At 37.2% G+C, this 144,179-nt stretch overlaps 3 protein-coding genes across 6 annotated transcripts; 1 reads left to right on the top strand and 2 right to left on the bottom strand.

Moving 5' to 3' along the window:
• Window positions 1-3,200: 3,200 nt before the first annotated feature.
• RECQL (RecQ like helicase) lies at window positions 3,201-30,646 on the bottom strand. Of its 4 annotated transcripts, none has more exons than XM_072653543.1 (18): window positions 30,512-30,646; window positions 29,289-29,361; window positions 24,179-24,280; window positions 23,736-23,823; window positions 23,299-23,335; window positions 20,461-20,658; window positions 19,204-19,383; window positions 17,169-17,275; window positions 15,686-15,884; window positions 14,381-14,547; window positions 9,264-9,345; window positions 7,890-8,038; window positions 7,682-7,799; window positions 7,019-7,157; window positions 5,304-5,395; window positions 4,580-4,799; window positions 4,162-4,291; window positions 3,201-3,585 (listed from the first exon to the last, which is right to left on the bottom strand). In XM_072653543.1, exons 5-18 carry the CDS (start codon window positions 23,312-23,314, stop codon window positions 3,415-3,417), a joined length of 1,968 nt encoding a protein of 655 aa, XP_072509644.1. In that variant the 5' UTR covers window positions 23,315-23,335; window positions 23,736-23,823; window positions 24,179-24,280; window positions 29,289-29,361; window positions 30,512-30,646; the 3' UTR covers window positions 3,201-3,414. The 4 variants fall into 4 exon arrangements, with proteins under 4 accessions (XP_072509644.1, XP_072509645.1, XP_072509646.1 ...); XM_072653544.1 differs by having other exon boundaries at window positions 30,304-30,523; XM_072653545.1 differs by lacking the exon at window positions 30,512-30,646 and adding an exon at window positions 30,189-30,285.
• Window positions 30,647-30,687: 41 nt separating this feature from the next.
• GOLT1B (golgi transport 1B) lies at window positions 30,688-45,294 on the top strand. Its single transcript, XM_072653549.1, has 5 exons — window positions 30,688-30,887; window positions 36,084-36,175; window positions 38,507-38,685; window positions 40,283-40,364; window positions 44,648-45,294. Exons 1-5 carry the CDS (start codon window positions 30,863-30,865, stop codon window positions 44,684-44,686), a joined length of 417 nt encoding a protein of 138 aa, XP_072509650.1. The 5' UTR covers window positions 30,688-30,862; the 3' UTR covers window positions 44,687-45,294.
• A 29,680-nt stretch (window positions 45,295-74,974) lies between these two features.
• Window positions 74,975-141,155, bottom strand: GYS2 (glycogen synthase 2). The gene is made up of 16 exons (XM_072653542.1): window positions 140,818-141,155; window positions 137,223-137,404; window positions 135,559-135,750; window positions 130,491-130,673; window positions 119,320-119,464; window positions 109,001-109,118; window positions 107,856-107,976; window positions 104,621-104,727; window positions 100,066-100,125; window positions 99,050-99,128; window positions 95,038-95,151; window positions 92,913-93,039; window positions 87,667-87,762; window positions 85,797-85,960; window positions 81,689-81,769; window positions 74,975-75,463 (listed from the first exon to the last, which is right to left on the bottom strand). The coding sequence occupies exons 1-16, from the start codon at window positions 140,936-140,938 to the stop codon at window positions 75,248-75,250; spliced, it is 2,106 nt and encodes a 701-aa protein (XP_072509643.1). The 5' UTR covers window positions 140,939-141,155; the 3' UTR covers window positions 74,975-75,247.
• Between the last annotated feature and the right edge of the window lie 3,024 nt (window positions 141,156-144,179).

The raw sequence follows: 144,179 nt of genomic DNA, 5'->3' as shown, positions 1-144,179 counted from the left end.
AAAATATTGCAAGCAGCTAGAAAGAAACAATTCAAGTATTGTGGAAATACAATCAGGATAACACAAGATCTAGCAGCTTCTACATTAAGGTATCGAAGGGCATGGAATAGGATATTCCAGAAGCCAAAGGAACTAGGACTAAAACCAAGAATCACCTACCCAGCAAAACTGAGTATAGTACTTCAGGGGAAAAATTGGTCTTTCAGTGAATTAGAGGACTTTCAAGCATTCTTGATGAAAAGACCAGAACTGAAAAGAAAATTTGACTTTCAGACACAAGAATGAAGAGAAGCATGAAAAGGTGAACAGCAAAGAGAAGTCATAAGGGACTTACTAAAGTTGAACTGTTTACATTCCTACATGGAAAGACAATATTTGTAACTCTTGAAACTATTCAGTATCTGGGTACTGGGTGGAATTATACACACACATGCACACGTACACGCACACCCACATAGAGACAGAGTGCACAGAGTGAATTGAAGAGGATGCGATCATATCTTTAAAAAAATGAAATCAAGCAGTGAAAGAGAAATATATTGGGAGGAGACAGGGAGAAATGGAATGGGGCAAATTATCTCTCATAAAAGAGGCAAGCAAAAGACTTATTAGTGGAGGGAAAAAGAGGGGAGGTGAGAGAAAAACATGAAGTTTACTCTCATCACATTCCACTAAAGGAAGGAATAAAATGCACACTCATTTTGGTATGAAAACCTATCTCACAGTACAAGAAAGTGGGGGATAAAGGGATAAGCAAAGTGGGGGGGATGATGGAAAAGAAGGCATGGGGAGGAGGGAGCAATTTGAGGTTGACACTCATGGGGAGGGACAGAATCAAAAGAGAGAATAGAAGTAATGGGGGACAGGATAGGATGGAGGGAAATATAGTTAATCTTATACAACATGACTATTATGGAAGTCATTTGCAAAACTACACAGATTTGGCCTATATTGAATTGCTTGCCTTCCAAAGGGAAGGGGTGGGGAGGGAGGGAGGAAGAGAAGTTGGAACTCAAAGTGTTAGGAACAACTGTCGAGTACTGTTCTTGCCACTAGGAAATAAGAAATACAGGTAAAGGGGTATAGAAAGTTATTTGGCCCTACAGGACAAAAGAGAAGATGGAGACAAGGGCAGAGAGGGATGATAGAAGAGAGAGCAGATTGGTGATGGGGCAATTAGAATGCTTGGTGTTTTGGGGTGGGGGGAGGGGACAAAGGGGAGAAAATTTGGAACCCAAAATTTTGTGAAAATGAATGTTAAAAGCTAAATAAATAAATAAAGGGGGAAAAAATAATAAATGTACAAACTATGCCTTCTGGTCATTGATAAAAATGTTGAACAACATGGGTTCAAGAACATTGCTGGGGCACTCACTTCATTTGATTCCTTCTTGCAAGCTGATGTAGAACCATTAACGACAATTCTGAATCCAGCCATTCAATCAGTTTTCTGTCCACCTCATTTGCACTACTGTCTAGCCTACATCTCTCCACCTTTTCCTTAAGAATAACATGACTTTCTCACAGACTTTGCTAAAATTCTATATAAAGAGTTTATGCATTTACAGTAATTCCATCCAAACAGAAAATGGGGTATCTGTCATAATCGATTCTTCAAGAAGCCATATTGGCCCTCAGTGATAATTTGCTTCCTTTCCTAGGTGCCCACTAACCTCTTTAATATTATTGTTTATCCATTTTAGTCCTGACTTTTTGTGACCCCATTTCAGGTTTTCTTGGCAAGTGATTTGCTATTTCCTTCTTAGTTCACAGATGAGGAAACTGAGGCTAATAGGGTTAAGTGACTTGCCCAGGGTCACACAGCTAGAAGGTGTCAGAGGCTTTGAACTCATGAAGATGAGTCTTCTTGATTCCAAGCCCAGTGCTCCATTCACTGCACCACTTAGCTTCACCTCTTTAATAATAAACTTTTGAATTTGGGGGGTTTTTTTTGGGGGGGGGGGGGTTGAGGGGATTTTTTTTGCCAGTATTGAAGACTAGTTCATTGGGCTCCAGTTTGCAAATTCTTCTCTTTCCTTCTATGAAAATCAGGACGTCTGTCCGGATTGTTTCAGAACATTGTGCCAGCAATGCAAATTCACTCAGTTATCACATATGCCAGTTCTTTCAATAATTTATCATTCTTCTCATTTTACTTTTGAATTTCTTAACAAATTCATATTTAGAACTTGTAGCCACACCTTTTAGAGAAATAATGGATATTACTTACATCTAATTAAATGATCTGTTTGTTTCACCTCCATTAAACTAAAAACCCTTATGTTATTAGTTCCTTTATGCATGGATACTTTGAACATCACAACTGCTCAAATATTTATCAGCAAATTAGTTCATTGGACGATATATTTAAAAAACCGTGACATACTTATACCTTGGACATCATGATTGATGTATTTATCAGCCATTTAGTTTACTGGATAATGTGTTTTAAAAAAAACTGTTCTGATGTAAAGGAGTTGCTTTTTAAAAAATTCAGTTTAAAAGCCAAGACTATCTAAAAGGTTTTGACAAGGGGGCTTGTCAAATATGTATATGAAAAAAAAAATCTTCCAAACTCAATTTAGCAAAAGATGCTATTTTAAGTAGTGCCATTTTAAAGTTTTTAAACAAATAACTTTTATTTTAGCTGCTCTAGGTCATAAGGAGCTATTTTATTTTTTCACCTATAATGGAATAGCAAAAAACATCTGGTGCCTCTTGAGGCATATTTATGGTCTTTGAATTTGTGAATAAGGGGAAAAATTCATATGGTCCAAACCAGATTAAAATGTAATTGTGAAATGTTTAACAAAAATAATAAAAATATAATAAAGCATAATGTTAGCATGTGTTTTTCTAAGTCATTATGTATGTTCAGATATCTTTATATACAGTTTGGTGGCCCCCATTTCTGTTTGAGTTTTACCACTGATCTAGTCCAATCTCCCCTCACTTTATAGATGAGGGAACTGAGAGACTAGTGGCAGTTTAAATGACTCACCCAAGCTTATATAGGTAGTCACCATATAAGGTGGCATTTGTGTCCAGGTTCTCTTACTCCAAGGCCATTGCTTTTTCTGCCACTACACTGTTTTTAATCCACCTTTAGTGTGTTATTAAAAATATAGGCTGTATAGTAATATGGCAATTGAGCAAATCTTACATATTCAGGGCATTCAACAATGTTCAAAAAAATTTACTTTTTTTTTTGGTACTTCATTTTATTGGATGGTTTTCTGTTTTCCAAATCAAGTGGTTCATAATCTTAAATCAGAAATATTTCAAAAAGTATAAAACCTGTTCATCCAAAAACTGCTTAAGGTTCTGAAAATGTAGTTCCATGTACATAAAATGAAACACTTCAAAAATTAATCTTTTGTTGAGGTGAGTGCAACTTTGCTTCTTTTGGAAAATTTAGTCAATGACTGTGTTGTCTAGCTTCCTTTTCTTTGCCTTTGTATTCTCTGAATGAGGTTGTTTAAGCCCACCTCCACACTTCTTTACATCTATATTCTGGCAGTTACCCGAATATTTTTCTTCCATCTTTCTCTCTGCTTCAGAATTAGAAACCTGAGGTGATTCAACCTGTAAATCCAGAAAATAATGCAGGTAAAAATTCAACTGTTTTACATTATAAAAATTGTAGTTAGATAACATATAATAATGAATCCTTTTGCATCATTAGTATATTGAAATGTCTCCAGTCTCAAAGCAGGCCAGCATAAGAGTATTTAAAGAGACTTTGTTATTAAAGCATCACAGTTACATGGGTGCTGCTCAGCTATCCTCATCTTACTACCAGTATGTTTTGGGATTATGTTTTCCTGAGACAGCAAAGAACTCTAAAACATACAAGAACCAGTGACTGGTACCTGGGAATTACGTTACTCAGCAGCTCTACAGAAAGCTAAAATGGGTTGTAACTTAAACAAAAACCATGAACTATCATCTCTTCCAAATGAAAGTTTGCCTTCTAGGCCTCAAATAATACTTTGTTAATAAGGTAAGGTGAAATCTTTATTTAGCACTGGGCTAAGTTCTGAGGGAGACATAACATAAGAAATGCTCTCTGCCCTTCTAGAGCTTATAATAATTAGTCCTATGTTTAAGAGGAATCTATATTCTTAATAAACAATAAGAATTTTAACAGTTTTACAGTACCTTCAAAGAACCCTTCATGTCTTTCTTTACTTTCATAGTAATTACATATTCCTCATTATTCAGAAGATGAGCTTTAGGGCCTATTTTCAAGTATGAAATAGTAGCATATGCTGTAAAACTGAAGTCTTCTCTGTAAAAGAAAAAAGTCCAGTCATAAAGGCATTTGAATAAGTCACAAACATAATAAAAGTAAATATATGAAAGCATTATATTATATGATGACAAACACTTCTTAAAGGTAACTTTTAAGGTAATGACTTTTAAAATCTCCAAAGAAATTTTTTTCAGGAATAAGAATCAAGTTCTTATGAATATTTTAAATTTGTTCAAGTAACTTTTCATAGCATCTTTCATAGCATCAAAAGCAACTAAGAAGCTTTAAAAAAAAACTGCAAAAAATAGTAAGTTTGTTTTATACTTAAGATACTGTTGTAGGAGGAAGTGAGCAATAATTTTCTCCAATTCATCACGTGGAAGTTTAGGGGAAACAACATCAGATACTCTCAATTTTGCTACACCCTTTCCCATCCAGGCATCAATAAGTTTCAGTGGTGTTAGCTTTTCATTTAGTTTTTCAGCTTGCTTCAGTATCTTGATTAAATCTCTGCAGTACTCAGTTACATTCTTCTTTTCAAATACTACAAAGAAAGAGATATCCATACAGAGTGAATAAAGATTAGAACAACTATACAAAAATGTGAAGTATTGGCTTACAAATACATAGGTAATTGACCAGAATGGGCTCACTACGGTTTTTATCTATTTTTGTCTCTCCTATTCATTGGCTACAGATGGTTAGTAAATGATAAACACCACACCTAACTGTTAGTCCCTTTTTTACGTAACTTTCCCTAAAAGTTATCTGAAAGATGCTTACATTCACTATCTCCAATGGCAAATGCAATTTTGGAAGGACATTAACCATAGGCTTAGTTTCCTAAAATCATTATCAATGATACCTTCTTCAACTTTATTTAAAACCTTATTTTTGCCTACAATAGAATTTTTCAGAGCAAAACTCCCCCTTTGATTGTTAGATCACACTCTAAGGTCCTCATGTTCTAGATATGTTTGCTATATGCAGTCCCAAACTCAAATCATGTTACTTAGTTTAAAAGTAAAAAATTCCACAATGAACTCACAAATGTCTTTACGGCAGTTATCACACATTTTGTTGCAAGCTGCTGAATTCCATACTTCATCAAAATGTTGAGCTATCAGCATACGGCGACATCTGAAAACAGTAGAAATATAATTGATAAGCATTAGCCAATAGCTTAACAAAGATCTCCTAAGCAAAAGTATTTCAAAGTGTAAGAGGATAAATTTTAAAATGTCTTATCTTTTGTTTTAAATTGTTATCACAATAAAATAATAAAAGAAATATTCCAAAAGCATTAAGTGTCTACTATATGCTAGGCACTATGCTAAGCACTGAGGATACAAAAACAAAAACAAGTCTGATCTCAAAGAGCTTACATTCTCCCTGGGGAAGTATAATATAGGACTTTACTAGGAAACTAAGGACCTGGGAGATGAAGTAACGACCAGAATTTTTTTTTTCTTTTTGCTAACTCTAATGTCATCGGTTGAGTTTTAATACCTCAGGTATGATTTACTGGAATAGGGTGATTATGAAGGGGGCAGCTAGGTGGTAGAGTACATAGTCAAGAAGACCTGAGTTCAAATCCAGCCTCAGACACTAGCTGTGTGACCCAGGACAAGTCACTTACCCCCATGAGCCTCAATTTCCTCATCTGGAAAATAAGCTGGAGAAAGAAACTGCAAACCACTCCAGTATCTTTGCCAAGAAAACCCCAACTGAAGTCACAAAGAGTTGGACACGACTAAACAACAATGATTTATTGGAACCACTTAAGTTCTAAAAAGAAAAAAAAAATTCCCTCTCCCTATCTTTCTCTCAGTATTATTATTATATGCAACAGGAAAACGCGTAGGAATAACAAAAATTCAAACCTATATATAATTATTTGATACATAATTATTCAGTTCAGGAGTCTGTTGTAGCAGTTTATAAAGACATCTACAATTCTAATGGAAAAAACTTGTTTTATTTAAATAAAACTCAGAAAAGTAACCAAATATTTTCAGATATTTTTCAGATCTTTTCTATTTGAAAAGGCTTCAATTTGGCCATCGTTCAAATCCTACAGAAGTCTTAACTCTGAATTATGATGAAACTTGAAGTAGATTTTGGGGCAGCAAACACAATTGAGTACTAGGTAGGCAAGACACTGTACAGAAATGCACTACTTCTAGTTCTTATAGACAATTCCAGAATGATTCATAGGACAGCATTGATCTCAATTGTCTGATTAGTATAAAGAAAAAGTGATGAGTTATAAGACAGGTAGTAAGGGTTCGAACCATTTTTGCTTTAGGGTTCACACAAGGGAAATGGGAAAACAAATACATAAGTAAGGCCAACTGGAATACAGATAAGACGTGCCTACACCTATCAAGTATCACACATGCTAGGAGGCAAAATAAGAACTACTTTAAAAGCTCCATTAATTTATTCCTTTACATATATACTCATATATATTTGTATAGTGATTCCACTTTACAATCTATTTTGCAATCCATCTACAATGGACAATTTCATGTATCTGTATACAATTCTCTTTTCAAAGTTATATTAAAAACTTTTTAAATCACAGAATTGTTCAATGGTTTGTGAGCTCCAAAAGGAAGGAATCGTTTCATTTTTGTCTTTGTTTCTTTAGACAACCCCAAAAAGCCTGACACTTATTAAATGGTAATTGTGTAAATGACTAGTTTTAACTAAGAAGTTATAAAATATATATATATTCATAAATGTAAAAATAAAACTTACTTGTATATATTATGGCAGTATGACACCATTTCATAAAGTTTCTGTTGACCTACATTTTCCATTACCACCATTGAACTTATTCTGAATATGTCTCCAAAACCAGAGTATAAAATACAGTCAGCTTTCAGGTCATCTCGACCTATGATATATTAGACAGAAATGTTACTCTTAATACTGAATTAAACACAAATGGTTTTAGCCCAAACATGAAAAAAACTTTAATGAAAGAAAACTGGCAACTTTTTATGGAATGGAGAACTGAACAACTAAAAAGTCTCCCATATGTGTGATAGGTGATCTACGTAGTTATCATCAAATAAATAAAACTATTCAATACGTGACGCTGTTAAATCTAAAATCTAAACTAATCCAGTAATGTGACGAACAGGAAAAGATAGCAAAACAAATTTTCTTAGCAAATTAAGGATGCAGGAGTATATAAATACAAAAATATGACAATAACCAAATACATATGTTGAAATTTTCCGTATTTGCAAATAACCCTGGATACAAAACTACCCAAGAAAACATATTTTAAATTCTCTCTTGAATTAAGAATTAAAGATGAATAATAAAAATATTTTGGTATAGACTACATCAATATTAAGTACAATGCTCTGCATATAAAGTATTTAATTCTTAGATATATATATTCTATGATACCTGCACGTCCACTCTCTTGGTAATAATTCTCCATGGACTTGCTCATTGAATGATGAATAACAAATCTCACATCTGGTTTATCAATTCCCATTCCAAACGCAACTGTTGCCACTACTACCTGAAATATTCCCAACAATTTAATTATTAGGTAAAATTGTGATTATTTTCAAAATCCCTGTATGTTTCCATTGATAAATATATACTTAACCTGAATTTTATTTGCTGACCATTTTTTATGAACTTCAGTCTTGTCATTTGGTTCCATATTTGCATGGTAAGCACCTGCTTGAATGCCCAGCTTCTGTAAACTAACTGTGACTTGCTCAGAATCCTTTTGGGAAAAACAATATATGATTCCTGTATAAAAATGCAAAATTTTTTATTACAAATGCCAGCTTGCCTCAAAAAAGCAACTCTGTTAAAATTAAACTTAAACCATTAAAAGGAAATTTTCAAAAGATCCTGATAAAACTACATATTAGCTAAAGGAAAATTATGGAGATGCCCAAAGCTATAGTGTTTAAATGCCTGAAAATAGGCTCTCAATTTCACTTATCCACTCATCCAAAATAGGAGAATTGAGTCTGCTTTATTTATCTTTTTCCCATTCCTGAGCTCCTAATAACTAAAATTATATCAGCCATATGCTGAATATAAAGGAAGAAACTAGTGTAATGGATAACTGATATAATGGACCACATACAAATGAAGTAGTTGGAATAAAAGGGAATAGACTTTTAAATCCTGATATAAAAAAAGTACTTTATTAATATGGAATTACCAAAATTGTGGACAAGTTTACCAAGCATAAAATACATTGGAATGCTCCCTAATCTTCCCCCAATTGGAAGCCAACATTCCCACACACATCCTTACCATCACTGGCCCCATCCAGGTTTAAGTCTTCCTCTCTCATCTCTCTCTACCACCACCTCAATCCAGCCTCTGTGTTACATTATCATACAACTATTATAGTAACCTACTACTAACTGATGTTGCTCCTGCTGGTCTCTGTTTTCTTTGTTGCATACTTTAGATTTATCTTTGCCCTTCGAATGATAAGTTCTAGATTCCATTTAACTTCCAGGGCAAGTGCCACTTCCTTCTCAAAACTGTTGTAGTATTCTTCAATATAATTCATTTGGTTGTCCAAAAAATTACTCTGTATTGCTTTTTATCTTTTTATAGTTAGAGTCTATTTCTGAAATTTGAATAAGTCCTCTGAGAACACAGACTACATTAAAGGTTTTTAATCATCTGTTCTAAGCACAGGAAATATGCATATAATACATGTTCAATAAACGTTAATTAATTATAATTCACATAAGGAAACCAGATGAACTAAATGAAACTAATTTTACTACAAACAAAAGATGCATCCAAGCAATTCTACATACTTTTTCTAAAATCTATGACTGAGTTGAATAAAACTAAACTATTACATTCTAAATTTGCAAAAAATAAATTATGTCCTAAATTATAACCTATTAAGTTTCCAATTAGAAAACAACCAACTTCAGTTTCCACTTTTTACAGGGAAGGCATTGCTAAGTCTTCAAAATTGTTATTTTTCCTATATTACCAGACTGTCCTTTGTATCTCCCGTTAATGAGTTTCACAATGTCCTCGATGAAATCCTCAGTGTTTGAGGGCTTCTGACGAACCTAGAAAATACATTAACTTTAAAGCAATCACTAAATCATCATCCTGACACAACTTTTTTTTTTTTTTACTAAACTTTCATAAACACAGTACATATAATCCTCTCCTTTATTCACCTCATATGGCTCTCTCCTGCCACCCCCTGGAGTTTGTTTTTAGTCATGATTTTTTAAATTTACTACAAAAGAGAGGGCCAGTTATGAAGTTTAGGATGTCACGTTCATTAGATCATGAAATTCTGTAATAAATCACTGCTTAGGATAATAAAATACATTTAATCCTATTAAGACTAATCTGAAAATAATGGAAAATAGAGTAGTAACCCTAAAGGGCATTTTAAGATGTCTAAATTTTATGCTTAAATATAGTGCATAATTAAGAGCCAAACAAGGAACTATTAACAAATCTATATTCATATTTCAGCCAAGAATAAGCATTCCATTATAACACCTAAGGTCTCATTGTAAAGTGAATACTAACCTCCCCAAAAGAGAAAATATGTCTAAATTGTATACACTTGAATTTATCCTATTTCTACATTTCCTATTAGAGGCTGGTTTTAGTTGACAGTCCTTGGGAAAACACAAGGTCTGATGAACTCTAATAAAAGATTGTAGGGGATGATGGAAGGGAGGGCATGGGGAGGACGGAGCAATTTGAGGTCGCCACTCATGGGGAGGGACAGGATCAAAAGAGAGAATAGAAGTAATGGGGGACAGGATAGGATGGAGGGAAATATAGTTAGTCTTATACAACACGACTATTATGGAAGTCATTTGCAAAACTACACAGATTTGGCCTATACTGAATTGCTTACCTTCCAAAGGGAAGGGGTGGGGAGGGAGGGAGGAAGAGAAGTTGGAACTCAAAAGTTTTAGGAACAACTGTCGAGTACTGTTCTTGCCACTAGGAAATAAGAAATACAGGTAAAGGGGTATAGAAAGTTATTTGGCCCTACAGGACAAAAGAGAAGATGGAGACAAGGGCAGAGAGGGATAATAGAAGAGACAGCAGATTGGTGATAGGGGCAATTAGAATGCTTGGTGTTTTGGGGTGGGGGGAGGGGACAAAAGGGGAGAAAATTTGGAACCCAAAATTTTGTGAAAATGAATGTTAAAAGTTAAATAAATAAATTAATTAAATTTAATAAAAAAAAGATTGTAATACACAAGAGATATACACACTTATAGGTTACAGCTTCAAATAATGGAATAATGGGGTCCCTAAAAAGAAAGAGAGTTGATGTCACAAGGGCTGGTATAGCATGGAGTCTTAGAAATTTTAACCAAAGGAGCTTTAAACTGAAAAGGGAAGGGCAGAGAGAAAACTGCTTTTCTTTATCCACCAAGCTATAGCTACCACAGAGACAAGCTTCATTGTAGAATAGTAGTAGGGTTGCCCCAAAATACACAGGAGAAAAAAAAAATCTAAGAAAAAAGCCATCAAAAAAGCCCATAACTTCAACTGTCTCTACACAAATAAACAAAATATAGGTAGTACATTTCCTGAAGGAATTCACACCTTTCATTATCCTTCATTCTCTCTTCCTTTGCTTTAAGTTCTACCAAATAGTTAACATCTTAATCATTTCTTCTCTCCCTCTCTCTTTTCTTTCTTTTTTTTTTAAAATTAATTTATTTAACTTTTAACATTCATTTTAACAAAACTTTGGGTTCCAAATTTTCTCCCCTTTTGTCCCCTCCCCCCCCAAACACCAAGCATTCTAATTGCCCCTATGACCAATCTGCTCTCTCTTCTATCATCCCTCTCTGCCCTTGTCTCCATTTTCTCTTTTGTCCTGAAGGGCCAGATAACTTTCTATACCCCTTTACCTGTATTTCTTATTTCCTAGTGGCAAGAACATTACTCGACAGTTGTTCCTAACACTTTGAGTTCCAACTTCTTTACCTCCCTCCCTCCCCACCCCTTCCCTTTGGAGGGCAAGCAATTCAATATAGGCCAAATCTGTGTAGTTTTGCAAATGACTTCCATAATAGTTGTGTTGTATAAGACTAACTATATTTCCCTCCATCCTATCCTGTCCCCCATTACTTCTACTCTCCTTTGATCCTCTCCCTCCCCATGAGTATCGACCTCAAATTGCTCCGTCCTCCCCATGTCCTCCCTTCCATCATCCCCCCCACCCTGCTTATCCCCTTATCCCCCACTTTCCTGTATTGTAAGATAGGGTTTCATACCAAAATGAGTGTGCATTTTATTCCTTCCTTTAGTGGAATGTGATGAGAGTAAGCTTCATGTTTTTCTCTCACCTCCTCTCTTTATCCCTCCACTAATAAGTCTTTTGCTTGCCTCTTTTATGAGAGATAATTTGCCCCATTCCATTTCTCCCTTTCTCCTCCCAATATATTTCTCTTTCACTGCTTGATTTCATTTTTTTAAGATATGAGCCCATCCTCTTCAATTCACTCTGTGCACTCTGTCTCTATGTGTGTGTGTGTGTGTGTGTGCGCATGTGTGTATGTGTGTAATCCCACCCAGTATCCAGATACTGAAAAGTTTCAAGAGTTACAAATATTGTCTTTCCGTGTAGGAATGTAAACAGTTCAACTTTAGTAAGTCCCTTATGACTTCTCTTTGCTGTTCACCTTTTCATGGTTCTCTTCATTCTTGTGTTTGAAAGTCAAATTTTCTTTTCAGCTCTGGTCTTTTCATCAAGAATGCTTGAAAGTCCTCTATTTCATTGAAAGACCAATTTTTCCCCTTAAGTAGTATACTCAGTTTTGCTGGGTAGGTGATTCTTGGTTTTAGTCCTAGTTCCTTTGACTTCTGGAATATCCTATTCCATGCCCTTTGATCCCTTAATGTAGAAGCTGCTAGATCTTGTGTTATCCTGATTGTATTTCCACAATACTTGAATTGTTTCTTTCTAGCTGCTTGCAATATTTTCTCCTTGACCTGGGAACTCTGGAATTTGGCCACAATGTTCCTAGGAGTTTCTCTTTTTGGATCTCTTTCAGGCGGTGATCTGTGGATTCCTTTAATACTTATTTTGCCCTCTGGTTCTAGAATCTCAGGGCAGTTTTCCTTCATAATTTCATGAAAGATGATGTCTAGGCTCTTTTTTTGATCATGGCTTTCAGGTAGGCCCATAATTTTTAAATTGTCTCTCCTGGATCTATTTTCCAGGTCAGTTGTTTTTCCAATGAGGTATTTCACATTATCTTCCATTTTTTCATTCTTTTGGTTTTGTTTTGTGATTTCTTGGTTTCTCATAAAGTCATTAGCCTCCATCTGTTCCATTCTAATTTTGAAAGAACTATTTTCTTCAGTGAGCTTTTGAATCTCCTTTTCCATTTGGCTAATTCTGCTTTTGAAAGCATTCTTCTCCTCACTGGCTTTTTGAACCTCTTTTGCCAATTGAGTTAGCCTATTTTTCGAAGGGTTTTCTTCAGCATTTTTTTGGGTCTCCTTTAGCAGGGTGCTGACCTGCTGTTCATGCTTTGACTGCATGTCTCTCATTTTTATTCCCAGCTTTTCCTCCACTTCTCTAACTTGATTTTCAAAATCCTTTCTGAGCTCTTCCATGGCCTGAGCCCATTGAGTGGGCTGGGATATAGAAGCCTTGACTTCTGTGTCTTTGCCTGATGGTAAGCATTGTTCTTCCTCATCAGAAAGGAAGGGAGGAAATGCCTGTTCACCAAGAAAGTAACCTTCTATAGTCTTATTTCTTTTCCCTTTTCTGGGCATTTTCCCAGCCAGTGACTTGACTTCAGAATATTCTCTTCACACCCACTTCGCCTCTGGATCCTCCCAGCCAACGCTTGGGGTCTGAGATTCAAAAGCTGCTTCCCAGCCTGGGGGCTTTTGGCGGGGGCAGGGCTGCTATTCAGCGTGAGATTAAGTTCAGATGCTCAGGTCAGGGCAGGGCTGCCTCACGGGCTCAGTTCCCTCAGGGGGTTTATGCAGAGACCTTCAACAATGGATCAGGGCTCCTGCCTGCTTGGGGAGCCCTGGTCTACTCCCGCCTCCACTGTTGCCTCCCGAGGGGGCCTGAGTTATGGGGGCACCCCACTCCCCTCTCGACCCGCCAAAGAGACCCTCTCACCGACCCCCATCACCTGTGGGTGGAGGGACCCGCGCGGCGGCTGGAGATCCCGTCCCTGAAACCTGCTCGGATCTGCAACTCTCGGTGCTGTGGCCACGGCAGGGCTGTGCTTGGCGCCCAGTCCGCGGCACCCAGTCCACGGCACAAAGGACCTTTTGCGAGAGGTTTGCAGGTCCCTCTGGAACAGAAATCTCCTTCGCTCCAATGTTCTGTGGCCTCTGGTGCTGCAGAATTTGCAGTGAGTTGCTGTTTACAGATGTTCTATGGGTTGTGGGTTCGGAGCTATGTGTATGTGCGTCTTTCTACTCCACCATCTTGGCTCCGCCCTCCCTCTCTCTTTTCTAAAAAACTGTCCTCATCCACTAATTCCTTCCCAGCTGCTAGAAAAGTGTCCAGGTCTCTTCCAGTACTTAAAACAAACAAAACACTTCATTTGATGTTCCATTTCCTCAATCTCTTCTCCCTTTCAGAGTCAAATTCTCAGAAAGAGCTGCCTAGACTCACTACCTCCATTACTTCTTGTATGCATCTTACTTTTCAATCCCGTCATCTAACCCCCCCTACTCAACTGAGGCTGCTCTCTTCCAAGACAATGCCTTTAGCTTGATTTAAGGACGAATTTCCTAACAATTCAAGCTATCCAACAGCATAACAAGAGGCCTGAGAAAGAAGAAGGTACAGTGATGTTCACCAGAGTTCAAGAAGAGGCTACATACTACTTACTGGGTATGTTGTAGAAGGGTTAATTTATCCAGTTATTGGTAAGGACTAGAGAGCCTCTCAGGTTCCACATGAGACTATTTGAAAAGTTGTGTTAAATATTTGCTCATTCTCTAGTTACAGCAATTTTACACACGCACACACACACACACACACACACACACACACGTACTTGTAAAAAAAAGGCAAAGGTAAGTCTTCTCTACTAAAATTTCATGTAGTATAGTCAATTCACATAAAAGCTTACATGCCTCATAATAAAGATTTGGTCGATTAAAAGATGCAGTAAATGTAAAGCACTTCTCAACACATAAAATTTTCTGAGCATCCTTCAAAACGTGGCTGGTAGCAGTTGCTGTCAAACCAATTAGTGATGTATTAGGGAACTGTCGCTTTAAAATACCAAGTGCCTTATAATCTGGAAAAAAAAATGGGAAAAAAACTGTTAAAGGCATCCTTCCCCACCTGCAAAAATTAAAGTAGGTCACACACTGTAACAATGTATGAATTAATACAATTAATTGTTGATTTCAATTACTACATGAAGTATTATTACGAATAACATTTCTCTAGTGCTTTTGAGCCTAAAAAAGCACCTTCCTCACAACAGTCGTGTGAAGTAGGTAATGCAAATATTATTGTCCTTTAATGGCTAAACACAGACTTCCTCTACCCACTTGGCCACCTCAGCTGCCTCTAAGTAGTAGTATTTGCCTCCAGAATTGAATTTAACAAATTCTTCAGGAAGAGCTTCTTTGTCAGAGGGTAAACATCAAGAACTAAGGAACAACTTACTTCTGGCCAGGTTTAGTGAGGCATCTGACAAAATATTCTACTCTCTCAAAATATCTTCTGTTGAAAAAAAAAAGGAAAGATGTGTCCTAGATTCAGAAGTCTAGTCAACAAGCATTTTTACACCACTTACTGTCTGCCAGAAACTGTACTATGTGCTGGGGATAAAAGAGCCAAAGACAGTCCCTACCTTGAGGAGTTCACAATCTAATGGGTGAAAGAACACGTGCACAATTATGGGCAAACAAGATAAATGGAGATAATTTCAGAAAAACAGCACTAGCTTTAAGTGGGACTGGGAAAGACTTCTTGAAAGAGGCCACGAAAGCCAGGAGAATGAGCTAAGGAGGAATAACACTCCCGGCATGAAGGACAGTCAGTAAAAATGCACAGAGTATCTTGTAAATGAAACAGCAAGGAGGCCAGTGTCATTTGATTGAAGAGTACATGAAGGCCAGTGAGGTCTATGAATATAGAAAAGGTAGGAAGAGATCAGGTTATGATGAGCTTTAAAAGCCAAACAGGATTTTACATTGGAGTCTGGAGGCAATAGGGAACCACAAGAATTTACTCACTGAGGTATGATATTGTCAGCTTTGTACTTTAGGAAGATCACTTTGACAACTGAATGGAAGATGGACTAGAATGGGGAAAAACAAGGCAGAGGGACCAGCCACAAGTCTATTGCAGGCATCTATTTTTCTGGTATATATTTAGACCATAAACTATATGATTAGTATTAAATACAGGTAGACAAGACATACCAGGTCTGAAATCATGTCCCCATTGACTACAGCAATGAACTTCATCCACAGCAACTCTAGTAAATCGTCCTGCTTCATAGGCTTTCTCCAGCCTTGACATAAACATTTTGCTTTTAGCAATTTTCTCTGGGGTGACATAAATGAGCTTTAGCTTAGAGTTCTTATTTACCATTTCAGCATGAACCCATTTTACGTGTTCCTGTTATAAATAAACAGAAATTTTAAAAACCTACTGTTTTGCTAAAATGATTAGTAAAGGCATTAGTTATTATAATCTACTGCTACTACTACATATTACAATTTACTATTGTAAAAACATTCCTTATTATACAGTTCAGGTTCTTCCAGCATATCCTCAGCAGACAAAATCGCATTCATTCAAAATACTTTTAATAAATAGTCTTAAAATGTATACAATATTCAGAGTTTTATGCTAGATGCTGAGAAATACAAAGAATGAATTAAAGCAGGTTCCATGGTCTGGCACTCATAATCTAATTCAATATGACATAAACATGTATTATAAAATAATATGTGATAACTGAAAAACAAATAATGCACAAAGGGTACGGGGAGATGGCTTAAGAAATTAATTCTATTGAAAGGGCAGGTCAGAAATCTCATAATGCCACTTCCATCATCCTTCCTCTTCATGTTACTTACCCAGCAGCATATCAGCAGCCAGACTCTAATTCTGTCGAGGAAAACATCTAGCATAGGAGATCTTAATCTGGGGCCTGTGACCTTTCCCCTCACCCAATATTTTGATTAATTTATTTCAACATAATTGGTTTCCTTTGGAATCCTATGCATTTTATTTTACGTATTTAAAATATTATTCTGAAAAGGCATCTGGCTTCACCTGACACAAAAAAAGTTAAAGAACTCCTGCTTTAGAAGGGCTGACAAAGGAATGAACTGAGCAAGGTCTAGAATAGGTGTTATTAACCTTGGGTCCTCAGCCTTCCAAGGGATTAGTAGATTTCAAGGGATCTGTGAACTTAGATGGGGAAAAAATACCTTTTAATTTTCACTAATCTCTAACTGAAATTTTGTATTTTCTTCATTGATTTAAGAAACATTACTGAGAGAAGGCATGTTTAGGCTTCTTCAAAATGACAATGGAGTCAATGATACAAAAAAGGCCAAGAATCCCTGGACTGATTGGTATTTTTAATCTACCTAGGTTTTAGATCACCTAAAGCATTATTCTTACCAAACCTCTTGTAAAAGTGGGAGATGAGCATGGGAGAATGGGAAAAAAATGGAAAATGTTTTATGATGCATATGTGTTTAGTCTCTACACAGAATAAACTCCTTAAGAGCAAGCTATCTTGCCTATAAATTATTTTTCATTTGTTTATTGCATAATTACATATCCCTTATTATTACTATAGGATTCTAATTATAACAAGTTACCAATGTATAGCTTTAGAGGAACAAGAGACTATGAACCTACCTCTAATACCTATCCAAAACATACCTTAGTGCTGGAAGCATTTAGCAAAGTAGCTGAAACTCCCAGTTGTTCTAAAACCATTAACTGATCTTCCATAAGAGAAATCAAAGGGCAGATCACAAGTGTGAAACCTGAAAGATAACATTTCTGCTTTAAACTTTACAATATCCTCGGTCTGCTATTAGGTAAATATGGGCCAACAGGCAAAAATCTGAAAACTATGCAGAAGTCTTAATATTTGTTCATTTTTCTTGTCTTATCAGTATTCCAATATAGTCTGATATTCTAAACACTTTTTTGAATGATCAATTTACAGCATTTTGGTTTTTTTAAAACTTAAATACACAATAAGAAAAAGAAACATATTGCAAACTTAAATATTGAAACTTAAAGACAAAATATAAGAAAAAAAAGCACTGCCATGTGCACAGCAGAACATGAGAAGATTCAAAATATATAAAAATAAATTTCCATTTCAAGAAAGCCTATATAATAAATACTACACATTGCATTCAGAGCTGTCCATCTTTACGTCCTTGTAAGTTTTTTTTTGTTGTCTGCTATGCACTTCTTTCTTTGTAAGCCCCCAAGAAGGCTACAATTAAGCACAGATATATATAGATATATACAAACATACATATGTACACATATACACACAAAGATATAGATATAGATCGAAATATGAGTAATATTTCAAGAGTATTAGTCATGCCAATAACATCTTTGGATCAAACTTTTAAGGTGATGTATATGGATACTGTAGAAGGGTATCTGCAAGGAGCCTGCCTACAGCTTACACAAAAAAGAAAACAGCAACCTATAAATTTATAAATGTTCATTTCATGGTAGCATTTAATACATCATATCAGTCTACATTCATTGCTGGGTTTGAGTCCAAGTGAAGACATTAAATTAATAGCTTTTTCTGAAAACTATAGCCTTTCCTTTTTTTATGTTCCTTCCCATAGCTAAGATTGACACAGTCTTAAAAACTCTGAACAGTATTAATAAGAAGAACAATGCTTACTTCAACACTTCAAGATTCCAGGATTTAATCAGTGCACACACTTCCTTCACTGAAATAGAATGTAATCTTAATATTGCCTTCATGAGTTGTTCTAACCAAAAAAAAAAATATCTGGTTGTCAGTCCCATGATGATGTTAATATTGATTTCAGTCAGGTCCAACTCTTTATAACCCCATTTGAGATTTTCTCAGCAAAGATACTAGAACGATTTGCCATTTCCTTCTCTAGCTCATTTTACAGATGAGGAACTAGGCAAACGGGGTGAAGTGACTTGCCCAGAGTCACACAGCTAGTAAGTGACTAAGGCCAGACTTGAAGTCAACATGAGTCTTCCTGACTTTAGGCCCAGTACTCTATGCACTGTGCCACTTAGCTTCTTAGCTGGTTCTCTGACAACATGTATCATTAGGTCATGCATATCATTAGGCTTTTCTAGGTTGACAGAATTTACAAGAGCTTGCATTCCATTGGCACATCCTTTCAGAAACCAGGGTTACCTCCATATTAAGGTAGCAGAATAGGACTTTAACAGAAGATGAATAATAATTACTTAAGTTACCCTACACTTACTTAGTGCTATACAGTTTTCAAAGTGATCTCTTATCTCAACTGATTCTCACAAAAATTTTTTAAGATAAACATGACAGATAATATTGTTCCAAATTTATAGAGATAAAGCAGAAAAGTTTTGTGTTCAATTGTTCAATGTCATACAATTGGTTAGTGGCAGAGCTGTGACTCAAATGCAAGTTTTCAAAGTGTTGGTCCAATACTCCTACTATACCCTGAGGCCCTTCTAATAGTTATGTTTCAAGGTCTACATGAAAACACTTTCCTAAGGGGAAAAGAATCACCTAAAATTGATTTAAAAAAACAACTAAACTAATAGGTAAATTTCTGCAGAGATGTACTCAACAAAAAATTTTGCAAAATTATTGCTCTATTTAGAAATTATTTTAAAGCTATATACAAACTAATATGAAAGAAAATCACATTTCCTCCCAATTTTAGTTAATTTTTCTTTCACATACCATCAGAACATACTGCCGGTAACTGGTAACACAAGCTCTTTCCACCTCCTGTAGGCATCACAAGAAATATTTCCTTTCCAGCCATTGTCACATTAATAGTTTCAAGCTGTAGAGGCCTAAACTTTTGCAGTTTAAAGACATTCTGCAGAGCATCTTTAACTTTCCCAGACCACGGAAAATCTAGGATGAGAAAGACACAAAATAAATTCTATACACTGGAACACTTAAAACCAACAAAATAATCAGAGGGGTGTTTTTCTAAAACATATGCAATATACATTAACAAAATACAGATGAACTAAGTGCAATAATTTTTTAACTTTTCAGGAACCACTCTTTTATCAAAAATATTGATTTATTTTTATGACTAACCTGACTATTTTAGGAAACAGTCAAACAAGGTCAATAAAATAAATATGGGAAAAAAAGATTTTTTTCATTCAGATAAAGCTAAAAATATTGGCAATTCCCAATTAACATACTAAGTATGGTAACCATGATTAAACATTTTTTGTTTTACTTTGGAATGTTCTGATAGTTATATTTCAATACAGGTTGTATGATGCACTGAGAAATAACAAAACCTAGCACATTTTGCTCACAGTACACAATTAATAAATATTTATCAATTTTTTTTTTACTTCAAATAAAAGGAAGCCAATTAACCAAGACTCTTAAATGGTGACACTTTTTTCTATACAGCTCATTTTCAAAAGAAACAAAGCACAAGAAAAGAAGTTATTTCAGACTTAGTAAAATAATGATAATGAATAATTTAGGATAAGCCCTAAAATCTTTACCTGATTTCAATACTTTTTGTATATTTAATATTCTGAAAGTTATCAATGAGGTTCCTAGTGACATCACTAAAATACTGCAAGATCCTGATTTATCAAAGATTCAATTACAAGAATATAGTAAATATATATTAAAAAGGCTTTCAACAAGATTCAAGCAGGAAGCTTAGTTAACACTAAGCAAATTTTGCAAGTATGGAAGTTAATCCAAATTTTACTATATCTTTCCAAAAAAATAACAAAATCTAAACCATGAAAACTAAATTCACAAGAATCTGCAAAGTTGTATCCCACACCCATATCTAACTCTCCCTTTCCCCTACTCCCTGAAAGGGCTGACCAGCATAACCTTTCTAAGACTGATGAAAAGTATCATACTAAATAGAGTAATTCAAATGTCAGTTTATTATCTCCTTCCCCTCGCCCCCCAAAAAAACCTCAGCAAGATAAAAAGTAAAACCTTGTTTATTCCAGCCCTCAGGTGAAGAATCCAATTCTGAGCTTGTCCCGGCACCTGAATCTTCTAGAGAGTCTTTAATTTTCTTCTTTAGGGCAGTTTTTTTCTTAATAAGTTCTTGCTGTCTTTCCAGAAGTTCTTGTATCTGAATTTCTATTGCTTGCAGCTCACTGGTGACAGAATCTAATTCCTCACTTAGCTCTACAGGAAATAAAAGAGGTTCACAAGGACCATAAAGAATTTATCAAACCTCAGAGTGTACTAGTGACTTTATTACATGATGCCCAGCAACCAAGTTATGGGGAGACACAAAATAAAAGAATTACCCAAATGAGGCTAGAGGAGGGTAATCAAGAGTTCCTACACCACCTATATTCTAATGACCAGACCTTAAAACATGGAATTTGAAATTTCCCATACCTAACTACTATAATAATGTCAATCACATCAATGTATTTATATATTTATTAACCTAGTGATAAATAGGGTTCACGACTATAACCTTGTTATATGTGCCTAGAGGCACAACAAGAAAAACTATGTATTACCTGGGGTTTCTTATCTTTTCAATTCATTAACTCTAATAAAAAAAAAATGCCATCCTGTATAGTTTTAGTCAATATCAACACTGAAATTACCAAGATATAGCACAGGAAGGGGTTTTCTCCCATAATAGTTCATTCAATTGACAACTGGAAACTGTTCATAGGTATCCCTAATGTTTTCCAATGTATCCAAATAAAGGTATACAAAACAATCAGTGTCATAGTTTTACAACCCTTCAATCTCAATTTCACTATTATTAACTGCTACCACATGACTTTGATATAACATAATAATAACTACACTACAAAATAAACAAGACACCACCTTGGATGACCTTTTATAGTGTCAGCTTTCTGACTACTATCTGCCTACATTTCTCCTCCCTCTCAGTCAAACTGAGAAAAAGCTGTCAATACTTATTTTTCCACTTCATCTCCTCTCACTCCTCAAACCCTTGCAATCGGGTTTCTATTCTACGCACTCAATTAAACTGTTCTCTCTAGAGTTACTAAGGGTCTCTTAATTGCCCAATATAACCAGCCTCTTCTCAGACCTCATTTTTCTTGACTTTTCTGCAGTATCTGACAGTGTCAACCACCTCTTCCTCCTGGATACTCTCTTGGGTTTTCATGATACTGATTTCTCCTGATTCTATTCCTTCCTGTTTAATTACTCCTTAGTCTTCCTTGCTGGATCAAAATCCATGTCTCAGTCCCTACATGTAGTACCACCTTGGCCACCTTCTCTTTCTCTTCTTTCTTTAATGATCCTAGAGCTCTCCTGAGCTCAACTAGCATGTTTATGAAGAGGACTCTCAGATTTAAATATTCAGTCCTAATTTCTCTGCTGAGCTCAAATCCCACATTCCAAGTGTCTATTAAACATTAATGTATCATAAGTATCTTAAATTCAACAAGTCTAAAACCAAACTTCTCATCTGTATTTTTATAATTTACCCTTTCTAAAATCCTCCCATTTCTGGTAAGTGTACCACCATCATTCCAGCCATCCATGACAACCCTTGGAGTCATCCTTAAATATTCACTCTCTTTTAACTCAAACATACAATCAGCTGCAAAGCCCTATTCATAATATTTCTACATATATCACATTCTTTCCTTTTCTTCCATTCATTTGGTCACCACCCCAATTCAAATCCACCTTATCATCAGGCCTGGACTATTGGAATACCCTTCTAATTAGTCCTCCTACTTCAAGTATCTTCCCCCTCCAAAGAGCTTACAAATTGATAATCCTAAAGCATAGGTGTGAACATATCATTATTCTTCTCAAAAAGTTTCAGTGGCTCCTAATTGCCTCTAGGATAAAATACAAACTCTTCCATTTGGCATTCAAAGTCCTTCACAATCTGGCTCCAGTGAACCTTTCCAGAGTTATTGTACATTCAGAGACTCTGTTCTATAAATGCCAAACAAGCTTGCCTACTTGTTCCCCATATATACAATTCCATATGCATTCCCATTTCTGTATCTTCGCACAGACTGTCCTTCACGACAGCAGTGTACTCTCTCCTTACCTCTATCTCACAGAATTCCTAGCTTCCTTCAAGGCTCAGCCCAAATGACGTGTCCTACATGAGCCCTAGCCTAATCTCTTAGCTGCCAGTGGTGCTCTTCCTCACTCCTGGGAGATTACTTAATACCCACTTTGTATTTATTTAACTGTATTCATGCTCCCCTTCCCCACAACAGAATAGAAGTTCCTTGAAGGAAGAAATTGTTCCAGTTTTGTCTCTGTATTCCCCAGTGCCTAACATGATATAGTAAACATCTGTTGAATAAATACACAAAGTCAACAAGTTGGGCTGTTCAAAAGAAATCATACAGTTCTGAGGCAGTCATTCATTAACTTATCCTATCAACCAAACTTACTTTTCAGGAATAGCTTACATACTTAGAGAATCTGAATCAAAAAGTAATGATAATAGTAACTGAGAAAAAGAAATGAAGGACAAGGCCTAGGCTCTTAAAACTTAAGCACTTCTTTTTATCACTAACTCCAGCCTAGTCTTCAGGATGGCAGAATGAGCCTTAAGGTAGAACCTGGATGTATCATTTCAAAATATTGTATGTCCCTGAGAGTTCGTGCTTATATAGATTTTTCACATATCATGGGTACTCAAGTCTGTGGTCAAGTCCATATTTACTATGATCTCCAGAAAGCCTTGATAATGGCTATTGCTTATGATTTGAAAATGTTTCTGCATGTTTAAATTTGAAGTAAGCAGAATTAGAAATAAATCAGAACTAAAAAAATGTAATTATTTCAACCTACCTGAAACTGATTCCATTTTCAAAACGTTTTACAATCCCTGAAGAAAAAGAAAGACTGATTAATAAATTTTGAAGTCTTATTTTCTATGCATTAATAGTACTTTCATTGATAAACATTAGAAAATGAATATGTGAATTGTTCCTAACTTATAAAAAGCCCTAACTAAGAAACATTATTCCAGCTGAGGATCCATCTCCCAGGTAGTGAGGATGTAAGAAAATTCTCTTCCCTCCTCTAAAATACTGCTCAAGCACTATCCCTTCCCAGTCATTTCATCTATTTTGAGATGACTGTTCTCTTCTCCCACTAAAGACCAATCTATAGTTGCCTACCAATAATCAAAGGTCCTAGTACACTTGTCTGGATGAAGACAAGATTGTTGCTATTATTATCACATATTAACATTATCACAATGAAAAACAGAAAAAGCAACAGACCTTTTTATTACAATGAAGGCACCTTGTTATGGAGATTGTAAATCGGTCTACAATAAAAGAAGCTTCCATAGGTAAATGAAGACTTGTACTGCAAATGAAAACCATGTTTTATTAAAAAGAAAATATACAAATACATTAAAATTAGCTTAATTAAAAAAGAAAAAAGATCCAGATTCCCCCATACTTTTCAAGACTATCCCCTAGGAACATCCCCTCTCCTGTCATCCCCAAGGTACTTGGCTTTTGTTGTTGTAGTTGGAGAAGAAAGGGGACATTTCACACACTTGCTAGCCATTTGGCAATAAATGCTTCTGTCATGGCAACCCAAGAAACAGAAAAAGTATAAAATGATCCCCCAATACTGTGTGATACAGTTTGCAGTGACGGTAGCAAGGTGGCAGAGAAAGGACAGAATCACACAGATGAACAAGAGGATATGTTACCTGAAAAACTGAATTCTGTCAATTCTGACATTCTTGCTATAAATGAAACCAGATAACAAAAAGAAGTTTCAGCTAAACATAAGGGTGGCTCATAGGTTCTCCCTGCAAAGACAAATAAAGGAGTTAGCAATGTCTGATTTTTTCATGCATGGAAGGACAAGAAAAAATATTTCATGGGACATTTGGTCATCTCATATTGTGGTGGTCATGAGAAGCATTTGCAAAACAACCAGTATGAATACAACTACAGTTAGTACCAACATCTGTTGCAAAGGATGAGGAGGTAGAGAAATTCTACAAAGAATTCAATCAGACCCTACAAATCCAATCAGTATATGCTTTAAAATTGGGTAACTTCAATGCAAAGCTGAACATAAGGAAAAAAAGAGGAAAAAATATATACTGGAAGAAGATTAAAAGTGAGGAAAGTCAACGGCTTATAGACTGTACAGAGACCTCATAAATCACATATACCTCTAATTCTGATCCACTAAAAAAAAATCAGAATCCTTCCATGTCCATCTAGCTGCCTCTCTTGAAGTTGATATTATAAAAGATAGTTTTTGTTACCATTTCTTTTTTTAAGTTAGAAAGGCAGCAAGCATAATGGACAGAGTCAAAAAGATTTCGGTTCAAGTCCTATTTCTCATTTACTAGTGTTTGGCTCATAGGCAAGTCATTTACCTTCCTATAACTAAAAGCTACAGATAAGTTGTGATCAACATCAGTAGAAGGTGTTGCCACACCAACAAAATCACAAGTCATTGAAATACTGAGGAACATATGGGGACCAAAGATAGTACAGGACTACTGCTCAAGGCAGACTACACAGTGGAAACTAGAGACAGAAAAAAGTACCAACGCTCATTTCTAATTCTGCTGCTATTTTATCTGGCAATAAAAATGCTTTCTGAACTAGAATAAATTAAATAATATCACTAGTAAAAAACTGATGTGCAAGCTACATAAGGAGATAAGAGAGCACCTAAACATCCTTGATGAGTTCATAACACAAGTTCTAAAGCAGCATCCTTTTGATAATGAAATAACTGGTAGGTATGAGTGCTGAGCACAACTAGTGATCTTGAAAAAAAAAAAAACAGAAGATGGCAGTGTAAGGTCAGGGACTCGCCTTAGCTCTCCCCCAAACTCCTCCAAATATCTTTAAAAAATGACTCTAAACAAATTCTAGAGCAGCTGAATTCACAAAAAAAAAATAGAGTGAAACAAATTTCCAGTCCAAGACAACTTGGAAGGTCAGCAGGAAGCATCTGGTACACCAAGATGCACAATCCAGCTAAGATCACACCACTGCAGACCAGGCTCCAGCAAATCCAGGGCAGGCCTCAGGGCCACTAAATCACTGGAAGCAGTAGTGGCTTCCAGACCTCTCAGCCCATAGACCCCAAAGACAACTAAGAAGGTCAGGAGGAAAGGTCTGTTGCACTTGGGTGAGAATGGAGTACCGTCCAACACAGGCCACAGTCCTAGACCCAAGAAACCAGAAACAGGCCTTAGGAGTGACTGAAGTGACAGAGGCAGCTTCCAGTGCTCTCAGCCCACAGACAGTAAAGGGGTCAAACAACTGGTCAGAAGATTACAGAGGTCTTTTTGCTAGCACTAATGTAGGACTCTGTTGCTTTGATGATATTGGTCCCAGTCCTGGGTGGCAATTTCAGAGTGAGTGGGAGCACTAACATAGCAGAGTTTGTGTCCACAGTAGAATGAGGACCCCCTCACAGTGCCAAGTGAGAAAAGAGTGCTTGTGGTCTCCCACAGACCAGAGCTCAGGCCTAGAGAGGAGCAAATACCTCTCCTTAGATCATCCCACCTTGGAAGAACTGAAAACTAGAAGTATCTCTGAAAACAGCTGCACAAAACTCCTTAAGCTTGGGGCAGTGCATCTTCTACCTTGGAAGTGGAGCCCTACTTTAACAAACAGTTAAAAGTCAAGTAATAGGCTAGGAAAATAAGCAAACCACGGGGGCAGGGAAAGGGGGAGAATTCTAACTATAGAAAGTTACTATGGTGACAAGGAAGATAAAACACATACTCAAAAGAAGCCAAAAAAAAGTCAAAGCTCCTACATCCAAAGCTTCCAAGAAAAATGTAAATTGATCTCAAGCCATGGAAGAGCTCAAAAAGGATTTTGAAAATCAAATAAGAGAGGTAGAGGAAAAACTGGTTAGAGAAATGAGTGATGCAAGAAAATCATGAAGAATGAATCAACAGCTTAATAAAAATGATACAAAAAAATACCGAAGAAAAGAGCACCTTAAAAAATAGACTAACCCAAATGGCAAAAAAAAGATCCAAGAAACCAATGGGGAGAAGAATGCCTTAAAAAGCAGAATTGGCCAAATGGAAAAGGAGGTTCAAAAGTGCATTGAAGATGATAATTTCTTCAAAATCAGAATGGAGCAAATGGAAGCTAATGATTCTTAGAAATCAAAAAACAATAAAACCAAACCAATAGAATGAAAAAATAGAAGACAATGTAAAATATCTCACTGAAAAAACAAATGACCTGGAAAATAGATACAAGGGAGATAATTTTAAAATTATTGGACTACCTGCAAGCTATGATCAAAAAAAGAGCCTAGACTCATCTTTCAAGAAATAATTAAGGTAAAAACTGCCCCAATATTCTAGAACCAAAGGGTAAAATAGAAATTGAAAGAATCCACTGATCACCTCCTGAAAGAGATTCCTAAATTAAAACTGCCAGGAATATTACAGCCAAATTCCAGAGTTCCTAAGTCAAAAAGAAAATACTGCAAGCAGCCAGAAAGAAACAATTCAAGTATTGTGAAGCCAAAGTCAGGATAACACAAGATTTAGAAGTTTCTACATTAAAGGAGTAGAGGGCTTGGAATAAAAGATTCTGAAGGGCAAAGGAGCTAGGATTAAAACCAAGAAACACCTACCCAGCAAAAATGAGTGTGGATATTCAACAAGATAGAGGACTTTCAAGCATTCTTGATGAAAAGACCAAAGGTGAATAGAAAAATCTGACTTTCAAATACAAGACTCAAGAGAAGCATAAAAAGGTAAACAGGAAAGGAAATCACAAGGGACTTTGGTTAAACTGTTTATATTCCTACATGGAAAGATAGTACTTGTAACTCATAAGACCTTTCTCATTATTAGGGTAGTTAGAAGGAGCATGTATAGACAGAAGGCACTGGTGTGAGTTGAATATGAAGGGATGAATCTAAAAAATAAAATTGATGGGGAAGAGAGAGGAATGTATTGGGAGAAAGAGAAAGGGAGACACAGAATGGGGTAAATTATTTCACATAAAAGAGGCAAGAAAAAGCTTTTACAGTGGAGTGGAAGAGGAGAAAGCGAGGGAATGAGTGACCCTTACTCTAATCAGAACTGGTTCAAAGAAGGAATAACATACATACTCATTTGGGTAAAGAAACCTATCTTACCCAACAGGAAAGTAGGAAGGGAAGAGAATAAGAGAAGAGGGATGAGAGTGACAGAAACAAAACACACTTTTGTGGAGGGACAGGGTGAAAGAAGAAAGAATAAAATAAAGGGGAATGGGGAAATGGGATGCAAAGAAATACAATGGGAAACAGTAACTGTGAAAAAAATTGAAGCAAGTTTTTTTGATAAAGGCCTCATTTTTCAAACACATAAGAGAAATGAGTCAAATTTACAAAACTATTCTAACTCACTAATGTCTGAAGAAATGCAAATTAAAACAATTCTAAGATACTACTTCACATCTATTAGATTGTTTAATCAGACAGAAAAGGTAAATGACAAATGTTGGCCGTATGTGGGAAAAATGAGAAATAGTGCATTGTTGGTGGAGTTGTGACCTGCTTTAACCATTCTGTGGAGCAATTTGGAACTATGCCCAAAGTGCTATAAAACCATGCATACCTTTTGACCTAGCAATACCACTAAGTCTGTATCCCAAAAGAAATAAAAAACAAAAATTAAAAAAGACCTATATGTACAAAAATATTTATAGCAACTCTTTTCTGGGGGATAAAGAATTAGAAACTGAGGGGATGCTCACCAACTGGGGAATGGCTAAACAAGTTATGGCATGTGATTAAGATGGAGTACTACTGTAGTATAAGAAATGATGAGCAGGATACTCTCAGAAAAACCTGGAAGACATGCATGGGTTGATGCAAAGTGAAATAATTGCAATATTGTGAGATGATCAGCTGTGAATGATTTAGCTATTCTCAGCAATACAACAATCCAAGACAACTCTGAAGGATTTATGAAAAATGCTATCAATCCTGAGAGAAAGAACTGATGGTGTTGGAATACAGATTGGAGCACACTTTTTTAACTTTATTTTTCTTGATTTTTTTTTTGTCTGTTTTCTTTTACAACATGACTATTACGGATATGTTTTGTATGACTACACATGTATAACCTGTATAAAACTGCATGCCTTTTCAACGAGGGGAATGGGGAGGGAGGGTGAGATTTTGAAACTCAAATTTTAAAAACAAATGTTAAAAATTGTTTTTACATGTAACTGGGGGAAAATAAAGTACTAAGTAAATTTTAAAATTTTTGAAAATATTTGCTACAAAAAAAAGATCAAACTACATGGGAAAGGCACCAGAGAATTAAAAAAAAAAAATGCTCTAATTTTTTTTGAAGGGGAGAGAAATAGAGTCTACAAACTATATACCAGTGATCTTGACTTAGATAACCTGGCAAAATTCTAGAATGTGTCATTAAAAAGATGGTTACTGAACACTTAAGAGAATAAGAAGTAATCACAAAGAGTCAATACGATTTCATAAAAAAAAAGTCTTAACATGCTAACGTCAGTTCCTTTTTTGACAGATTTACTGAAATGGTAGTCAAGGGAACACTTGATATACTTAACCAAGATTTTAGCAAAATTTTATAATTTCTCAGGCTACTCTCATAGAAAGATGGAGTTGTAGGCTAGACAATAACATAAGATGAATTCAAAATTAGTTGGACGGCTGGATCCAAAAACTAACGATTAATGGTTCTACAAAGGTCTCTAATGGAGAGCCTCAGGGATATATGATAGCCTATCATTTTTAACAATGATTTAGATGGAATGCTTATCAAATCTACAAGTTACACAAACCTGGGAGGAATAACTAACACACTGAATAGCAAATCCAGGATTTCAAAAGATCTTGACAGGTTAGAGTCCAGGGCTGAAAAGAAAAAAACAAAGATGTTAAAAAAGAGTTAGATTTTTGGGGAAAAAGATAAGGAGTTCTGCTTTAGACAGAGTGAATTTGAGATGCCTATGAGGGACATTTCTACCCATATGGAGATGTCTAGAAAGCAATTAGAGACATGGTATTGGAACTCAGAAGAGATATAAAAGTTGGATATGTATATCTGCATACCACAGATAGATGTCTTGCTGACAATACTGTAAACGTCAGGGAGAACAGCTAAAAAAACATACTTTCCTTCTGGGGAGTCTGACAATGCCACATACACCGACTATATTGTATGTTTTTGTTTAAGTGATTTTCTTTACTACAAGAGAACTTAATGTAGGAGAGGGGGAGGGTTACAAATCCAGGGGTCTGCCTACGATTAAAACTTTTGAAAGTGGCAAATAGGACAAATTGGATCTTGATTGTTTGGTCGGTTATCTCGACTTGGGAAAATAATGAAGAAAGCGTCAACAATGTAGATTAAATTTAAATATGTATCCAGGGTACTTCTCCCTGCCCCGCCCCAAGCCGACCGTTATTTACCAGCACAACCCTGGTTATATCCAGAAATGACTGATACGGAAACAAAGCATCAATACAGAATCTCAGAATAAGGCACAGAAGGGCTAGCTGGACAAAAGTTCATCTCCAAATTACCCCAAGTTGTGCTATTTACGCATCGGTAGCGGCTTGATAAAGAACACAACCTGACAGGCCTCACAAGTTGCACCGGAGCTCTCGAAAACTGTGCCTGGCGTGAAAAGCACGTAACTCTCCCTCCCAAACAAGCCACCAAAAGGGAAAACAAAAACCTGTCCTAAGCGGCCTTCCCAAATGATTCGGGTGGCCCACAGGCGGCTCCTTCCAGCAACACCGTGGCTTCCCTAATATTAGCCCAAACCCAGGCCCGCCCGGTCAATGAGTCACCCGCCAGGCCGCCGACTGGGAGGATGGGGTGAGGGAAAGGGGAGGGCCCCGCGGCCCCGTCAGTGCTCCTCAGTTGCTAACGAAGACAGCATCGCTGCAAGAGTCCAAAGCAGCAACTTCGGCGCTGCCGTTTTCCCGCCGGACAACAAACAGCAGAGCCCAGTTCTGACCCAAAGGCCAGCATCTCCATCCCGGGCCAGTTACTCACCCTCAGCGGTTCGGGACAGCTTCACTCTGCCGGAAGTCTTCTTCTCAGTCAAACGCGACGGCGCACGATCATTGGCTCGACCCTTACAGCCAATCAGAAGGAGTACCCTCCCCGGATTGGTCCTAGGGGCGGACCAAAGCCCTACGTCATGGAACAAGATCCTTCGTCATTGGTTCGCTGCGGGAGCGGGTTCAGCCATCAGGAAGATGTTTTAGAATCGAGGTACCGGCGGCTGCGTGTTTCCGGAAGACGTGGCGGCTGCTGCCAGGGTTGCTTTCCTTTACATCCCACCCGGCATTAGTCGCGTTCCCCCAAGTCGCTGCCGCCACCGCCACTACCACCACCGCAGCCATGATCTCCTTAACGGACACGCAGAGTAAGCACCACCACCCCCCACCCCGGGGCCCCATCTTCCCCTCTCCCTCTGGTGCCGCGCACGCCCCTCCCTCACACCCAGGCTCTGCCGCCCAGCCCCGCCCCGCCTACCCCGGTCAATGAATGAAGCCCCAAGTGTGGAGGTCTGGGGGAGGCTGGGGGGCCCCGAGAGGCGCGGTGAGGCGCTGATCCCTGGGCAGATCGGATCGGGACTAGGGCCAGAAGGGGTAATGGGGTCAGGAAAAGACGTTCGCCACCTCCCCTGCCGGCTAAGCTCTTAGGGGTCGGGGGCCGCCTTTGTTCTCCCGGGAGCACCTGGAAGAGAAAGTTGAAGGAACTAAGGCAGGCCTCGGGGGGGTCTGAGGACCGGAGGGACTCGGGATCCCACCCACCGCAAACTGTTTTGTTCTGTTTTGTTTGAAGGCACGCGCTTTTTTGTGTTAGTGCTAGCTCCGATGTACCCCAATAATCAAAGCCTCCAAAATGTACGTGTACCTCCTTCTCAGTTCTTACCGCTCCCCCATGTCTGACCACCAGGACACCCCTGGAGAATACCTGGGTTATCTGCTTAGTGATTTCTTTTTAACGTTAGCACCAGTTAAAGGCTGTCAGTCAACTGGTGTTTACTAAGCACTTGTGTCAGGTACTGAGCTACAGGTACTGGGATACAAAGAAAGGCAAACTGGTCCTGCTTCCAAGGAACTCACAGTCTAATGAATGTTAGTTCAAGTGTTAGTCTTTTATGCCCTGTGGTATGTGGTATTTTCATTTTTGGCATCCACCTTCCACTAAGTTCTCAAGACTCAGCATATAAGTACCAAAAATTAAGCTTGGTTGACTTTTTTCCATCCAGACTCAAGTTTTGATTTACACGTGTCTAGCCAGTTCCACACAGTACTTTTTGATGGTATTGATTCTATTTGACTATTTTGTCCCACCATCTTCCTGTGTAGAGTTTCTGTAACCCTTTCTTCCTCAAACAATACTTTACTTTTCCTACTAGTTGAGTTTTTTGTGATTTACTCTTTTGTGCAGACAAATCTTGGGTACAAAACAACTTTTAACTCTTAAGTGGAATTGTGTTCATTCCTCCGTAACTACTGTTTTAGATGTCCTGATGGAGTCCTGAAGGCTCTAATATTTGAGATCCTTTTCAGTGATAACAATGCTTTCATTGCAAAAATAAGCAAGAGTAATTTACCCCGATAATGATTGTCCTATGGTTTTTAGAGGCAGTTGTGTCACAATTAGTATGTGCTGTTCAGAACTTGTTTTATTTGTGGCATGATAGCTATTTTTATAGAACATTAAGGTTCGCCAACTACATTATATGGGTTATTTTATTTGATTTTTACAACAGTTCTTATGAGGATAGGTACCAGTATAATAGAAAAGGAAACTGAAGCTTATAAGGACTCAGTAAGTTGTCCAGGGTCACACAGTTAATGTATCTGAGGCAGAACGTGAACTATTCAAGTCCAGGGCTTCATCCACTATGCCACCTAGATGCCTTAAAGAAACACATGATACCTTCCTTCTCTTGCTTAAAACATTAAATGTGAAGATAATTAAGGCTTTTCAAAATGGATGCAGCAAAATAAAGTATGTGGAGTTTTGAACCTTGGACTTTAGTCCCCCATCTGCTTACTTTGAAACGTCCATGCCACAGTTTTCTCTGCTCCTCACCTGCCTCAAATTTGTGATGAATCATTAGCCAAAATATGAATTAACTGTTCTATCACTAGCCCTATCCCCTACATTCATGTAAGATCTCTTTACAATGATTCCTTAGGACGTTTGTTTTGGTGTTTTAGGTACGAACATTGAATTATATCTAATAAGGTTTATAATGTGTTAGCTGTCTGCAGGTTAACTGTTGTGATGAAACTTTTGCCTTACATAGAGAAACTGTGTTACAATGTAAATCCAAATTCAGTTCAGCAAACACTATATACCTATTTTTATTTAGTGACTTACAAGGTCCTGTGCTAAACTGTAAGGATGTAGAGACAAAATTGTTCCTTTCATCAAGGTGCTTACTTTCTTCTGGGGAAATATCACATGTACACCAATATATAACTGCAAAGTTACTAAAAGAGGGAGAGAGTGCTAAGAACTAGGAGTTCCAGAAAAGGTCTTAGATAAGAGAGAGGATGCTAGGGAGTTTCTGAGAAAAGTGAAAGGGACTACATATGCAAAACCACAGAGGCTGGAGATGAAATGCTAAGTACTGGAAACAGCCAGCAGGCTAGTTTGATTGGAACAAAGTGTGCAGGTAGAGTAATATGAAACAATCCTGGAAAGTTAGCTGGGAGCCAAATTGAGGGGGGCTTTAAATGCAGACTAAGGATTTTATATTTTATCCTAGAGGTAGTAGGAAACCATTGAATATTTACGGGTGGGGCACATGGCATGAGCCCCTCTATGTTTTAGAAATTATCTATTTGGCAGCTCTGTGGAGGTAAAATGAAGATGAGAGATCCTAGGGGTAGGGAGAACAAGTTGGGAAGCTATTGGAGTAGTTCAGATGAAAGGTGATAAGGGCCTGAACTAAAGTGGAGGCTGTGTGAGTAGTGATTAAGGGACAGATGTAAGAGATGTTAAGGATGCATCAACAAGTATGGGCCATTGAAGAAGACGGAAAAGTCCAGAAAAAGAGCCATGAACTTGTTGTTAAGCTAAATTTGAATTTCATTTCAGTTACTCCGTATGTAACTTCAGGCTGGTTACTGATAATACAAATATAAAAACCATGAGTTCCGGATTATCATTTTTTTATCAAACCAGTTAGGGGAATTCAGTCAGCTTTATCTCACATTTGCCCACTTGTTTTAAAAGTTTAAATTCATACCTCTAACATTGTGAAATTTCATAAGTTGTGTGGGAATATGCTTTTTAATGATTAATACATAACTCTGAAACAAACAAAAGAATATAGGAAAGGAACTAGCACTCTTAAAAGAAGCATGAAACTCTGGTTGGTTTTTGTTGGAATTTGAATCTTTTAATGGTAGTCACCTGTGGTTTTTATTAACTTATTCACCATTATAGGGTGAAAAAGGATATCAGCCTAGCTACAGTGGAAAAGGAATTAGTATAGTAAAATGGGAATGAATCTCTTTGAAATATTCATACCAAATGAAATTTTTGTCAGATAAAGTTTTTTGATAACTTTTTTCAAAAAACTGAATTGAGTAGATGACACTAAAATTGTGTGGATTTGTTTTTGAAGCAAAAGGTTAAACTACAAATAGAAATTATTGATACTGCTTTAAATAGTGTTTCATAGCCTGTGGGATTTGCTACTGTGGTTTTTCCGTATAAGTAGAATAGGGAGTAGCAATATTCTAAAAGCAAGGAAGCTCAAAGTTTAGAGGAACTGGAGCTATGAATACATCAGAAAGATTAGAATCCTTCAGGCCAGAAAAAATGTTGTCACAATCTATAAAATCAAGTGTATAGATAAGGTGACTATAAGCTTTAATACTAAACCTAGGAGACCTTTGCAGCTTAGTTTTAAGACTCCTGAAACTCTCGAAAGAGAAGTAGGGTGTCAAAATGGATAGAGTGCTGGCCTTGGAGTCAGAAGGACCCACGTTCAAATGTGGCCTCAGACGCTTATTATCTGTGTTACCCTGGTTATGGTTATTTAAGTCACTGGTTCCAAACTTTATATCAACTCACTTTGGCATCTGACAGTTTTATGATCTTCTTTAACTATTGTCCCTTCATGTCTTGTATCCAATTCAATAGTTGTATAAAAAATATTATCATAGTGTGTGTGTGTGTGTATGTACATATGTCACTTATCCATGTTTGCCTCAATTTCCTCATCTGTAAAATGAGCTGGACAAGGAAATGGCAAACTGCTCTAGTACCTTTGCCAAGAAAATCCCAAATAGGATTACAAAGAATTGGACACAACTGAAATGACTCAACAACAAAATCCTCAAAAGATGAACATAGTAATAAGTTTAAAGGGAACATCTATAAATTCACAGATGATAAATCTATAACAAATCATTAAAACAGTTTCAAAAACAAAATGTTCAGGCTTTGTTAGGGCAATCAGATGTAGAGTTGAAAGGTAAATTCCTAATTTTACAGATGACGAAATAAACACGTAGAGATTAAGTGGTCAGACAAGTAATTTTCTAAGGTCAAAATGGAAAATCAACAACTATCATTTTTCTCATGAATTGTTGAGTCAAGCCGCACAAATACACTTAATCCACTATATCCAGCTGGCCCTGAGACTATAGTTATAATTCCAGTCAACCATTTACTCTGATACTCTTTTTCCTATTTTACATGCTGCCCACCACTTTCTCTGAACCTCCTGAGACCAAGATCCCTGCCCTCTTTCCATTTCTTGCTTCTGAAATAGCAATCTAATAATTGGCTACCATTGTTTCTGGAAAGGACATGTCAATTGACTCCCTTATTCTTTCCTGACATCCTAAACACAAACACCCTTCCCTGGCCCTGATTCCTCTGTGTTATCTCCTGCTACTACAATAAGTTCCATGAAGAGAAGGACTTTCTTGCTTTTTTACAGTTTCTATCCTAGTGTTTTAGCATATACATTAAGCATGTAATAAAAGCCTCCATTAATTCATTCTTTGGTTCCACTTTTAGAGAAATGAATATTGGACTAAGTAGAGTGACCCTGGATAGCATTTATGTACTTACAGAGTACAAGAATGGACATAAATTTGGAAAGTGAGGAAACATACATATATACATAAGTGAGTGTGGATATATCTGTGTGTGTGTATATATGTCCATATATAAATATATGCATTATGATAATGTTTTTTATAAAACTATTCAATTGGATATACAACATGAAGGGAGAATAGTTAAAGATCATAAAACTGTCAAATGCCAAAGAGAGTTAACATAAAGTTTGGAACCAGTGACTTAAATAACCATAATTTTTGTCTCTCTACACTGTGCTTCCTGTGTCCTCAGAAGCACTATGTCTCATAGAAGGATGGATTCCATTCAAATTTCATGTTTTGAAGGAATTAAATGATGTTAACTTATTCCGTTCTTTTATAACATCACTTAGAAAGCTATTTTGCAATGTTTGAGAGCCTGTTCCCTAGTGTAACAACCAAGGAAAAGCACCAATCGGTTTTAGAAATCAAGACTTTTATTCTTTGTTACTTTAACCCTATAATTTTTATTACAGAAATTGGAATGGGATTAACAGGATTTGGCGTATTTTTCCTATTTTTTGGAATGATTCTCTTTTTCGACAAAGCACTACTGGCTATTGGAAATGTGAGTTTTTAAAATATATTTTAACTAATATATTTTAACTAAATTCATAAATAACTTTTATAGCATATGTAATATAATATTGTGGGGAAAGAATTCGCTATTATTAGTATGTTTTTTAAAATTGTAGATTTAGGTTTAATTCACTCTGCTCTTGATCATCAGTTTTAATTATTAATGTGAAAGTCAATGAGATCGTCTAGGTCCAGAACTACATATAATTTGAAATGTTTAATTAGTGATTAAATGACAACTTAAAAGATATCCAACTGATTATATTAATTTGTCTACCTAAAAGCAAGAGATTAGAATATTTGACCTCTGAATGTCCTAAATTTTGGTGATTTTTTAAAATTGTTTTGGTGTCAGTCTTGTACTTTGATATAAGATAAATGCAGTGCTTAAGTTTTCCAGTGTTTCTACTCCTGCAATAATACTTATGGAGTATATGATTCATAACTAAACATTTATGCTGTGATTTGGGTGGCATGGAAGAAACCCAAAAGGACAAATTCCTGATAACTATTTATTATAAGAAGGTGAGGGGGAAAGTAATAGAAAGTCACTAGTACTCAAACAATTTTAAATTAAACACTAATAAAATGTGAACACTATAGAAGATTCATATTGAGTTAAAGAAAGGGAAAGGTAAATGACAAAGCAGGTCAAAATTGTTGTGTGAGATTTTTTTTTTTTTGTAATTAAGGGATATTCACAGGACTAGAGGTATTGTTTTAATGTTTGAATAATGATGTGAATCATGATGTTTAACATATATTTTTATTAATTTTTTTCCTAAAAGAAATTAACATTTTGGCAATTAGCATAAGTTAAAATGTAGGAAACATATTTTTGTTAAGAAAAATGCTTTAAAAACTTGTCCGTTTCAGGTTTCTTACAGATAATTATGGGCTGGAAAACTAAAAGTCAATTATATTTAAGTACTTCTGCCCTCCACCACTTGTCTTTTACTTTGACTACACACTCTTTACATGCACACGAAGGAATATACAGCTAATTTGCTTCTGCTTCCACCATGTTCTTTGGATTTAACAAGCCTTAAAGTGCTTTGTATGTTAGTTATTATTTATAGTCCTTTTTAGGGAAGGGAGCTTGGGAGCCATTTAATTCAAACCATACCTGAAAAATAATTTCGTCTTCAGCATCCCTGCCATGGTTCCAGCAACCCACTGCCTCAGCCTATTACACTTTTGGATAGTTCTAGTCATTAAGACATTTGTCCTCATATCAAATCTAAATTTACCTCTTCAAAACTTCCAACCATTGATCCTACTTCTGCCCTTGATAGACAAAACAATTCTACCTTTTCAAAGGGAATCCTTACATATATTTAACAAGAGCTAGTCTGCCTCCTCTCCCCAAATCATTTCTTTACAGGCTAAACATCTTCAGATTTTCAGCAGATCCATATTAAGTCCCTTTACCATCCTGGTGATCCTCTCTTGGATATTTTCCAACTTACCCAGTGTCATTCCTGGACCATTATGCCCAGAACAGATCCCAGGAGTCAGAAGACCTGGTTTCAGATCTCTGCTCTGCTGTTTACTACCTACATGACTCTCTGTTCCTTAGTTTTCTCTTGGAAGAGGTAGACTAGATGATCTCTGAGGCCCGTTCAAGCTCTGGATCTATGGTTCCTGTACACGCAGTGCATATAATATTCCAGATGTAGTTTGACTAGTACAGAATACAGCAGAGCTCTCACTTCCTTATGCTTGGAATCTATGTGTCCCTTAATAAAATCCAATATCTTATTTTATTTTTGGCTGCCTATCACACTTGTTACTTAAGATACTTCATGTCCTGCCTGTACATTTTCACTAGCTATGCCTCATTCCAGGAATTCTGTCTTTCCTCATCTGACTACTCACTTCCCTGGCATTCTTCAAATTCCAGTTAAAAATATCCGAATCCCTTTATGCCTGTTCCTTCCCTTTGTTGATTATCTCCAATTGCTATTGTCCGTATTTTGTTTTGTATTTTGTTTGTACGGAGTTGTTTGCATGTTGTCTCCCCTATTAGACTGTGAGCTCTTTTGAGAGCAGGGACTATCTTTTACCTTTCTTTGTATCCCTGGCACTTAGCACAGTGCCTGGCATAGAGTAGATGCTTAAAAAGTGCTTCTTGACTTGATGACTTGCAGAGTCATCTTATTGACCATATTAACCTCTCACATCCAGAGGAGGCCAGTAGCTTCCTTCCAAAATAAAGGGATTATCTTAAAGGTCCTACTTCTACAAGCCTATATTTTATTTTATGCATTGTAGTTAAATGCTTTTCTTTATTTTGAGGTGCATTTTCTTTGTCTTCCAGGTATTATTTGTGGCTGGATTGGCTTTTGTAATCGGTTTGGAAAGAACATTTAGATTCTTCTTCCAGAAACACAAAGTTAAAGCTACAGGGTTTTTCCTGGGTGGCGTATTTGTAGTTCTTATTGGTTGGCCTTTGATAGGCATGATCCTTGAAATTTATGGATTCTTTCTTTTGTTCAGGTAAGATAATCAACTAAGTATGAGTTTGTTTTGGCTTTTATCATTGAGGAATCTTTTGTTTCCATTTCTACATTCAGTTAAATATAAAAACTTTCATCAGAATATCAAATACCAAAAGTGCTAATTAGATAAGGTGAAGTTATATGGATAATGAGTAATTTCACAGATCTATTTGCAGTAAATACAGTAAAAAAATTTTAAATGTGCCCCATTTTTCTTTACTAGATTTAAGAATCATATCTTAATTTCATATTTTTTTCAATTTAAAGAGCATGCTCTATACATGAATAATATTTGATTTTTCATTATAATCATGCTTGATAATTATTGTCATTTTATAATAAAACTACACTTCTGGTAATACATTATTTTGGAGTTCTGTGTCAAAACCATCATGAAAGATTTTAATCAGGGGCAGGTAGGAGGTATAGTAGATAAAGCTCCTGTCTTGGTGTCAGGAGGACCTGAGTTCAAATTTGGCCTCAGACACATATTAGCTGTATGACCCTTTGCAAATAACTTAATCCCAGGTGCCAAGCAAAAGAAAAAAGTTATTTTAATCAGATAATATTTTGAAATTGCTAGTGATGCTGTGAATAAGCTATCATGTGCAGTTTGTAAAAGCTGAAGTAGGTTACAGCCATGGTTATATCAAGAGAGAAAGAATGAATTTAAGGTCCCAGATATAGTTACAGAAAATATTTTGTTTTTATCTACCTCTTTTAGATGGATTGAAGATAATTCATTTTTTTTAATACTGTTTCCCTTATTGAGAAACTTAAAGGTATTGGATTCTATTAATATTTTGTTTCAGAAGTTCTCAAGCCTTTTAGATGTTCCATCAATTATACTTCCTCAGTTTGTGACATAGCACTAAAGATTTGGGACATTTATTTGACTGTTTGCATTAATAAGGAGTGGGATTTGAAGTAAAATTTTTTTATTTGAAAGAAACTACTTAGAATCCAGAAATGATCTTTCTAAATTTAATGCTTTGGGGAGAGATTGTGATTTATTTTGTGTTGAATACATATTTTCAGAGCATGAATAGCTTCATAAATAAAACTTTAAAATTGCTACCTTACTCTTCTACTTATTTAGTAAACTGCCTTGACAATATTTAATTTTTTAAAAACCTGAAGTTATCATTTTTTCCCCTTAAATCTGAAATTGAATTCTGTCCACTCTAGTATTTGCATTCCTGTCTAATTTTAAGACATAGATGAACCTTGAAAATCTTACTAGCTGTACTTTGTGTAGAATGGTAATATCTTGGATTCACCATCTAGGCCATCTACTATGAATGCAAACTACATCTCCCCAATAGCATATATTTTTCCTAAACTACTGGCCAGAGCTTATTTTCTAATTTGTAGCCATACAAAGGCCTACAGGCATCTTGATCCATGGCCCTAGCCTCATTAAATTACTACCTTCTCACTTTTTCATTATTTCAATTTTTTTCATTAAAGTGCCAGTAATTCTTAGCTTCAGATCAAAATAGATAATATTGAATAATTTTTCACTTATTTTAAATTGTAAAGTTTTAAATATTTGGTGTTCTGGATGTTAATTTGTCATTATCATTCATTTTTAGGGGATTCTTTCCTGTGGTGGTTGGCTTTATTAGAAGAGTGCCTGTCCTTGGATCTCTCTTGAATTTACCTGGAATAAGATCAGTATGTTATCATTTACTTATCATTATGCATTTTCAAAAGTAAAAACAAGTTCAGTATTTTTCAGAAGTATAATTATTTGCCAGTAATAAAATAGCAAGTATGTATATGAACATGGCTGTGGCAATAAGTAATTTGGTCATTTGGGGTATAGTTTTTGCATCTTTTAGCTTATAATACTTTTAACATAATCAGCAAAAATAACTAGTAGAACGTGAAAATTTGATTGTAGGTTTCACTGTATCCATTTTTCCTATTCACTAAATTCTCTCTATGTTTTGATTTCTGGATCACCTTTCCCTTAGAGAGCTTAAGGAACTGTATGATTAACTTTCACATATGAGCTGCAATTTTTTAAACTAGATGATGGAAGATTGTGCCTAACAAAGAGTGATCAGTCCCACTTTTATCTAACAGGCAAGCACATTATACAGTCTAAGTTGCTTTTGTATAAAAATCAGAGAACCAGTATTGGAGGGGAATTGAAGTTCCATTTCATCTGACCCCCTTCCTTCGACAAATGGACATCTCACCTCCACACCTTCGGGTATGGGGAACAAATTACCTCCTGAGGCAGCCCTTTCAAAGAGTAACTTTCATCTGTTCTACTCCCCCTCAGCAACAAAGAATAATTCCAAGAAGTCCCTATTACTACTTTCAAGTGTTTTCACCTCCAGGTGACACTTAACTGGTGTGATTTTAAGACCTCTCAGTAGGAAGCAGTACAGTGTCTCTGACACTAACTATCTAGGTAACTTTGGACAAGTCACTTCACCTCATAAGCAGCAGTTTCCTCATCTATAAAGTAAGAGGTTTTAGAATAAATGATCTTTAAGGTTCCTTCCCGCTCTAATTAATTTCCACAAGCATTAAGTGTCTATTCTGTGCCATCTCTGGGGATACAAAGAGGCCCTGTTTTCTGGAAGCTTGTGGTTTAATGGAGGAATGAATCACACAAATTAATTATAATTTTGCTTCTTTTTTCTGAACCTGTTGTTTCATTGGATGGGAGCCCTCTTAGTAAAGAGACTTCCTCTGCAAATGTGGATGAGTTTTAGTTCTGAAATTTATAGAGATTCTTAGAGAATGGACTGCAGCAAGAAGGAGTTAATTTACTTGCCTGCAGTCACCCAGTCAGGATGTTTCAAAAATGATTGTGGAACACAGATCTCCTTTATTCCAAAGACAGTGAAAGGCAGCATGATGCCACCTCTTACAAAGTAGGTAGAGTCTGAGTTGCCTGACAAGTTCAAGAAGAGAATAATCTTATCTAGCTGGGAGTTACCAGAGAAGGCTTTGTTGGAAGAGGTGTCATCTTAGTTGGGCCTTGATGTTAGGATGAGAGGCAGGTTTCGGAGTTAAGATAAATTCAGAGTTGGCTATATTAAATGGGAAGTGTCAGTGGGTCTTATACAGGAAGAGCTTTCCAGTAGGTACACAACAATATAAGACTGCATCTCAGGGCAGAGGGTGAGGTTAGAAATACAAATTTCAGTGGCATCTACATAGAGATGATAATTGAAACCAGTAAGTCAGTCAACATTCATAAGCCCGTGAAATGTGCCAGGCACTATGCTAAGTGCTGGGAATACAAAGAGAGGTTAAAAACATAGACTGTGCCATAAAGAAATTCACATTCTAAAGATGGAAACAATGTGCAATTAACTGTAAATGAAGGTATTCCTAGAAGCCAGAGTCTGGGCTCCGGGGCTAGAGGTGGGTGGTAGATTGGACCAATTGGGGAAGCCTTCCCCAAGAAAAGGGAGTTTGACTTAAAGGAAACCCAGGAAGTCAAACTACTAAAGTAGATGAACTTGTAAGGCAAAGATCTTAATAAGAACCAGAAAAAAGATTGCACAGCACAGAAACTTGAAGAATACACTCTCTTAATGATAGCTATCATTTATATAGCACTTTCAGGTTTGCAGAACATTGTGCATGTGATCTCATTTGATCCTCAGAGCAGCTCTGTGAGATAGGTGTGATTATTATCTAAAATCTGCAGATAAGAAAACAGGCTAGGAATGGTTAAATGATTTATCCGAGGTCACACAGGTAATACATGTCTGAAATAGGATTTGGACTCAGGCCTTCTTTACTCTGAGTCCAGTACTCTTATTCAGTGAACTACCAAGCTGCCTCAAAACAGTGTCTGAGACTGTGCCTACAAAGCACTAATAAGATTGTTGAGTGAATGAATAGGTGATTTTTTTCAAATAGTCTTGCCAAGTAAAACATTTCACTTTCTTCTCTTTTAAATAAAATCTCAGTTCCATAAGAAGGAGTATTTTGACTAACTTGGGTTATCAGCAGCACAATTGTGATGTTTCAGTGAAGAAGAGACTTAAACTGCTCATTTTTTTTAATTGACCATGAACATTTTTTACTGTAGATACAAATGTCACTCTGAAATTTAGAAGGAATTTATAAATAGGCATCTATGCTACCAACTTTTTAGTACTCTGTAAACTCCAGAATTAGGGCTAGTCTGCCTACCTTTGCCTTGGGATTCTGTTGGGTGCTGAATTCTTGCATCTTAAAATAGCAAGCTAAATGAGAATTCAACAGTATCACCCTTTTTGTCTCATCTCCAGTCTTGGCACAGATCAGCACTACCGAGGCACATCCCTTTCTTGAGGCCTTTTCATCCTACCTAGATCTAGTTACTTACCACCTGACCAGCTGAGTCGGGCTTTTCCTGACAGCAGTCACTGTAAATCTCTATGCACAATCTATCCCATTTCAGTCTCCAGAACTGTTTTTAAAGCCACAACCAGGATGGTCTTGGGCTGGGCTGGAATTTGGGAGCTTATATTTCTATAAGTATGGCCACTTCAACTTGAATCCAGATCAGAATTCTCATTAAGACATGGCTATGTGAAGCAGCTTTCAAATTATTCACCTCAGTCCCTGATTTTCCTGTCGTTCAGTCACAGGGGCTTGAACCCCTCATTTTACAGCTGAGGAAACTGAAGCCCAAAGAGGTAGTGATTTATTCCAAATTACATAATTTAAGTAGGAGAATTAGAAACTTGAACCCAGGGTCTTTAACTTCAGCATCAGCATTCTTTCCACTGTAAAATGCCTGTCAGATGTTTAATCCTAGAAATTTAGGCATTCAGAATCCAAATACATACTATTGCCAGCATTATAGAAACTCAGGACCATCAGCTTTTAGTTTTACCACAATTTAACTTCAGGATATTTTGTAAAAACCAAAGTTGTCTTCATACCTTCGCTATAGGAATTCTTCAGTGTTAGTCTGACTAGATGTAAAATGGCACTGCTCCTGTACTTTCATTAGCATAAGGAACCTCTACCAACCGCATTCAGTCTTGGAGAATTTCAATAAGAGGGTAAAATGACTTGCCCAGTGTCACATGGCCAGTGTATGTCAGAGGCAGGATGTGTTGAACCCAGGTTGTCCTTACTCCAAGGCCAACTCTGTTCATTACACTGTAAATATTTATTTCCTGTTATCACTGCATTATGTTATTTGTTGAAGTAAAACTCTTAGTTAATAGTGAATTAGTTGATAAGCCTTTTATATTGCAACACTTGAATTATTTAAACTTAAATTCCTCCTTTAATTAGGTTCTAATGTAGGAGCTCAGTCCTACCCATTCTAAGATATTGAAGAAAAGCAAACTGCTTTATATGTTTAATTGTAAATATATGTGTAAAAATTAAATGCAGATTTTTATCATATAAAATCTATAATTTTTGCTTGTGTTATAAAATTTGTTTTTAACACTGTTGTCAGATATTCTCAGACTAAAATCTAGAAACCACAATTTTAATTTAATTAAAATTTTAATCAGTAGTTGATCTTCACTATTGATTGATCTTAATGGAGTTAAATCTGTTTGTTCAAAGACTACATAGGCTCAGAAGAGAATCCACACTAATGGTCAGTTGAAACATCTTACTGGGTTTATTAATGCATGAATGGCTCATATTTTAGCTTTTCTCCTTTTTTTTCCTCTTTTGTTTAAGCTAATAGTGATACTCTCATTTTTCAAATTTATTTATCCATTGTATTGCATTTTCATGTTGCACCTTCAAATTTCAATGCAAAACATGTCATGCAAAAACCGTTTTGTAAGAACTTTATTTTGCAACCTTTAAAAATGTCAGAAGACTTCAGTGAATATTATTTAATCAGTTATTATTAGTCATATCTTGGATTTCTTCAAGTAAGTGTGTGTTTTGAATAAATACATGTGAAGTATTAAGTTTCTGGATAGTATATGCCTTTAACTGTCTCTTTGTCTTTTTCCCTACAGTTTGTAGATAAAGTTGGAGAAAGCAACAATATGGTATAACAGCAAGTGGACTAAAGATTACATTAAAATTGCATTATTTACAAAAGCCCCTTTGAAGAATATTCAGCACAAAATTACATTACACAAAACAGCTTATAACATCTTTTACATAAGTTTATAACGTGTAGTCTTCGAAGTACCTACAGTAATTAGCAACGAAGCAATGAAAAGGTGCTTGATTCCAAGACAAGTGACTAAGAATTCACCAAGTGAACTGAAGAAGGGGAATGCCATGTTACAATCCGTATTGAAACTGTTGAAAGTTATTTTTATTGTTTTTTCACAATATGCTTAAACACAGCCATCCCTATAGAACTGTGGTGCCTGATTTCTGTCTCCTTATTTTGAAGGTGCAGGGGAGCCACCAGGCGTTTGGTTTTGGTTTTTTTTTTTTTTTAAGAAATGCTCATTGCAATGGCAAAAAATGTTTCCTGTTGTTTAACAAGAATTGTAGCTCCAAAAGTGTTGCATGAGTTAGGATGGATTATGTCATTTTAATGTATTAAAAACAAAGGAAAATCCAAACAACTTTGTTGTATGAATCAAACTTCTTTTGTGTTTGTAAATACATAGTTTAAATAAACTTTTGCTGTTCTTAGGAATCAAAAGCCAGACGTAAATGCTAACTGGATTTATCTTCTGTGCTGGAATATGGAAAGGTCACTCAATTTTTAACTGGGATCCTAAATTATAGGTGACGAAAGCTTTCTTTGATCAGAATACCTTGGGGATTTCATCTCCAAGATACCTGCATGTATAATTACATGTGAGCCTAAAAAGATGTGCCCTTTGTTCACTAAGTAACCTGTTACATATCCTGTCTCATGGAATAGTCTTTTATTTAAGATACTTCTTGATCTAACTTGTATTTTTCCTATTCAAACATAGCTTGTTTTTAAAGTTTGAAAAGTCTGTCTGGCATGATGATAGTTTCCTTGGAAAGAGAGAAATCCTGCAAGTTTCAGATTTTATTTTGCTATTGTTTCGTAAAGAAAAATTCCTTAAAGAGTTAACTGTTGTTTACCTTGGGACATGTGAAGTGTTGAGAAGTTGTAACTTGTGATTTTATCCTAAAGGGCTATTCATATAAACTAAAAAGTTGGTTTTATTTAAAAATGTCTTATGTATGATATGAAGATTTTCCACAAAGAGTTGTCTGAAAAAAAAAAAAACTTGAGTGATAATATAAGCAAATTATTTTAGGCTATTTAGTAACTAGATTTGTTCAAAGCCAAGGAAGTTAAGAAAAATGTATTCTATTTTGTTATAACCATTTGGCAAGTGGTAAGAAATTCATTTTTTTCTTTATAGGTTTCCCTGGTTGGCATACTTTTCTTCAAGGATGTAGAAACATTTGAAACACATTTTATCAACCACAATACTGCTTGTTATACCACTTGTGATCACATCATTTTTTCTTTTTTTTTTACATTTTGCAATGCTTCTTGATCCAAAAAAATCACAATTGTAAAAATTTGATTTTTGTTTTAAAAACATTCTGTTACTTCTGAAGTTTATTCTGTTGAAAGAGTCAATGGTGGAGAAAAAAGGGGGGAGGGTAAAGTTCCCAACCTCATCCAAAACAGAAGAAAAAGATTTGAATATACAGTGAAATGGTTCAGTCTTGTGGATTCAATGCAAAAGCATTTGATGCATGATAAAACTCATGCAAGGGAAAAGACATTTTAAAATGGAGACTCCTACCTCAACAGCTGTTGGAATCTTAAGAGACTTGGTGTTTTGTGTCTATAGTGTTCAAATAGTCTCATCCATTGGCGAATGTAAAAAAATATACTTTGGGCTTTGAATGTTCTACACTTTTGTTCTACCTATTTTTGACAGATGATCATTATTTACAGTAGATTATGAAATCTGCCTTTTTTAAAAGCAAGAACAAAATCTACTTAAATAACTACTTTGCAGTTGGACCTTTGTAGATGTGAATTGCTATCAAATTATTTCTTGCACTGTGATAAACACTCCTTTCCCAAGAACCTTTTAGCAAATAATGTTGGGCAGAAACTTGGAAGAGATCTAACAGTGATGCCTCAGTCAATGAAATTGAGAGGTGGTGCAATTTTCATTTTAAGTAAGTCCACTGTTAAGATCTGTCTTGATTTCTGAACTGCTTGGAAGCATTGTATATTTTATAAATGTACTGGTCTTCTGACAGAAAGCATTGTAAATACCACTGTCTCTTTCTTAAATTAGCTTTCTGTCTTTGCCACTAAAATGTAATTTGATTTCTAGAGGTAGAGGAAAAGGTCAAATGCTACCTAGCCTTAAGTGTTTCTGTCATTGCTCAAGTGTATTTTCTGTAACAGAAACATAATTGGAATGTTCTCTTTTCCCTAATAAATTGTCATTCTTAAAATATTGCTGCTTTAAAAAGTCTCACAAACAGATTATATGATCTAAGCAATTGAATAATGTAAATACACTTGTCTTACCTCTCAATAAAAAGGTACTTTTATATTAAGTGGTGGTCAAGTGTATCTTTATTCTAAAATGCAGAAAGCAAACTAAAGGCAAGCATGATGAAATAAACCACCTCATTTTTTAATGCACTTTATAATGTGCTTTTTCTGAAACATCATACATTTAGTACCTCTATAAAAATACATGGTATAATTCATTTACCAAATCACAGTATTCATGTCAAGTAACTGCGTTTTAAAAGCATGAATTTTGTGAACAAAGCACCTGCATTCCAAGGGTAATTTACTTGATTTAGGTCATCTGACTTCTGGAAAGAGCTTCAAAAATTGAGAATCTTCATTCAACTTTATGACATGCCCCTACATTCTTAACCTTATATATAGAAAAAGTCATCCACCCTAAGTTGTGTAGCAATCAGGTACAGAAGTAACTAATCTAGATATTTTAATTTCCCTTTCATTTCAGGCAACTGTTATTGGCTGAACAATTCCCCTCAGCCTTGTTAACTGGTATATGTAAGAATTTTTGTTGGGTGAAAAATAATACTTTACCTAAAACTATAGTAATTTTCCAGTATGTAGTGTTTGTAGTAACTATGCTTTTTGAGAGTGAGAGCTAGATGGATTTATTTACAAGTTAGGGTATAGTAATCTGAGATGGCCATTACTCAACTATTGACAAATGGCCCTTACCTGGGCCTCCATTTTCCCAGTTGTCAAATGAAAAGTTTGAATGATTTATCTCTAGGATTTACTAAACTTTACTTGGGATATTATGCTGCATTCAGGTGTTTACTGTATATTTACAGCTACTGAGGAGAATCATCACAGTTTTCAGTGGTTGCTACAAACAGTGGCAAAACATGAAGGGGGAATTCAGCAACTATATCGTGGGGTTAGAGGTGCTCTTGTCATATTTGGCCTGTGTCTTAGGGGACTGCTGCAGCGTACCTCACAATGCAAGATGCTGTTGATGAATTCTGAGTTTCTGCTTGTAGGAATGAGGCTAAATGATGAATCACTTCTGTTACACTCTCATAGTCATTAACTCATACTTACCTGATCTCACTCTGTTGTCATTCCACCTTTTCCTTTATCCTGTAACCCCAGACCTTGTGCTTTGTCCTCTCTGTGATCTCCAATCCCCTGAGCCTTCAGTTCTTTCCCAGGCCATTGCTGTTGCACTGACTACATTCTTCTCCTTCCCTATTTTGACTCCTTGGTGAAGCAATTCAACTTTACACAGTCTTCCTTGCCTCCTTATTGTCTTGCTGATCTTTCCTGGCCAACCCTCAGCCTTGGATTACTTCCACTATCTCTTTGCCCTTGCTTTTACATATTGCTAAACAAAGCTGGAGAAGATCACTAGACTGTGCTGGCTTGAGTGCACTACAAATTTGTTATGTAATTTCCACTGGGTCCTTATTGCATCAAGGCAATCCTCCCTACTCAACCTACTATCCCACTCACCACAGTGGCTTTTCAAATTTTTATCCTTCATATTAAACCTGCCATAGTTTCCCTACCTTCACCCCTTCAGCTGAGAACTTTGCCTCATATTTCACTGAAAAAAACTAATATTTGCGAAAAGCTCCCTCTTCTCCCCTCCTCCTCATCTCACTTCACTCAGATGCCTTCATCCAGATCCCACCTTGAGAGGTGGTCCATTCCCTTGCCAAGGCACTCCTTCCATGCACATGTGATCCCATTTTATGCAGCCTTCTCCAACAGGTTGGCCTTCCTGTCAACCCTACTTCCTCATATCTTCAATCTCTTCTTATCCTACTGCCTATAAATATGTTCATGTTCCTCCCCTCCACCTCAAAGTCTTCAAAACAAATACCTCTCAGGACCTTCCAGTCCTCACTAACTATTAATTATGCCATACCTCTTATGCTTTTTGTGACTAAAATTGAAAAGGCCATCTACAACTATTTAAAATCCTACAATCAGTCCTGCTTCCTTTCCTCTTCTTAATTCTGTACTTTGGCTTCCATCTCATCATTCAACTGAAACTACTCTCTCCAAAGTTGCTAATGATCTCTTAATTGCCCATCCGTATCTGAATTTAGCACAGTGCTTGGTACATTTGTTGTTGCTCAGTTGTATCTAACTCTGTGTCCCCATTTGGGGTTTTCTTGGCAAAGATACTGGAGTAGCTTACCATTTTCTTCTCCAGCTCATATTACAACTAAGGAACTGAAACAAAAAGGATCAAGTGACTTGCCCATAGCTTAAAAGCATCTGGTGACAGATCTGAGCTCAGGAAGATGAGTCATCCTGACTTCAGGTCTGGTATCCTCTCCACTGTGCCATGTGGCTGCCTAGCTCATTGCATAGTAGATGCTTAACAAATATTCGTTTCTTTTCTTCCTTCATAAATTATATCTGAAAAATTCATCATCCTGCAACTAATCTTACAGCTATGAGCCTCTCTGAACTTATCTAGGCTGATTGGTCCTCAGGCAACAGACATAACAATCCATCACTAAGCTTGGATTCAAAGACTTTTCACCAGAACAGTGGGGATTAGTTTTTGAGAAAGCGTTGGACTAGATGACCACTGATATCCTTTCCAGCTTGGGAATCTGTGATTCTGTGATATATTGGCATAGATATTGAAAATATAGGATCATTCTTCCACCACAATGAGATATCCAAGGAGGACTTCAGTGGTGATTTCCATATGATCAAATCTAAAATGGAGAATTTTTGCAAGTGTGGCGCAATCACAATAGTCACAGCACCTACAGTGACCATGACTATCCTGGCACAATAAATACAACAGACTCTCCACATGGAAGACAGAACAAAAACATTTGTTCAGACACCAGAAAGCCAAATCCATCATAGTAACAAAAATCTATACACAATAATAATGCAGAGGACAAGACCATCCCCAAGCCTTCCCGTGCTAGGGCCTTCCCACAAACAAACACTCATGAGCCTAAGCTGTCAGCCTCCTCTCCCTCAGTTCCAACTATTCTGACCAAATTTTTCTCTCAGCTCTGCTCTAGCTCCTCCTCTTCCTGTTCCATCCTTCAGCAAGCTCTCCCACCACAGATTTCATGTGAATTAAACTCTTGTGACTTAGGCTTCCATGTGACTCACAGTTCACATGGGTCTATTAGTGAATAGGAAAGATCTTCCCATTGAAATTACCATTATAGCAAGTAGAATAAATAAGGATTTTTCAAAAAATAATGCTAAATTCAGGACCTTTTTTTAGCAATCACCTCCTTCCTAAGCAGATGCCAAGTGCCATTTTTCAGGCAAGTACAGGATTTACATTACTAAATGGAAAAGCAAAGGTCACCATCAGTGAGCCACTGTTCAAGAAGACTTGACCATAGCAAAACCTGGTCCAACTATCATCAGAATCAAAATGCATCTTTGACTTTTCCCCAGATGCTATGCTGACTCATTTTCATAAGGTTTTCCCTACCATATATCCTAGAACCTCACTCCATTCCTGGACATTATCATATTGGAAGTTCCCTCCCCCACTCTCCTAGGCTACACCTTTCCATTGACTGCTTCTTCCTAGGACCTACAATTTAAGGAGGAGGCTCAGGTCAAAGACAATCCTTGTCCAGGCTACAGTGATGGCTTATCTCCACAGGACTTCCTCTACCATGACCTCCCAGCCCTTCTGTTTCAGCCCCCTTCGTTGTGTTGTCCCTCCCCCCATTAGAAAGTAAGCTCCTGATAGGTAGAAATCACCCCTTTTTTTTGGAGTGGGGAAGGTAAGGCAGTTGGGGTTAAGTGATTCATCCAAGATCACACATCTGTTAAGTGTAAACTGTCTGAGGCTAGATTTGAACTGAGGTCCTCCTAACTGTAGCGTGGGTGCTCTATTTACTTGGAACCATTTTTCTTTCAGCTTCTATTTGTATTTTCAGTGCTTAACACAGTACTTGGCACAGTGTTTAATAAATGCTTGTCCACTGACTGACTAGTCACTAAGAATTTAAATATTTAGCTAATAAATATCATGACTGTTTATGCCCTTTTGAAAACTTTTCAAAACGAACATATAACACGTTCCTAGAGAATCTACTGACATTACATTGACTAAAAAATTGATTGTGTCAAAACAATTCTTCTTTATGGATTATTAAAAAATGATGACAGCTTTGACATAAAATATTTGCTTTAGAAATCAAGTGGAATGAGCTTAAACAAAATACTGATCCATTTTTCCTTAGACTTGAAAAATAGGTGAGATAATTAAAGGTAACTGTCTTAAGAGACTTATTCTTGATCCACCCTTACTCCTTTTTCAGAGTAAAGAAGTGGAGGGAGCTATTTTTCAAATGTTCACAGAATTTGAATTATTGAGTTTCAAATATTAAAATATTTTTGTGAGTATGATAGTGTGAGTATAATATTGCTGTGTTTTTCTAAGTAGACATTTTATTTCAAGGATCTCTAATTTTGTTGGTATGAGTACTCCCTTCACTAATGCAAATTGCAACTCTTAATTAACATGTGGTCTTCAAAATTTACTTTGTCTGAAGATTTCTTCTTCTTGAAGCCAATGTGATTAGGAAGCCAACCTTCCTAACTTAGTGAGGCTGATCCTTGGAGTACAAACATATAATCCATTACTGGATCGTGCTTGAAATCTTTTAATGTGGTAGGATCTACCAAAGCTTAACTGTGCTGGTATAGTATTTAAGATGGCAGGGTCACCTTCCATGCCATAATTAGGAAATGGAATAGGATATTATTTAAGAAGCAGAGACTTTAAACAATGACGTTCTTAACTTCTGATGAAAAAGGAAACATTGGGAAACTGTACATCAAAGGCAAATTAATTGGTGGCCCAATGATGATAATGAATGCATACTTTTACTTAACTTTTTGGAGCCATGGTTGTAGAAGTTCTATACAGGACTTCCTTTACGATCTCTTCACTGTAATATGTTACTGGCCATCTTCTTCTATTTAATGCTTCGCAGGAGACAAACTTCAAGAAAGGCATTAACGCTGAGTGAAAGGAGCAGAACCAGGAGAACTTTGTACACAGCAACAACCACAGTGTGCGAGGAATATTTCTGTTAGACTTAGTACTTCATTGCCACGCAAGGACTTAAAAAATTTCCAATGGACTCGAGGCAAAACACCTTGCACATCCAGAGAAAGAACTATGGAACTGGATCTCAGATAGAAGCAGACCATTTTCTTTTGTATTATGTTTTGTTTTGTTTTATGGTTTCTCCCATTCATTTTAATTTTTCTATGCAGCATGTATGTAATAAGAATGTATGTGTAGAACCTATATAAGATTGTATTCTGTCTCAGGGAGAGAATGAGGAGGGAGGGCGGAGTAAGGAAGAGGAAGGGGAAAAATGTCTAAGATATATGGAAGTGATTGTCGAACGCTGAAAACAAATAAAATAATTTAATTTAAAAGAAAAAATAAAATAAGACTGTTAAAAAAATGTTAGTTCCCTCCTCTCTTTTTACTTTCAATCACTCCCCCACCCATTGAGAAGGCAAGCAGTACGATGCCAGTTATAAATGTGAAGTCATGCAAAACATATTTTCATAATAACTGTGTTGTCAAAAATAAGTGAAAAAAATTTTAAAAAAAGAAAGACATTAGTAAAAAAAAAAACTATGGCCTTGGATATCTATTAAAAATGCAAAAAATATGGGTCATAAGCTAGTGTACATAGAACACATATATATGCATTTATGTCAACATACATGTATGTATACATATGTGTGTACATACATATGGACCAAAATAGAAAGAGTTTAAAAATCTTGGTGTAACCTGGATGTACAAAATCCAAAGGGAAACACTTTGTGGGATCTTTATCCCCAAAGCCTTCTTCCTTCTGGGCAGCCTGAAGATCATTATAATGTCCCTAACTGTGTTCTTGACTGTCTATTCCTATCACTTGCTTTGACCTTGATGGTTCCTACCCTCCAGGTTTTATCTTTGAAGGTCCCTGATTGATTTTATCCCTGATTGTTCCTGCCCACTCCTGGTCTTAATTTATCCTCAAGCCATCCCTTGTGTGAGTTAGAAATGCACTCATAATAGCTGCTCTTCGCTCATCTGCCTTTTTCTAAGTTCAACATGCATTGCCATGGAGATGAGATGTACCAGTAGACGCCACCCATGAATCCACCAACTGGTGACGTTTTAGAAATGGTAAGAATATTGCTGTGCTACTACAGACTGTGTATGGTGAAATGACTCCAGTTCCCCTTCTGAGATGATTTCCTTCTCTCATGACTCCAACTAGATGAAGGAAGAACTCTGAGGAACTGTTCTTCCACAAGAGATGGGGACAAAAGCAGAAATAATCAATTTCTTCTGCAGCTAGTGGTGGTCAGTACTGGCTGTGTATGTCCACAAATTCTAGACCTTCTCCTTCACTGTTCTCATTTATTTTCCCACTGAATAAAGAAAACTATTGCTTACTAACCCTAGTTTCATGGTTAAAGTTGGCAATATTAGGAGTCTAGGCAGAGAGCAAAGAAAAAAAGAGTCCGTAGACTCCAGACTGCCAAAAGGGTTAACAGCAAAAAGGATCTAGATGTGTAGTAGAATACATTTTTGAAAGCTAACCAGGATCTGGGAAAGAGGGATCCTTTACTGATGTACATGTTGTTTCCCCCTGGTGATTGATTTCTTACTTTTTACCTCTACTGAAGGCATCAATACATGAGGCAACAGCAATGATCACATTCCATCTTAGATGTAGGTGAGGATTTATTTAAGAGGACCCACCCTAATCCCACATAGATCACCCATATCCTGGTTCTGTCCTGGGGAACTGATTTTTGAAGGTCTGTTTTTCTTTTTCTTTTTCTCTTTCCTTTTGCTCTCTCTCTGTCTCTCTCTCTCTCTCTGTGTGTCTCTTTCTCTATGTGTTTCTGTCTCTATCTCTGTTTCTCTCCATCTCTCTGTCTTTCTCTGTCTCTCTCTATCTCTCTCTTCCTCCCTCCTCTCTTTCTCTCTTCCTATTTCTGCTACTGGCAGTTAAGCTTTGCTTTTGTAAAACCTGTTTGGGTTTATCTGATTTCATTTTTTTATGTTTTATTTTGCTACCATAAAAACCTCCCCACTTCAGAAGATTTCATTTTATTTTGCCTTTTCTTCCTCCTCAGTGACTAAATTTTATTTTAATTTGGAATGCCTTAAATCTTTAAAATTTTCAATTTTTCCCATGTACAGGTTTTATTAAAATTTCTGGTTATTTGTGTTGTATTTTTAAACAACATTTATTCCAGAAAAGTCCTAATCTATTCCTAGTTTTTTTTTCATTTTACTAGATGTTGTGTCTAAACCTTTATCCAACAAGTTCTTCTCTTATAATCTATTGGCAAAGTAGGATATAGTTGAAAAAAAGGCCCACAAACCAGTGTACTCCTTGTGAAGGGGTGAGAATACACTATCAGGCCCTGTATTCCCTATCATTGCTCTGAATACCTCAGTGGGAATGCAAATTGTTTTCTACTCTCTTAAACTGTCTCTGTTCTGTTTCCTGGTCTCTGCAACTGTAGTCATGTTGCATACAGGCCGTGCTCTTCTGATCTCCAGGTGTCTCAAACTTCTTGACAACTCCTAGTTTTCAAAGCTTGATTCAAGCTGCCAAGGTCAATCTTCCCCTCCAGCAAGAAACTTTCTCATTTGGTTTGGGGGAGTTTGTATGAGAGGTTAAATTTAATGGCTACTCACCCTAGCAGGGCTGAGTCACCTGCTTTCTTCCTTTAAAGAAAGTGGGACTCTGGCCACATTTTATGAGATGTTCCAAAGAGTAACCAAAAAAAAAAGATTCCAAATAACCAGAGGGCAGAGTTGTTCCTTTTGAAGCTAGTGAATGGGTTTCCTGACTCAGAGATCAGTCCTCCAAGATATTGCTTTGGCTCAGTCTTCCCTCTCCTGAGGGAGAGGGGTAGTGGGAAAGGGGGAGGGAAAGGGGGAAAAAGGGACCAACCAGAGTTTGATGTCATCATCCTAAAGAACCAAGTCCTTCAGTGCTAAGCATGTGTGTCCCCAGAGGTGGCCAAGTGCAGGGTAGGACTACATGCTCCGTAGGATGGCTACTGCTTCTCTTCCTTCCTCCATCCCTCCTTTCTTTTTTCCTTCTTTCCTTCCTTTCTTCCTTCTTTCTTTCCTTTTTCTACTTATCAATGTATCACCACCACTTTCAAGAAACCTTTTCTGCCATTCACAGTGACACTTTCCAAACCTTAATCTAACATCTTTTTTATTAATTTTCTTTCTCTTTAAAATAATTCTCTTTCTCCAACTCTCTTTGTGAAAACATTTCCCAGGGTTCTGTAATCAGCCTTTTATCTTTCTACATCCTTCCCCCTTGGTGATCTCCTTCAGTCATATGTTTTTAACTATAATCATCACGCAAATGCCTCCCAGGTCTTTAGCTTCAGCCCTGTTTTTTCCTCTGAGCTTCAGACCAACATTTCCCATTGCCTTTTGAACATCTCTATTTCCATTTTCCACTATCATATCTAACCTAACCTATCCAAAAACAAGTTTATTATATTCTCCTCAATCCTAATAAAAACACACATTTAACTAGTGCTTTAAGACTCACAAAGTGCTTTCTTCATAACAACTCAATGAAACAGGTAGAGTATTATTTTAGGCACTTGATATCTCTCATATAGACCTCATACCTGGTCTTCTTGTCTTAAGACTTCCCACACAAGCTCAGTCTATCCAAGACATGGAGGAAGAATTACAAACACTGAGAGTTGAAAGGGACATTACAGATTGTCTTGTCTAACCTGTATCTAAACAAGAATCTTCTCAAGAATATATGGAGAAATGATCCTTCTTTCTTAACTACCTTAAGTGAGGATAAGCTCATAACCTGTCAAGACTATACTCAGTTTTTGTGTAGTTAATGTAATGGCAAGTAAAATAGGATCTTTTGCGGGTTTTTTTTTAAGTATAATCAAGAAGTATAATGCCTCTATTTGAATGTGACTGAGGAGGATCTTTCCCATCTATTGAGGGACCTGGGAAGATTTGTAAGAAGGTCCATGCGTTTTGTTAATGATGCACTGGTTCTCAAGGGATGTGATGCCCTCTGGCTTTAAAAAGTGTATAAAAACTCTGAGGAGTGAGTTTTACTTTGGGGCTTAGTTTTTGTAAGTGTTTGGCCAGATGAGGACTCTGGGAAGCTGCTAAGGAGCACCCCCGGCTTTAAGACTCCCAGATGTTGTGCTTCCCTCTCTGGTAACTATGGTCAGGCAGTCAGGGTCCAACTGTCTGTTGAATTCAGGCAGAGGAAGCCAAGTCTGTTGATCTTTTGATTTGTCTGTATTTTCTTTGAAGTTCAGGGTGCTGACTCCCCTGAATTAGGTGAATGATATATGTGCTTGGTTAAAAGAATGATACATGTGCTGGATTAAAGTGATTGTTAGCCTCTTGAAAGTTGCTTTCCTTTTATGAATGCAGATCTAAGAACCTGTGACAGCAGGCCCCCCTGTGTATGTTGGGGCACTTACTGTTGCAGTTAAGAAGCTTTTTTTCCTTACATTAAGCCTAAAATTGACCTCTTTGTAACTTCCACCCGCTGCTTCTAGTTCCACCTGATCAGGCCAGACAGAAAAAGTCTAATCCTTCTTCCATGAGGCTGCCTTTCAAATACTTGGAGAGAACTATCATATGTCCCTCCCCTAAAATATTTGCAGGCTAAATATTCCCAGTTTTTGTTTAACTAATTCTCACACAGCATGAATTTAAGACTTTCATGATCATGTTCATCCTCCTCTGGACAATTCAGTTTTTCAATTTTCTTTCTGAAATATGGAACACAGAACAGAACATAATATTCTAGATGTGGTCTGACCAGTGCAGAATATGGCAAGACTATCACTTTCCTAATTTGGAGTATTAGGCTTCTCTTAATGTATTTATTAGCCTTCTTGATTTCCAAGGCTAAATCATCAGAATAATCTTCCTAAGCACCACCCTAGTTAAACTCATACCCTTCTCAAAATTCTTCAATCACTTTTCATTCCCTACAGAATAAAATTTAAATCCCTTAACCATGTGTTCAAGAGCCTCTATCTGGCTTTTTATAACCTTGTCTCATCACTTTCTATATATGACTCTCAGATCAAATTGCCTTACTAAGCATTTCCCCAAAATATTTAATGAATCATTAGTCTAATGCCTTTGTTCATAGTCATCTGTACCCCTCTGAAATGCTACATCTTCAAATCATGCCTATCTTTTAAAGTCTGCTTCAATGACACCACATTCACTAAATCTCTTTTGTCCCCACTCCTATGGCATTTTGAACTTTTTTATACCTTCCTCCTTGAACCTTTCACAGTGTTTTATACATAGTAAGCACTTGAATGAATGAATACCAGTCAAATAATTAGTACATGACACAGAGTCATAATGAGATTCCCTCACATTTTAATTTCTCAAAAAAAACGAGCCAATATTTAGTTGTACTGTTGAGGTTTGGGAACCTCCTGAGGTTTGAGGTGCTCAGGACCCCAACGTACCAACATGCCGGGTCCTGCCAAATGAATTCAACTCAAGACTTCTTCCAGCCAAAGTAAAACAAAGTTTATTAAAGTTTTGCCATATTGGGTTGACTCTTAAGGAGTCTTGCCTTTTGTGATGCTTGTATTAACAAGCGGGCCAGATAGAATCTCAGCTAGACAGACTCAGAGCTGGATTGAAGCTGAGCGAAGGCCAGATGGAATTTATATATAGAAAGACCATGGCAAAGATCTAGAGGTGGTCTGGTAGTCTGGAAGAAGGGTCTAAGGAGGATCTTAAGGAGACTGGGGTAACTAGTGATGTAATCAAGGGTTGAAAACAGCTGGAGGCAGTTGGGAAGGATCAGACAATGGAGAGATTTGAGTATGAAAGGCCAGATTAAGTGGGAAGATTCAAAGGGAGTTCAAGGAGGTTCCCAGAGTCTGAACCCCATCAGTACCATCAATTACAGCATGAGTAGTGGATAGACTGCTCAACTTGGGGGGGTCAAAAAGACTTGGATTCAAATCTTGTCTCATATACTATAGCTGTGTGACCTTGGACAAGTCACTTTGTTTCTAACTCTTTCTTCATGAGAAAAATGGAAGTAAAATCATCTACCCCACATTTCTGTAGAAATGAAATACTGTGTATAAAATACTTTGGAAATGTTAAAGTGCTGTGTAAACGTCAATGATATCATTCAACTTTTGCTTCTTGGCAGCCATTGATCATTTAGGAAACAATGCTTCACTGAGAATTAGTGGGATAACTGAGCTGCTGATGCTGATGTATTCAGAAGGTTGCCTAGCTGATGTGACTGAGTAGCTAAACTGAGTGTCTACCCTTTTAATCATCTTGACTTCCTGCTGGGTAATCTCCCAGGAAGAGTCATCAGACCTTCTCCTTCTCTATCTCCAGGGCTGACAAGAAGCCCCTTCAGACACTCACTCTGAAAGAAATGGAAAGGTGTCCACTGACAGGGAAGATCTAAAAAGGTCCCTGTGTTCAAACTGGTTCAGGTAACTTTTACCAGAGAATCCTGTCAGGAAGTTACAATGAAGATAGGTGAAGTTTTCCTTTATCACAAAGGTAATTTTGTTAACAATTTTCATGTTTAGTTGACAAACATTTCTGAAGGTGGAGAGTATTTTAATAACTATATTTGTAGAATATAGTTTTAAGAACTGAACAGAGTTTGCTAATTATACTAATATTCATTGATTAGTATTACTGATCCATTTTTTCATTTATTCTTTTTGAAAAGATCATTCGTTGCATCTTATGGTCTCGTTGTAAAATTTATCAGAAAAATATACATAGATTGAGCATCAGAACAGCACAAGGGGAATTTGAAATGCCAAGGCACAAAGCAAGGAAGATACACACTCAACGTGCTCGTTTCTTCTATGCGGGGAATCCAAAGTCTAAAAGTTTTTGGCCTGGCCCTGCTCCTGGTGGTTTCATTCATCTCCCTCTCCTGTTGTGCTCCCCAGGTAATCCTACTGTTTAAAAATGGAATCATCTAAATCTGCATGCAGTCATTCTTTTGTGATTGGCCTTTCTGTTTTTAGACATGCAGAGGACTGGATCATAATACCCCATTAACTGTTCTTCTCCCTGGATTTGTAGAGATTTTTTGCAAGAAGAAACTGGACTCCTCAAGCTATCCGCTACCTCAAGGGGGCTTGTAAGTACCAAACAAAACAAACAAACAAAACAGTCTTTCGTTTTGTGAGCTATTTATTCAGTGAGGGCAGGAGTCCATAGCGAAAGATGCAGAGGAACTCTGTCAGGCTGCTCTTTGTGCCTTGCAGTTTTAAAAATACCTTTTAAAATTAAACAAGATTGCAGGACTGAAAAAGTAAAATTTTTCAGCTAATTAGAAATTTTTACAGTCTCTAAAAGCTGGTTTTGCACTTGCTTGTCAACGTATCTGGAAGGAGAGAAGTGGGCTTTTAGGTTGGTTACCAGGTAATATTTGCAGCTCTTGAATATAACTGCTACAGCTTGTGGTCCCAGACTATATATTGGGGTGCTCTGCCAGCCTTCAGATGTGTCAGATCCTGTGGGGTTAGTATGCTGAAAGGGGGAGCCCATCATTATGTGAAGTCTTAGGGAACCTGACATTTTAATTTAACCAAATTGATGTCTAAAGAAGCTCCACAATTATCACAGAGCAGCCTTAAAAAAAATTTTTATTTGCTTTTGTATCACCTTCATTTCTGAATATATTCTTCTCCTTTTCCTTAACAAGCCAGATATATTTTGTACCAATGTTTAAAAAAGAAAAAAAGATGGAGGGAAGGAATTCTGCCAAACCAGCCAACACATAAACTAAATGTCACAATATGTATAATATTCCATACCCATAGGTCCCCACCTCTCCAAAGAGTAGATATATGGATGATTTTCTCAACTCTTCTCCATCAACCTTGGTCATTATATTTACATTCAGTTTCTTGTTTATTTTCTTTTCCTTTACATTGTTGTTGGTTTTGTATGTTTTTTTCCGGGTTCTGTTTACTTTGCTTTTGCTCAGCAACAGTCCACAAACATCTTCTGGGCAGAGTTTAGAGCAAAGGAAGCCAAATTCATTTAAAAAAAAAAATTTTTATACCTTCTCCCATGCTTTTCTCTCCTTTCTCCTTCTGAGGTCCCAGAGAGGAATTTTTCTTTTTTTCTCGTGGCAATCAGGGTTAAGTGACTTGCCAAAGGTCACACAGCTAGTAAGTGTCAAGTGTCTGAGGTTAGATTTGAAATCGGGTCCACCTGACTCCAGGATTGGTGCTGTTTTCACTGCACCACCCAGCAGAGGCATTTTTCAAAACTCCTATCAATCTCCTCCAGGATGAATCTTAGAGAAAGCGTTCCATTGGGTTAGATTCAAGGATTTATTAAGTGAAGTCAGAGAGATTATCTCTCCTTCTCTGTTACCTAGCAGGATAAAGCCATCTTCCTAAGTGTATGTGTTACACACAATATAATAAGATAGAAGTCATTCAGTTTGGCTGCCCAGCTCCAAAGCTGCAGCCAGCATTCCCCTGAGGCCATCCAAAGCTCCAGTCTGCTTCTCTAGTTTTGTTTGTCTTCATTTTTCTATTATTTTGTTTTGTAGAAGGCCATCAATTCATTTCAGAGGAGACTCAGAGGAAGTATCTCTACAATAGACTACATCTAGGTAAGAGAAACAGAGATGCCAAAAGCCTTCAAGCTGGGAGTCAGAGATTATTTTGTCTGATTATTAGATAATTCAATAATTTAAAACTGACTTTTGGGACAAGAGCTGGTGTTCAAAGAAGTTACTTAACTTGCCTATGATCACACAGTGGTCCTTGGAACAAAAATTCCATGACTCTAAATCCAGTGCTCTTTCTATTTTATCCTGGGAAAGGGGAGTATGCTTTCCTGTGATTCATTGCGTCGTAAAATGTTGGAGTGGAAAAAGAAGGACTTTAGAAACAATATAATCCAATTACTTCATTTCCAGATAAAGAAACTGAGGGTGAAAAGTTAAGGTAACCAAACAAAATAAGTGTAGAGCTGGAATTAGAATTTTGTTTCTATGCTGAAATGCGCTGGGCTTCCCACTGCTCCTGTCAGTCAACTGGCATTTATGAAGCACCTACTATGTGCAAAACACTGTGTTAAGAACTACATCAAGGAAAGGAGATAGGTTTAATGCTTGAACAGATCCATTTCCACAAGAAAAGACAATTTATCCCTATGCTAGAGTGAGAGATTTTCTTGTGGTTACTGCTGATCTTAGCACCAACAAAACAACCTGCTCACTGTTCAACTGCAGTCACAAAGGGGAGCAGTTAGGGGTGAAGGTCAGGTAGAGTTTGCAATTTCACCACTGCAGGCTGTGCCAAAATCACCAGGCAGAAAAGTGAGATATGTGGGCAACCCAATGCAGATGTGTTTAAAAAGTAGGAAGCATGGTCTTACATTTTTAGGAAAAAATAACATTCATTCGAATGACCTTTGTTTGAACTTCATTCTTAAAAGTCTAGATGTGCTCTAACTCCTCTGTGTTTGAAAAGATTGATACTAAGCACTCGATTTAAGTGTCAGCATATTTATAATGAGATGAAGGTGACACAGTTAATAGAAAGCCAGTGCTGTGGTCAGGAAGTCTTGGGTTGGAGTCCTTCCTCTGATACATGCTTGTTGTGTGATCTCAGGTAAGTCATTTCAACTTTCAGTGCCCCAGTCAACTCTCTTGAACTGTTAAGTTGCAGAACAGATGCTGATCCATATTGGTGGGAAGGAGCTAACTCACCGGATGTTTTCTACACCAATGAAATTGACAGAAGTGTGCATATGTATATCTATATCTACATACACATGTATATGCGTATGTATATACGTGTGTATATTACACATACGTATGCATGTGTATATTGATATTACTTATGTATGCTCTGTGTGTGTGTGTGTATGAAAATGTCAATCAAGAAACACTTATTAAGCTACTACTATGTGTCTGGGACTGAGAAGTGGCAGGGATATTACGCAAATATAAAAGAACCCCTGCCTTTAAGGATCTTACCTTTTTGGGGGGTCAGATGCTATCTATATTATAAGTATGTACAGAATAATTACAAGGAAAGCCATTTTAGGGGAAGGCACTAGAAGTTAAGGTTGGTCAGGAAAGGGTTCAGGTAGAAGGTATCCCTTGAGCAGACTTGAAGGCAAGGAGAGATTCTACGACATACAAAGGTGCCTCTTAGTCATTCCAGGCATGAGAGAGCTGAGAGCACAGTTTCATGCATCACTGCATGGCAAGAAGGCCAATTGTCTGACTCACAGCTCAATAGAAGGTAGGTAAAGTATAATAAGATTAGAAAGGCAGGTTGGGGACAGATTGTACAGGATTTTGAAAACTAAACAGAGGAATTTATATTTGATCCCAGACACTTTAGACAACCATTTCAGCAAGAGAAAAGTGAGTTTGGATAGGAGGACAGAAGAAAAGTTGGCTAACCTTGGCACTACAATAATTGGTGTTGCCAGGTCTATTGTTTCAGTTGCATGCCTACTTCCTCTCTCAATTTTCCTGCTTAAGATAATTTTTTTACAAGTGTCCCACAGCTAGTATTAAATTATTGGGCTTTTTTCAAAGGTCCATCTACCTCCATTTCTGCAAAGAAAAAATAAACACCAAGTGTCCCATGCAGTCCTCAAATATTGTAGAAGAGCAAGAGTTGTATGTAGAACAAATGGTGCATCCTTATCAGAACTATAACTAGGGTAGGACAGCAGGAGTTCACCAAATTTTTAAGGAAGTAAACATTTACGTGAGGTGAACTCTCCACTTGGCCATGTGCTTCTCCAGTAATGGCCTCGATTGTCCCTACTCCAAAGTAGATTGATTGGACACTAAGTTTTAGAGCTGCTTTCTCCAACCACCAAAATTGCTAGTTGCAACTTTAATCATTGCTACACTGTTGTCTGAAAAATTAGTCATCTTAAAATTATTTATTATGGAAAAAATATTAGCTTACTGAACACCTGCCAGTGAGTACAAGACGTATCAGAATACTGAAACCGTGTAGTTCAATTACTTCATTTCCAGATAAAGAAACTGAGAGTAAAAGTCAAGCCAAGTGTCCAATATGTTTTACTTGAATGAGATTAAACTGACAGCCACCCATATTGTAATTTTTTTCATTGTTATGCCATTTTTTTTAGGAGGCAATCAGGGTTAAGTGACTTGCCACGGATCACACAGGTAGTAAATTTCTGAAGTCAGATCTGTACTCAGGTCCTCCTAACTCCAGGGCCAATGCTCTATCCACTGTGCCTATTGTCTGTATGTCCATCCTAGGTACCCCCATTTTTTTTTCATTGTTGAACAAAGCAGTTAGGATCATAGAACTTTAGAACTGAAAGGGACCTTAGAGACCAATTACCCTCTTGTTTTACAGTCCTTCCACTGATTTTCAAATTTAATCTTCTCCAAATCAGATTTCATAATTTGGATTAAACCAGAAAAATATTTTCCCCTTATGCCAAGTTAAATTTAATACTGTCTTAGCATTTGTCAGATACTTATCCATTTTATATGGGAATGATACTACAAATCAAGAGTTATTACATAAATTCACGCTGAATTAGTGAAATTTCCATCAAGCCAACACTGAAAAACATGTTAAAAAAAAAACAAAACAGAGAGCATGCTGCAGAGCATGATTGTATCTACAGCATCCTACTCAGATAGACAGGAAAGGCTCAGACCTGCCCTTTCATCCAAGACCATCTACGTCCAATATGTCACATTGCCTGTCTAAATTTTCACAATGCTAAATTTGTGTAAGTTATATTACATTATAAATAATTTCCAAGGAGGTGTCTAAGTCCTTTAATAGAATCATAGATTTAAACCTTCAATGAACCTTAGAGGTCATTAAGGCCAACTCCTCACATTTTATAGTAAGGGCAGTTAAATGGCAATTTGTCCAGATTCCCTGAGTAAATACCAGAGGGAGGATTTGGACTCCTATCTCCCTGACTCCAAGTCCAGCACTCTATCCACTACAGCCATCTACCTGCTCAAAATTTAGTATACTGAATAAGGGAGCCACCAGCTGGGCCTTGGAGATCTTTTATTTTGTACAGATTTTGTTTTTTACCATATTTATAGGATCAGTCTAAACGTGAGAAAGTTAGGTGGTGCAATACGTAGAGCAGTGGGCCTCAGAAAGACCTGAGATCAAATCTGGCCTCAGAGACATACTAGATGTGTGACCCTGGGCAAGTCACTTAACCTCGGTTTGCCTCAGTTTCCTTATCTACAAAATAGGGATTGTAATTGTGCCTACCTCCCAAGGTAGTTAGAAGGATCAAATGAGATGATAATTGTAAAGTACTGAATGAATGTTAACTATGATTATTATGTGATGAAAACATTTGTTTACATTTTATTTCTCCAGGAAAGCGCAGCCAAAGCCTAAACCCAGTACCCATTTCTGAAGCTGTTGCCACGTTCCTTGAGTTCCTGCAGAAACCACCAGAAGAAGGTAAAAACCCTTTTAAGTGAAAGCAGAGTTTTGTATACTTTCCTGAAGACCGTTTTGAATATAATATAGTTTCATTCTTCTTTTGAACTTCCTTAATTCTTTAATTTTTATAGCTTTAGCCCTAGAAATTCAGAGCAGTATTTGTTGTGAAGAGTCTAGAATATTTAAATTATAATAATCCCTCAAAACAGAAAATTCTGTAGTCAGACTGTATAATTTCATATGAATTTCACAATTTAAAACCTACTAGGTCTTCTGGTAACTTTAGAAAAATTTTTGTCTCCCTTTCATAAACTGAAGTGATAACTTGTATTTGTGAGGGGGGGGAGGGGTAGCCTTATTGCTATTCACGTACCATTAAGGATAATGATTCCGTTCCACAAAGGTGAGCAAATATAAAGATTATAGCCAAAGCTAATTCAATATCCCAAGAACACAATCTGGCACAGTGAAGGGATTTTTAGTCTGGGGACCTGCGTTCAAAAGCTGGCTTTATCACTTCAGTGATTGTGGGACCTTAGGCAAGACACTTAATTTCAGTAGGCCTCAGTTTCCTATCTATAAAAAGAGAGGCTGAGTAGATGTCTGCTACGGTCTGGTAACTGCAACATCTTTACATTATGTCCTGAATTTGAAAAATAATGAAAATGTAGGATATGAAGCAGGAAAATTTTGCTCATGAGTCACAGCAGAATTCCCACCCTGATTCAGTGTGATGCAGTGGATAAGAAACTGGACTTGGAGTAAGGAGCACCTATGTTCAAATCCTGTTACAGACTCTTACTACCTGTGTAACCCTGGGCGAGTCTCAACTTTTCTGTGCCTCCATTTCCTCATCTGTAAAATGAGGAAGAGGTTTATAATGGCCTTTAAGGCTCCTGCTAACCGCGGATCTATGATTTCCTATAAATTTCAAGAATCTTATTGTAAGCACTAATTGTTGGGGAAGTAACAAAAAAAGTTATAGAAATAAGAATAGCTCAAAGTTTATATGCTTTTACAGTTGGCAAAGCCCTTCTTTACAAAAAACCTTACTTATTGTGTCAAGTTAAAGACTGCACTAAGGCATTGGGGACAACCTGACAGTATCCTTGTCTTATAGATGAACAGTTGATGCTCACCTAGTCACAGTCAGGACCAATCCACAATCATATGAGTAATAAGTAGAATTCTAGCATTTTTTTTCCTTCATATAACGCCAACAGTCTTTTGGCAAGTCATACACACATACACACACACACACACACACACACACACACACACACACACACACTTTTTTTTTAGTTCTTTGATATTTACAAACACTTTACTCAAATTACCTCCCTTCATCCTTATAACAACTCTATGAGGTAGGAATTATATGTTTTAATATCTCTTGAGGAATCTGACTTGCCCATTGTTACACAACTAGAAAGTGTTGGTTGTATATCAGATTGCTTAGTATCTCAGGGAGGGAGGAGGGGAAGGAGAGAAAGAGAGAGGAACAGAATTTGGAATTCAAAACTTTAAAAAAAAACAAATGTTAAAAAATGTTTTAATATGTAATTAGAAGGAAAAGAAAACACTATTTTAAAAAAAAAAAAAAAAAAGAATAAATTTTTTTTAAAAAGCACAAAAAAGGTATTTATTGGAGGCAGGTTTTGAACCTAAATGTCTCCTGAATTGAGATCCTATGCTCTTTCCACTATCCTTTTTTCAAAATTATTGTTATAACATACATATATGAAATAATAATGATTTAAAGTAATCAATCAGGAAGCATGAAAAATGTGTGGTATGGATCCATTATAAGTGAATGGAAAATGAGCAAAAGATCATTGTGGACTGAGAATAACTTTTGGGAAGGAAGTGGGTCTTCAGGGGCACCTTAAAAGGGTCTTGAAGGAGGGCAGGGTCTGTTTTCGGTCAGAGAAACAGAATGAGGTGGAGTGACACCTGCAATGGGAGAGAGGCATTGATAGTGGAAGGTGGAGAGATCAGGTCAACTAGATTATCTGGAATGAGAATTCTTCTCCAAATATCAGGAGAGAGGGTTAGACAGACAGGGTGAGGAGAATTGCTGGAAGGCCTTAAGCAACATGGTAGAAAGTTCATACTTGATCTGATAAGCGCTAAGCTATTTTAATTTATAAGCAGGACACTGGTATCATAGGATCTGAGGTCTAGATCTGGAAGAGACTTCATAAGCTTCTACTCCAACTTCCTCATTCTGCAGATGAAAAAAATGATACCCACAAAGATTAAGGGATTTGCCCAAGGTTCACATAGGTAGTAAATGTCAGAATTGGGACTGACTCCAGAGTCAAGGCTTTTTCTACTGTACCTCACTGTAGTGTTTAGGACGACTGATATGAAGAATGAATTGGATAAAATGTTAAGTGAGGGAGACCAAGACAAAACATGTTTGAAGTTGTACCCTGTGAATACTGTCCACCAGGGCTTTGAGGCTTTACTGGAATACAAAAAACTGGACTTGTTTAAAAAAAGAAACCTTCACAAGAGACCATGTACTGATAAAAAGTTAACCTCATTGTAATGCAAGAAACTGGACTACTTTAAAGGAAAAAATCTACCTAGAGGAGAAATGAATTTTCTGGCATTGAAAACAAGTGCACTGATAAAAAGGAATATTAAAAAGTCTACCTTATTGTGTCCCCCAGAGTGTCATATCTTACACTAGGCAAGACAGGAAGTAGGATAGAAGGATATTGGAATAATATATGCATGGATTAGGGTTAGAGTTAGGTTGATCATCCAGCCTAAGGTGCATATGGAGGTGTAGACATAGTTCAAAGAGAGTTCATGAAGGTGACTGACTGGATATACAGGTTGAAGGAGAGGAAGGAGCCAAGTATAATTCAAACATTTGAGTGAAGGAAAAAGGACAGATATCATCACCAGACAATGCTAACCAATTTAGAGGGAAAGCCAAGTTCAGTTTGCAGTGGTGGTAGAATGTGATCAGGTGGAGCTGTGCTGTGGGATGGATGAGAAGTCAGAGCTGAGATTTAAACTTGGAGTCCTTAATGTAGAAGTGATAACTGAAGCCTTGGAAATAGCTGATCTTACCTAGGAAGAGTTTAGGGCAGGGAGTGAAAAGTCAGAAAGAACCTTGAAACACTGTAAGCCCATAAAGGAAACAAAAGCAGCTGAAGAACTGAGAAACAAAACAGAACCCCAGAATCCAAGAGAGGAAAAGAGAATGAAGAGTGACCAATAGAATGAAATTTCCAAAAAGGTCAAGATGGATAAATATTCAGGGTAAAAATACTTTTTAAAAATATCCTATGTTTTAGAAGGAGAAGGTGAGACAGAAAGAATCTGGGGACACAGAACCTTATTCCCTTGATGTTGTACTGGGTTTTAAAACAGACTTTTATAATCTTACTTTACTGTTTTCTTACAGCTAGAGAAGTAAACCTTAATCAGTCAAGATTCTTGGAAGATAATCTATTAAACTGGAGAAAATGATCCAAGTTACTGAAAATTTCTCTTAAATTTCTGTTGAAACGATTATTTATGTGAATATGGTCTACACATGATCTGTCTTCTGAAAGATTATATACATGTTGTGTATATAATCTCAGTTTCAATCTTTTTATGAATAATATGAATAGTTATTAAAAACATTTTTAGCAGAGAGCATTATTGTTTTTTTCTTTATGGTATGTTTCATTTAGATCACATTGTGTCTCAATTTAAGTTTGTCATAGCATTTTAAAACTAAAGGCTCGAATATGTACTGAGTGTCCTTCTTGTATCTAGTAAACGTCTTAATCAGTGACTATTAAAATTTTTTTATGGTACTACTCACTACTATTTTAATCTCTAATCTGTTTGATAATGGCAATTGACTAATGATGCTGTATCCTGATGGTAACATATTCTACCTTTATGCTAGCATAAAGAGAGGCATAATATCTATGATGTAAGAGTATATATCTATCATCAATTTTTTTTATCAATTTGATTTAAAAGTAAGTTTCAATGGCATAGGGGTTAATCTCAGCTATCCCCAATTATAGTAAAGTTAATGTGTCAAATGTCTTTTTGTGGGAGTGAGGGAGGGTTAGAGATGGGATCAGGCCTGATAGAGGGAACTTCTTCTATCAATGTAGATCATCACCAGCTCTGAAATTAAGTCTTAGAAAATTGCCTGGAACACTGAGAAGTCTACTGACATGTCTAAGATCATACCTTACACAGTTAGCTTGTGTCTGAGGTAGAACTTGACATCCTGATTCCAAGGTCAACTCTCATATTTTATGGGTGGGGGGATTTGAAGGGGGAGCAGGGAGTAATCAAGAGAGGTACACTAGTATACTGTTAATGGAACTTTAAGTGAATCCAAATGGTCTAGTAAATAATTTTAAAAGCAGTTTAAGGAACTGGGGATGTTATGTGCTGGACCAGGAATCAGATGAGATCTGTTTTCAAATCTTGAATCTGACACTTATTAATTCTGTGACTGTGAACCAAAGTCTCCCTAACTTCAATTTACTTATCTCTAAAATGGGAATAATAATATCTTATAGAAATGATGATGATGGTGATGATGGCAGTCATCCCCCTTGTAGAGGTAAGGATGGTTCCCATTAGAATAAGAGACTTAAAACTCTTCATTAAAGAAAGGCAGAAGAAGTAGAGTGTGTTCTACCTGTCTAGTCAGTTACTTGGGAAATCATGCTAATTACAGCAATTACCTTCTCTTCATCTGGCACATGTTCCTTCCTCTAGGCATGATCTAGGATTTTAAGAATATTAAAGAATCATTCACATATAATATTTCTTATATCTATCACAACTTCAGCTCATGTCTCACTCCCTTACCCTAGAGTTTAATCCATGGAAACTTGTAAATGTAAATTGTGGCTCATTTCAGTCAAAAGGCATTCATGCTCATATTATAGTTAAGTACATTTGTTGCAAAAAGTAAAAAGGTAATAGATCACCATGTTGAGACATCTCAAATTGCTGTTTGCTGCTCTGATTAAAAAAAAAAGTTCAGCTATCTCCTTGTCTCCTTGTCAGGTCCTGTGCTAGCTTCTGTTAAGGCCTAGAATTCATACACAGTCTAATAAAAGACAAAACAAAACACCATTCCCATATCTCTAGACACCTATGATCAGGTAAGCCCACCAGTTTTTATTAAGGAAAAGCTACTATATGTTTTCAGTTAGCATCTTAGAGAGAAAAGGGGAGGATCCCTGCCAACTACATCCATAACAGCTTTTGCATCTCAGGGGGAAGGTAGCTCAACAGTGTTTCCTTCTCTGGTTGGTCTCAAATAGGTCTCTAGCCAGCAACTCAAGAGGTCACAGCCTCAAAACCCCAGCCACTTACACACACACTGAGAGAAGGATAAGGAATCTGCTACCATGGCACGGTAGTACCCATTCATAGGATGCCATGCGGCATTCAGACATGGCTGGCTCTAGGTAGTCTTGTGTGACTACCTCCTCCAATGTTCCCCAGTCAATAAACTATTGTCCTATCTAAAAGTTCTGTTCTCAGTATGAAAAATCACTACGTCTTGTCAATTTTTTAGATCTGGGAACTTCTTAGCTCTTGGATTTGTGTCCAAGAAGTGTACAGTCCTGGGTTGAAACCAGAGAAAGGTGAAATTCTATCTGGGCAGACTTGTAGTCCCTTCCTTCTTAGGAAGTCTGAAAATCACCTAGCAGGATAACATACCAGATGCTGAGATCCTTTCTCAAACTAAATTACCAAGCATTCAAACTCTATTGAAGAGAGGCAACTCCAGTGGGCTGGATCTGTTGAATGCTCGAATGCCAAATGTACACTTGCCTTACAGAGAATTCACATGAGGCAAGTGCTCACATGGTGGTCAGAAGAAGCCATCCAAGGACACTCTCAAGGTCTCTCTGAAGAACTTTGGAATTGATTGTGTAACATGGGAGAGACATTGGTGCAAGACCACTCAGCATTACTTGTTCTTATCAAAGAAGGTGCTGTGCTGTGTAACCAATGCAGAATTGAAGTAACTAAAAAGAAACTTGAGATACACAAATTTAGAGAATCCACTCCAAATATTCAGATGAATTATTTGTGCCTGACCTATGGTAGAGCATTCTGAGCTTGAGCTCCTATTGGTCTGATCAGCCACAATTGGACAAATTGTAAGGGACGCATTCTAACTTGACTCTAACATGGTGGTGTTATTTTGGTCCTCTTCTAGAATGAAGAACAATAGCCAACCAGCCAACCAACCAGCTAACCACCTCCTGGGAATGTTGTGGTATAGGTGGATAGCAGGCTAGACCTAGAGTCAGGAAACCTGAGTTCAAATATGGCCCCAAGCATTACGACTAGCTTTGTGCCCCTGCAGTAAGTTACTTAACCTCCATCTGACTCAGTTTCTTCTTCTGCAAAATGGAGATAATAATAGTACCTACCTCCCAGAATTGTTGTGAGATAAAATTATATAATATTTTAAAGCTCTTTGCAAACCTTAAAACTGTATATAAATGCTATTATTATTATTAATGATCCATATGTAAATGTGAGATCAGTGGAGTAAATCAATCAAATAAGCTGACCCCACATAAAGATACAACAACAATAATGAAACCTAGCATTTATATATCATTTTAATGTTTTCAATGCACTCTACATAAAATGTTACCATGGAACCTTACCTTGGTAGGAATAACCCTCCATTAAATTTAATAAAATCAATCAGAGATATTACAACTATATGTGAAAAGGCTTTGATCAATTTAGATATTTCTGTTGAACCCTTGGAGGAATTGTAGGAACATTATAAAGAAAGAGTATTCACCCTGGCTCAGGAAATTTGGTCACACCCCAAGGGTCTTCTAAAAAAAAATTAGCATACCAGTACAAAACCAGGTTAAATGGATTACTTCAAGCTGTGATTAAGGAGAAAGCATTCCAGTTAATGCCCTGATGAGTTGCAGACCAGATAGGTCTTGGTCTCCTTTAACAGGTCCTTAGGATTTGGGACCTCCCATCTTTTCCATCAGTGTTCCAGCACCACGGACAACAGTATCTCAGAGCCATGTGTTGATGGGAAAGTTAATTTTAATATTGTAAATATCAAATGTGATATCCCCTTCTTTGTTTCACAAAGTCATCTTGATAGTATGAAAAATTCCTCCATCTAAAGAATCCTGGGAATGCCTTTGCATTCCTGCTCCTAAGGCACTTTACTCTCAACTAGGTTGAACTGGGCTCCACCCTGGAATTCTGGGGATAGGGTAAAAAGAAGCTAACTTGGACTAGTCTACAGCTACTGAAAGTGACTCCAAGTATCCTTGCCTCCTCATTAAGGTCTGGTAGAGATTGGATCATGAAAGGTGAAAAGGAGCAGAATGAAATGAGTTTTCTTGTTTGGATTGCCAAGGGTGGCTGGGGTTTCATGGCCAGGTCTCCCTCCTCATAGGCTGCCCTCTCCCCTTTTTTTTCCTTCTGAATGTTTAAAAACCTTTCTGTAATTTTTGCCTGTGAACACTCAGATTCATGGCTGTGTCCCAGGCTTATGACCCTCTTTATTGCGATTCAAGATTTCCCCCACTTACGCGTTTGATTTATTTCAGGACTTGACGGTCTAAACGGAAGCTAAAAACAACAGGACAAATTCACAGTTCTGCAAGAAGTCTGGGAGAGAAGCCTAGGTTTTTCTAAGGCCTAAGTCTGAGAGAAACTTTTTGAGTACTCCACAAAGGGGATAAAGTATGAGAAATAAAGGAGAAGGGTATGAGTATAGTAAGCACCTACTAAGTGCTAGGCATTATGCTTAGCCATTTAAAAGTAATGATATTTCATTATTTTCATCTTCATTATAATAATTTATAAAATTCTTAGAACAATTCTGTGATATAGCTGCTGGTATTATCATCTTATAGTTTAGGCAGAAGTTAAGTGACTCGCCCAGGACCAACCTGCTTTACAGATCAGAATGTCATCTGAGCCCCCTTCCTACCATGGCCACTGAAGCTTGCTTCGTTAAAATTGGGAATTACTAGAATGCAGGTTTCATGTTTCTTAATAGTCCCGCTCTTTTGACCCTCAGTGTATGTAATTCCCCTCAATATGAAAGAAAGAGCATATATAAATCTTTTTCTATCAATTTAGATTTTATTACATTTTCAAAATGAAAATTTCTAATTAAAATTATTCATATTAAGCATCCCAAAGTAGCTCCATTAAAAATATTCCCAGGTATAACTTTTTAGCTTGAGATACATAGTTTAATAAACATAAGCACACAATGCAAAGCGTGGGCTTATGTGGGCTAGGATCAAAGGATCAACATTTATTTTTTCTCAGGTTAGGGCTTTAGATGAAAAGCACAGCAAGTGTTTCCAACCATTCAACGTCATAGAAATAGCATTGTCTCAATGCTCATTTCTATGGAATTACCCCATTAGGGTCATCAACAATGTTTTTAATAGGAATTTTAGAACTAGTTTTAATTCTAAAATCTTATGAACAGAAGTTACAAGTATTTACTTATGTTTATGGGATCATGGGACATTAGGATTAGAAAGAATCTTAGAATCATCTAGTCAAACGTCATCTTTTTACTGATGAGGAAACTGAGGCCAAATTGTGGAAATAGTTTGTTCAAGGGATATACACCATAATGTTGGAGTTGAGACCAGAACCAGGGTTCTTTCTACTGTATTATGCTGCAAAGATGTACATTTGTGTATATTTGTATACATATATTGTTCAGTCATTTTCAGTCATGCCCTCTTCAACAACAAGGTTGCTGGTGGGCAAAGGAACATGCCCACACCTCTGCCATTTCTCTTACTTTTATGTCTCCCAGACCCCCAGGTATTACCATTCCCCTTTCTGTTTCACTCTCCAGATTTCCACTCTCCAGCTTAACCATCCGCTGCTTCTAGACCATCCTATATGTATTTTCTGCCCTAACTAGAATGTGTTATCCCATACATATTGTCTACCTCTATTAGAATGAAAACTTGTTGAGAGCAAAGATTGTAATTTCTATTTGTATCTATATGTGTTTGTGTTTAATGCAGTTTGGCACATATTAATTGCCTAATATATGCCTTTTCATTCATATACTCATTCTTTCCATCCATTCATCTATCCATCCAATCTTAATAAATACATATTAATTGAAATGAAGGACAACAAAGGATTGAGATAATTATTTGTATAACTTGGCAGAATTAGACACAATGTGTATGAAATGCCAAACAGAGATTGAAGACCATCCATGCTACCATGAAAGACATGCTCAGATTAATAAATTTAAGAATAACAAAATTAGTTTATATACCTTGTATACCCATAAAAGTTAAAGATGAGTCAACATGGAGTATTGGAAAGACCCCTGGACTTGAACTCAGAAGAGCTTTGACATTTAATAGTTAATTAGGCCATTCATAATCTCTCAGGTTTGAGTTTACTCATCTATAAAGTAGGAATAAAAATACCTGTGGGACCCATCTCATAAGATTGTTGTGAGGGAAACCTGAGATAATGTATACAAAATGTAACGTAAATCTCAGCTGCTATAATCAATAGGTGTTAGGTCTTTTACATTGGTGGTTTCACAGCATAAGAAAATATTGCTTTATTTTTATTTAGTCATTTCTTTCCTATGGAAGAAGAGGTATATGCAAAGAATTAGGATTTCCATTTAAGAAAATTTAAAATTCTTTATAGTAGTTTATATCTGAGAGAAAGGGAATATTCTTCCATTATTATTTTCGAAAATGAATTTTGGCTCGTAGGGAGTGATATTCAAAATCAAAATTAATTTTTCAGGAGTAAAGATGGGCATTTCTTTGTGGATGATGAGTCTCTGAATCATACCAGCTAAAGAGAGTCCTTTCTTATGCAGGGAATGACAGTATTCATATATACCACAAGCAGAGTCCGAGTTCCTTGAGAGCAGGAACTGTCTCACCTTTGTATTTATGTCCCCACTGCCTACCACAGTGCCTGGCATATAGTAGGTACAATAAATGTTCATTGATTGATTCACTCAGTTGGCTACTTTCAAGTAAGATCTGGAGCATGCACTACTAGGGTCTGGACCCTTTGGAAAAAAAATGCTTTGTGTTGTCAGGAACGCAATCACTGTGTCTTTATGTTTAGCACATTATAGGGGATACTTGGTTATGATTTTCAAAAATAAAAATATTAAAAGAAAATTTCTTAATATAAAAAAGTGTATTTTAATGTTGTCAGCCCTTCCTGATGGAATGTTTTCTTTTCCATATTCTTTAGTTTACCAGCTAACAATATTTGGGTAGAGAAATTAGGAAAAATACCTAAATAAATAAAACTCAAATAAATAAAATAATGAATTTTACTTATTGGGTTTTATTCTAAGGATGGTAGAAATAAATCACCACTTTTTAAAATCTTTTCTGTCTTTTTCTATAGTGGCCTGTTTTCCATTATCACTAATTACAAGAAGAAAAGACACTTTCTCTAAAGTTTAATTTATTTCTATAAAGAATTTTTTTATTTATATTAGCTTAGGTTCCTTAACATGCGGTGATCTCTAATAACTGTTTTGAAGTTATTGTTTTACAGATAATAAACATCCATGAGAAGGCAATAGTACAGAAACTCAATTCTTGTGTTCACCATGTTGCTTTTTCTTTTCATGAGGGATTCGACCAAAAGAAAAGGGAGACTTGATGTTCAGCCGATCCTTTTCAGCCTCTTCTTCTTCATCATATCTCTCACCATCATCTTCTACATCACTGGTATGAGGACTGGAATGCTGAGAGCTTGTAGGCGATGGTGGCACTGATGAAGGTCTTGGAAATTTAAAACCTTGTGTCTGCCAGAAACAAGTATAATGACTGGTTACTCTTAGTTGCACCGAAAGTGGGCTGTACCCCACTTACCAAAGTTTACTTAGTAAAGTTCTCCCATATGCATATTTAATGAAGCATACGTCAATATATTTCTCAGCACTAATCTGTGGTTTATTCTGATTTTAGCGGCTCATCAATACAGTAATCAACAACTTAAAAGGTCCAGTGACTAGTACAGTGGAAAGAATGCTAGATTTGGAGTTGAAGAACCTAGGTCCAAATATCAACTCTGTTGCCTACTTAACCTAAATAAACCAAATAAGTTCATCTGTGAAAGGAGGGGATTGGATTAGACAGTGTCTAAGATCCCTTCCTGCTCTAACTCTATGATCTTCTGTTGAACACTTCAAGTTTTCTCCTACTGATAGATCATCTTTGTAATGAGTTAGTGATTAAGTCAGGAAAATTTTGTGGATAAGAGGTTAGAAGACCTAAAGGTAACAGTGATACTTTTTATAATTAGAAGGCAAAACTAGGAATAGCCTGAATCCATTCAGCTCTTCTGGCAAAAGCATTTCTGTTTAGCCCTTTTAAATATAACTGCCTTTCCACCTCACTTGCCCATTTTGCCCTTGAAATGGGGGTGTGAGGGAGGAAGAGAGAGGACACCTGTTATATCAGTAGTGACTGTGCTGAAAAAGGGGGCATACCTACTATGAAGGCTTAAACATGAAATCACCTAGCTTCAGTAAGAATTTTTATTGAAATAAAGGTTACTGTGGTTTCATTTTAATATAATTAAGTGTTTTAAATAAGCATCCAATTAAAATGGAGATTATTTGCCTTTTTCAATAGCTTCTTAATGACATTTTGTGAGACAACTAAGTTGTTGTTCAGTCATTTCAGTTGTTTCCGACTCTTTATGACCCTACATTTGGAGTTTTCTGGGCAAAGACACTGGAGTAGTTTGCCATTTCCATCTCCAGTTCATTTTACAGATGAGGAAATTGAGGCAATCAGGGTCAAGTGATTTGCCCAGGTCACACGCAGTTGGTGTCTGAGACCACATTTGAACTCAAAAAGATGAGTTTTTCTGATTCCAGGTCCAACACTCTAGCAGTTGTTCCACCTACCTGCCCCCAGACCACTAAGTATGCACAGACTATATTGATGAAGGCAAAAATGTTTCTTTAAGTGAATATTTGAAATCTTACAAGTGTTTATTATTTTTCTCTCTCCTTCCAAAAAACATCTGAGGTGGCAGAGTAATTTCTTTCAGTGTTAGGCTCAAAGGCTGCCCTCTGATCCCCACCACAGCTTTCTTTGGGAATATATCACCTATAGTAATATTGGAATTTAATAGGAACATGTCTCCATGTTCAAACGCTATAAGCTGCTTGCTTGGGGAAATTTTTTAAGTGACGTGAAAGAATTGGACCCTAGTGTACAATAGAAATTTTAAAATATGACACTCTGGACCTGAAATCTGTCTGTTGAGCCATAAATACAGTGAAGTGAGGCAAAGTCATGTTTTATACCCACCAAGGGCTAGTTAGTCCCTTGAGGAAAGAAATGTATGCCATCTGTTGGAGAGTTGTACAACTGCAGGCATCAGCCATGGTCTTGAGATGAGTTGGGACAAAGTGAGACTGAGTTTTGCAATACAGAAAACTGAATAGCAAGGCTCAGAATGGAGCAAAAGAAAGCAAAAAAGGGGAAACAGTGGCATGTAGCAGGTAATCAGAAGTACGGAGGAAAGAACTAGGTGTGGGCCAAGATAAAAGAGTCTTGGAGCAAGCCTCAGACCTTCCCTGGCTGGAGCCCCACCCAAAACAGGAAGGTGAACCCCAACCTTACTGTTCAAGTACAAGTCTCCTGAAAAGAGATGCCAACCGGAAGGAAATTTCTGGATTCTATATGGACTCAAATGTGAGTCCTTTATGTGTCCTTTAATCTGTTCATAAACATTTTTATGTTTTGTGCATTTAGAACCTGAGATTTTATAAAAGGGAACATGTAGCTTCCTTTTAAAATTATTTATTTTTAACATTTTTTAAATTGAGTTCCAAATTGTCTCCCTCTACCACCCACTGAGAAGGCAAGCGATACATTATCAGTCACATGTTAAATCACACAGTACATATTTCCTTATTAGCCATATTGCAAAAAGCAAAAAAAATAAAGAAAATGAGGAAATTATACTTCAATGTGCACTCAGAATTCATCAGTTCTCTCTCTAGAAGGGGACAGCATTTTTTTTTTCCATCACAAATCCTTTGGAATTGTCTTAGATCATTGCAGAGGGGAGAGAGCTAACCAGACTTCAGCTACCTTGGCCCCTAAATTCCAGTGATGGACTCGTTCTGATTCCCAGGAAATTTACCTTTAACCAGTCCTGCCCTGTCTATTCCTTCCAGACATAGCTAACATTTTAATTCTTCTCTACCTAAGGCATGCATGCTTGTCATCTACACGTTTCAAACATAAGCTTTTCCCCAGTTTGTTCAGAGAAAATGAGAGCTATCTGTTGGGATTGGAAGCTCAATTCCGTGTGGACGGTCTCGGGCGGGTAAAAGTGGGACTTCTAAATCTTAGAGTCTTACGAGGCCCTCCATGAACAATGGGGATTCGAGAAGGTCAGACTGAGCTAGCTCGGCTAGCTCGGGTATTTCCGCCTCTCCCCGGGAGATACGTGATGGGTGGAGTCTCCCTGCCCTCAAGATTGTCCCGGATTGGAGCACACCTAGTTACCTAACAGCACGGTATTGAGATGCAAACTGTGAGGCTGAAGGTTAAGTAGGATTGAGGAAGCCTGAAAGCTCTCTTAGCACGTAAGGAGCCAAGAGGACAGTAGGCTCCACTCCTCTTCTTTCCTCTCTCCCCTCCCCCTCTCTCCCCGCTTGTACTTCTATTTCCAAGCCCTTAAGATCCTAGCCTCCTTAGGAAATCTCCCCCTCTTCCTCCTAAGGAAGACCCCCCTGCACTTGTAACTAGACCCTGAAATAAAGCTCAACCCTTGTTTGACTCTGGAACGTCCTTTCTCTCATATGAGCATCCGGTTTTGGCCAACCGAAGACCTCGGAGGTGAGGTAAGAAAGACTCGGGTAGCCCAATACAGGCCTCTAGGCCTGGCAGTTGGCGCCCCAACAGGGATTGGGAGCATAGATAATCCTGGGTGCTTTTGGGGTACACCCGGAAGGGGCTGTGAAAGAAGCGAGTCCCGAATCCTAGATTCGGAAGGAGAGAAAGTGGAGAGAAGCTTCCCAAACCCCTGGGAAAAGGGCGGAGATGGGGAATCTATTGCCAGTAATAAAGCCAGAGGAACAGGAGGTCTGGGCTGAGAAACTTCACAGGGAACGCAGGAAGGCGGGGGTCACAATAGAGTTAGATGACCTCCGAGAATTTTGTAAAAGGATTTGGCAAGTTTCTCCTTGGCTCAAGCAGGCAGGAATATCAAGAGAAAAATGGGGAGCGGTCAGAGAGCAAATGACTGCTTATGAGCAACAATACCCTGGGGAGCTGGAGGATTTAGATTTCCTGATATTCGGTGTAATTAAAAGCCTGCTGGAAGGGCCGGAGAGGCCAGGGCGGGATTGGAATGAGAGTGGAAGCGGAGAGAGGGGAGGGGAGAACACGGGAGGGACGGAGAGTCCAGGCAAGCAGAAAGTTAAGCGGAAAGTTAAGGAGCGTAAAGAAAAAATAGACTCGGAGCTCCATCTAGCGGATGGAAAAGGCGAGGCAGGGGAGAATACGCCGTGCCTTCCCTCCGCGCCTCCTTATAACCTGCTCCATTGGTCAGACAGTTCAGGGCCACAGTCCAGTTTGGAAAAAGGAATAAGAAAGGCTATAGAGAATGGAGAAGATGTAGGGACATTTCCTGTGTTAGAAATAGCGGACCCCAGTGTCCCCGGTGGGGTTCGGAGGAGCCACATACCCCTAGAGTGGAAGAGAGTGGCGACTCTCAAAGAGGCTTGTACCAAGCATGGCCCTAATTCACCCTTTGTCATAGCCATGCTTGAAACCTTCAGTGGTCAGTCCGTTCTGACTCTTAATGACTGGAAGAGCTTAGCTAGAGCCTGCCTTACCCCTGGGCAGAATGTGATTTGGGTATCAGAATTTTCTCAGAGGGTAAAGAGCACTACCAGTGGGCTAGGGGCTCAGGCCCCCCAGGCTTATCAGCAATTTGCAGGAACAGGGCAGTTTGAAGCTACAGGAAATCAATTACAGTACTTGGCCGCCGATTATGTCTTGATTGCCGGAATGGCTATTAGCCGCCTCGGGATGAGGTTATCAAATTTTTAGTAAGGGCCATTGCTGTTGTTCTGGAGTCCCCACCCTTGAATTGGAAGTCAGACACCCCGATTTGGGTGGAGCAATGGCCCCTGACTCCAGAAAAACTCCAGGCACTACAAGTATTGGTTAAGGAGCAATTAGAAAAAGGAAATATAGAACCATCAAAGTCACCCTGGAATGCTCCTGTGTTTGTTATAAAGAAAAAATCCGTAAAGTTCAGGTTCCTTACAGATGTTAATCAAGCATTTGTAAGTACCTGGCAGCAGCTATACCAAAATAAACAGCCACTATGCATTCTTATCAATCTCACCTTGAAGGCGATCCTCGCTAAACAAAGAAGGGGAAAAGGTCGCCTAATACAATCAGAGCTTGATACAGCTGTCTCAAGGAGCGCACATACTCCAGCTATGAGACATTTTAAGATACTAATATGGGGTCGAGGGTATGTTTGTGTCTCCACAGGAAAAGGGAATGCGTGGATTCCCATTAGAAGGATCCGTAAGTGGGAACTGATGTCGGAGAGCCTGGAGACCCCGGAGAAGGATCATGCACCACCTGAGTCTGCTGCTAACAGCTTTAACCTTGCTGCCCAGAGAGGAGGCAGCACTCATCACAACCGCAGACACTGCTGCTGACAGCTTCCCATCTAGGCATCTCTTTCCACTGGCTGAAGGAGGACTTTGATATCACAGACTCAGACACTTGGGGGGGGAGGAGGTGACCAATTTTCCACCTGTATAGATCCATTTGCAAGATTAAGGGGGGTTGTGACGTGTAAGGCGCCTACACCAGCTGCTCCTCTTAAAATATGCTTTGGGATTAGTTGATTGCACTTCCCCTGTTGTAACTCAGCCATTTAGTTTCATCTTTGTTTTATTTGATGCCTCCCTTTGTCAGTTGTGCTAGCTGCAGATTTCTGTGTGAATGAAGTCTTGTTGTAGGGTACTCATATGCTAAAGGCCTTCCTAATCCACTCAGCCTCCAGCCACTGTTTGCTCTAGAGCCAGGTGCGCTCCGCGCAAAACAAAGAAGGGGATACGTTGCGATTGGAAGCTCAATTCCGTGTGGACGGTCTCGGGCGGGTAAAAGTGGGACTTCTAAATCTTAGAGTCTTACGAGGCCCTCCATGAACAATGGGGATTCGAGAAGGTCAGACTGAGCTAGCTCGGCTAGCTCGGGTATTTCCGCCTCTCCCCGGGAGATACGTGATGGGTGGAGTCTCCCTGCCCTCAAGATTGTCCCGGATTGGAGCACACCTAGTTACCTAACAGCACGGTATTGAGATGCAAACTGTGCGGCTGAAGGTTAAGTAGGATTGAGGAAGCCTGAAAGCTCTCTTAGCACGTAAGGAGCCAAGAGGACAGTAGGCTCCACTCCTCTTCTTTCCTCTCTCCCCTCCCCCTCTCTCCCCGCTTGTACTTCTATTTCCCCACCCTGCACTTGTAACCCAGACCCTGAAATAAAGCTCAACCCTTGTTCGACTCTGGAACATCCTTTCTCTCATATGTGCATCCGGTTTTGGCCAGCCGAAGACCTCGGGAGGTGAGGTAAGAAAGACTCGGGTAGCCCACACAGGCCTCTAGGCCTGGCAGCTATCTATCTACCAGGCAAAGGACATTAATCAGCATTCTCTCCTCCTTTATTCTATACAAAGAAGTGTCCTTTCCCCTCACCAAGGCCAAACCCTCTACTCCTACCCTTGATTCTATCCCATTTTCTTGCCCACAGAGTTTTCCGTTTTAATATTCATTCTCTTCCGATCTGCTTTGATTTGAATGTGGAGAAATACTGTATATTGATTTTGTCAGTAATTAAACACCACTAATAGAGTTTCCTATGAAAAAGTTTATGTACATGAGAATAAATATATTTTATAAATATGTATAACAATAATTTTCTAAATATGGATAATAATAATTATATATATACATTTATAAACAAAATTTTTTTCTTACCGTTGGTGGTGGTGAAAATTCAGCATGAAATTTATCTGGAAAAGCTCTGCTCAGTGTCAGATGTCTGGCATGCATGTAGTACTACAATAGAAAAACAATTTGACATATTAAAAAATACATATAATTTTATATATTTTTCATAGGTTTCTGAGTTTGAAAACGTTTTCTAAACAAATATTTAACTCTTCTCTCACATCTGTGAGATTTGTGGCACTGCAAACAGTACAAATTTGCTCAGGTGCTGCTTTCCTTAAAAAAGCAAAGGCAGTCCCCTGCTGTTTTATCTAATAAAAGGGGATGCAAGATCTGAGTTGACCACCAGGTGGCTCTCTACCTAAGCCAAAAGGCTAACTTTCTGTCAGTCTTTAGGGCATATTAGTCTCCATAAAAGCCTAATTTATCACCCTACTTAGCCAACTTCTTCTGTGGTTACAAGCAGAAGTACTGGCCAGTTTCAGAATTTAGTTATTGGATTACCTATCACTTAAAATGTAAAATTACTTAATCTATGCTCCATACTAGGAATTTCACAACTTTTTCAACCCCTTTACCTCTTAGTTTTCAGTAAACTTTCCTGAACCTCCATTTAATATAAAAGGAAAGAAATTCTAGCATTTACCAAGTACATACATGTAAGAAATAAAATGAATTAATTAGTTTTAATAGTATGGCACAGTTGTTTATCCTAATTCTTTATACCCCTTGATAAACTTCTCATACCCCGGATAGTATACATAACCCAGGAGGAGAACCATGGTCTAAAATCAGTTTTATAGCTCTTATCTCCTTCCTGGACTCATTTCTGTTGGTTCACAACCTACATCCCCCAGACTTAGATTTACTTAGTATACTTGATCATAGAGTTTATTTAGTGAAAAAAGAAAAGGAAATGAATCACATTTTCCTTCATTCATCCCTAACATCTAATAAACCTTCTCCCACTTTCCCTAAAAGATCTTTGGGAGTGGTTGGAGAAATTCCTGAATCACCTACACCTGTATTTCTTGGAAAGTAATAAGGGAAAGGGTATACATTTGTGTGTCTAGGACAAGTCTCCCTTCTCAGCTCACCACCCTGATTGATATCTTAGAATTTCAGTGTTCAAGATCTTCTCTTATCAGTTACTACTTTTTCCCCCTGCTCCAGGATCATAACCTTCACAGAGCTTATCCCTGGCAGTCTCTTTCACTAACCAATATAATGATTGTCAGGTTACAATCTGATTTACTTATGAAAGCCCCATAGTCCCAATGCAAACATATTTGTTTGCCAATCAGAACATATTGCTTTCATGGTTAGAGAGGGGAAAAAGAAGCAGCCAACCCTGCATGCCCATATGAAGATCTTGTGTCTCTCTGTCCTATCTGGTAGCTTTCCCTTTATTGCAATTGTACATTCCCCAAAACTTCTAGGGAGGGACAATGGACATTCTGCCTCATGTGAATCCTAGGATCATCATCAATCTTTTGCCAGTTTTCACCCAAGGCTCAGAAGAAGATAAATCAAACAGATAGGAGGCAAGGCATGGCCACGAGTTACAAAATATAGAGGAAAACATGCTATTTGCTACCTGATTTTAGCCAGTTCAATGCTAACTTGAGAGAAGAGCAAAGGAAGGAAACTTGGGGGAGAGCACCTACTAAGTCTTACCATGAGAGGAAAGAATAGTCTAGTATGCAGTTTAAATGTTGGGAAAGTCAATTTCAAAACGTTCAGAAAAAGACAAGATCCAATGTCCTAAATTTCTGCAGAAGTGACTCCAAGAGCAGAAAGGGGGGTGGGGGAGTGGGAACTATTTAAATCAATCAGTCAAGAAGCTTTTATTAAATGCCAGGAACTATGCCATCTGCTAGCGATACAAAAAGAAAAATTAAAGAGTCCCTGCACTCAAGGTACTTAAAAATTGGTGTGGTTCAGTAGGGATCTCATTTATTAAGCTCAAAATTTTAAGACCTTTTTGGAAGATAGAAGAAGGCAGGCCAAAGAAAATGACCATAAAAGAGTAGTTACATCCTATGTAAGTGTAGTATCAGGGTTACCAAAGTGCCCAGAAAGAGCTAACACTGGCAGTGCCTGCTGAAGTCAGCAAAAAGAAATTTTTTAAGGTTATGTTGGAGGCAAAAGAAAGATCCCAAAAGGGACAGAACAAAGTAGGTGAGATGTGAAGGTATACTCAACTCTTATTTTGTTTCCGTTTTCTCCATAAAGGGATACTTGAAGAAAGCTATCATCGTTTCTCCATCTTCTTTTATCTGGGATAAACATCCCCAGTTCTTTTAACATGATATGGACTAAAGACCCTACACCATCTTGGTTACCCTTCTTTAAATGTTCCATTGTTTATCACTGTCCTTTCTAAATTGAAGCACCTAGAACTGAATGTGACATCCCAGTTATGGACTGACCAGGGATGAATATATTGCGATCATCAGCTACTTATTCCTGGAAAAGGTATTTTTCTTAATGTGAGATTGCACTAAACCTTTTTAATGGTTATATTATCCTGTTGACTTGTATTGAGAAATCTGTTCTGCTGCTTGATAGACACTTCACCTAAATGAATCTCCTTTCAGCATACCCAAAATATAACATATATTATATGTCTCTTTAAATCTATTTCTTCTGCAAATTTCTCTGTCTCTGTTGCTGGCACTACCATACTTATAGTTGCCCAGGTCTGTAATCTTAAGAGCCATCCTTAACACTTTGTTGTCCCTCAAACCTCATATGTAATCAATCACCAAGAATTATCTATACTTATCTAATATGTGTTCTAATCTACTCCCTTCTTTACACTAACATAGCCTCTACCCTAGCTCAGGACCTCATCACCTCTCTTGTGGACTATTGTGACTACATCCTCCCTGATCTCCCTCCCCCAATCTCTAAATTCTCTAATCCATTCTACAAATAACTATCAAATTGATATTTTTAAAAGACAAATATGACCAGGTCACCTCTGACCCCATTCAAAAATCTTCAATGGCTCCCTATTGCTCCCTGAGATAAAAAACAAAATTGTCAAATTTTTAAAAATGACTAGAGAATTACAAAAAAAAAAAATTAGAAAAAACTTTAAGAAAATTACCAAAAACTACTACACTCAATCAATATTATGCCAACAAAACTGAATACTGAAAGAGTGAATATTTACAAAAAATATATGTCTAACTTTATTTTTAAGAGAGATACCCAAAATTCAAACTCAGAAGGAACATTGAGTAAGCCATAAATGAACTCCAAAAGATAAAAAGAATCCCTTGGAGGTATTATTACATAAAATTTGGAAACCACTGGCTTAAGTTTTGACCACTTCTATGCATGGTTCAGGTGGACCAAAGAAAGAAGTCATGGGAATTGAGGAATTATGTTGCCAAGGTGTTTAAAGAAAGATAGCGAGCAGGGATCAGAGTAGAAAAAAATATACTATGAACCAAGTACTGAATTTAATTGGGAAGAAAGTGACCTACTGACACCTGGAGGTCCAGAGATGACAGCAACAAAGATCTGGGCAGAATGGAGTGAATTTTGGAAGAAATGAAGTGGCTGCTAAGTTATGCTGACACAGGAAGAGACTACAAGTGGAAAGGAGAAGGAGTATCCAAACTCCCTCTCCTGGATTAATGTGTCAGGACATGTGTTAAAGGGAGCATGATCCTTAGAAAGGGTACCAAGACATAGTTCATCTTCAGGGGAAAGGTAGGTTTCAGGGAAAGACAGAAAGAATGTGAAAGGAAGAGATCTAGGGTGAAGGGGAGTTTGTTAACAATAAAGGAAGATTCCAGTGAAAAGGAAGGGCAGAGGAAAAGAAGTAGGGAGAATTATGCCAGTAATGATGGTATCCAGCATCTGTCTTCTTCACCCTCGATTCAGGTTCCTCACAGACTCACACTGATGCCATGTTCATTTTTGACATCTCATGAGGCACAGCTCCCCTGGCAAGGTGGTACGATGGGGATAGTGCGGAGCAGCATCAGACCCCGAAAGGTGGTAGTTTAGGGACCAAGTGAGAGAGTGGGTTGGTCAGGGGGCTGAACCTGCGCCATTTTTGTGTCTGGGGAAACACCCTGACAACCTCAATCTAGCTCAAACTCTAATGCTCACTCACCCTGCCTAAGTATTTCCAGTCCAGCAGATCAGAGAGTCTTTCCGTTCTGTTCCTCTGGATAATTCTCTGGCGACGAGACTGTTTGCAGAATCCATAGAGAAACTGAGTAAGCTGATTGCAGGACTCATCTGGTGAGCAGAACCTCCTATCCACAATGTAAATACCTGAAGGACATAAAGACCAAAACTCTGTAAAATTTCAGGGTTTGGGGACACAAGTTTTCTTTCTGCTTTCCTTCTTATTCTTTTCCCTTCGTCCCCTTATACCCAGTTTATATCACTCTTTTCCTTCCTTCTCCCCTTAGGTTACCACCTGTTTTCTTCCTTGCCTAAAAGTCATCCTTTTTCTTATGATCCTTTACTTTCTCTGTGACCTCTTTCTATCTAACTACATGTGGTTAAAAGTAAAGAAGTGATAGGGTGGGAGCCTTGGCATACCACACTAATATGGCCAAATATGTGTGACAACAGTATTATGGTCACAAAATGTGAACGGAGAAAGAAATGGCTGTGTATGGTCAGAGCCTGAATGTTATTTTCTACTTTTATTTGCTGCTAGGTCATTTAGAGGTGGCCTGATTTTTTTGAGGCATGATATCATACCAAGATTACGGTAAATTAATACAATTCTTGCACCTCATTTCACAACATCTTTTGATGTTAAGACAAACGTGTAACCAAACCTGTATAATCATACAGTTGTCATAAAGGTCTATTCCACCGTTAGTGGTGTGCCTGCTTACTGAGTGAACACACTTAAATAACACATAAGTGACTATAACAGGGTTGTATTTGTAACCCCTTTTAATGTGAACTAACAAGAAGGCAAACTGCTCTTGTTTAGGTCATTTATTCTTTATGGCAGGAGTTCTTAATTTGGGATCTGTGAAGCTGTTTTTAAAAACGTTTTGATTCATATTTCAATATAAATGATTTCCTTGGCAATTTAATGTATTTTATTTTATACGTTTAAAAACATTATTCTAAGCATGTGTATGCATGATACACAAAAGGTTAGGAGCTTCCGCCTTAGAGCCTCCTTCCTGGGGAAAAAGAAACAAGAAGAGCCTCATGAGAAATCTATTTAAAGGTCAAGTCATGGATAAATTCAGTTATTTCTTTAGGTACGTAATACATGCTTATCCGATTACTCACCCCTACACTTCGGCTATTGTAATACTTATACTGGGCATTAGAGGGCAAAAGAGATATACTGAAAACAAAGGAACTGAGCCATGAACGGACGGGCCATAGGATTTAGAGCTGGAAGGTACCTCGGAGATGACCTAGTCCTTTTCGTTTTACGGAGAAGACTAAGTCCCAGAAAGGCTCAATGTTTTCCTAAAGCTTACAGAAGTAAGTGGCAGCACCAAGATTCCAACCCTCATCCTTGGACTCCAAATTCCATCATCTTTCTACTACTTTGCTCTGCCTATCTTGGTTTTAATGACCTGTTTGGGGTATCGGGACATATCATTAAGGTTTAAAACCTTGTCTTTATCTACAGCCACAGATTTGAATCTTTTATTTAAAACCAAGAATATAAATATTGTTAATTCTATAGTATCAGATATAAGACAAAAAACAGACCAAATTTATAGACTGCATATGTGCATATGTGGAGACAGAGACAGACAGAGAGACAGAGACAGACAAAGACGCAAAGAGAAAGAGACAGAGACAGAGATTGAGAGAGATGATAGGGAAAGATGCAGAGATAAATGATAGATATGAACATATGGATAAATGGATGGAAAGACATTGATTGATCAGTCGATAGATAGAGATAGTGATCTCATCACATATAAGTATGTGTGTCCATATATTTAATCCATCTTGTTCTAGGTTTAATTAAATGATAAAAATCTTACCATAAGCAGCTGGGTCAGTTATGTGTTCTTGCATGAAGCAGCCAAAGCCAGAGAGGTTTGTTGTCACACTAGGAATGCCCATCACTGTGCATTCAGCTGTCAATAGGCAGGGAGAAAGATTTTACTTATACTTAGAACAGAATTATCTTGTGGAATAAATAGGCCATAGTTTCCATCTATCTAGTGCCAAAAAATTTCTAGCCCAGGTAGGAAAGGTAGTTGACATTTTCCTTCACTTAGAATACTTTTGCTTACTCACACTGTATGAATACCTGGTCCTAAATTTGTGAAATAGGCAAAGTATATCTTTAACATTCCCAGTTTCTGTCCCTTGCCACTCCTCCCACTCCACAGGCACCAGTGGACATCAGTTCTTTCCCTTTTCTCCCAATCAAAGCCAGAAAAAATGGTTAATAATTTTTTTCATTTAAACTATAAAATATTCGTAATACTTAAAGTGTTACCCTATCTCTGAAAAATAAAATTTGTATTTTATTAGAAATCAAAGTTTTAACCCAAATATCCAGCCATTTTCATCTTTACAATCATAGAAGTTTCTTTGGTAAATAGGAGTGTCAGTGGAGCCCAGAATAAATAGTATAATTGTATAAAGAATAAAGTGAATCTGTTAAGTTTGGTAAAATATAAGATTAATTTTTTCTTTAATTTTGGTTAATTACACTTAGATAGAAAACCAGCACAGCATAATGTAATTTATATACTATCTCTGAAACAGATCTCCATTTGTTTGTGTGACAGCAAAACAAAATTAAGGCAGTTAGGTGGTACAGCATAAATAGCCAGCCCCAGAGTCAAGAGGACCTGAGGTCAGATTTGACCACTGACATTTATTAGCTGTATGACCCTGGGCAAGTCACTTAACCCTCTTCGTAGAAGTTCCTCATCTGTAAAATGAGCTAGAGAAGGAAATGCAAACCACTCCAGTATCTTTGCCAAGAAAACCTCAAAATGGGTTCACAGAGCATTGGCTAGGACTGCCACAACAACAAAACAGTCATTGAACAAAATTATTTTTTTACTAGTTGTGGGTATGTTTTGCAGTCTTAAAAAATAGGCTCATAGAAAATGTACACTTCAACTAGTGCAGGGGCCATAATGGTTCCTTGGCTTACAACACAATTAAATTTCTTAGGGTCTTGGGTTTTTGAGAAAATGTATACTTTCCTTCAGATCAAAAAAAAAAAAAGAGAGGATTTGTTTGAGCTTTAGATACTAAGATTAGTTAATTAATGTTTCTGACTTTGCTAGGAGAGATTACACAGCACAGTTATCAATACAGGAGGGATTTTGAAACATGTAGCTGCTGCATAAAACAGAAAAAGTGTGATCAATGCAATTCAATACTATTTATTGATTATTTATATTAGAAGCAGATTGTAAAACTCCAGGAATTAGTCAGAAGAAAAATGACAGCATACTGTTTAATTTGGGGTCTAGAATTAGGTGAGAGAGGAAGATTAGCCTTCCTATTACCTCCCGACTCAAAACATTTAGATAGACCTTTACTTTGTCTCTCAGCATGAGTGCATATGTATGTATAAATGTCCATATGCATACATATATAAATATATACACATATACATACACACTCATCTAGATATAGTTTCAGTCTGCATGGTCTACAAAAATATCAGATGATACATTCATTAAAATCAGGCTATTGTTTTTATTATATTCCTAAGCATAACACAGAACAGAGCTAAGATAGTCTATACATGCAAAATAAATGATAATAAAATTAGTATCAATATATGTGCGCATTCATATGCTCAGACCATTAGAATATATTATTTAAAGGATAGCTTTTAGTCAATTACATTTTTCCTTCATATTCAATGGTTAATCTCAAGAAATATTAGGGATAGTATGATAATGAAAAAGCAGAATATGTTAACATAAATTAAGAAGGAATTAAGGTATTAAAACCTGCTTTAAGAGATTTATGTGTAGTATTCAATAATAAGTGACTCCATGGCCAATACTAACTATTCAAAAATGAAACTGAACTCATTGAACCTAAACTAACTAATTGATGTGACATGCACTCTGACTTCTTTTAGGGAACAGAAAGTCGACTAAATAGGCTACCATGTCCTACGTATCAGTAATCCTCTTTCCTCTCTTCTCTCCTCATTTCCCCCTCAAGAACCTAGAGTTCTTTGTTGTTGTTTTTTTAAACACTGATTAACTTGCTTCTCAGAAGAGACCTGAACAAGGAGATGATGTTCTGTGTCCATTTATATGGGCCAATAGTTTACTCTTTCTGTTGCAAAAATCCAGAAAGGTCTTTCCCTTTGTATGTTATACTTCTTTGGACACTAGTATTCACTTTTTACTACAACTGAGTTTCTGAAGATTTTTAAAGTTCTTCCTTGTTGTAGTCAAACCTACGATCCACAGTCCTCCAACCTCTGCCTTTCTTTTTTCTGGCTCTTTCTGCTGTTGAATCATTTCAGTCATGTCTGATTCTCCATTGGACTTTTCTCAACAAAGGTACTAGAGTGGTTTACCTTTTTTTTTTTTTTTTAATTTTCAGTGTTCTGCAATCACTACCATACCACTACCATTTCCTCCCTCCCCCTCCCTCCCTGAGATGGAATACAATTTTATATATTTTCTACACATACATTCCTATTAAATAAATTTTCACCATGGTCATGTTTGGTTTGCCATTTCCTTCTCCAGCTCATTTTATAGATGAGGAAACTGGGGCAAACAGGGTCAAGTGACTTGCTCAGGGTCACACAGATAATAAGTGTTGGGAAGCCAGACTTAAATTCAGAAAGATGAGTCTTCCTGACTCCAGACCTGGCGCTTTATCCATTGTACCATCTAGCTCCCCTAATTTGCCTTAGCTGGGTCTAGAATTATCACAAGGATTATTGTGTCACAAAGATACAACAGTTGTTTTGCCATTGATTTTAAAACTAATTATTTTCTCTGAGACTTCTTCCTTTAAAATAATAAATAAAATTATTTCTAAACAAGTAAAGAGGTACATTTCTGGTTAACTATCAGACAAAAAAGTCAATATTTCCTTTGCTTTAGATATGAAAGTAATTTTTTTGTTTTTTAATTAGGTATCATCAATCGACCTAAAAACTGATCATCTTGATGATAAAAGTAACAGCGCTACTGTATTCATGAGAAACTAGTGAGCTAATGGCATTGAAGCCATGAAAAAGAAGAATTCCTGGATAGTTGCACGATATACTGTTGTATTGTGTTGTTATGTTACACTTAAAAGTATATACTATGGAAGCTATTTTAGTAAACAATTGTTTACTATTTTTTTATCCCTGTCATTTTTTTTCTGATGAGAATACTGGAAGGTTGAAAAGGATGTGTGCATATGGATGCACGCAGAAAAAGGGGTTCTTAACCTGTGGTCCATACATAAACTTTAAAAAAAAAACATTTTGAGCTGTATTTCAATATAATTGGTTTCCTTGGTAATCCTATGTGTTTTACTTTGTTTTTAAAGGCATTATTTTGAAAAAGGGTCCATAGGCTTCTCTAGACTACAAAAGGGGTCCATGATCCACAAAATAAGCTAAGACCTCCTAATATAAAGGAAGCTAGGTATAACAATAGATAAGCCAATTGCACGTAGAGTAAGGAATTCCTAGTTTCATATCCTGCCTCAGACAGTTAATAGCAGTTTGACCCTGTACTTCTCTGCCTATTTCCTCATCTTAAAGGGAATAATTAAAGAAATTTTGGAGGTTGTTGTGAGGCTTAAAAGGTAATAGATGTAAAATATTCTTAATCTGAAAGCACTATCCAAATATGAGTTACTACTATTATTTAGTCAATGTCCTGTTGTTCATAGTAATGGATGAGAATAGAAATGCATAAAATAGTAAATACAATTATCCCTTCCACAATTCAGGGTGTAGGGAAATGGCGTCCTGAAATCTGGAAAATCCACATAAAATTTTTTGTCCCTCCCTTTGTACCAGAGAAGAAGTCTGAATTATGATGATATTAAAAGATAAAATATGTTGATATTATATAATACTATACATATATTTTATGCATTTCTGAGTTTTTAAACTTTTTCTCTATAGTCTGCTTACCTTCACATATCATCTGCAACTTCGTCAAAACTCCCCAAAAAATCTCATTTAATTTCTAATGCCAACCCACTATATATTGTAAACCATGATGGGGAAAGCTGTGATGTGGAAGGGATAACTGTATTGCCTAATCTAATACATGTATATTACAAACAGGATACTGAAGATGAATACATACTCCCCGGTAGAAATTCCCAGCTTCCATAAACACACACACACACACACACACACCCCTTTAGAAATATATTCACATACTTCTGTATCAATTCATATTTTGCTCTGGTCCTTACCTCTGGGACAGATCTATCTTTTTCCCTCTGCCCTCAATTCCAGGTCAATCCTATTCTCTTTCTTAAACGCACAATCCAACTGAAAACGGACTATAAATCCAATACAATTAAAAAGAAATTAAAGCAATTCTAGAAAATCGTGTGCAATCTTAATGGAATTTAAGATCCTCCCAACCCATTAATAGGCCTCATATGGAGCCCATAAAGGGAAGCTTCCGTTGATATTTTGCTTTGGAGGCTTGCTTGTGAGAAGGACCTTGTGATTCCCTGATCAAGACTCTGAGTCTTGAGGCCATGTGTTCAGAGCTCCCTAATTGCTCAGATGTAAAGACTCTCTTGATCCAGGTATATATGTAAAGTGTATAGCAATATTGCTTTGATTCAGGCAGTAGAGACCTGTCTGTTGGCCTTTATTTCTCTGCTTATATTTTCTCTGAAGTTTAAGGTGCTGACCCCTGAACTAGTGAATGTAATTAAAAAAAATTGTTGACCTCTTAAACAGCTATTTTTCCTAGTAAAGCAGATCTAAGAAACTGTGCTAGCAGGCATCCTGGGTATGATGAAAGCAATTGACTAATTGCTAATTGACTAATATTTTAAAAAATCTTCTTTTATTGCTACCTTTTGTTTTTTTATGATCTTAATTTTTGAATATATTCCACTCATCTATCCTAACTAGTAAGCCATCTCTTGCAAAAGAGATGTTTAAAGTAGGTAAGACCAAAAGAAAAAAAGCAGTTAAGGAAACTCAGCTGCCACCTAAACCATCTGACAATGTGCTCTCAACACACACCTACATGCATGCACGCATACCCACACTTACCCACACATACAAATCTTCATACATAATACTAACCTGGAGTATAACCCCAGGGTTCATAGTATGATGGAAATACTCCAAGATGACAGCCTCTGACAAATTCTTCATAATCCATAGGTAATAATGGACTGGTTGAGGAAAGGAATTCTGGATGTAAAATCACCTAGTTAAGCAAAACTCACATGAGAAAAAAAGGAAAGGAGGGAATTAAAGCATAAAGGTATTTTACTGCCTTTCTGATCAAATACAGTATCTAAAATTCTCTCATTGACTTTTAGAAGTTTTTAGAGCATCTTTAAGATAACAATCTTTCCAGCCTTGCAATTTACTATTTCCTTTCTTGTCTTCAGTCTTTCAGCCAATCTGGCCTTCTAGCTGTTCCTCACATGTGGCATTCTATTTGCAATACACTCCTTCCTCACTTGGGCCTCTTAGAATCCTTGTTTTCTTTAAGACTCAGTTTAAGGGTCACCTTTTATATAATCCTCTATATAATCCTAACTTGTTTAGTTTTGTATTCATATTGTATATATTTTGTATATATTCACATTATACATACTTGTCCTCTCCCTTGCTAGAACATAAGCTTCTTGAGGGCAAGGGTTATTTTATTTTCACTTTATATCTCCAGCACCAAACAGTGCCTAGAACATAGTAATGTCTTATCAAAAGCTTATTATAGATTATCTTTTCATTTTTATAGAAGGTGTAAAAAGTTTAAATTAATTGGAAATTGCTCCCAATAGGGGTCTAGATTATTATCAGTGCAAACTGATGGACGTAGAGTAAAAACTAACAGAAACCTTTTATGTAAGGCTCAGATAGGGCTATTTGTGAATTTTATTTAATTTTAATTTTAATTTATTTATTTGTCATTTATTTATTTAATTCAGTAGGCGTTAAACATCTATTAGGTTTATGGCATTATGCTGGGTTCCAAATTAACAAACCATATGCCTTCCTACTATTATTTCCAACTTTTCCTGTACATAGAGAGCTTGTTTGCATATAATTTGCATGTTGTTTCTCCCGTTAAACTGTGACATCCTTGAGAGCAAACACTATTTTTGCCTTTTTTTTGTGTCCCCAGCATTTAGCACTGTGCCTGGTGTATAGGAGGTGCTTAATCAATGCTTATTGCCTAACTGACTATTGTAGAGTTATCAGTTTTTTGGCATGACACTGTGAGTAAAACCCAGTAGAAATTCAGTAAAATTGTCAAGTGAAATTGTCTCTCCTGATAAAATGTAAGGTCCTTGAGACTAGTTAACTGTTTCATCTTTGTCTCTGTGTTTCTAGTGGCTAGCATAGTTCCTGGTACATTGAAGGTGATTAATAAATGCTTGTTAATTGGAAAAAACAAACCTACCAATGAAAATCTAGTTGGGGAAAGCCCATATTCCCTCTAAGAGTATGGGAAAATTAGAACCATCCACATACAAAGTCAGTCCAGGTCTTTCAGCAAAACAAAAGGACAGCACAAATAGAAAAAAAAAGTGATAATATGTTAAGTCTTTCAGAGATAGATCCTAGAATTAAAGAGAAAACACTTATCACTCTACCTTAATTTTTAATATTGGGAAACTGAGCTCCAAAGAGATTAAATGACTTGCCTAAAGTCATGTACCTAGTTAGTGGCCGAGCTGGGACATGAATCTGGGTGTCTCGATGTCTAGTCTAGTAGTTTTGTTTGCAAATGAAATCATGTGCCCCAGACCAAAAAGTAAAAAATAAATAAATACGTGACAATAAAGGATGTTGTAAGAATTTACTTGTTAAAACAATCTTTAGAGGATGTGCCAGAACGTTTGTCCAGATTCAATGCAATCTCCCATGTTTAACTTTTTCATACAATGAGTACTTTTTAAAATTCTGTTCTTTAAAACATTTTAAGTTCTACAATAGAAGAGTTAATAATATTTATTATATTCTAATACTTCATGAAAAACAGACCAGTACATTTTGGCCAGAAATTAAATAAAGCTTTTAATAAGTGAAAATTTTGAATTCATTTTAATCCAAACACCCCCTTCTTCAAACATTTTGGTAAAATGAGATTATTATCCTCTTATAACCTGAGCTTCTCATCTATGTCCTATAGTAAAGCTCTGTAGGTGGGAATTTAATTTTCCAAAACACAAATCAGAACAATTAGCTCTACCTTGACTCTGTCTGTTCGACTATTGAAAAGTCCAATCCTCCGGATGGTACTAAGGATGGGATCAGTGGAATCATCGATCATGTTGTGAGTCGTCACTGGAGGTAAGCTTTGTCGCTAGAGGTTTGAGAAGAAGAAAAAATTTTAGAGATAATCTATGTGTGATTGTAATCAGCAGCATTTCTTCATTATAATAACAGGATCCTTTTATTAGCATGCCATGGTTTACAAAGTGCGTTCCTCATAACCAAGAAGTTTGTGTATGTATTCTCTCCATTGTACAAATGAGCATTTTGAAGTCGCAGTGAAGGAATTTGATCAGTCACATAGTTAAGTTTCATAATGGGAACTTGAACCCAGGCTTTTTGATTAAAGTCCAGACTTATACCACACTTATACTATCCTTCATGTCCTGCTCTTGTACATACAGAGGTGCCATGTTCTCCTTGGGATCTACGTTCCAAACAAGTCTACAGGGAGCATAGCAGATTCCATTGGAAAGGAACATTTGACATGCTTCTGGGCATGAAGGTTTATGAAATAAATGAGAGGAGTGAAGATTTCAACCAACGTGCTCAGAGAGAAAGGAAAATGGCCAGGGAGCCAGTAGCCTACTGTAGAGGACATTTGGCATCATCAGGCTTTCCATTTTCCATGATGGGATGCAAGAGCTGCACAAGGTTTCTTAGTTACAGTTCCTTTCCAAAACCCCCAATCCAGTGCTTTGAGACAAGCCTTCTAGGTCCTAGGGCATCTGTGTTCAGCCAGGGGTCAAGCTGCTAATAGTCCTTTGTTCTTTCCCAGCTTGTTTCCTTATGCTGAGATAGTGACACTAAGTGCCAAGAGAGTGGGCTCTGTTTTTCCTGTTTTCCTAGTTTAAAAGCCTAGGTGGATAGAAAAGCTGGTTGTGAGCAGTGGTTGAATAGGTGGTGAATCCCATCAGGTTGTAGAAACTGGAATGTGGCCATGGGATGCTGCATTATGGGAAGCCCATTACAGGAGATATGGATGGATAGATATATAGACAGGCAGATAGAATTTTGTGGCTTTTCTTTCTTCAGTGAAACTTTTGAATATTTAGTCAAACAGGCTCTTTGCTTGAACAATTAAAGACTCAGACTCTCCTCCATCATCACCCCCCAATAGACAATCAAAAGAATTCCCCTCCACTAAAACTGATGTCGACCAGGCCACAGTTTCACTGTGATCATTGTAGTGTCAAACGACCCTTGAAATTTGTTCTGGTGCTTTTGAGGAAGTAACAATGTTGAGCCATTGCATTTTGAATGATAACTATGGGTGTGCTGTATCTACAGAACTGGGGTCATAAACTTTTAAAAAATAATCTGTACATAGTAGATTCATGATTTCTTACACAATCTTCTTTTCTCTTCTTTGTATATTAGAATGTTTGTTTTTGTTGGTAATTGTTAAGTTCCTAATAAAAAAGAAAACTAAATTTAAAAATCTATATGTTCAGTGGTGAGGTTTTGTATAGACCCAACAAACATCCTTGGAATGTTAGTGTGTATTGGAACCAGTCAACCTATTCTAGGCATTGCTAGGTATTGCAAGCAGTAAGCTGAAGCCCAATACCTAGATACACTTGATAGTCCATGCTTCTGGGCTTCCAGGAACCGGAAACAAGGGAGGAAGAAATTAAGAGAGGAAGGGAGGGAGGAAGGAAGAAAAAGGGGAGGGAGGTGGAAAGGAAGGAAGGAAGGAGAGAAGAAGTGAAGGAAATATGAATTTATTAAGACCCTATCTACTACATGCCAGGCACTGTGCTAAAAGTTCTGTAAATATTATCTCATTTAATCCTCAATATCAACCCTAGGAGATTGAGCGATTATTGTTTCCATTTTATAGATGAGGAAATTGTGGTAGGTAGAAGTTAAGTGACTTGCTCAGGGTCACACAACCAATAAGTACATGAAGTAAAATTTGAACTTAAGTCTTCCTGGCTCCAGGCCCAGCATTCTACAAATGTGGCACCTTGCTACTTCTGGAAAGGAAGAAAATGGTCAGTGGGTTGGAAAGCGTTAAAGAAGCACAAAATCCTCCATTTCCACTAATCAAGGACAGATCCAAAGACATTCAACTTTGGTCAGTCTGTAATGCCTAAAAAAATAGAGGAATCACCTGAGAAAGAAACTCAGGATGAGGAACTGATGTGTATACACTGCGTAAGTAGGATGTGGACAGCATTCAACGAATAACATACACAATTCACCACCATGACTCCCTACATTTTCAAGAGTAGCATTGGCAAATTGCCTTTTCTTGAGATGGTAGATGTTGGGAATCCACCTGGAAGAACTGTTATTGGCATCATCATAGTTGTAAGACTTGAATTATTTGTAAATCTCTTCCTAAGAGGCATCACCTTTTATACCCCAAAGCTCCTTGATTCAATAACCAAGTAAGTTACCAGCTCCCCTTACCCTCCTATAGATTTCTTTGGTGTTATCATGCATCAGCCCTAGGAGTCTCAAGAGAGTGGTAGTCTCAAGAATTTGTTTTTCCTATTCTATAAATTGGTGTAGGAAGCAGAACTGAGACTTAAAATTATCTCTAATACCCTAGAAGTTTGGGAAATGAATAGTAGGAAAATTTATTGCTTGATTTTCATCTTTTGTTATAGATCTTTCAAATCAATGTAAATTGCTATGATATTAAATGATTAATCCTGGCTGGTCATAGAGTTTCAGAGGAAAAAAGTAAGGTCTAATGGGCAATGGGTGGATAAATGATGAATCTTAACAGGTTCTAGGAATCTGAATGTGGCAATGAGATACTACCTACATGTTACCACATTTATGTAATAAGGGGACTGTCTATCCTGTTTATACAAAGGATTATACAAAGCATATTCTAAGGAGTAGGCCTTCATTGGCCAATCCTCCATTACACAATTTCCCAGTTTGTCATCATAGGCAGTGATTACAATCTTTGTCCCTGTATTTAACTGAAAAGACAAATAGGTGAACACACACGAGAATTGTTCTTCGGTTTGCAGCTGCAGTAGTGATGTTAAAAGCTTATCATCTGTTGTGATTTTCTCTATCTCTTTGAGATTTATTTGAAATCTAAAAATGTCCCGATAGTCTTTTCTCAAAAGGGGAATTGGATTACTTTGAGTTGTGCTGTATTTTGGTATTTTTTATCACTGGCTATCTTCATCACATTGCTTGATACTGTGTTCTATCATTATCCACCTCTTCCACAATTAATCCCACCACCACCATCCTCCCCTCTGCCACAGTAGCTGGCCATACTACAGTTTGGCACACAGATATTTTTCTATAGAACTTCACAAATATGTGTGTGTGTGTGTGTGTGTGTGTGTGTGTGTGTGTGTGTGTATACATATATATATCCTTATACATTTACAAGGGGAAAAGGTTCACTGAAAAGATATGCATCACTACAGAAAAAGCATATTTTAGGTGAATATGTTACAGCTGCCTTTCTCTCTTTAGGAGATCATATGTATAGATGCTATGGTATCGGCATAGCACACCGAGAGGAACAAGTCTTATGCCTGACCAGCAGGCTGCTTGTCCTCCTGTGGAGCTCACAAGTAAAAGAATGAGGCGGGAGAGCGGGTCATGAAGCAACTCCAATTTATTCAAGCAAGCACTCTGATTATATAGTTTCTGACAGCTAGCCCAGTGAACCATGGTAACACACACAAACAAACCTGAAACTATAGTAATGAACACAAGCTGGAACTATAGTAACAAACACAAACCAGGGGTGGGGCCATCCCTTCCAATGCCATCTTGCTCACCCTTCCCTGCACCAGACTCAGTTTACCTGATGTCAGTCAGTGTGGCATCCCGGATGGTGTGGCGGTCAGTGCCCCTAACATATGGATATGGATATAATGTGTGTGTGTGTGTGTGTGTGTGTGTGTGTGTGTGTGTGCGCATACAATTGGATTTTAAAATACTTGTTTTCATTCTGGTTCAAATTTCTGAATTAAAACACAGATAACTTTTTTCTTTTTTACCTGAGTAGAAAAGATGGCTCTTTTCATAATTGTTACATCATCTCGATCCAGGATCTTATTCAAATCAGGAATTTCTCCTCTGTAGAGGAAATATACAGAAAACAGCAAATTCAATTTAAAGCAATTCCTAATAAAGATTCAAAGTTTGTGAAAGATGTGAAGGAATTCCCTTTCAACGAAACTGGTTCCCATCCACAGAAAATTCTAATCCATTTGGCTATTTATATGAGACATTTAAAATAAACTTGCAAAGAAGTTAATTTCACCCTTGAATGGAATTCAGTGATTATATTTCACATGCTCCACTAGAGTAATATTTACTGAAGTTCTATCTGCAGCATACAGAGTTTTCTATGGAGATCCTCAATATAAGTTGGACTGATAATAACTAATGATCTAGTCCACCTTCTATCCACCAACATCCATTCAGAACACCACCATTACCACAAGTTAACTAAAAAAAAAGCTTCTCCACATTGTTATTTACAAAGACCTCAGATTACAACTCAGTCTACCATGTGAAAACCTTAACAAAGCCAAAGATGACTTAGAATTTGATTGCATAATGGCTTCACATGTATAATGGGTTTCATATTGCTTGACTTCTCAACACATTGGGGTGTGTGTGTGTGTGTGTGTGTGTGTGTGTGTGTGTTTGTGAGAGAGACAGAGAGACAGAGACAGAGAAAGACAGAAAGACAAAGAGAGACAAAGAAAGGAAGAAGGAAAGAGAAAGAGAAAGAAAAGAAAGAATTTGGAATTAAATTTGAAGAAATGAATTTTTAAAAAAAATTGACAGCATATTTAAATGTCATTCTCACTTCTAGGCATCACAAGAAAATTTACTCTGTTTGTATGAAATTATGGGATATATGGCATCCTGGTCACCTGACCTAGCACATGTTTAGAAAAGTCTTTGTACATGATGTACATAAGCACTTATGCTATAATATATATTCTGAATAGAAATTGTTTTTAAGTCTAAATGTTTGAAATAATGTCTTCAGAGTACCTACCTTAGGAGTGCATCATAGAGCTTCTTTCCAAACTTTTCTTTCACTGAATTTGCGGTGTCCCTGTTTAAGATGAAATATTTCAGAATTAATTTTTGGTGTTAACAGTTTTTCTTATTTAAAACTTTGAATGCCATGGGGGAAAAGTCATTATTTTACTTCCTTTGAAAATATACTGACAGCCTATCTACTGACAAATAGCTAATTAAGTTACTGTGCATAAAAGAAATGAAATATTATCATGCTATAAGAAAGGATGAAATGGACAGTTTCAGAAGAATGTAGGAAGACCTCTACAAATTTATAGAGAGTGAAGTATGTGAATCCAGGAAGTCCAAAGGAAGAAAAACAAATGCTTGGGGGAAATTATAAAAATAAAAATTTTTAAGTGAAAAGGAAAAGAATTTGTACTGACAACTGAGAGTTAAGACTAACTCTACCTGTTTTCTGCAGTGATGCTTCCTCATTCTTCTTCTTCTTATTTGCATTCCGATCTAATCTCTAGCTTTCTGATAGTACCACATCTAAACTATCACAAACTTTTGAGAATCTAGCCTATGGTTTATATAAAACTTCAATTTTAACTTCCATCAACCAGTACAGGATTTAAATACATGCATATATATGTATGTATATGTATATATACACCTACATAAATATACTATTAAAATAAGGACAGAAAATGAATAAGTGAAATTAAAAAATAGATTGTAAATGATTATAGTTTGTATAGTTCCTTTAGTTAGTGATTCTTAACACCAATTAAAAATATATATATATTGATTTTTGCACACTAACACATATACTATCTTTTTGTGATTCCTTTTTTAGCTTTTGCTGTGAATTTAATGTGGATATATTGCTATTCTTGTTGTCTTTAACTACATAATTGTGATGATTGCATATTGTTCTTTTGGTTTTGATGGGGTTCAGACTCTGGGAACTTCCTTGAGCTCCCCTGGAATCTCCTCACTTAACCTGGCTTTTCATACTCAAATTGAGCTCTCCTTGCATCTCTCCACAGAACCTGGCTTTTCATACTCAAATCTGTGACCATTGTCTGTTATCTCTGGATTGACTCACCTGCTTCCCACCCAAACCCTTCATGGTCTGCTATCTCCTGATAGCCTCCAGCTGTTTCCAGCCTTTGACCCTCCTTGGACTTCTCCTCAAGACCCTTCCTAAACCCCTCCTCCCATCACCCTGGACTACCAGACCAACCCCCCCCCCCCCCCCCCCAGATCCCTCCTATACTCTTTTCTGTATTTAAGTCCCACCTTGCCTCCATGAAGGCGCTCAGATGCAATCCAGCTCAGACTCTGTCTAGCTGGGATTCTATCTGGCCCACTTGTGAATACAAGCAGCACAAACGCTTAGGTTCCTTAACAGGCAACCCAATTTGGTGAATCTTTAATAAATTTTGTTTTCTTTGGCTTTAAGAAGGTTTGAGTCGAATTCATTCAAGCATGACCTGGACTGTTGGCATTTTGGGGTCCCCTTCACCCCTGAACCTCATCAGTTTCACTTACTTTATTTGGCATCACTTCATATAGGTTTTCTCACATTTTTAGGAATTTATCATATTTTGTTGCTTCTTAAAAGCATAATGACATCTCCTTGCATTCTCTAATCACTGGACATCTACTTTTTGTTATTACAAATAGTGCTACTAAGAATAGTTTTGTGTAGATGGGTCTTCTTCCCTCCTGGCAATAAATTCCTTGGGGATAAAATCTATTAGTATCTCTATGTCAAAGGACTATGCACATTTTTGTGACATTTATTGTGCAATTCTATTCTGCTTTCTAAAAAATTGGACAATTTCTCAACACCAGAAAGAGTAGTCAGCCAGTTGTTACCATAACTCTACCAATTAAAAATTTTAAACCACAATATGTTTAAAATATCTGCTATGTTCAATGCGCTGTATTAGGTATTGGGAATGCAATGATAGAAACAAAACATTCCCTGCCCTCAAGGAGCTTGTATTCTATTGGAAGGATGGGATATGTAAACAAATAAATGCAAAATATATCCAAAGTAATCAAAAGTAATTTCAAGAGGGAAAGAGTACAGCTTTGGGGATTCGGAAAGAGCGAAGGAGGTAGCATTGAGGTATATTTTGGTATATTCTGCAAATTAAGGAGTCTTGAACTAGAAGGAAGGATGAGTATATTACAGACATAGAGGATCACTTCTGGAAAGCCTCAGAAGCAGGAAATGGAAGCTCATGCATAGAAAACAATTAGGACCTGGTCAGTTTGACCTTTTAGAACAGAATTGTTAAGAATAGTGATAAGAATGAGACTGGAAATAAAGTGGGTGGGAGGAATTGGAGAGACAGATTATAGAGGTAATTAAAGGCAGACTGAGTATTTCCGCACAGTTTATTGCTCTAAAGCCATTGAAGAATTTAAGTAGCCAAGTGATAAGATCAGGTCTCTGTTTTAGAATATCAATTGACAATTGAGTGGAGGATGGATTGGAAAGGGGAGATAAAGGAGGCAAGAGGACTAATGAAGTGGATACTATAGTAGTTTGTGTGGGAGGTAGTGATTTTCTACTACATATTTGTAGTGGGTAAAATTAGGAACTTGGACTCAGTGATCTTGAAGGACCCTTCCAGTTCTGACACTCTTAAGAGTCTACAAAGATAAATGAGACTCTTAACTTGTTCCAAGAGTTTTCTTCCAAAATTATGGGGAGAAGGTAGTTGTACAATTACAGAACCATGTTAATCTAAAGCATATTTAGATGATTTAATATATTGTAAATTTTAATACAAATAATCAGTTTCCTTGCATAATACATAATTTTCTGGGTTGTTGTGAGATCAAATGAAATAATAATTTGTAAAATGCTTAACACAGTGCCTAGCACATAGTAGACCCCTAATAAACACTTATTTTCTTCCTTCCTTTCAGTGATTTATAGTAAATGTTTAATTTTTAAATAACATTTTATTTTACATTAATTTTTTTAAAGTGTCTGTCCACAACTTGAAAGTGAAATTGAATTGTATTTTGCCCTCTTGTAGCCCACTTAATTGGGTGAATAGATGGAGAATGGTAGATTTTGGGGCCAAAACTGAACAGACAGCTTATATACAGAATTTTGGCACTATGGATTGAACAGGTTTGGCTACTCTCCAATGACAGAAATGAGTCCCAGGAAGCCAGGGACAAATATTCCAAAGTTTTCCAGTGGTGATCTAAGATGGAAGAACAGGAATTACCCAGATTTTTTTTCCCTCAACCTATTTATATATCAAAGATTTCACTTAGCAATACTAGGGAAAATATTTATCTTCAAAAGTATTCCTAGTTTAGCAGATTCTCAGGTGAAGACTAGTTTCCCTTGACTTAAATCATATTCTAGATTTTTCTTTTCTTTTCCCATGTTAGGTATATGTCTTTGTAGCTAAAAATGGGTCTCCTTGACAAGTCATTCTTAGCTATTTGCAAAATCCTTTTTTTTTTTTAAATCAGTGAAACTACCTTAATAACATTGTACCTGCAGAATCAAATTTGAGATTTTTCTCTTATGGCATAGGATGAATTTTATCCATCAATAGACTGAATTTAAACTTTAATAGTTTTGAGAAACAGTCATATGCAATTTCTTGAAAATGGTAGTTAGGCTCTTTACTACCATATTTTTCTTTTGATCTAATGATCTTTGAACTCTGTTTTCTAAGCCTATCATCTTTGCTTGTAAAGTTTTTTAAAATTTTCTTCCAGTTGAGATATCCTATCATCACATTTGGTGTGTTTGCCTCCCAAAATGAAATTTTTATTTTTATCAATTCCATGCTTTTATTCATATTTACTACCACTTTTTTCACATTGATGATTTTCATTATCATTTTTTCTTGGCCTGTTCCTATAGATACTAGTTTTTATGCATTACTAAATTGAGATTTTTCTTTGCTTTTATTTATCAGATCTTTTAAAAATTATTTTGTTCTTTTAAAGCATCAGGTTTTTTTTTTAAGAAAGTCAATTTGATTGTATTATACTAGATCCATCTCTTTTTCTGGGTCATTATTGAAGTAATTTGTTATTTTTCCTTCTAGAGACTTTTCAGGATTTTTCAGTCTTTGATACTTAATATTGGAGGTTTTATTTTTCTACTTGTTCATTTTCTTGTTCTTTATTTTTTCTTTCTCTGAGAGACTATTCTTTTTTGAAGTCCTTTGGTGGTTCCATTTACCTGTCTATCTATTTATTAGTATTTCTATCTCTATTTGTGTTGGGGATATTGAAGAGTTGTGCTTCTCACTCTACTATGTTGCCAGAAATAATTTAATCAATTTTTAAAGAAATATCTCACAAAATGTCTCCAGACAGTCTCCATTCCAGTGTAGGACATTAACACAGCCACATAGATAGCCATAACTCAGCATAATGCACTAACTGAGCAAGGCTTATATGGAATTCATTCCCTAACAATCTTGACCCAAGAAAAGAGTGCTCAAGAATATGTGGTAGAAAGTAATTTTTTAAAGAAAATCTTTTCAGGCTTAGAGCTCAAGAACATTAACAAGAACAATGTTTACCACAGTTGCTTTCTCACTGCTTGTCCTTTCAAGGTTTCCACATTAAAATTATTTGTCCTGGCAGGCATAATGAAAAACACCACAACTGTGACATCACTTTTGTGCACCTGACAACAGAAAAAGCCACAAGAAGTGCCAAATGTTGAAGATAAAAGGCAAATTATAATAAATTGATTTTTAAACCCTAGAAAACAGCATTTATATTTCAATCAGTTCAATGGAAAAGATCCTCATTTACAATCCACAGTGTCTAATTTTTTAGCCAAATGTAAGCCCTTTTTATTTAGCCTTCTGAGTTTTCCTTTCATAGACCAGCTTAGTGATTATTTTTTCTTCAAAGGCAGCTTTTCAATTTACAATTTTATAAAGTTAGAAGTGGAAAAAATAGGGATTAGGACATCTTCACTACACAATTTTCATAGCTTCTGCATTAGCTGAACCTTCCACTCTCTACTTATCAAATGGTGCTTCTCGGGTCTTCTGGTTAGCAAACTCTCATTTCCTCATACTCTTATTCCAGTGAATTTGAATTCCCTATTATGACTGTGAAAAGAGATTCACAGTCACTTTCTTTCAAGGTTAAAAAACCCTTTCCTGTTATTTTTTCCCTCATCCCACTTTTCACTGATGTAGTTTAGCTCTTTTTTCCCCTGGTAACTATTCTTCTTTGCCTTCTCCTTTCATTGTACCTTTTAAAACAACTTCTTATCATTAACAAACTTTTCATCATCTCTTCCTCTTATACTCTAGCTTTTTATTGCTTTCTGAGCTGACAAAAAAAAAAAGCCTTCTCCAGAATATACCTTATTGAAGTCTCAGGTGCAAGTTTGTTTTTTTCCTGTTATGTGCCAAAAACTGAAACTAAAGGAGGAATTAAATTATTTCTTCCTCTCCACTAGAATTTCCCAATACTATGTCTGGTACTATCATTTAGCAACCTCACTTTGAAGTTCGCTCCATCTATCTGTATCACCTTGTTCAGTTCCTTGTCATAAAATCATCCATAAGCTTTCAGGTACGCTTCTCTCCTTGTTCACATATGGCTAGATTACAGTTTTCATTTATACCCCCAAATTTACCTTCACACTTGCGGATTTAAATATTTAAGTTTAAATCTCCTTGATCACCTTAGTCTTCCTCAGCTCTCAAGACCTACATTATCTCATCAGCCTCCTCAATTCTCATGACCTACATCTCAATAGTTGAACACATCTTACAATTTACCAACATTTTCCCAAACTATTCCACTTTCATGATCTTGAATTCCCTTTTCTGAATATAATCTCCTGTCCTTCCATTTCTCCCTCTGCCTCTTCCTTCCTAAATCTACTGTTTATCCCTACTGTGATTTCCAACTCCTCTCTGTTCTCTCAGTCCATTATCCTTAGTCTGACATCACTTTCCTCCCTTCATAGTCCTGATGCTCTCCATAAGAAGTCAAATCATCTCCTACCCTTGAATCCCCCTTTTCCACTTGTCCTTCTATGATTCCTTCCCTGAAAATTCTCTGCCCTGGGTTACTTTGCCATCCATCTTCTCTGTTTCAACTTATGAACTACTGAACACTGCTAGAAAAATGTCATATTACCATACTGATAAGGTCCACTACAAATTCACTTTGAAAAAAGTCTCAGCTAAGCCCTGAATGATAAAAGGCAATCCTTTTATTTTTTTCCACAACTGAGTCTTTACTACATCCTTTGTAGTGATTGTTCCTATACTTCTTTCTCCCTAAGTCATCAATGCCACCCTACCCCTATTTTCCTCACAGTAATTTATCTCCCTAGTTTACTGAGAAATTGGAGACTCTTTATTGTGAGTTCTGTCATGTTCCCCTCTCTACACTTTAAAATCTCTCTTATACTTTTATCCATCTTCTCCTCCTTGGTTCTTGATTACATCCTCCCCTTGTTCCACTGGGCATTCCTTCACTCACATCTTTAATCTCAACATCTACTTGCTTCCTCATCATTTTGAAAAAAAGGATGCAGAGAGTACCCAGATGGAAGTAATGTGGTAAGTGATAATGAAAGCTATAGACATTAGAAGTGAAAAAACTAAGAAAACAAGAACTAAAAACTCAGAAAAGGTCACCAGACTTGGCAGATCTAAGAATTTGGCACTTAAAGTGAGGAGACATATAGAATGATAGTTTGAGGGTGTGACAGCCAAGTGAAAATATTGTAAGAGTTGAGGTCTGAGTATGTTTTTAGACAATGAGGATAGACTGGATTTGTCATGGAGTGGCTCTCCAGGTGGTGAAGGGAAAGAGATACATTCAGAAGCAAAGTTGGTGTAAAAAAACAGGAAACAATATTTGAAACAATTCAAAAAATATAGGATTCTGTTATGTTTTAACTTTCTATCGTTGTTGCCAGTCAGAAGGCTAATAATCATTTATTAAGTGTTGTTGTTTGTCTGTTGTTCTTGAAAAGGACCGTGACATCACGGAGGTGATGCCATGACATGCTATGAATTGGATTTAAATGAGAGAGGGCTGACTATAAGCTAGGCAAGCAGCTGGATGGCTTAGTGGATAGAATGCCTGGCCTGAAATCAGGAAGACCCATCTTCTTGTGTTCAAATCTGGCTTCAAACATTTACAAGCTGTGTGACCCAGGGTTTAACAGTGTTTGCCTCAGTTTCCAGATCTGTAAAATGAGCTGGAGAAGAAAATGGCAAACCACTCCAAAATCTTTGCTATGAAAACCTCAAATAGGATAATGAAGAGTCAGATACAGTTGAAATGACTGAACAGCAATTATATACTTGGCTCTGTGCTAAGCAATGGTAATACAAAGAAAAGCCAACTCAAGTCATTCACAGACTAAAGGGGAAGACAACATGCAAAAAACTACAAAGAAGTGATATACAGGATAAGTAGAAAATAATCAACATTATGAAGGAAAGCACTAGAATTAAGGGGAATTGGGACAGGCTTCCTTTAGGATATGCTTGTCCGATACACGATTCAATGTAAGTTTGAAGAGTATCTTTCAAGAAAAAGCAAGTATTGTGGCAATGGAAGGTGAACATTCAAGTGGCTAGTGTGACCTTCTTAATAAATAACATGAAATACAGAAGAAGAATTAAGGTAGAACCCTCTTAAGTGAATAATTTTATGCTTTCATGAAAATTCTTTTGGTAGTGCTAAAAGGCTCTCCACTTGTTTAGAAAAACAGATAGTGCTGTCCACAAGTACTATGACATATCTCAGAACCCAAAACTTTCTTACCCGTAAGAGGAAATTTAATCTGGATAAAGCTTCCAAGAAGATGTCAGCTCCTTTGTTTGAAAATTCATATCTCCCCGCAATGAAAAGGAATAAAGTTTTGTCAAGGTCGAAATCAAGATGACTGAAATGAAACAAAATAATAAAATGTGTTCATTTGGATGATCTAACCAGTATCCATTCCTCTTACAATGTCATTTGAGGTTTTTGACATCTTTGAAAAAGATATGACACCTTAATGGAAGCACATTTTTTCTGAACTATTAATGTTGAAGTTCAAAGAGCCCAGTCAGACACTCTCAAAATGAACCCCAGGGGATTTGTTGGTGATTGAATTCTGAGTTAAATGTAAATTTTATTTCATCCATAAATACTCTTCCATAATTAGAAAGGGCATTGTGGGAGAAGGATAAACAATCCCTCCTTTACAATGGAGTTCATTAAAGGAGATTCACTAGAAGTCTATTTTTTACAATTGTTAGAAAGAGAAAAGGGAACCCTTTCATGCTGGAGTTTTTTTGGTGGGTCTTGGGGATCCAGAATTGAAGTTTGTGTCAAGTAGTGCAGTAAAAGATTCACGACAGATTTCTATAAATACATTGTAGCATATCACAGTGGATGAGTCAGGATGACTTTCTTTCAAGTCTTGCCTCCCATATATACTGACTATCTGTGTTTGGTCCAGTCATTTAATCTTAATTCCTTAGACAACTTTCTAAGACTATAAGTTGCAGAACAATTGACTATATACATTAGTAGAAGGAGTCTCCTTCCCTATAGCCATGAAATTATGGTTCTCGGCCAAATGAAATATATCCTCTGTAGATGAAAGGAATAGATTAGTGGGAAAACATGGAATTCTTTTTCATCTATGATGATAATCCTATTTTTTGCATGCTGGACAACTATTAAAATTCATGTGCTGATTTGAGTTAGAGAAAGCATGTTGGTACAATGGGAAAAGTGTTAGATTTGGAAGTGGAAGACATGTGTCCAAATCCTAGCTCTGGCATTTGCTACCTGTAAGACATAGATATATCACTCTCTGGGCCTCAATTTCCTCATCTGTAAAGTGAGAAGGTTGGACTTGATGATTTTTTGGTCTCTTCCTCTATCAAGACCTCTGATTCTGCCACCCATGTACATACCCATAAAAATGACCACGAACAAAATCCTGGATCCTGGACTTGTTCAAAGCATGCAAATTTTGAAACTCATGCACAGCTGAAAATTTCTTAATGCTCAGGCCATTTGGAGTAACAACATCTGGAAAGGCAGAAAGAGGTCAGAGCCAGAGATTTAGTGAACTTTAAGCTCATTATGAGGCAATAGTATGATGTTGCAGCCTAAAAACTCAACATGATTTCACACCATATTAATAGAAGCATAGTATCCAAAGAGGGGAGGTGAAAGTTCTGCTGTATTCTACCAGAGTTAGACTCCATCTAGAATCCTGTGTTTGGCTTTCAGTGCTACTGTAGCAGCTTTGGGAGGCCATTGATAAACTGAAGCATGTCCACAGAACAGTAATCAGAATGCCAAGAAAACTGTTTCATAGTATAAAGGGGCTCAGGTGAAGGAACTGGAAATGTTTGGCCTGGAGAAGGAAAGACTTTACCAAGAACATGCTAACTGTCTTCAAATATATGAAGGATTATCAAATGGAGATGTATTAGTCTTGTAGTAGTGGATCCAAGAGGGCAGAACCAGGAGCAGTGGAAGCTGCCAGGAACTGGATTTCAATTCAACACAAAGAAAACCATTCTAACAATTCAAGCTGTCAACAAGTGGAATGGGCTACTTCAGCAAACAGTGGAGTTATCAGTAAAGAGACTACTTGACAGACACAGATTTCTAGTTAGGTACAGACAGGTTTAAATGACCTTTAAGACCCCTTCTGTCTCTGAGATTCTGTGATCTCTCATAAAGCAGAAAAGCCTCAGGTTCACATGATTCTGAATTCAGCACATTTCCCACGGCACCAATCTTTGCTTCAACCAAATCTTGAAAAAGACAAACTAAAGATTCTAAGGAAGAGCCTTAGGGCATGCATTTCTAGCATGTACAATGGCAAACAGGTGGGACATGGAATGCAGAGTCCAAGGAACAGCAAATAGACTCCTTAGGCTGAAACAGAGTGCAAGAAAAAGAGTAATATGAAATAATCCTGGATGATTAGTGGGAGCCAGACTATGAAGACCTTTAAGGGCCAAGGTAAAGCAATAGAGGGCTATTGATGTTTCTTAAGCAGGATAATGACACTGTCAGAGAACAGGGGAATGATGTGCTCACACTTGTACTAGAGGAAGGTCATTATGGTAGATGTATTCATGGAGGAAATTAGAGAGCAGAGTAACAGAATGCTGGAGGTCCAGGTAAAATATTACTACAGCAGAGCATGTGAGAGGTGATGAGGAACTGAAGTGAGGCAGTGGTCATGTAAAGAAGGGGACAGATGGGAAAGAAATTAAGGAGGCTGAAGAAAAACAACAGTAACAATGATTTGGCAACTGACTGGATACGGCAAGTTATGGAGATGGAAGAGTCAAAAATGCGCTAGGATTACAATATATGTGACCAGAAAGTGCCCTCCACAGGAGCTAGGAAGGTTAGAGAAATAGATGAGAGGTAGGACAAGATAGAATTTTATTTTGGACATGTTGATTTTGAGATGTCTTTGGTGGATCCAAGTCAAGACATAAAACAAGCAGTTGATGATGAGGAACTGGAAGTCAGGAGAGAGATTAGGGCTGAATATGTTCTTCTGAGAGTCAATAGAAGTTGATGAGATCACTGAGAGAAAGTAGAAAAAGAGGAGAGGTCCCAGAACAGAATCTTGGGATCCCGTGTGGTAAGAGAATAGGACATGGAAACTAGTCTATCAGAGGAGCCTGAGGAGTAGACAGCTAGAAGAACCGGAAGAGAGCATTATCAAAGAAATCTGAGGGAGGCAAGAAAATTTAGGAGGAGGGGTGTTTACCATGTCAAAAGCTACATAGAGATAAACAAGAATGAGAACTTAGAAAAAGTTGTTGGATTTAGCACTGAAATGACTTAAAAACCAAGAGCTAGCCTTTTCAGTCAGTTGTGAGCTTGGAAACCATATTACAAGGGGCTGAATGAGAAGTAAGTGAAACAGAGATGGCTTCTGAGTTTGAGGTTATGGAAAAGAGGAGACATAAAGTCCAATATCTTCCAGTTTAAATTATTCTCACTAAAAAGGTGCTGATTATGCCACATGTAACTTGTCAATTCAACCCTCACTCACTCAAAACAAAGTCAAGTGCCAAGTCATGTCATTGTTTTTCTGATGGCATGGTCTTCTTCAGCAACGAAGGAGGAACACACGCACAACTTGTCAATGATGCAAATCTGGAATATGTGAAGGTCTAATACACCTTTTCACCCAATTGCCTCTCCCCAATATGCCCACCAATATTGACAAGCAGATCCAATTCCTGACACATATCTATCCCTCCTTAAGATGATAGTACATGAAATTCTATCATATGTATAGTCTCATGCTACTGGGTATTTAGGGATGAGGTGAAAAGAGGGCACCAGAAATGACTGAGTATACTCAGTGTCTGCTCCAGGCCCAACATATACGTCCTTATCCCCAGAACCACTTCAATTTTTCTTGAGAAGAGCTAAGGGAAAAGGACCTTACTTCAATCAAACCCTGGGAGTCCATTGTTCCTCAAGTATTCCAGTCATTTTTCCCTGCCTAGTTCAAATTTCACATGGTGAAGGAGAAAAGTCTCACCTACTCTAAACAGGAAGGCAAAGGCTTCACCAGAACCTCTCATGGTGGAGTGGGAGGGGCAGCCCATATTTTCTTCTCTCATTCTCTCCGTGCCAAAGTATCTAGCTTGGTCACAAGAAAGTTGGGGATTTGGGACTGACTACCTGCCATTTGCAGTTTCATCCTCATGTTTCTCCTCCTTGCAAATTGCTGGGAGATAAGGGAGTGTTATAGGTAAGACTACTGAGAGATGTCTGACTCCAACATCCCTAGACTCTATTGAATGGCAAAGATTCCAATCTACCTTTCCTAATCTTGGCCCATCTAATCTTCTCCCCTCACTTCATTGACCATAGCCTATCCTGCAATGTTTGATGTTCATCCTTTGTTTCAAAGAGGACCAATGATATCATGGGTGATGTCTTAATTTGTATGTAAATTGAATTTAATTGAGGCAAAGTTGCTCAAAGTGGTCAACCTCACTTTCTCTTCCAGAGTCACTGAAGCCCAGTGGCAGGATAAAAGTCAAGATGACTGGCGATAGCTTAGGATGCAGCAGATTACCATGAGATCTTTGACGTCTGACCAAGCTTTTAAGCATGTCACAGCTTCAGTTGCATTCATGGCCATTGGAACAAATTGTTCTCATTCACCCTTTGGTCAGGGCGGTGGTGGACGTGCTTGTGGTGGAAATCTGCCTAACTCACCAGGAGGTTTGAGGCCTGTTGGTTGCCCTCAACCTGATTTAAGCCTTCTGTGGAGACAGTTTTACAGGGTGTGGCCACTGAGCATGCTACAGCTTCTTGGAAAAAGGACTATAAGCATAATGGGGGCAGCTAGGTGGCTCAGTGGATAGAGTCCTGGACCTGGAGTTGGGAAGACCTGACTGAGTTCAAATTTGGCCTCAGATACTTACTAGTTGTGTGACCCTAGACCACTTAACTTCTGCTTGCTTTAATCTATTGGAAAATAAAATGACCCTGAGAAACAGTTGATCTACTCTCCCAGCAAGAATCTGCTCCCATTCCATCAGTCTCTCTGCTCTTCTCCCCCACAAGCAGGCTCCAACCCTACTTTAGGAATATTAGCACTGTTAGAGGATGCTTTAGATTCACTTCCCTGAGCAAACTTTCCAAATTCAGGTAAATCCCCATCTGAGGGGCAAATATTCTCCCAACTTTTCTGTACCTCAAAAGGTTGGTAAAGTGTACTTAGTCATCCTGATGAATATTTGGCCCCTGGAACCAGATGGCCCTGAAGGAGAAAGTAAGTCTGGTGACCTTGCACAGCCCTCACTCACTCAAATCAAAATCAACTACAAGTCATGTCATCATTTCCCTGATGTCATAGTCCTCTTTGAGAATGAAAGACAAACACAACCTATGAATAGTCTGAGCTCCCTGAATGGGGAACCCAGCCAGTTGGGTAACTCAGCTCACCCTCTCCCTCTCCCTCTCTCTTCTCCAAAGGAAGGTAAATTTGATGGCCAGAAGATAACCCCAATTAACTTGGGGTTAACCTGCTAGATTCCTCCCTTCCTTCCTTCTTTCCTTCCTTCCTTCTATAATTCCTTCTTATCTTTCTTTCTGTCTTTCCTTTTTCTCAAAGACCAAACCTTGAACCCATTTCACTCTGGAGCTCATAGATCAGACCACAATAGGTCCCTGCCCAAGCTCCACTTAATGGCTATATTTTGGGCCCTCCTGGCTCAGAGTGAATGTCAATAGTAACTGTTTCTCTTTTGACCAGCAAATTTGGTGGTCTTTCCCTGCCAGTTTGATTTTTTTTAATTAAAAGTATCATCCCTTGACTAACTTCTTAAAGAGGCCTATTGCCTGAATGGACATTACCTCATTCAGAATGAGAACCTGAAAAGACCTTAGCCTAAAAGGGCCAGGATCTCCCATTGCATCCTGGGCCACCTCTAATCATCCTGATGAATATCTGGCCCCTGGACCCAAAGGACCCTGGAGGAGAAAGTGAGGTTGGTGACCTTGCACAGACCTCCCTCACTTAAATCAAAGTCAATTACAAGTCATGTCATCATCTGATATCATGGTCATCTTTGAGAATGAAGGACAAACATAACAATAACTTGTGAATATTTACCCAAAATGCCATTTCAAGTAGAATGCAAGCCCCTAAAAAGCAAGGATTTTGTCTTTATGTCCTTAGTACCAAGTACATAGCAGGTATTTACTAGATGTTTAGTTGCCTGATATCTCAAATCTCTATTTCTATCTCATTGTGTAATCTTTCATTGGCTCAGTGCTGTTGCTGTGACTGCAACATGAATTTGGGGGTGGGGAAGATTTGAATAAAAATGCAAGCACAGCCATGCTACATGAGGTGAGTACTAAGAAAAATGCCCTTGGGAAAGCTTTTCAGGTTTAATGATCAACAAAAGTCCATTGACCTTCTAAAGTTATGAGTGTCCAAGGGTTTCACAACTTCAGTCCTAACCTTTTTCTCACTAGTCAGAGGTAAAATTGATTGAAATGTCACTGGTCATAAGAAGAGGTTCACAATAAAACCCCAAGATTCCATTTGAGCTCTAAAGTTCCGATTCTATATTTGAACCATGATAATTGACATTCATACAGACTTTAAGGTCTGAAAAGTACTTTATACATTCACACGAACAACCCTATGAAATATTGTCCCTATTTTACAGGTGGAATTAAGTGACTTTTCCCATCAGTGAGGAAGCAGAAATTTGAAGGTCTGGTCGTTCTACTATGCCATGATGCTGTCTCACATGGATCTGAATCCAGATTGTTTTAATGACATATTCCTCAAATAAAAATTAGCAATAATAAAGGTAAATTCTAAGATTTTTACTCTTTTCATTTTTTCAGTATCTATTTACTTTCTAATACTTTCTGATACTTTATTACTATCTCTAAATTTAGTATTATCATAATTATTATATTGCCATGGCCCAAAAATAAGCAATTATTCCGTCCTCTCCTCTCTTCCCTTCCCCTCTCCTCCCATCCTCTCCTTTTCTCTTTTCTTTTTCTTTCTCTCTCTGTATCTCTCTCTGTCTCTGTCTCTGTCTGTCTCTCTCTTTCTTCCTCTGCATCTTTCTCAGCAGATGTTTCTTTTGCTCTTGCTCTCATTCCCTGATGAACATATTAGCTTCTGGGCAATGGAATAAAGTGCAGATGGTGGAATTTCTGGTATTCGTGAGAAGACAGGGAGGTTTTGGAGGCAAAGAAAGGGCCTTCTTGCTAATATCCCCAATCTCTTCTTTTTTACTCTAGTCCCTGATGAAAAAATGGTCCCTCTCCTTCCTATGCAAGACTAACTCCTGTACTTATCTTATCCTGTCTCTTTCCCACAATATCATCCCCAAATTTCTCTCGAATCTTTTTCCCTATTGTCTCATTTCTTGTTGCCTACGAACATGTTCAGGTGTCCTCCATTTTTTAAAAGAACTCTCACTTGACCATACCATCTCCTTAAGTCTTCATTCTATATCTCTTTCTTTCACAAGTAAACTTCTGTGGGAGTGAGGGTAGGGAGGGGAACTGTCTCCTTTCCTTTTCTTTTGAAATCTGTTTTCTTACCCTTCATTCAAGGGAAACTGCTGTCTCCAAAGTTACCAATGATCTCTTAAATACCAAAAGTGTTGACTCCTTCCACCTTCCACCCCCGCCCCCAATCATCATCCCTCCTGACCTCTTAGCAGTATATTACTGTCAACTATTCTCTTTTCCTGGATATTACTTCTTTTGGGGTTTTGCGACTTTGTCCTCTGTTGGTTCTCCTCATGCTTGTCTTATCAGTCCTTCTCAGCTTCCTTTTCTAGATCATTATCCATATCCCACCTCCTAACTGTGGGTGTTTCTCAAGGTTCTCTCTTTGGCCCTCTTCTCATCTTTCTCTATACATACTCTCAGAGAATTCATCAACAATCATGATTTCTATTATTTCTACACAGATGACTCTCCCTAGTCACTCTCCTGGGCCTCAGTCTCACATCACCACCTTCTTACTGGATATTGTAAATGTTGTAGATGTTTTAGACATCTCATAGGCATCTCAAATTCAGTCCATCCAAAATAGGAACAATTCTCTTTTCCCCAGAAATCAATGCTCTTCAGAATCTCCCTATCTTTTTCAAGGGCACTAACATCCTTCTACCTACCCAGTCTGCAACCTGGGAATAATCCTCAACTTCCCACTTTCCCTCATACCATATATTGCCATATCTTGTTGATTCTATCTCTAAAACAACTCTCTAGTCTTCCTTTTCCCTCCAATTAAAAAACAAAAACCACCACAGTAGTTCAGCTGATTTTCTATAGTAGGAATGAAGAAAGGCCTCTTTCTCTGTCTCTCTACCATTCCAAGACTTTTTGTTAAGGATTTGTTCAATCACAGTGTAATGTGTTCATTCGGGGAACATTTACTAAACAACAGTGAGGAAGGCATTTTTCTAATACACAAAACTTTATCACAAGTAACCTTCACACTAACAGAAGAGATAGGATATGTACACAAATAAATGTGACCTGAGACAGGCTATAGTAAATGTCGTAAGCACTGTCAAAACAAATAGCATAGGACCTCAAAAGGGGTCATGAAGAGTCAGATGACTGAAATGACTAAATAACAAGAACAATGGTATAAAATGATATTTTGCATAAATTATCATCTATAATTGAATATAGAGATTGGAATGGAAATAATCATCATCATAGGAGACATCTTATTTTTGGCACAGGAAAACGAGGATTAAGAAGCATTTGAGTTGAGCCTTGAAAGATGGATAAGATTTCAAAAAGATAAGCTAGTAATAGAGGGGAGTGCCTCAGAAGCCAAAGAAATGAAGAAAGATGGAGCTATGAAAGTAAAAACTTTTATTAGGAAATCGAAGGTAATTCTATTTATCTGGAGCTATGGTACACACAAAAGAGTAGTCAGAGATATGGTAGGAAAACTAGTTTGGGGCTAAATTGTGGAGGACCTTGAATGCCAAGTTGTAAAATTCAGATTTCATGTGGTAGACAATAGACAGCTATTGAAGATTTTTAAACAGAAGGGTTAACAGTACCAAAAGTGCTCTAAGAAGATTAATCAGGAAACGGTCTATAGGATGGAAGAGAAAAATTACTTAACAATTGTTGCAATAATCAATATACGAGATGATAAGGATTATGAAATATTATGTTTATAAGGGGGGAGATGTCCATCAGATAAAAATAATTGGAAATAAGAAGCTAGAATTTAAGAGAGGTAGGGTTCGAGAGGTAAGATAGGTAAAGATAGAGGTAAGAGGAATAGAAATAGAGATATGACTTGTCCAAAGTCATAATAGTTGAAACCTATTCAGTGAGGATGCACAGAGAGGAGAAGGCTAAGGACAGAATTTAAATTTAGGAGTCAAGAGAATAAAGAGGAGCTAGGTAAAGAAAGAGGGAAGAAATAGTCAGAGAGTCTTAAGGAGAACCAGAATCACAGAAGCCAAAGGAAGAGTAATCTTCAAGAAGAATACTGGAAAAAATATTTTATATGGGTTTAGAAGGATAAAGAGTGAGCAAAAAGGAAATTATATATTTGATAACAAAGTAGTCATTGATGAGCTTAGAGTAGGTTCAATAATAATAATTACAATGATGGTAATTTACATTTATGTGGTATTTCAAGGTGCTTTTTATATACATCATACCACTATTGGATCATACATCCAACATTCAGTGGAGTGGAGAAGGTGGATTTCAGATGAAAGTGCACTTGGAGAGGAAGAGAGCAGGAACTGTCTTACTCTTTGCCTTTAAACGTCTTGGGCTTTGCACCATGGCAGGTACATAGTAGGATACTGAAGATGCAAGTAGAATATGGCAAATTCACAGAATGTAGAAGTCAAGTCTATAAGCATTTATTAAATGCCTATTCTATGCGAAGCATGATGCTGAGCACTGATGATACAAAGAAAGGTTAAAAAATTGTCCCTGCGTTCAAGGAACTCACCACCTAATGGGGGAGGAAACATGCGAACAATTATATGCAAACAAATAGGTACTGACTAAATTGGAGATAATCTCAAAGGGAAGGCACTAGCATTAAAAGGGGGTCAGGAAAGGTTTCTTGAAGAAATTTGAATTTTAGCTGAGACTTGAAGGATACCAGAGAAGCCAGGAGTCTGAGACAAGGAGAGAGAACATTCCAGGCATGGGGCCTGGGGAGAGGGGGCAGAGAAGAAAAGGTAGGAGGGTGTCTTAGCCAGTAAAAATGCATGAAGTTGGAAGGAGGGTCATGTTTGAGGAAAAGTAAATAGAATGCTGTCACTGGATTACTGAGTATGTGGAGGCGGCAAGGTTTAAGAAGACTGAAAAAGTAGGAAGAAGCCAAGAGTAGTGTTCTCAATAACTGGCCCATTTTAAAAATTGACCTTCACTTTCATTTTCCTAGGTGGAGACTCAGGCTTGCTTCCTTAAATAGAATTTCTTTCTTAAACTCATTGTGAAAACTCACTTCATACCAGAGATAATTTTAATCATGATTTCCAATCTAATCTAATAATTATTTATTAAGCACCTACTATGTTCCAGGCACTGTGTTAAATGCTGGGGATACAATTAATAAGAAAAAGACAGTTCCTGCCCTCAGAGAGATAGTAATCTAAAGGATGAATGGAATCTGATGATTTCCATTAGATGCTGCAGAAAACAAGAATTGTGGACATCATATGTATAGTGAGGAATATCATCAAAGATCTACTTAGAGCATGAGATAAGGCAATCACAAAACAAGGATAAGCTATAACAAAAGAGTTCAATTATGGTATTAATATCCTTAAGATATTAAAAAAAAAAATAAGAGGAAGGATTACAGAGGACAGTGGGCCTTTTCTGAAGAATTTATTGAAAAACATGGACCAAAATTATCCAAAATGAAAAAGTACAGAGATATTATCTACATGGGGAGAGAGCACCCATGCAGATGGTCTCACAGATGCACCTAAATGATTAAGTATATATTATTCTACATATACATATAGAATGGTATTTTATACCATTTTAAAATGGGTTAGGAGGTGCAACAGATAGAGTGTCAGACCTGGAGTCAGGAAGACTTAAGTTTAAATCTTCCTTAGACACCTTAACAGCTGTGTGAAACTGGGCTCAACCCTGATTGCCTCAGTTTCCTGATCTGTAAAATGAGCTGGTAAAGGAAATGGCAAACCACTCCAGAATCTTTGCCAAGAAAACCTCCCACAAAGGGGTCATGAAGAGTCAGACATGGCTGAAATGACTACACAACAACAACAGTATGTAACATTTTGGTATTTTGTATAAATTATCATCTATGACTGAATATAGGAATTTGAATGGAAATACTAGTAGCTATTATTATTATTATAACTGGCATTTATATAGCACCTTAAGTTTTGAAAAGTGTCTTACCAGTATCTGATTTTATCCTCAAAATAACCCTGGAAATAGATGCTGTTATTATTCCGTTTTACAGATGAAGAAACAGAGGCAGGAAGAGATTAAGTGACTGGGCCAGGGTCTCCCAGTTAGTAAGTGTCTGAGTCTGGATTTGTACTCTGATCTCCCTGATACTTAGTCCAGCACTCCACCTACTGCTCTACCTGGCTGTCACAAATAAGATAAGAGGTACCACATCATTCCTCCCCATCACTCCATGCCTGCACCTTTTATCCATCAACCTCAGAGCCCAGTGACAGACTGTATAGATGATAATTACCAGGTTTTCTTTTCAGCATGTGTTCAGCTTCCATGGCAGTGATTTCAGAAACTGTGGTAAATACGTGAGCGCAATGGACGGAAGCTCGCTCCATGCAGTACCGATGGTAAATCTGTCTCTCTCCGGCTTCCTTGTCTATATCAAACTTTAAAAACAAAAAACAAAAAAAAAAACAGAAACACTTGCCTCTGTTGTAACTCCTACACAAATAAAGTAGAACAAATCTTTCTCTTTTTGATCCCTGTTTTGGTTCAAGGCTATGTGATAGGGCAGAAGTATCTGTGGTGCTTCAAGCCTTAGTAGAACCATGACTAGGAATTCTTAAGCCTGGGGAACATGTATTTGGATAGGGATGGGAAAGGAGTGGGATTTATAAACCAAGCTCCAGTCAGGCTCACTCTCATGCTGAAAGTTTAACAAGATGAATCTAAATTGCATTTTGTTTTAGTTTCTGTTCCGACAGTGAAAACAAAACAAAACTATTAGGACTAACAGAGCTATGGGAAGCTCATGTACCAGCCTCTCAGACAGGTAAGATAGATACAATTATCTTACCAAGGCAGGCTGTTCTTTAGCGTGTCCTGCCACCCATTACTAGCAAGTGAATTTTCCTGGGTGTAGAAACATGGGCCCAATAATGGAGAAAGTTGGGAGCCAGTAGATAAGCTTCTTGGTAGTGAGACCCTAAGTGTAGAGGGGATGGTGGCCCAGGGCCAGATGATGGATCAGGAATAGTTGTGCCAGGCAGTACAGACAGTCAGAGGACCAAAAAGTATAGGGATGGTGGACCAAATCATAAGGATAAAGGGTGCCCACCCAGATGAAGATTCCATCTCCACCCTGGATGTAGGTAACCCTGAGACTTATTATATGGGTATATAGTGAGGCAGGTATGGCTAAATTAGGAGAGAGCATGTCAGACCCAATCTAGGACCATATGCAAATAAGAGTATTCCTATATAAATAAGCAGCTGTAATTTAAAAAAAAAGATTTTGAGACAAATTGAAATAGGCAAACTCAGTTCCCTGGCATACCTTGCTATATGTTGCCTTCTAATCTTGGCTTCCCAGCCTGTATCCTTTCTCCTTCACTGCTTTTCTTTTTCATCTCAGTCCTTTTAACTTATCTCCTAAATAAACTGGTATCAATCTGACCCGAATCTATTTTTTGATTTATTCCCACTCACTTTAGTACTTGAAATCTATCCCTTCTGCCCCTAAGCAAGAACTGTCTTCCTGTGTCTCACTGTTCACCTAACCACTGGGACATATTAGCCCTCCTTTATGTGGTATGGAAGTCATCTGCCCAGTGTTGAATTTTTATTAAAGCCTGTGACCCCAAAACTTGCATGGTGAACAATGTTAAATTATAAAATATGGACAATTGCTGGTCTAAAGAGATCTTCCGGGTGTTTAATATGTGAGTTTCTTGTATTATTAGCACTTTAAAAGTATTAAATATGAAATTTAAATGAATTTATTTGAATTTAAATGTATTTAACATGAATGTATATAATGTATGTACATGCATATTTAATACATGAATGTATTTAATATGAAAATAACATATGGGCATCCAAAAAAACCCATTTTTTCCTCTTCACTCTCCCTCTTTCTTTTTAAACTCACCCTACGTCCCTTACACACACACACACACACACACACACACACACACACACACACATACGCACTCATTTCCACCTTCTGATAGTAATTCCTACTCTATCAAATCTTAAGACCACAGACGTACCGAAAACCTTTGAAACAGATTTAATCAAATAAAGAAAAAGGAAACACATCTTAGAATGAAATCAAAGATGCAATTTGTGAAGATTCAGCAAAATCAGGGTTTTTTTAACCTGAGGTCTCTAAACCTAATGTTTAAAAATATACTTTGTGTACTTTGTATTTCAATATAGTTTCCTTTGTAATTTCATGTATTTTATTTTATAACTTGAGTCTGAGAACAAGTTTGTAAACTTTACCAGACTTACAGTGGGGAGGGAGAGTTGTAATGAAAAATGAAAAAAGTTAAGAACTACAAAAATATTTTGTTCATTTCTTATTTTAATTATTTAACAAAAAAAACTGACATATAATGCTAATACTCTAGTGCTGCCTACCATATTCATTTCCCACACTTAAAAAAAAAGAAATTGCGCTATTTCTTACCCTTGAGACCCCAAACTCTTATGATGTCTGAGGATATTGCTCAAAAATATTATAGACTAAAATTCAACTCAGCATAAGAAATAATCATTAATCTTATTTCATAGAAGTAAGATGATTTTCCTAAGTTTATGTGCTGCATGATCATTTTATGCTTCATTAAATTAATTGTAAAGCATTTTACTATTAGCTATTTACATAGAAATAAGCTGTTAGGTCCTACTATTTTCCCACTCCCTGGTAACCTTAAGAGGCTCTAAAAAATTAACTTTCACTTTTATTTGAGGGGCAGTTCTTTTGGGTCGTGACAATATAAAAAGTTCATTTGTCATGGTGGATGCTATTAAACTCTTCCACTACCTTATTATCCCTCTAATAAGATTCCTTCTATAATTTTATGATTTTTAAGCTTTGCCTAGCAATACTATGAGCTCACAGGCTTTTAGAACTGCAAAGAATCCCTTTGTTTTATGGAGAAGGAGTAAAAGATGAGAAAGGTCAAGTTTCTTGCTGAAGGTCACATGGTGTGGTAGGTGCTAAGAACCATAAGTGAGAATAATGTCCCCTGCTCTACCTGGAAGGGTTTGCTGTGAGGACCAAAGGAGATAATTCATATGAAAGTACCTTACAAAATGTAAATCACTATTCAGGTGTTATAAAATGATCATTTAAAGTAACATTTTACACTGCAGCTGTTCTCTAGACTTTCAGCTTGGTCCAGAGCTCAGTGACATTTTGGAGGAATATGAGAGAGAGTTCGTGTCTCATCAGTAATAAGGAACTGTCATTTCTAGTGTGTTCCTGGGCTTTAATGGACAGATTGGGCCTAATCTGTCATTTTAGTTTTATAATCCCCCAAATTTTAAAGGGGGTGGGGAGTGGAGGAAATGTCACTTAAATTCTCAAAACCTGGGGCATTGACTTTAAGTTGCACACCCATTTACATACAGACATATAGATACAGATATATAGATATATGTATATATAAATATGCACACATATATATAAACACACATATATATGTGTATCTCTATATATACATATTCCCTTTCATATATATGTATGTATATATCTACATAGATGGATAGCTCTCCCCTTTCACCTGTGTGTGTGTGTGTGTGTGTGTTTGTGTGTGTGTGTGTGTGTGTGAAAGCGGAGTCTCTACCTCTGAATTCCCTACACCTAGGAAATCAGAAGAGGGGACAAAAAAAATCAGGAAAATAGGGAAAAGATATAATTATGCTAACTTTGTAGATGAAACAATGTATAGTACTGGATTGACACTGATCATCCCTATGATGCAGAGCCATAACGAGGAGTGAAGTAACTAAGGTGGGCAAAGTGGACTTTTGGTGCCCTGGGGCATCAACGTCTGTAAGTCCTACTTTTCACACTTTATGTTCTCCTCCAGCTCAGTACTGTGTAGTGTGACCATCTCTGATCCCTCATAGGGCCCTTGGACTCCTATTCCTCTTTCTGTTTCTAGGAGTTGAGTCCTCAACATGACTCCACTTGGCCAGAAAACCTGGAATTGATCACCTCAAAAAATGCCAAAATGTGAAGGTTAAAATGAGATAATTAGAGCCCTTCTTTCAGAGTAGCTTTCCCTGGCCTCACCCAGCCTTGTTCCCTCCCTCAGTTCCCTTCCCAGCAGTTGTACCACAGGGTCTCTTCCTACAAGAAACACCCTGGCATCTTTGCTGTGTTTCATGGGAGAGGATAATGTCATGGTTTCTCTAAGATTTTTCCCCATTTCTCTTCATTTCTTTCTACTTAATTTGCTCCAAGTGCCAATAATACTAGTTCAAAGACTATCAGAATGAATGAATATGTTGTCTTGCTTGGTTGATGGATAAATATCAGCTAAAGATACCTCTGCTACTTAGTGACTCCATGAGTCAGTGATTCGAGTTTCTAAAGTACATGGTTCACTGGTACATGTAGGTGGAGTGTCAACCTGCCATTTAATTCATTGGTACATACTAGGCCCCTGGGTAGGAGCTGTTGCTTACAGTGAGGTAGTGCACTTAGACTGGTATGTCATAAATCATATCTCTTTACCATGCAAGTGATTTACTAGAATATTTCAAAAGCAGGCATGCAATATAAAAAAATCTTGAACTTATAATAAATGGCAACCAACAATATGTCTCTGCTCTCAACCCTACTGATAGGGGCAAAGTTACCTCATAACATAAGCCATGTCAGTACCCGTGATGGTACCCATCAACATAGTCATGCCAGTTTTACCCTTCTTCCTTACTCTGCAGGCAAGGTTACACAGTCATCATATTCATTATATTCATTGGTATTTTTACACCTTTATAACAATGAAAGACAACGTTAGATTCTGTGTACATATATTATTTTAAATTTCAGGGAAGGAATAACATAAATTCAAAATACAATTGTTATTTGAGATAATCTGCCTCCCCAGACTTTGGATAAAGTAAGATGAGTCACTGTATTCTCTGAAGCTCTTTCTGTGCTGGTAGGTGTGAGCCAGGTTAGGCCTGCAGTTGTGAATGGTTAGATAAGAATGAGGTTGATAGACCTTACTCAGTTGTTGAGAAGGCAGTTGGGTGGCTCAGTCTCAGTTGACAGAACACTGGGCTAGTAGGACTCAGGAAGACCTGAGTTCCAATGTGACCTCAGATACTTACTAGCTATGTGTCCCTGGGCAAGTCATTTAACCCTGGTTGCCTCAATTTCTCCAGTGACCTAGAGAAGGAAATGGCCAAGCTTTCCAGTATCTTTGCCAAGAAAACCTCCCAAAAGGGGCCACAAAGAATCAGAAAAGAATGAACAACAACCAATTCAATTATTGAGAAGGAATGTGGTATAATAAAAAGTGCCCTGGAAGTCACTGGATTAGGAATCAGAAGAGGTGAATTCTAGTTTCTGGCCCTGCCAATGATAAGTTTATGACTCAACGAAGCACTTCTTTCAGGACCTCAGTTTTTCTCTCCATCTTTAAAACAGATAGGTTGGAATATATGTTATGTCATGTCACTTCAAGCACTACTACTCTGAGTTCTGTGTTCAGGATGGCTGATTGGAGCTGGTTTTAAGTAAGCACTTCCTCAGGTGACGATAAAGCAGGCATCAGAAAATGTGCTGTGAGATAGGGCAAGAACATTTCAGATAGGGCTAGGCTGATCTAGGTTTAATATAAAAAAGGAAGCAGAGATTCCTCCCAAGAACATTATAGCAAAGCAAGGCCATAATTTGAAATTCATTGATGCTGGGCAGATCATTAAACTGACATGTTAGAATAAAGAAGCTGGCTATGAGTAGAAAAGCAAAGGCCTGGCCAGCATTTGAGTCCATTGCTGTACCCTGGCCTATTAAGGAAAGTTGTGTGGACAGAAATTAGCAATGAAGCACAGTGATTGAACAAAGTGTCTTGGGATTTACTAGTTGTGTAACTTTGGGCAAGTCACTTAAACTTTCTGAAGCTCACTTTCCAAATCAGCAAAATGGTGACAATAATTATACTGCTTATGTCATAGGATGGGTGTGAGAAAACCATATAGTTTACATGTTATTGCTCCTATCCTGGGGCTTACATTCCATGGAACAGTTACGTACCATGATTAAACAAGGGAGTTGGGGACTTAATAGTTGTTACCCAGGGTAAGTCATTTGACTTCTGTGGGACCCAATTTCCTGATCTGTAAAATTAATATGGTGTTGGGGGGGAGACGAAATGACATCTAAGACCCCTTTCAGCTTTAAAGCTATGATCTCAAGTTGCTAAAAGGCAGCTTTAGTTTTGACGTCAAGAAAAATTTCCTGACAACTAGAGATAAAGAGAATTTTAAAGGACTGCCTGTAGTGCTTTCCTCCTTACTTGTAAAGGTCTTCAAACAAAAGGACAATGTAGAGGGAACCAAGCTCAGGTTTGGGGTGTGCTAAGCCTATGAGGTCCTTTTCAATTGTGAGAATCTATGACACTGTGAAGAAGTTACAGACTTGCAGAGTCACCCTTGAAGAAAAATTATACCTATTCTCCGCCTCTGTCTTCTTTTCAGGTTTTTTTTTTTATTGTCTTTCCCCATTAGATTATAAGCTTCTCGAGTAAAGGAACTGGTTTTGCATTTCTTTGTATTCTCATAGTGCTTAGCAGTGTCTGGAAAGACTTACATGAAAGGATGTACACAACAGGTGGTTAATAAATGTTTATTGACTGACTGAGGAAAGGTGTGGTCCTGTTGTTGTTCAGTCATGTCCAGTTCTTACATGAGCTTACGGATTTTGGAGTTTTCTTGCAAAGATACTGGAGTGATTTGTCATTTTCCTCCTCCAGCGTGTCCCCATTTTACAGATGAGGAAATGAGGCAAATAGGGATTAAGTGACTTGCCCCAGCTCATAGTTAGCAAGTATCTGAGGCCAGATTGGAACTCAGATCTTTCTGACTCCACGCCTGGTGTTCTATCTACTGTATGCCCTGGCTACCCAAGGAGTGGCCCTCTATTTGGGCATAGGGATCATGAGGCTTGATTGGAAGTGGGAAGCCAGAACCAAGAGAACTGTTGTTTCTCTCCTCACTCTGAAACAGCACTACCCCTTCCTTTGAATCTGGGAATTCGTTTACTCCATGTACATTCAAGATAGTGGAAATTCAAGAAAAAGGAAATGTCAGGATACTTCTTGCTGTAGCCATATTCCTATGTCATCGTGATTGGGAGATTGGATGAACAGATGTACAGATTAAGGGGATTAAAGGTGAATAAATGCCCCACCCTTTGTCTCATCAAATTCACAACTGTGAAGTATCTCCGATAAATGCCTCATTTCTTGAACATATTAGAGAACTGAGTCAAAATCACAAAAAACTTAAGTCATTCCTCAATTGATAAATGGTCAAAGACTATGAGCAGGCAGTTTTCAGACAAAGAAATCAAAATTATCTATTATATTAAAACATGCTCTAAATCACTATTGATGAGAGAAATGCAAATTAAAACAACTCTATGGTACCACCTCACACCTATCAGAGTATTTAATATGACAAAAAAGGAAAATATTGGATGTTGGAGGAGATGTGGAAAAACTGGGATACTAATGTATTGTTAGAGTTGTGAACTGATTCTGCTATTCTGGACAGCAATTTGGAACTATGCCCTAAGGACTATAAAACTGTGCATACCCTTTGATCCAATAATACCACTGCTAGGTCTATATTCCAAAGACATTTAAAAAAATGGGAAAAGGACCTATTTGTACAAAAATATTTACAGTAGCTTTTTTGTGCTGGCTAAGAATTGGAAATCAAAGAGACGCCTATCAATTGGGGAATGGCTAAACAAGCTGTGGTATGAGACTGTAAAGGAATATTATCGTACTCTAACAAATAACAAGAAGGATGATTTCCGAAAACCTTGAAACATTTAAATAAACTGTTGCATAGTGAAGTGAAAAGAACCAGAACATTGTACACAGTAACAACAATATTGTTTGATGAAGAATTGTGAATGACTTAGCAGCCAAGTCTTAGCTATTCTTAGCAATCCAAAGATCCAAGACAATCCCAAAGGACTAGCGATGAAGCATACTATCCTCTTCCAGCGAAAGAATTGATATTGATTAAATACAGACCGAATCATGCTATTTTTTCACTTTCTTTTTTTTATTCAAATCTTCTTGTACAAAATTACTAATATGGAAATGTTTTACATAAGTGTACATGGATAACCTATATCTGATTGCTTACTGTCTCAGAGAGGGGGGAAGGGAGGGAAGGAAGGAGGAATAGAATTTGGAACTTAAAACTTTAAATAGAAATTTAAAAAATTGGAAAAAAATTTACAGGTGTGTCACAAACTGAAAATACTCCCTTAGATGATAGACTTTTATGAAACTCATGAGTTGATGTCAGTGTTCCCAGGAAGAGGCAAATAAAAAATTTTAATCAGTTTCAATTGCCTCTTAAATAGCATAAAACTCATTCCTTCTATCCATGTTAAAGTTGAATATTTTTCTTGTGTTTATTATCATACCTTAGTTTACCTTCCTACTCAACTGGGATGTTGGGGCTGGTTTAGATTCCTACAAAAGGAAACCAAACTATAAGCCATTAAGCACTACTAATTTTTTAAAAAATGTCAAAATAGATAGATAGATAGATAGATAGATAGATAGATAGATAGATAGATAGATAGATATCACTTGATATTCTACGTGTCACCTAAAATAGAGTTTAAGTCCGTTATAGGAATTCTTGCCTTTTTCAAAATAATAATTTCTTAATAATAATAATAAAATTATTTTTATTCTATGACAAATAGTAATAGCAATATAAAATAATTGATATGAAATCAATAAGGATAAGCTTACTTCCTTTACCCAAAAGAATAAAATTATAATATGAATGTCCTCTATTGCATCTATATTGAGAAAAGTGTTTCTGAAGGGGAAGCAATTAAGTAGGTCCAAGGTATACTTTGACTTACTATTTATTGTTATTATTTACCTTACTATAACTGATTTTAAAAGAAAAAAATGTCCTGTACCTAAAGGGCTACAAAAATGTGCATACTCTTTGCCCCAGCAATATTGCTTCTAGGACTGTATCCTAAAGAGATCATAAAAATGGGAAAGGGTCCCACATGTACAAAAATATTTATAGCAGCTCTCTTTGTGGTGGACAAAAACTGGAAATCAAGGGGAAGCCATGGTACATGAATGTAATGGAATACTATTGTGCTATAAGACATGATGAACAGGAAGACTTCAGAGAGGCCAGGAAGGACTTATATGAACTGATGCTGAGTGAAATGAGCAGAACCAGGAGAACTTTGTACACAGCAAAAACCACAGTGTGAGAGGAATTTTTCTGGTAGACTTAGCCCTTCGCAGCAATGCAAGGACCTAAAAAATTCCCAATGGACACAAAGCGAAATGCCTTCCACATCCAGAGAAAGGACTATGGAATTGGATCACAGAATGAAGCAGACCATTTTCTGTTGTGTTACATTTTGTTTTGTGGTTTCTCCCACTCATTTTAATTCTTCTATGTAATGTGACTAAGGTGAAAATGTATTTAATAAGAATGTATGTGTAGAACCTATATAAGACTGCATGCCGTCTCAGGGAGGGAGGAGGAAGGGAGAGGGAAAGGAAGGGGAAGAAGGGGAAAAAAGTCTAAGATATATGGAAGTGATCGTAGAAAACTGAAAACAAAATAATTTTTAAAAATATCCTGTGCCCTTCAGTTATCTTGTCTCACAAAGAAGTCAGATATGTCCCCTAGGCTTGTCACAGATCACTAGTTTGACCTTAGTAATAGCCTTCTAGGAAGCAGCTAGAAATTCTCTGAAGACCTTGCTGCCTATCAAATTCCTTAATGAGCATATTTTAAATTTTATCATCTGGACTTTGGGTCATGTTGACCTTTTTTATCCAGGAAAGCTGTCACTGATTGCTTTGTGAACATTAACTGCCCTGAATGATGAATATTTTTGAAATGAAAATACCACTTTTAATTCTCATCATCAGAACATGCCCCCATCCATACAACTCCAAAACACACCTGTGTTCTACTTCATAGAATCATAGACTATTAGAGCTGGAAGGGATCTTGGAGTTCATCTATTATAACTTCCTTATTTGACAGGTGAGAATATCTATGCATCAGGGATAATTTAGCCAATTTAGTTATTAGAAAATTTGACATGAGAACCACATAGTTACTCTGAAGAACTAAATAAATATGCAGAAAAACAAACTATCCCACTGGTCAAGTAAAATGGAAGGATGCCAAATGGAATTATAATGGAAATGGTGTTGGGTTCATATTCTAAAGTGAGTACACATAAAGTTATGGCCACTGAGGCATACATGGTTTGCCCTCCTTGAATTGCAGCCCAGGTTTCAGCATTCCCCCTTTCCTATTATGTACATACCATATTTACCCCCCCCCCCAAATTCAAAGAAAACAGTAAATACCCCATCCTATGAAGTCTCAACCACTTGTTTATTTAGGGTTGGGAGGAGAGAGGGTTCATACTGAGGAGCAGGTGCCTACAATCTCCTTGATGTCCAGGGTATGGATAAAGGTAGTATCATCAAGACTGAAGGAAAAGAGGAGGCGGGGGCTTAATTTTGGCAAGAAGGTTTGAGATGACAACTCTGGTCAGCTGTTAAAGAGCCCTCCTGGTTTGAGAACCCAGATGCCGTGCTTCCCTCTCTGGTAACTGCTCAGGCAGCTGCACCTGTCTGTTGAATTATGGTCAGACAGAGGAAGTCATGTCTATTGATAACTTTGGGGTTCAGGTTCCCCTGAACTAAGAGAATGATGTATGTGCTTTACTAAAGGATTGATACATGTGCTTGATTAAAGTGATTGTTAACCCCTCAAAAAAAAGGAGAGAAGCCCCCAACTGCCACGAGCTAGTGTATATCATTTGGGGATACTGGAATGGTTAGTCATTTTATAGATGAGGAAACTGAGGCAAACAAGGTTAAGTGACTTGCTCAGGATCACAGTAAGTGTCTGAGGCCAGATTGTAACTTAGGAAGGGGAGTTATCCTGACTCCTGGCCCAGCACTCCATCCACTATGCCATTTAGCTACCCCCATCACTGCTTATATTAATGATAATATTATTAATGAAAGTGAGAAACTGAGAGCATTCTGTATCATTCTCTCCACTGATGGGATAATGATACCTATCATCATACCCATCACATTACCAAAAGTGGGAGAAGCTGAGGACACCCCATAATATTGGACCCTCCACAAACCTTCTAAATACTTCCTATGATTTAGGTTGTATGGCCCCCAAAGATATTCTCTTTGAAAGATTACAACTGTGCCATGTTTCATGTGCCATTTACTGGATGTCTGATTTTCCATGAGGAGCATGGTTATGAACACTGACTTCTACAGTCTGGCTTCTGAAAAATCAGAATCATAATTCTAATCATCATAAGAATCAAAAAGAAAGAGGGAAGAGGTGGGAAGAAGGGGGAGGAGGGAACAAGAGAGATCATTTTACCTTATCAAGGTGGTTGTAGAAATCAGCGTTTGCTGCACAGAGGTGCCTTCCAAGCAGCGTTGCATGAGTGGTAAATATTGTGGCAATAGGAAGTCTCCTGGCTCGAGAAAGAATTAGTCCAGTTCCTGCCTGCCATTCATGAAAGTGGACAATGACATGTTTGTCACCCACATGGTCAGTCACCTGGCATTGAAAGAAAAAGAAATAAAACTCAAACTTTCCAAATATTTTCACAGTTTATATAATTTTATTCACACAAAAACCTGCTTGTAGGTATTCATTGTTCTTCAATTTTGTAGATTGTAAAATTAAAGAACAAATATTAGATGGTAGTACAGTGGAGAGAACACTGGATTTGGAGTCAGGAAGACATTGACTAGCTGTGTGACCCTGGGCAAGTCACTTAACCTCTGCATGCCTCAGTTTCCTTATCTCTAAAATGGGGATAAGAATAGCATCTACCTCTGAGGGTTATTGTGAAGATCGAATGAGATAATAATTGTAAAGCTCTTAGCATAGTGTAAGCATTACAAATGTTAGCTAGTAGTAGTAGCAGTAGGAAGATCACACAATTAGTAGCAAATCTAGGTCTTCTAACTCCATTGGCTCAGGCTATTTCACCAATTTCCATTCCTTCCTCCACTTTTATAGTGGAACTAAAAGCATCCTTCCTTCTGGTTTGACTTGTCTCTCATGTGAAGGGAGATGAGAATACGAGTTATAATCACAAACGCAACATAATTCAGAAAGCCTGGAGACTAAATGGTTAGCATAGTTGAATATTAACCTGTATTGGGAGGGGATGGAGATGATCTGTTGGTGTATTTTAAGATATTGGTCTTCCCACATAGTGATCAATGCTTAGATGATGGGAGTACACACTGGAAAGAACATCATAACGGAATGGAAAAAAGCATTTGACCTAGAGATCAAGAGTCCTGGGTTCTAGTGATAATCTAAAATTAGCTATCTGTTTGACCGTGGGTGATTACTTTAACCTTCTCTGAACTTTATTTTCCTCATTTGTAAAGTAAGAAGTAGGATTTAAGTCTCTTAGTTTCCTTTTAGCTTTATTATTTTATATATCTTATGGTGGCAGGGCTGCTTACCTCAGTGGGATTTATGATCAGAGGATCACACTTAGGGCCTTAAGAAATCTTTACAGATGAGAAAAAGGAGACCGAAAGAGATTAGGTTTAAGGTCATAGAAGTAATAATTAGTTAAGCCAAAATTTGAACCAGGGTCTGATAGCTCTGAATGAAGCATTCTTTCCATGTCCCCTTTGACATGATTGGGTAGTCATAAAAGGGTATAAAATTGGGTAGTCAGAAAAGAGAATAAAGAGGGAAAGGTCCATTTTAGTTCCCCAGATCTTAAGGTGATCATGACTCACCAGTGACAAGATTATCTAAAGCTACATTATTACATTTCTTGTGTTAAGTCTTTGATGTCAGGGTTTCTCCATATGCATTAAATTAACTGATGGTTTTCAAGGAAAGATGAGCTCTAGCTGAAGATTTTCAAATTCTTCAACTCCTAGCACAGGCCTTGTTCAGAGTTGGTGCTTAATTCATATTTGCTCATTGATTAATTGATTGGTTTATTAAGTTACAGAGGAGAGAAGCCATTGATAAAACTCAGTCTCAGATTCACCTGGCTCTCACCCTTTCAGATACCACTTTCACTTTCACTCATACTCCCAGACTTTCTGGTTATGGTGAGGAAGACAAAAAACTTCTTGCTCCCCATAGCTGCTTAGAGTTACTACACTTGCAGTCAGTACTTACATTGACTACTACCACTACATCTCAGTAACCTTTACCGCTTTGAGGTTCATTCAATCCAAATTTATGATCCAGTCAAGATTCTGGTAGCTATTATCTACTGATGACCAGGATACACTCCCTCCTTCCTTAGTGGCTTCAGCACCTACCTCATATTCTTTCTCTCTACTCCAAATCCTGCCTTTATAATACAGATCTTCAGCATATATATTAATACTCCCTCAAACAACCTAAAGTCCCAATTCATCAATCTATTCATTTCACATGACCAGTACAGTATGCTCTTGCACTCTACCTCAGTCATGCACAGAGATAGTTATAACCTTAACATCCATAAATTTTCCACTTCTATGTTAATGAACTACAAAATTCCTTTGTCCAATTATAATCTTTTATCATTTTATTTTTTCTCTCTACCTTGTAACCCATAATTCTATTCTCCATTCTTACAATGATCTACAATGCCTTAATTCTTTTCTAGACTATCTTATGATCAAGCTTCAGTTTCCTCCCTTTGCTCCCTTAATGCAGAGGTGTCAGACATGCCAGTCATGGGTCCTATGCTGCACATAACACTCCCAAATATGACCAGAATGACATTAAAATATAATTAGGAAATAGTTAACAAAATAAATAAAAATACAATCAAACATAGATAATGCTAATTTGTAATTTTCTAAGTCAACATGTACCCACAGTGGACCCCATTTCTATGCAAGTTTGAAACTACTGCTTTAATGAATCAGTTTAATTTTACTCTATCCTCTACACTTGAGTCCCTTGTGCTTTTATCCTATCATCTTACTTTGTCAAGTCTCATCCTTGGATTGCTCTCACAATCTATTGCCTTCAAGTTATTCATATATTGCTGAATGGAACTGGAGGAAAACCACAAAACCATGCTAACTGGGGACACTAAAAGTTTAAGTTTCATAATCTTACCTGGACCCTCACTGTAGCAAGGCAATCTTCTTACACCTGTCTAATTAAACACATCTCCCATTACCCCAGTTATCAAAGGTACTATTGCAAATTTTTTTCATCCACACTCAATTCTCTGGTAGCACCCCTCACTACTTCCGTCAGCTGAAGACCTTGCTTTACACTTCACTGAAAAGAAATTGAAACTTTTCTTAGAGCGCCTCCATCTTCTCTCTCATCTTCCCTCACTCAGATGATTTCCCCTTCTGTCTTTTTCACCCTTGTTCTCACAGAGAGAGGTAGCACCTCTCCTTACCAAGGCCGACAACTGTTGATTTCATTTAATAGCATCTTTTTTCCTACTGGATGCTCGCTCCTATCATCCTCATTTTCTCACTAATCTTCAATATTTCCCTGTTTAATGGCTGCTTCCATACTATCTACAAGTATACTCATGCCTTTCCCATCCTTAGAACAACCCTCACTGGTTCTGACATTCCCTATAGTTATTGCCCTGTACCTCTAAACTAAGAGAATGGCTAAACTTGAGAATGCCAGCTAGAATCTATGCTTCTATTCCTCTCCTCTCACCATCTTCTAAACTCTCTTCGGTCTGGCTTTTGACCTAATAACCCTTCTCTACAAAATTATTAGTAATCTCTCAATTGCAAAATTTAATGACTATTTCTCAGTCCTCATCACTTTTTACCTCTCTGCAGCTGGTGACATTGTGTAACAGAAAGACCAACAGACAGGGCTTCCAGCTATCTGACTACAGACAATAAATACATACATCGTTATCAGAGATAGAAGCACCAATATCTGGGTTACCAAAGCTAGGGAGGCTCCTTAGTGGCTACTCAGAGTCTCATCTGGCACACCAACCTTCTTCCAAAAAAATAAGCCCCAAAGTAAAACCTCACCTCTGAGTATATACACGCTTTTCAGAGTGGGAGGACATGACCTTCATGACTCAGTGCCTCATTAAAAATTAACAAAAGGTATCTGAGGCCTATTGTTTCTACCTCAGTAACATCTCTTGTATACTTCTCCTCTCCACTCATACAGCCAACACCCTGGTGAAGGCCACATCACTTCACTTCTGTATTGGTGCAATGGCCTTCTGGTTGATCTACCTGCCTCAAGTCTCCCCACTCCAGTACATCCTCTTTGTTGTTGCTGCTGAGTCATTTCTGAGTACATGTTATATAGTATTAAGTCTGAAATTTTAAACATTTGTTAATATAGCTCTGAATGAAAAATTAGCAAAATTATTAAATAGGACATCAAAGTTTTGTACTTAAAGAAATTACTCAGATCATTTTAATGTTATATCATTATCATCATCACTGAGTACCATGAAAATTTTTTAAAAATATCTTATTAATACTACTTTCAAAAATTAAAAATAATATTGTAACTATTAAATGAATAGACTTGTTTTTGATAATTTAAGGTAGTAGTATTGAGATTTTGTTGCTGGTATTTTTTTTCCAGACCTATGATTTTATTGGCATCATGTTCCTTGGTGTGGTAGCTCTTTCCACTGTTGCAGAAGGGCAATTCATCTTTACCTTAGTGTGTTAGAGTTGCCTGGGGCACAGAAAGTTCAAATGGTTTGGCCAGGCTCACCCTCGTAATAACAAAACTGGGTCCCTGGTCTTCCTAATTCCAAGGTCAGTTTTCAGTTCATTAATTCTTATTGTCTCTCTGATAACTTATAAGTTTTTTTTTAAATCTCTAGGTCATTATTTTGCTGACTATATAGGCTGACTTTTATATCAGCAAGATAATGACCTAGAGATTAAAAAAAAAACCCCGCACCATACCAATGAGCTGGTAGGGCTCTGAAAAAGGATTTAAAATACTAGTTTGGTCTGTATATCTATAGCTTTCTAAAATAAAGAGAAAGATTAGAACAGAGATACAGTAGCATGATATTTCTGTTTTGGGCTGTGTTCCAGATGTTAGTATTTACACCAGTTAAAATTATCTTCTCAAATTCCTTTGAAAAGGTCTTAGGTGAGTAAATAATGATGTCATCATTTAATTTGCTTAACCTGAAAAGAAGAGTTCCAGTGGAGTAAAGGATTTTAGACATCAATTAATTTGACCCCTTCATTTTATAAATGAGAGCTATAGAGAGAGAATTATTTGCCTACGGTAGTATCATGAGTTAGTGGCAGAACTGAGACTGGAAACCATGACCCCTGACCACTAACCCAGTACTCTTTCCACTACGGCCAGATTCCTCTTGAACCATGTGCCTCTTGCAAAATCATTCTTGTGCACTAATCTACTGGGTCTGAAAATGCAAGCAGCTTCTTTACAGCCCTGGAATATTGCTATTTGGAAATAGTACCTCCTTTAGGAACCAGGCAGTTAATGATCCAAATATAAGCATATCATTAGCTTCCCGGTCATGGTAAGGGATTCCTACGTGGCATGCTTCCCAGAGGTCTCCTTTCCATCTCTCCAAATTCCAAGCAGAATATCCTATGTCAAACAGCACCACGTAAGGGCTTCCTTCTATGAGCCATCTTCCAAAACGAACCTGTTCATTATGCAAGTAAGAAAAAGTTGTGATTAGTGAATATAATTTTTGTTGAGTAGAAAATTATTTTAACTTGAATAGAAAACTGTGGTGATCATTTTTAGACCTGATTGAAATATCTATTTGAAAAAGACAATGTAACGAACTGTGCTAATTATCCATTCATTATATTATCCAAGTTCTATCCATGCTTTTAATGAGACAAATGCTCATTTTCCTCTGAGCATCCCAAAGCACATATTGCTCATGCATAGTTAGACCTATATACACTGACTTCCCTTCTCCATCAATTTATTTAAATCCTATTGGTTGGGTGTTTTGGGTTTGTTTGGTTTTTTTTGTCAGATTCTGCTTAAGTCTCATCTCCTCAGTTAGAATCTTTCAGAACCTTTCTCACTTACTCCTCCCCCATCTTTCACATGGCCTCCCTCTATAGGCCACAAAGGCCTTTCTCTGAAGTCCTCTAACATATTGTCTATACTGGCATCTCACATTTGCTTCTTTGTACAAAGGAAGAAAAGTGTCAACATTTGTCCTAGATCCTTGGCTAGGCTGCCTAGAGTGCTTTGTACCCAGGAAATGTTTTGTTCCTGTCACTTCTGATGATATGTTCATAAATCAGTGAAGAGCATGAAGAAAAATCTCTTTTGTCTACTCAGAATTCAACCTTTCATATTTCCATTATTATAAAATCAGCAATACTGCCTTTCCTGAAGGACTATTCTGCAATGTAAGTTTAGTAAGGAGTTTTAGAAATAACATGATACAGAAATTGAGTCTTTGTTCAGTCTTCTATCTATTATAATTTCATTGTGGGCAGGTCAAAAAAGGTAGCTCATTAACATAACTAAATAGATTTCCATAGGTGTTCTGACTGGGCCCATCTCCATCCAGTTCTGCGGTAGTGCACATTTGATACAGGAACAAAATGAGACACTCAGTTCATTCAACAGCTAACAAAAGGACATTTACTTAGCTGTAGCAGGAGAAAGCTATGCAACCAGGATGGCACAGAGGACATCTCAAGGCTGAACTCTCTTGCTTGAGTTGTCCATGGTCTTTCACCAGCCAGGTACTTGAAACTCCTTGTGGTTGTTTTGTACTTAAGCAATCAGAAGTGACATGAACACCTGGTCATTTAAATTAATTTATATTTATAGTTAATTTAAAATTAAATTTAAAAATTAAACTAAATTAAATTTGAATTAAAAGTCAATGAAATCTAAAGGATATTTTTTAGGAAAAAATTAACCTAACATATGGTGTCAGGGATACTTTATTGTTCCTTCTACAGTAGGGGATGTAACTACTCACTTCTTTAAAAAACGTTTTTTACTTAATTATCTTTACTAACAAATACTGAATAGGTGAAGCTTCAGATGGGACTTCATGTCCCAACCGATGTCAAAATAATACTAAATCAGCTGAATGTTTTCTTTGTTCTTTTTTAGTTTCTATGGAAAACACAGTACCTGACACCCATGCAAATTCATTGCATCCACTGCTTTTTTAATTGCAGAGTTTGGAGGCTCACACTCTTCCACTTGGGTCTTCATATTGTGCTCAAAATATGGACCAATCAGACAATAATTTTCTCCCCATTCATCTGCAGTTGTTTTTGCCTTGGTCTGGATTACAGTATAGATGCCACCAACTGTTTAAAAAATTTATAATGGTTTCATTAATTTTAAGTTTACTTTTTCACTCTTTCTGATCCAAATGAACTCATTTGTTGGTTAACACTTAGAATTCAATGAAACCAATCTCTGTTAAGCTAATTCCCTTAGTAATTATGAGACTTCACTCTTTGTGTGGTTTGCTATAAGTGGTACTTTACATTGGCTTCCCCCCCACCCCCTCCTCTGCTCCGCCACATACTGGGAAAATTATTAGGAAGGAGAGCGCCTCTTTGTGGTTGAAAAAACAAAGTACGCCAAATAACCCTTATAACAAATACTCTCAAGGGCCATAATCATGACTCCCTCACTTCAACTATGACCATATGTGATGGAGAGGAATAGGTGGAGTACTGGAAAATAATTACTATAAACATAATATCAATTTCCCCAAACTATAGGGCCATGTTCTCCAGCTGATCTCCAAAACAAAACATGGAACCCTATGAGTGGACCCATCCAATAGAGGTGATGTGTTAATGGGGTGATCCTGAACTTCCCAGCTAGTAAATAATAATAAGATTTCACAATGGCTAAATACCTTACACTTCCCAGAATCATCTGTATTGTGACTCAAACCTGAAAAACTTATTGCTGGTCACATAAACATAACAAAGGAAGGAATTTGTCAGAGCAGTAATTAGGGAAAGACCATCGAAGGTTAGGTTAAGAAATTTGTCCTAGGGATGAAAATTACCCCAAACCTGGCCCTGTTAAATTCCGGGGAGAGGGGGTCCCTATTGCCTTCAGGATCAAATATAAAATCTCTGCTTGCCATTTAAAATCCTTCACAAGTTGACTCTTTCTTTTCTTTCCAGTTTTTTTCCTTTAATTCCACCAATTCAAGAATCTAGCCACATTTGTTTTTGCCAGCCCATAAACACTCCATTTCTTTATCTGACTCAGTCTTTTTACTAACTGTCCACCATGCCTGGAAAGTATATCTTGTTTGTACATAGCTGTTATCATATTGTCTTCTCCATTTTCATGTGAGCTCCTTGAGGGCAGAGATTGTGCTTTTGACTTTCTATCCCCGTTGCTTAGCACAGTGCCTGGAACATAATACGTGCATAAAAAGCATTTCTTAACTGATTGACTGATATATCCAAAAAGTGCCTGTATGGAGGGATATGTTTGGTAGAATTGGCTTAGTCTGGGTAATGGTGTAGGTAGCATGGGCAGAGCAGGTGGGGGGCAGGTGAGAGAGTTACTTTTGGATTAATTGCTGATGCTCAAAAAAATAGTTACCTTTTTTTTTTTTTTTTTGGCTCCAGCTGGCAGAGCCACATTCTTCTTCCCCACCTCCCTGAGCTCTTGCCCAATGCCAGTAACATACCTCTCCCCTTCCACTCCCAACACACACACATTGCATGGACCTGGGATTGACGTACCCCAGAGATTGACTGTGAAAACATGGACTTTGGGCAGAAAGTGTTTAAGTACCTCAGAGTTAGAACTTGCCTGGCGTTGTGGAAGAAAAGCTGGGATTTGGACTCAGGAGAGCCCTATGTCCAATTTCTGTCTTTCACTATTTGTATGACATTGATCAAGTCACTCAATGACTCTGAATCTCAGTTTACTCCTCTTTTAAAAAGGGAAAATAATATTTATTTGCACTAATTATACTGTAAGGTTTCAAGGAAAGGACTTTAGAATTCTGAAAACACAACATAATTCTAAATTATTATGTTTTTCTATTGTTGCCCAAATCTGTGAAAATAACCCGTGCTATGATCATCAGCATCTCCTTAGTAACATAAACAGTCTTACAGAGCTGCCCGTGACACTAAAATTTTATGTGACTTTTTTATGTCTAAAATGTAGGATTTGAATCATGACTTCCTGACTCCAAGGTTGACTTTCTGTCCATCATGGCTTGCTTCCTCTCAAATGTGAGCAATTAGCATTTAAGTGAATATTACAAAACTTATAATGCAAAGATCTGAAGTTTTCCACAAATTTATGCCATTCATACATCTATCTCCCTATGAATTAGAGAACTGAGGATATCACAGTACTTTCTATAAGTAGAACTTACTAATTTGTAAATTTATACTGATAGGAACCTTGATGGATTAATATTTATAAGCCAGTTTGAAGGTGAAAATCCTAAATAGGCAGTATAGAACGATAGCACTTTAATTTATATCTGGTAGTAATTATTATTGGTTACCATCTTATCCTAAAATTATGGAACTTACAACTGGAAAGAATTATGCAAGTCATGCACTTTGTTATTATTTTCTAACATGTAGAAATCTTCAAATCACTCAGATTCTGATTGCCATTTACCTATCAATGACTTAGAACAGTCTCCAAAATTTTGTAGAATACATGTCCCCCTAAACTATTATATGATCAAGAAATGAGCTGAAATTTTGTTGTGAACACTGTTGTCAATATTCTCTCATTCTCTGTTTGTAAAATTGGTTAAGGAAGCCACTAGTTTAGTAATCATTTATGATATCTCTATAAGGAAAAATCATTATAAACTGTGAATCTCATTTTCTAGAAATCCAAAAGGAAGCTGGTATCAGTAATTATTAGTTGATCACTTCATTAGCACACTCTTTTCCTTTTTCTCTTTTAATGGTCTTGATGTAATCAGATCAATGAGAGGAGAATTGTTTCTTCATATTAGTGCAAACATCAACATTTTCCTATATAGACTTAAATGAATGAGAGTTTAGCTGCCACTTTCATCGGGATAATAGAATTTGGAGCTGAAATGAATTGTAAAGAATATCAAGTCCAATTGTCTCATTTTACAGAAGACAAAACAGAAGCCTGAGTAGCTAAATGACTGTCTGTGGTCACACAGGCAGGTCACATAGGAGGAAAGTTGGTATTAGAATGTCCGTCTTTTGAATTTAAATACATAGCCCTTCCTATTTCAACAGGCTTTCATCTTAAATGTTTAGGAAATATGTTTAATAATTCACACAATTGATAGTTAAAAATAAAAGTAAATAATGAATAATAATGAAGTAATCAAGATTCTAATTTGATCTAATTAGATTCAGTCTCTCTGTAAAACCATTCACTTATTCTTCTGTCTTAAGAAATCCACTGGGAGGGGGAGAAGAAACACATAGAAACATTCCCCAAAACTTGGGTGTTTCCATTTTCTGTTTAAAATCACTTGGTGTCTGTATCTACTTGAAATGTACACACTCTCAAATTAGTTCCAAGATGCTCAATTCTTTTCCTTTTTAAATTTAATCACTTACTTAAATTTTTGTTACCTACCAAAAATAACTAAACTTGCTCCAAAATGTCAAAGTTCTTTGGAATATTTTATTGACAGCCCACCAATAAATTAATTCCTGTTATGATCATTTCTAATCTATTTCCAAAAAAGTAAGTGGTTTGAAAAAAATGTATTACAAACCTTTATTGGTCACTTCCCAGGCAACTTCAAATAATAGTAAATCCTCTATTGGAAGTCCTTGCACGTCCCACAAAGGAAGCCCACCCAGGGAGGTCACAGACAACGATCTTCCTCGTAGCATTTTCCTTTAAACCCCGTTCAAATAAAATGTTAAAATTCCCAGGTTCCCAGAGAGGTAGACACACTCGGAGAAATGTGTGCACAGGCTGCCTGCTGCAAGACACCAGGTCAAGGTTGTTTGCCTTAGAGAAGTAAATTCACAGAGTTAAATCCCCTGAGCTTTTTGGAGAGCTCCAGGCTAAAGCTCCTCTTTGCCCTCTGGGCCACCTGAGGGAGGTCCAGGCAGAACAAATTCCCTCCCCACATCTCTCTGAAGCCACCTGATACAAACACAAGTGGAACCTATGAACACAGGACTTCTAGGTAATTACCTTCCTGTTCAGTGAGGTCCTAGTAGATTCATCTTTCAATGAAAGTCCTGTCTTTTTTGGCCAAGCTACCTGCCTCACATACATACTACTTCATTCAGAGCTCATGAAATAATTTTGAAAGAGAAAAAATATCAAATGCTCCTAGAAAGTTTTCTGACAAGTAAAGAGCCTCTGGAGAAAAATTGAATCCCAGGGCTAGTGGAATGAATTTCCTGTCCAGCATCTCTGCTTTAATATTTCCCCTGGAAAGAAATTATCAACTGAAGGAGTCTTCATTTTTGTCTCCACTCAATTATTAGAAAGCTCTTTCTTTTATTTTACAAGAACCTTCTCTTTTTATCTTTCCGCCATTTGTTCTAGTTCTCTGCTCTATAAAGTTTTGGAACTTTTATAGAAGTATTAAAAATGAACTGAATCCTTCGTTCTTCCCTAATATCCCTTTGGATTTCCAAGATTTGCTTTTTTTCTTTCCTGATCTCCTTGGCTGCTAGTACTTCCTCCCCTACAAATTACTATTAATTGATTTGTAGTATTTTTATGTAGACTTTCATGTTTATGTGGGTAGTTAGGGAGGACAGTGGATAGAGTGTTGGGAATGGAGTTATAAAGATCAAAATTCAAATTCAGCCTCAGATATTTATTAGTTATGTGACTCTGAGCAAATCACTTAACCCTGTTTGCCTCAATTTCCTCATCTGCAAAATGAGCTGGAGAAGGAAATTGCAAAACACTCCAGCATCTTTGCCAAGAAAACCCCAAGTGGAGTCAAGAAACTTAGCATCTACTTACATGTGTGATATGCTGGCCAAAGCTTCACCTCAATCACCTCATTTCAAAGCTGGTGATGGTAACACTTGCTACCATCCCTCAGGTTTGTAGTGAGGAAAGTACTTTGCAAACCTTGAAATGATCCAGAAATGTAAATTGTCATTGTCTACTCTTTGGGTAAAGGAATTCTAAAGTTAGCATCGCTGCAAATTTAAGCATTAGGCAGACATAAACCAGCTGATTTCATTTTGTCACATCGACATCTTGGAGCCAGGTTAATCTCTGCTATAACTAGGATCCAATTTCACAGAAATTAAACAGAAAAAAAATGGTCACCAAAGTCTCAGTAATGTCTCTATCTCATTCCCTATTTGGTGCCAAGTAGGATTTCTGGGAGGGGAGGAGGAGAGAGAACTACAATTGAAATGCAGTAAAAATTTCAAAATGGAAAAATTTGATCTGAACAAGCAAGGTCTACAGGACTACTTTAGCACTTGTCATTAGCAATTGTGTTTTTGCTCTATTTCAAGCATCATCTGTCTTTTATTTCATATTCCAGCCTAGAGTCAATCAGTACTTTGGAATATTAATACTTATAATTAAGATTAAAAAGTCTTATTGAACCAACAAATGTTTATCCTTTGCAGTAAAACTATGAATGAAATTCTGAGATGCTAATGTTCCCATAGTTCTTAACTGTTTCAGGTATTAGTCTATGTTCAATGTTTAGTTTTAGCAATCCATTACTTGAAATAGACTTGAAATAGGGCTTGAAATCCTTTCAAATGGTAAGCATCATTAAAACCAGGCCCCATCAGCTGTCATTACAACAGAGTTTATGCCACATGAATCAAGAGGACCAAAGGGTTTTGTTCTAAATTGAATTTGTATAAACATCATATCCAGTTGCATCTGAAAGGCAAAGTGAACCGTTTAATAATTAGTTAGGAAGTACGACTTGTGTAGAAAAACAATTGGGTTTGGAAGAATCTGTTTTCCAAAATACAAGGGTGTAGGTCTGAATTATCTAAATTATTATCTTGTTTTCGAGTTGTAATTTGCTTATGTTGACATCGCCTCAGTATTCCCACAAATGCGTCTCACTAGAACCAGAAAGTAAAGAAAGTGAGTGTATTGATAAGCCAAAATCATATGCATGCATGCATACACACACACACGCACACATGTCAACCTGAATTAAAGAGAAAACAGCCAATACAGCCAAAGAGAAGTCTTTAGAGGGCAAGTGAGTTGCGGGTGGGGAGGGGCCATCTCACAGCCAGTGCTGGAGTACCTTATTGTAAAAGAGCCTGTAAGGATACATTTTATTCAGTTGAATCAAATACTGAATCAAATGTTGAAAAACAATAGGGTCTAATATCAACTGTACATGTTTCAGATGAATATAATATGTAACAATGTGGTCCGCTGGTGAATAATTCTTTTGAAAGTCTGCTCATTCCCTACTAATATCTTATTAAGATGCCCTTCATTTATGTATAGATGACTCACAAAGAGCTTGCATGGATTAGAGAGTAGACATACAGATTATTAGCTATTGGTGTTCTCATTTTTTCAGTGCTGACGTCTGAAATTTTCTCCATACCTTTGGTGTCTTCCCCTCCTTCAGATACCATGTGTAGATAACAGATAACTTTATATACCTTGAATTGACCATCAATGTTCTTTCACAATTGTGTTGCTTCCCAAAGGATATTGCTTCCTTAATGGACATTTGATATGATCTGGCTGCTTTTTCCATATTTGTTCTCTTTAGTGCATTTTCTACCTCTGTATAAGCACATTCAGGATTTTGAGGGTTAGGTCCAGGTGCAACATTTCCATTCTCTTTGATGAAAAAAACAATTTTTTAAGTAATTTTTGGAGGGAGTGAAATAGCAACTGGGGGTGGGGGTGGAAATCAGGAAAGGCTTCCTAATGAAGATGGTGCTTCTTCCGTGAATATATTAAGATTGTTTTAGAAAATTCTCAATGGATGCAACAACAGAAATAACTTTGATTATCTGATAATCTATATTAAGCAAGATGTACATCTGGGAGATGTCAGTTCACCACAGTACTACTCTAAGGAAGAAAGTCCAAATAGAAGAGAGCTTAATTGTAGATGATGAGGTTCTCATAATGTCTGAGGATGACATTGTG

This window comes from Notamacropus eugenii, chromosome 3, assembly GCF_028372415.1.
Source record: "Notamacropus eugenii isolate mMacEug1 chromosome 3, mMacEug1.pri_v2, whole genome shotgun sequence".
Taxonomy (NCBI): Eukaryota; Metazoa; Chordata; class Mammalia; order Diprotodontia; family Macropodidae; genus Notamacropus; species Notamacropus eugenii.
Note: the sequence above shows the minus strand (reverse complement) of the source record. Positions and strands in the feature narration are given on the sequence as shown.

Excerpts from the sequence above, each read along its gene's own strand:
- GYS2 (XM_072653542.1), bottom strand. The coding sequence starts at position 140,938 with ATGCTACGAGGAAGATCGTTGTCTGTGACCTCCCTGGGTGGGCTTCCT. Across the intron at positions 137,405-140,817 it reads CTGGGAAGTGACCAATAAAG|TTGGTGGCATCTATACTGTA; the intron begins GTTTGTAATACA and ends TTTTTTAAACAG. Across the intron at positions 107,977-109,000 it reads GTTCGTGGTCATTTTTATGG|TCATCTTGATTTCGACCTTG; the intron begins GTATGTACATGG and ends GTTTCATTTCAG.
- GOLT1B (XM_072653549.1), top strand. The coding sequence starts at position 30,863 with ATGATCTCCTTAACGGACACGCAGA. Across the intron at positions 38,686-40,282 it reads GGATTCTTTCTTTTGTTCAG|GGGATTCTTTCCTGTGGTGG; the intron begins GTAAGATAATCA and ends ATTCATTTTTAG. Across the intron at positions 40,365-44,647 it reads ATTTACCTGGAATAAGATCA|TTTGTAGATAAAGTTGGAGA; the intron begins GTATGTTATCAT and ends TTTTCCCTACAG.
- RECQL (XM_072653543.1), bottom strand. Across the intron at positions 8,039-9,263 it reads GAGATACAAAGGACAGTCTG|GAATCATATATTGTTTTTCC; the intron begins GTAATATAGGAA and ends ATTTTTATACAG. Across the intron at positions 7,158-7,681 it reads CCAAGAGAGTGGACGTGCAG|GTCGAGATGACCTGAAAGCT; the intron begins GTATCATAGAAT and ends AATATATCATAG.